General features: G+C 42.5%; 6 protein-coding genes across 12 annotated transcripts in view; 3 read left to right on the top strand and 3 right to left on the bottom strand.

The window, feature by feature from the left end:
• Positions 1-12,571: 12,571 nt before the first annotated feature.
• On the bottom strand, positions 12,572-27,238 carry LOC115110000 (uncharacterized). Its single transcript, XM_029635303.2, has 12 exons — positions 26,938-27,238; positions 19,363-19,474; positions 18,992-19,085; positions 18,748-18,802; positions 17,450-17,590; positions 17,058-17,218; positions 14,966-15,064; positions 14,656-14,801; positions 14,309-14,480; positions 14,061-14,173; positions 13,866-13,950; positions 12,572-13,761 (listed from the first exon to the last, which is right to left on the bottom strand). Exons 1-12 carry the CDS (start codon positions 27,053-27,055, stop codon positions 13,705-13,707), a joined length of 1,353 nt encoding a protein of 450 aa, XP_029491163.1. The 5' UTR covers positions 27,056-27,238; the 3' UTR covers positions 12,572-13,704.
• A 228-nt stretch (positions 27,239-27,466) lies between these two features.
• On the bottom strand, positions 27,467-34,128 carry nudt9 (nudix (nucleoside diphosphate linked moiety X)-type motif 9). 2 transcript variants are annotated; one of them, XM_029635313.2, is made up of 8 exons: positions 33,488-34,128; positions 33,006-33,290; positions 32,791-32,880; positions 32,267-32,353; positions 30,110-30,221; positions 29,163-29,309; positions 28,962-29,046; positions 27,467-28,721 (listed from the first exon to the last, which is right to left on the bottom strand). In XM_029635313.2, the coding sequence occupies exons 1-8, from the start codon at positions 33,577-33,579 to the stop codon at positions 28,576-28,578; spliced, it is 1,044 nt and encodes a 347-aa protein (XP_029491173.1). In that variant the 5' UTR covers positions 33,580-34,128; the 3' UTR covers positions 27,467-28,575. The 2 variants fall into 2 exon arrangements, with proteins under 2 accessions (XP_029491173.1, XP_029491174.1); XM_029635314.2 differs by lacking the exon at positions 33,488-34,128 and adding an exon at positions 33,386-33,481.
• Positions 34,129-49,664: 15,536 nt separating this feature from the next.
• Positions 49,665-65,100, top strand: LOC115110004 (mitogen-activated protein kinase 1-like). The gene is made up of 9 exons (XM_029635311.2): positions 49,665-50,053; positions 51,504-51,686; positions 53,025-53,214; positions 53,739-53,855; positions 53,983-54,097; positions 55,439-55,570; positions 56,386-56,495; positions 60,795-60,923; positions 61,059-65,100. Exons 1-8 carry the CDS (start codon positions 49,851-49,853, stop codon positions 60,912-60,914), a joined length of 1,170 nt encoding a protein of 389 aa, XP_029491171.1. The 5' UTR covers positions 49,665-49,850; the 3' UTR covers positions 60,915-60,923; positions 61,059-65,100.
• Positions 65,101-66,164: 1,064 nt separating this feature from the next.
• Positions 66,165-85,517, top strand: LOC115110013 (lysophospholipase D GDPD3-like). The gene is made up of 10 exons (XM_029635326.2): positions 66,165-67,066; positions 67,383-67,425; positions 77,235-77,370; positions 77,639-77,684; positions 79,264-79,382; positions 81,111-81,200; positions 81,403-81,536; positions 81,863-81,922; positions 82,038-82,089; positions 84,778-85,517. Exons 1-10 carry the CDS (start codon positions 66,928-66,930, stop codon positions 84,904-84,906), a joined length of 948 nt encoding a protein of 315 aa, XP_029491186.1. The 5' UTR covers positions 66,165-66,927; the 3' UTR covers positions 84,907-85,517.
• An 8,395-nt stretch (positions 85,518-93,912) lies between these two features.
• ypel3 (yippee-like 3) lies at positions 93,913-105,006 on the top strand. 4 transcript variants are annotated; one of them, XM_065011107.1, is made up of 7 exons: positions 93,913-94,309; positions 94,931-95,027; positions 100,097-100,213; positions 101,217-101,335; positions 102,007-102,050; positions 102,565-102,673; positions 102,847-105,006. In XM_065011107.1, exons 4-7 carry the CDS (start codon positions 101,219-101,221, stop codon positions 102,934-102,936), a joined length of 360 nt encoding a protein of 119 aa, XP_064867179.1. In that variant the 5' UTR covers positions 93,913-94,309; positions 94,931-95,027; positions 100,097-100,213; positions 101,217-101,218; the 3' UTR covers positions 102,937-105,006. The 4 variants fall into 4 exon arrangements, with proteins under 4 accessions (XP_064867179.1, XP_064867180.1, XP_064867178.1 ...); XM_065011108.1 differs by lacking the exon at positions 100,097-100,213 and having other exon boundaries at positions 94,931-95,002; XM_065011106.1 differs by lacking the exon at positions 100,097-100,213.
• A 10,452-nt stretch (positions 105,007-115,458) lies between these two features.
• Positions 115,459-121,896, bottom strand: part of LOC115110852 (uncharacterized) — a 6,858-nt gene continuing 420 nt past the window's right edge. Inside the window, exons 2-8 of one of the 3 annotated variants that reach the window (XM_065011087.1) lie at positions 120,710-121,833; positions 120,119-120,214; positions 119,455-119,688; positions 119,128-119,287; positions 118,833-118,874; positions 117,617-118,723; positions 115,459-117,580 (exon numbers count right to left, since the gene is read on the bottom strand). In XM_065011087.1, the coding sequence (XP_064867159.1) occupies positions 115,845-117,580; positions 117,617-118,723; positions 118,833-118,874; positions 119,128-119,287; positions 119,455-119,688; positions 120,119-120,214; positions 120,710-121,489 (4,155 nt within the window). In that variant the 5' untranslated portion in view covers positions 121,490-121,833 and the 3' untranslated portion in view covers positions 115,459-115,844. Of the gene's footprint in view, positions 118,724-118,832; positions 118,875-119,127; positions 119,288-119,454; positions 119,689-120,118; positions 120,215-120,709; positions 121,834-121,896 lie in introns of all 3 variants that reach the window. The other 2 variants (XM_065011088.1, XM_065011086.1) reach the window with 2 other exon arrangements.

Below are 121,896 nucleotides of genomic sequence, written 5' to 3'. Positions count from 1 at the left end.
GAAACTCGTTCTCTGAAATGATGAATCACACTTCACCATCTGGCAGTCCAACGGACGAATCTGGGTTTGGCGGATGCCAGGAGAACGCTACCTACCCCAATGCATAGTTCCAATTGTACAGTTTGGTAAATGAGGAATAATGGTCTGAGGCTATTTTTCATGGTTCGGGGCTAGGCCCCTTAATTCTAGTGAAGGGAAATCTTACCGCTACAAGCATACAATGACCTTTTAGACGATTCTGTGATTCCAACTTTGGAACAACAGTTTGGGGAAGGCCCTTTCCTGTTTCAGCATGACAATGCCCCCGTGCACAAAGCGAGGTCCATAAAGAAATGGTTTTTCGAGATCAGTGTGGAAGAACTTGACGGGCCTGCACAGAGCCCTGACCTTAACCCCATCAAACACCTTTGGGATGAATTGGAAAACTGATTTCGAGCCAGGCCTAATCGCCCAACATCAGTGCACGACCTCACGAATGCTCTTGTGGCTGAATGGAAGCCAGTCCCTGCAGCAATGTTCACATTAGTGGAAATCCTTACCAAAAGAGTGGAGGCTGTTATAGCAGCAAAGGTGGGACCAACTCCATATTAATGCCCATGATTTTGGAATGAGGTGTTGTGACGAGCAGCTGTCCACATACTTTTGGTCATGTAGTGTACTATAATAAAAACATCTAGGAATACAAACACAGCACACACAAAAGCACAATCGCAACCCTAAATGTTAACACAATGCCTCACAACAATGCACGCAGAAAGAGGTCTTCTAAGCACTCCAAATGTAGCCTAGATATTGGCGTGATACTCTATATATCGTCAACAGTCAGTCCAAGTCCAAACAAATCTGCTGCTCAAAGAGGCTCTGATAGGTGTTTTTTCTCAAAGTCAAACAAATGAACCAAGTGATAATGCCATATAATGACTTCCCCTCTCGTTATAATCTGACATTGGATGGTGATACCCCTGCTTCAGACGCTCTTTTAACACTCCCTATTAAGAGACCGATTTAGGTTAACAAACAATTTGATATGTGAAACCCGACACAGCCTTCGGCCAATCTCTCGTCAGGGGGGGGGGGTATATAAAGAGATTTGTTTCCAACACTTTGCATAAGGTATTTATATAAGCTATTTATAATCGTGCCATGTGTTTATGTATGTTTGAAGTGTGGCCTGTCGTTTAATTGCTGCGAAGGGAGGGAGGTACGGGGTAGGGGAGGGGGGAGTGAGTGAGTGAGAGAGAGAGAGAAGAGAGAGAGAGAGAGAGAGAGAGAGAGAATATGGAAATTCACATTTGTTGTTATCCCAAATCGACTAATTCCAAATTGAACCAACACTAGCAGGAGATCTAAGAGGATTGAGTAGGTATAAACAACAATAGAGTTTGGCCACCCCCTTGTGGCTAAATGTTTGTTTTGGTAAACCTTGAAAGGTTATTATGCCTACACACCCAACATAATTGTATGCATGTCTCTTCACAGAAAATCTAGAATATAACTGCCACAATTCGCTGCAGTGCAGTATTAGTCGACATTGGGTCCAAAAAGTTTCCATCCTCTCTCAAACAGCCCAGGTAGCATGCAGCAAATTGAGTGGCCAATTTTAGATGACAGTCTAAGTTTTTGTTTGTTTTTTTGACAGTGAATGGAAAGTCCTGTGGATATCGATATGTTCTTTAGCACCACGTCCTTGTTGAAGCACATGTACCCGACATGGTCCAGTGGATAAGAACCAAATACAGTGCCTTACGAAAGTATTCGGCCCCCTTGAACTTTGCGACCTTTTGCCACATTTCAGGCTTCAAACATAAAGATATAAAACTGTATGTTTTTGTGAAGAATCAACAACAAGTGGGACACAATCATGAAGTGGAACGACATTTATTGGATATTTCAAACTTTTTTAACAAATCAAAAACTGAAAAATTGGGCGTGCAAATGTATTCAGCCCCTTTACTTTCAGTGCAGCAAACTCTCTCCAGAAGTTCAGTGAGGATCTCTGAATGATCCAATGTTGACCTAAATGACTAATGATGATAAATACAATCCACCTGTGTGTAATCAAGTCTCCGTATAAATGCACCTGCACTGTGATAGTCTCAGCGGTCCGTTAAAAGCGCAGAGAGCATCATGAAGAACAAGGAACACACCAGGCAGGTCCGAGATACTCTTGTGAAGAAGTTTAAAGCCGGATTTGGATACAAAAAGATTTCCCAAGCTTTAAACATCCCAAGGAGCACTGTGCAAGCGATAATATTGAAATGGAAGGAGTATCAGACCACTGCAAATCTACCAAGACCTGGCCGTCCCTCTAAACTTTCAGCTCATACAAGGAGAAGACTGATCAGAGATGCAGCCAAGAGGCCCATGATCACTCTGGATGATCACTCTGGATGAACTGCAGAGATCTACAGCTGAGGTGGGAGACTCTGTCCATAGGACAACAATCAGTCGTATATTGCACAAATCTGGCCTTTATGGAAGAGTGGCAAGAAGAAAGCAATTTCTTAAAGATATCCATAAAAAGTGTTGCTTAAAGTTTGCCTCAAGCCACCTGGGAGACACACCAAACATGTGGAAGAAGGTGCTCTGGTCAGATGAAACCAAAATTGAACTTTTTGGCAACAATGCAAAACGTTATGTTTGGCGTAAAAGCAACACAGCTCATCACCCTGAACACACCGTATCCCCACTGTCAAACATGGTGGTGGCAGCATCATGGTTTGGGCCTGCTTTTCTTCAGCAGGGACAGGGAAGATGGTTAAAATTGATGGGAAGATGGATGGAGCCAAATACAGGACCATTCTGGAAGAAAACCTGATGGAGTCTGCAAAAGACCTGAGACTGGGACGGAGATTTGTCTTCCAACAAGACAATGATCCAAAACATAAAGCAAAATCTACAATGGAATGGTTCAAAAATAAACATATCCAGGTGTTAGAATGGCCAAGTCAAAGTCCAGACCTGAATCCAATCGAGAATCTGTGGAAAGAACTGAAAACTGCTGTTCACAAATGCTCTCCATCCAACCTCACTGAGCTCGAGCTGTTTTGCAAGGAGGAATGGGAAAAAATTTCAGTCTCTCAATGTGCAAAACTGATTGAGACATACCCCAAGCAACTTACAGCTGTAATCGCAGCAAAAGGTGGCGCTACAAAGTATTAACTTAAGGGGGCTGAATAATTTTGCACGCCCAATTTTTCAGTTTTTGATTTGTTAAAAAAGTTTGAAATATCCAATAAATGTCGTTCCACTTCATGATTGTGTCCCGCTTGTTGTTGATTCTTCACAAAAAAATACAGTTTTATATCTTTATGTTTGAAGCCTGAAATGTGGCAATAGGTCGCAAAGTTCAAGGGGGCCGAATACTTTCGCAAGGCACTGTATGTATCCTTTAAGACTTTAGTAGAAAAGTGGTGAAATCGCATATCAAATTTGTTTTTTGGTAAATGTTTTCATGGCTAGCTCCAATAGTTTACATGTGAACATTATTTTTTTTAAAGTCAGATGGAACAGAGTAAATAGGCATTTTAATGTCATAGATTTAGCCGGTGGTAACTGGAATGAGTTTTTAACCAATCAGCATTCAGGATTTGACCCAGCCATTGTGTAATTCTCATTATAAACTGGGTGGTTCGAGCCCTGAATGCTGATTGGCTGACAGCCGTGGTATATCAGACCATATACGGGTTTGACAAAAACATTTGTTTTACTGCTCTAATTATGTTGGTAACCAGTTTATAATAGCAATAAGGCACCTCTGGGGTATGTGGTACAGTATATGCCCAGTATACCACGGCTAAGGGCTGTATGCAGGCACTCCGTGTTGCCTCCTGCAATAAGGACAGCCCTTAGCCGTGGTGTATTGGCCATATACCACACCTCCTCGGGAAAACAGCATAAACAAATGAAAATGCAGTACTGTTTGACGTGACCGTAAGTTAGCCGTAGCTGGCTAGCTAGCAAGGGATAAGAACGTTGTTAGCCAGTATGGCAATGGAACATTTCGAACGAACGACCAGCTGGCTTGGGTAGCAACCCTAGATTTCTGTCGAGACTATATCATGTGGAAGGATGAAATAGTATGAATAAATTAATCAAAATAACATTTTCTATGAAAATATGCCAGTCATTGTTTGAATATGTTGGTAACCCATTCTTTAAAAGTGGTAATGCCCTCGAAGCCGGTCTTTGGAGCATATATTGGCACGGTTAGCAACACCCGTGCAAATATATCCTCCAAACACTGGCTTCTCGGGCATTATCACTTAAGTCAACCATAGCCTATCAGAAATTCAACGTGTACCTATGCCTACACGCATAGATTTGAATCAATGTTTGTGTTTTTAATACTCTCAAACACAAAATTAGGCCTACCTCATTTCAAAATAGGCCATCATCACTGTCAATCATGAATGATAATTATCCTCGTTTTACAGGTGAAAGGTCCAAGCTGCATCTGAATGCCAACCATAAATAACCGGGCACGGCTCGACAAAGGGACTAAAGGGAGACAAGCCCCCTCAGTTCAAACCCTCGGTTTTAGTTTTACGTCCCTATATACGTCCCAAAAGAAATCTGTATCTCGGCTGTGTTGTGTCAGCACAATGCACAGGGTGTGCTGCGGTGTGTGTAGGGTGGCAATGGAAAGCCACTGGGCGGTTAGGTTTGACTCCAGCTAGCTCCGTGTGCAGAGGCTATCCACCCTTCCACAAGCGTCTCCAGGATGATAGCCCCACAGCCGCCTCCACCTCTGACTGTTCCTGATTATCTTGGAGCAGAGGAGCCAGCCCAAGTTAGCCTAGAATCCTACCCTAGCTGCAGGTTTTTAGGTCCAAAAAACATTCATTTAATAGCAACTGGTTCATAGAAAAAGAGTGGCTGGAATACTCGGTTACTGCATATGCTGCATTTTGTTTCCTATATCGAAAGTTCTGTGTTGGGTCCAATGCTAACGCAGAAAAGGCTTTCACCCAAGCTGGGTATTCTAGCTCGAGGAATGCTATTGAGTGCTGTCGTGGAATATTCTAATCAAGTGAGAGAGGCGTTTTAATTTTTTCAAACAATCATCTTTATTCAATATCGATTAATTATTGCAATAATGAGGCTGGTCAACCCAACACCCTTGAGTGTTGGGCAGAGAGTCTAACCTTTACCGAAATGCAGAGTTCTTTATAAAGCTGACACTAGCAATGCTTAGTCATGGCTGTTCCAGCCCTCCCATGCAGACAAAGGGGCATCATAAGGCACTCTGGGTTCATCCGGTCGTTATCTGCACGGGGTGGTTGTCTTAACCCCACCCTAGCTTAATTCCCCAGATGCCAGGATGATTTAGAGACAATGAGGGATTGTTCTACTCCTAAGCTATCTCTAGTAAAAACACATTCTTGTCTATGTAATGCAGTCTTTAAATCATTTGTCAGCTCAAGCCACCTCTAGTGACCATACGCCCAGATTAGCTGCATGGAACGAGAGTGGAGACCATAAAAACACAGCATTAGCAGGACAGAAATGTCTTACTATTAGTTAAATATGAATTGTTAACCATGAATATTAAATAAATCAGGTAATACGTAATAAGTCTCTCACAGTGAAAAAGACTGTTCTTCAGCACGTTGGATGCTGTCATGAAATGTCTAAAAGATTCAGCGACCGCAACAGCCAATTGTTGGAGGCCCTGTGTGCCCCTTGACCCAGGGAGCCATGACTTTCTAAATGTGAAAAATGTAAACCACTGCTGGAGCTAATAAAAACAGATTTGGTTGAAGCTGAGTTTAGTGTTGTTCGCCAGTTTTTGCAGACTGAAATTGCCCACTCTGGCTCCAATGAGGACAAATGGACCCCACTTGATATCCTTCAACGACTCTCTGGGCCTCTCTCCGCTATGCCGATCATGCTTACTGCATTGAAACATGGATTGACTTTTGGGTGTCCACAGCTACATGCAAAAACTAATTTTCCACTTTGACAAACGTGTTCAGTCAGCAAAGAAGAAGCATGGTACTCCTGAGGAAAGCTGAACTAATTCAAATGGCATTTGAGGGGGATCTTACAAGAATATTTAGCGGAGAATGGAATGATCGATTACTCAGGAAGTTCCACAGAGCATCAAGGAAGCTGCAACTCTTTTGAAAAGGTAAGACTGAAACAATATTTAATTTAACTAGGCAAGTCAGTTGAGAAAAAACTGTTCTTCACAATGACAGCCTACACCAGCCAAACCCTGTGCGCCACCCTGTGGGACTCCCAATTCCAGCCAGTTGTGATACAGCCTGGAATCGAACCAGGGTGTCTGTCGTGACACCTCAAGTGCTGATATGCAGTCCCTTAGACCGCTGTGCCACTAGCTGGTTGTTTTTGAAATCAAAATCACGCTTTAGTGTGTACCGAGCTGTCCATGGCGCTGATAGAGCGCAGCGAGATTTCGTGCCAATGAACCTGTCACTTCTTGGTCAAAACAATTTTAAAAACTTTTATGTATTTTATGGTATATAGCATGATAAAGCACAATTCAATATAAATGACGCCCCTGGGTATAACTACATATCGGTGTGTTTCATCATAGAAATAGATAGGATTTTAGCATGTAAATCTAGGTGGGGCAAACTCACAATTTTTTTTTTAGATGCATATCAGCAAAGCCACTACACAACACTAAACAATACATTAATTGCACTATAACGGTGACAAATGGTGCCCACAAACTGTTAGAGCCTATATGAAGCTGTCCCAACAGCATAGCTTTCCTTTCAGCACCATGGAGTGAATCCTTACCACTGCTACACCTCCACATCAGTGGAGCCTGGTCTGGCAGCGAAACAGTTCATTCAGCCTTATTTACTGCCTTTTAAAAAACATAGCTGATATGGCTGACTTGCTTAAACAAATGTGCTTTCTACTGACATTTGAGATGTACAAACTATGGCGTAAGGGGACGACAAGCAGATAAGAAGCAATCCGTAATTTCCATTAAGACATTAATGAGTGAGCTAGGATGGATGTAGTCAATATAACCATTTTTCAGCACTTTTGAAATGTAGGCTACAGCGACAGAATTCAGAACACCGGGCCGTTCTTATAGTTTTCTCACTGTACACCAAGTCAGGACCGTAGGATAAATGAAGGGGGCATATAAATAGACAATGAAAGTTCTTACAATATTTGATGATTACATTTCTCTAAAACACGCTACAGGCTACATGTGCACCACCAAGTCAGAACAGTAGGCTAAGTTATGAGGGGAAATGGACCAAATTATTAGGGTGAGGCACATGGGCTACTAACAGCTTACTACACAACATACACATAGTATTACTTTCTTAGCTACAGTTGACATATCTCCCTGGCATATTGCATAATTTATGCAGCAGCATACAATACATTTTTGGACTCACCTTGTTGTGCTGTGCTCACTTGAACAGGACGGTGGAACAGCGGTCCTTGTGGGCAAATTTTGTCATCAAACATTGTCACCAAGTCTGGTCATTCTCTGGATTTATGGGGGCCTTCAAGACAACTGTGGAAAATGGAAAAAAAACAAGGTTGAATCATGGTGTCAGTAATATTCCGTTCTGAGCTCTAGAAAGAGGCCGGAGTTCCTGACTTGGAATTCCGAGTTGGATGACCGTTTAAAATGTATTTCCCAGTCAGAGCTCGTTTTTTCTGAGTTCCCAGTTGTCTTGAACTCACTGAAGTCTGAGATTTCCCAACTCCGGGTTTCCAGTTGTTTTGAACATGGCAGAAGACACGGTGCATTGTCAGCATGGCCAATGTATTCAACCTTTTCTGGCCCATGGCGTGTGAATGTTTATGCTTTAAAGCTTGGAAAAGAGACCCTTAAACCCAGACTTGGACCACACACCCTCTCCACTGAATACCAGGCTAGTGATTGCCTTGCAATGCTTGCAGTTAGCCACTGATTCCTTCCAAACCACTCATTGTTGAATTTGCAATTTCCAACTTGTTGTGTAATGTTAATCTTCAATGGTCAATTGAAAAAGATTTGCCAGTAGATTGTCGATGTGATTCATGACGATGACTGCTTGTTTAGCTTGCTAGCTAAGATTTTGAAAGTATGATGTTGACATGATCAGTCCAATCAAAGCTACTGTAGATGTAACGTGATTTGACATTTTATCTGTGGCAAATGACCTTGAGCCTTCTTGTGACAAATGTTATTTGTCACATGTGCCGAATACAACAGGTTTAGACCTTACCGTGAAATGCTTACTTACAAGTCCAGCAATGCAGTTCAAGAAATAGTGTTAAGAAATGATTTGCTAAATAAACTAAAGTAAAAAATGTAATAAAAAGTAACATAATAAAATAACAATAATGAGGCTATATACAGTGGGTACTGGTACTGAATCAATATGCGGGGGTACAGGTTAGTCGAGGTAATTTGTACATGTTGTTAGGTGGTAAAGTGACTGTGCAAAGATAATAAACAGCGAGTAGCAGCAGTGTAAAAACAAAGCGGAGGGGTCAATGTAAATAGCCCGGGTGGCCATTTGATTAATAATGTAACTCTATGGGGGTTGAATTTTTGGTACATACAGCCCAAGAATAGCTTAAAATGTTTGAGGGGGTCTGGAGAACACAATAAAATGACCCAAGTATGGTAAGTACCCATTAAATATATTTTTGTAGAAAAGTGGTGGTAAAGTTTTAAATAAATTACAAAATGTACAGATTCTTGAACATACTTCCATCCTCTTTTTCAGTATTTTACATTTAAACACTTAAAACTGTCAAATGGGTGTTCCCTCAAGTTTACTAATTGCAATGATATAAAATATGATATTCATTATTTTGTCCATTTCAAGAAATCTTTTCCTGTACTGACTTCCCTGTACTGAAAATGGAACCATGGACATGAAGCCATTCCAATAGAACTCTGCCTATTTGAATGGGATGTATGGGACATGATAGTAAGACTACCATTACTTATTATGCAAGCACTGTTTTGGGACATTTTAATCAACAGATATCACACACTATTCTGATATCAATAGGAGCAAAATATCTGTGATTTGGACAGCATTTCGGGCACATTTTTGGTCATATTTTCTAAAACTTCTTTAAAAAACATACGTGATCCATTTGATTATATTGTCCACGCTACCTTGAACATTTGAATTTTAAATCATATCATTAGGCTTAATATGCCACTTACTAATGAAGTTAGTGCCGATTCAAATTTACAGAACAAATTTTAGGGGACATTTCCACCACATTTCTGCATAAAGGCATACTTGGGCTTATTGTGTTCTCCACACCACCTCAAACATTATTGGGCTGTATGTACCAATTATTTATGGAGGTACAGTATGTCCATGTGAATCCCGCCCAATTAAAACCAATGTAGCTGGTTGGTGGTCATTTTAGAGTATAATAGGTTATTAAATCTGAAATGGCAGTTTACACACTTTGTGTAAAGCCTGAAAGTTCTCATCAACAATGGGTTACCTGTCTCTCTGCTGGACTGGAATGCATTCCTATAGGATTTTACCTAAAGTGACATGTACTGGGCAGTTTTCCTGTCACATTTAAAATGGACACAAAACAGAATATCATATAATATATCATTGCAATCAGTAGACTTCAGGGAACACCCATAACATTTTGCACAAAAACTATTGGAACTATCCATAAATACACTAACAAAAAAACAGTATGTTGGCACATGTTTTCAACACTTTTCTACATTAAAAAAGTACAGATACATTTATATGGCATGTTTGGGCCATTTTATTGTGTTTTCCAGACCCACTTAAACTTTTCATTCCATCATTGGGATGTATATGCCAACTATTTATGGAGCTATGGCAATGTGAGTCGTGTCCGATACGGCCCCATGCATCTGGTTGGCGGTTGTACAAAAGCAACATACTACTGAGATGAACTTGATCAACTAAGTTGATGTCACCTGTTGACCCTCTCTCAATGCCACAAAGCCTTCACTAATTATCAGGACTGCCCTGATAGGCTCATTCAAATCTTAAATTTGAATGAGGTAGCCTAGTGGTTAGTTTGAACGAGGTAGCCTAGTGGTTAGTTTGAACGAGGTAGCCTAGTGGTTAGTTTGAATGAGGTAGCCTAGTGGTTAGTTTGAACGAGGTAGCCTAGTGGTTAGTTTGAATGAGGTTGCCTAGTGGTTGTTTTGAATGAAGTAGCCTAGTGGTTATTTTTTTTACCTTTATTTTACTAGGCAAGTCAGTTAAGAACAATTCTTATTTTCAATGACGGCCTAGGAACAGTGGGTTAACTGCCTGTTCAGGGGCAGAACGACAGATTTGTACGTTGTCAGCTCGGGGATTTGAACTTGCAACCTTCCGTATACTAGTCCAATGCTCTAACCACTAGGCTAACCTGCCACCCCAGTTGGACTAGTAACCCGAAAGGTTGCAAGATCAAATCCCTGAGCTGACAAGGTAAAAATCTGTCGTTCTAAACAAGGCAGTAAACCCACTGTTCCTAGGCCGTCATTGAAAATAAGAATTTGTTAAATTTGTTAAATAAAGATAAAAAATAAATAATTTAAATCCTGTCAAGGCATCAGTTTCTTTCCAGTTGTGTACGAACAAGTTAAGAGTACATTTGGGTCCCATTTCCATGTATATTTCAGTTCAGTCATAACATTAAGATGTAATTTCCTCGTTTGAGATATATTGGTTTAATAGATTAATCCTTATCACCATTACATTTTATTATTATGCAACCAGCTTATGTCTTTCCTTTGCTGCAGAGCCACACACAAATCCAACCAAGTCCAACCATAAGTCCTTAATAAATATTTTAACTTTGGCACTGTCTCTGTCTGTGTGCTCTCAGAATGGAGCAGAGTACCCCTGGAATTACTTCTCTTGGGTTTCTTAGCCAATTTGTCAGCGGCCATATTGGAAATGACCACCCAGGGGGGTAAAGGACAACATCTGTGATTGCACTATTGCCAAAACTACTTTATTTAGAGATGCCCTAGCTGTGTGATATTTGGTGGCTCTATTACAAAGTCCAATAAATCTTCACATAGCTGCTGGACTATGGTCAAAATGATCTCTATGTCCCCTATTGGGTCTTAAGAGTAGTTTATGATCAGAATTATATTTTTCCCATAGGGAAGTGCGGGACTATCATGTGATCGTTCCTTAACCCATAAAGTCCTGACTCCCGCCCAATTGACTACTTTCAAAATGGTGGAAGCGCTCAACGGCAATGTCCATGCCAAAATAGGTTTTCTCCATCCAGAGCAGGGCTCTCCTACCTTGTTCCTAGAGCGCTACCATCCTGTAGGTTTTCACTCCAACCCTAATCTAGCGTACCCGATTCTAATAATTAGCTGGTTGATAAACTGAATCAAGTTAGTTACAACTGGGGTTGGATTGAAAACCTACAGGGTTGGAGAGCCCTGATCTAGAGTCCTCTATCAAACTATGATTTGTTCAGTCTTCTGTGTCTTCCAAATAACTATTCTGAGTAATCTCGTAGTGTCATAATGTAGAGAAAAAGAAAAGGTGGCGTGGAGAAATTTCTGCCCTGCTAGAGCTGCCCCAGTCAACTGTAAGTGCTGTTATTGTGAAGTGGAAACTTCCACTTGAAGCGGTAGGCCACACAAGCTCACAGAACAGGACCGCAGTGCTGAAGCACGCGGCGTGTAAAGATCGTCTGTACTCGGTTGCAACACTCACTACCGAGTTCCAAACGGCCTCTAGAAGCAACGTCAGCACAACTGTGAGAACTGGAATGAGATGATCGATGATCAGGGGTCCACATACTTTTGGCCACATAAGTGTATGACTCAATGCGAACTCAACTGAGTGAATGGTTTCTGAAATTGACACGACAGAACTGAGCTTACCTGTGATTAGAATTACATTTACGGTCTTATTAGGCCTGCCATTGGCAGACCTAGAGGCCTTCATCCCTTGAAATTGCCAGGGCTATATCTGGTCCCAGTCCGCCCCTGGTTTCACCTCATGACAAAATGTAGGCTACATGAAATGTCATAAACATTACCAGTTTGTTTAAGCAGAAGTTAAGACAGATGCATCCCCATGTATGTTCATTTCTGATCCCCACAATGTTCTCATCACAGATGCTGAGTGGGAGGTTCCATCCACTTCCACAATCCAGGAGGACCCACCCCCTGCTCAGGAGTGCCCCAAACACCCTCTCATGGTCAGGATGTTCCATTCCCTCACCAAACTCTTCAGAGGAGCTTCAGAAATGCAGTATGCCTGGACTACCCGGTACAGACAGAAGAGAACTAGGCACCCCTCGGAGCCTGGTTCCCCTCCAGGTTTCCTCATTCTAGGGAATTCTTCCTGGCCACTGTCCTTTTGCTTCGCTTGCTCCTTGAGGTGTAGGCCAGTTGATTAAATGCCTAAACTATTTTTAACCACATAAAGTGGTTTGAAAATGTGACGCTGCCTGCTCAAATCCTATTTGGGGGGGAGACACTACACAATAGGTTAACAAATGTGACATCAATTTCCTCACTGCACATATGGAAATAGAGGTTGACATGGCTGATGCCAAACATGGGGTCGATATTCTAAAAACTCATGACACCTGCTGAACTGAAAACGGTTTGTACAAACTGTGCATTTTAATTATATAATTTTGAATGAAACAGTAACAATGTAGGGAAAAAAAAGTTATATATAAAAAAAAAATTAAACAAGAACAGGCTCTCGGTGTCATATCACGGTTGTTAACTGCTTGGTCACACATCAGTACAAAGCAGCCGTTGTGCTTATTCATGAGTCTCCCATCACATAGTCTTACAGTTAGTAACAGTTGACATAATCAAGGTCAGAAAATGTGTGGCAGTGCAGCCTTGAACCGTTACATGTGAACAAAAGGAACAGCAAGTAAACAGCCCTGCAAAAGTCATTTGATGCCGATTTGCTTACTGAGTTCACCTTGTACAAAAACACAGGTCCCATGTAATGTTATTGGTTTATATTGCATCATAGGTGTTTGTCTGAGCAAACAGGCACAGCTGTGGCTACCAAAAAAACAGTGAAACAAATATATATAAATGCTTTGTTCAATTGGTAATGTAGTTAGTGCACAGAATTCTATCATACAAAAATACCGGTCCCATGATGCCAGTTTGCATGAGGATTTGAAAAACAACAATCAGGTAACATGGCAGTGAAACACTGGGAAATGAATGAGTACCACAGTTAGGAGTTGGTTTCTAAGAGCTTACTGTATCAGACATTAAAGGTGATCTGTGGTTTACAATAACATGAATGAACAGATATTGGACTGACAACACTTGGACAAGGATACATTTCCCATGTCACCCTGCGTGCGCCCGAGAGACACGTAAAACTGGTGCGTTCAAGACAAGTCGGAAACTCCAACATTTTCGACTTGGAAATTCGTCGTAGAAAGAGGAGACCCAAGTTTTCTACCTGGTGGTTCATTTCACTCACCTGATGTCCCAGGTCTGAATCAGTCCCTGATTAGAAGGACAGCATTAACACCAGAAGTGTTTTGGCCTTTGATGACCAACATTGAACAGCCCCCGAGTTTCCAACTTGTCATAAATGCACCATAAAGGCATGGCCAGGAAGGTAAAGCATGAACAGTTTAAACCCAACATTACATTTGGTCCTCTACAGTGGGAATGTTAAGTGGTACTTCTGTGGTTTCCTCCATTCTTTCCTTCCATCGATCCATCCCTTGCTTTTTCTATCAGTCCATATCTTGATCACCCACACTCTGGCGAAGGTATTCCTCATAGAGCTTCTTCTACAGGAAGGGAGAGATACGCTGTTAGTAGACAAGCACGCGCACACACACACACACACACACACACACACACACACACACACACACACACTCACACACACTACCTTCTTGGTCTTTACCACCTCCTGCACATAATCCAGCTTTTCCTGTAGCTGCCTCTTCTGTCGGCCAGAGAGAGTGGGCCGAGATCTGCAGAGAGAGAGAGAGAGAGAGAGATGCTTAAGGCATAATTCATTGATAACTGGTGGCACTTGAAGTTGAACAAGATCCCGCCGTTTGAGAGTGTGCTCAGCTCTTACCTGAAGGAGAAGCGGGCAAGGATGAGGAGTAGGAATGAGAGGAAGATGAGTCCGCCACAACTGTAGAGCTGGTACTCCACAGACATAGAGTCAAACATTCTCACTACAGGAGCCTGTTGGGGACAAAGGGCAAAGAGTCAAATAAACACAAAAACTTCCCCCACTCCGTCGCACACACACGACCATGGTCAGATTAACACCCCCCCACACACCCCTTCACTCTGTCTCTCTCTTACAAATACACTGACCAGGTAGAGAGAGAGGGCCTCGATGCCATCATGCCCCAGGGACATCTCTAGCAGCTCTCTGGAGAGGCTGCCCAGCACCAGGGCTGCCATCAGCATGAAGGGGACACTGAAGCCCAGAAGAGCCAACACACAGCCCTTACAGCGCGCCCGCCGGTTATCTACACTGGTCTGCCTGAGAGACAGAAAGAGACCGAGAGAGAGAGAGAGAGAGATTGTTGTGTTGGAAAGGAGAGAAGATCAGTGATGTGTGCTCGTGTCATCGACAATATCCTCAGTCACTGTTTTTTCAGCAAGTTGAGAATGAGTGTAGGTGTAAAAACCACACTAAGTACGCAGGCGTGTGTTACCTGTAGTGGCTGAGTGTATCTGCAATGGCCTTAGTGATGAGCTCACAGTCCTTCTCTAGTGAGTTGAGTGTGTTCTGGACCGTCTGGTTGATGGTCTTCTCGATGGTGCGACATGCCTCCTCAATCTGGTTCACACAGCGACTGGGCTGGGGTTGGGACAAGCAGGTGGAAGGGAAGTTCAAAACATACGTACGTAGTATACATACATTTGATTTGTGTAGCTAGGATTGTCCCAAGATTGCCCAGGTTGGCACATCCAGTGACTTTCAGGTGCCGTGTACAAAAAGGTGGGTGCGGTGCGGTTCGCTACCTTGTTGGGGTTGGGGACATAGATGGTAGGCATGTCAAAGCCACACTTGTTGAGTCCCGGCCGCTTGCACAGCTCCTGGACGATCTGCATCATCACCCTCTGAAACAGCCATTAACATGACAGGGAGATTAGTTGATGTCATAAATTAAATCAGAGATTTCAAGCAGCAACCCCCCCTCTTATACACTACTGTTACGATGTTGTTATCTATGCATAGTCACTTTAATAACTCTACCTACATGTACAAATGACCTCAACTTACCGGTGCCCCCGCACATAGACTCTGTACCATTACTCCCACATAGACTCTGTACCATTACCCCCCTGTGTATAGTCTCCACATAGACTCTGTACCATTACCCCCCTGTGTATAGTCTCCACATAGACTCTGTACCATTACCCCCGTGTATAGTCTCCACATAGACTCTGTACCATTACCCCCCTGTGTATAGTCTCCACATAGACTCTGTACCATTACCCCCCTGTGTATAGTCTTGCTATTGTTATTTTACTGCTGCACTTTAACTACTTGTTACTTTTATTTCTTATTCTTATCCGTATTTTTAATTAACTGCATTGTTGGTTAGGGGCTCGTAAGTAAGTACATGTGACTAATAACATTTGATTGCACAACTCTGCCAGGACCTAAGATCAAGGGAGACAAGTTTTTTAGTACGATATCTCGACACATGGATGAAAATAATCATGGCCTCAACCTTCAAGCTGCATACTGGACCCTATTCCAACTGGACCCTATTCCATCCCCTTTCCAACTAAACTATTGAAAGAGCTATTTCCTGTGCTTGGCCCTAAGACTCATCTCTTCAGTGGGTCATATGATTGAGTGTAGTCTGGCCCAGGAGTGTGAAGGTGAACGGAAAGGTTCTGGAGCAACGAACCGCCCTTGCTGTCTCTGCCTGGCCGGTTCCCCTCTTTCCACTGGGATTCTCTGCCTCTAACCCTATTACAGGGGCTGAGTCACTGGCATACTGGTGCTCTTCCATGCCGTCCCTAGGAGGGGTGCGTCACTTGAGTGGGTTGAGTCACTGACGTGATCTTCCTGTCTGGGTTGGCGCCCCCCCTTGGGTTGTGCTGTGGCGGAGATCTTTGTGGGCTATACCCGGCCTCGTCTCAGGATGGTAAGTTGGTGGTTGAAGATATCCCTCTAGTGGTGTGGGGGATGTGCTTTGGCAAAGTGGGTGGGGTTATATCCTGCCTGTTTGGCCCTGTCCGGGGGTATAGTCGGACGGGACCACAGTGTCTCCTGACCCCTCCTGTCTCAGCCTCCAGTATTTATGCTGCAGTAGTTTGTGTGTCGGGGGGCTAGGGTCAGTCTGTTATATCTGGAGTATTTCTCCAGTCTTATCCAGTGTCCTGTGTGAATTTAAGTATGCTCTCTATAATTCTCTCTCGGAGGAGGAGGACCTGAGCCCTAGGACCATGCCTCAGGACTACCTGGCATGATGACACCTTGCTGTCCCCAGTCCACCTGGTCGTGCTGCTGCTCCAGTTTCAACTGTTCTGCCTGCGGCTATGGAACCCTGACCTGCTCACCGGACGTGCTACCTGTTCAACGCTCTAGAAACAGTAGGAGCGGTAGAGATACTCTGAATGATCGGCTATGAAAAGCCAACTGACATTTACTTGATTGATTGGATTATAAAATAAAGCTGGCCAACTCCGTCCCAGCCAACTGTCAACCTCATTGATATTGTGGATATGTATAAAATGTGTGTAATAGGGAATTTCCAGGTGTAATAGACACAAAAGCGGTCGTTGATAAAGTTATTTTATTTTTTTATCTCTAGTTTTGTATGAAACCTCCAGCAAGGAAGCAGAGAAAACCAGTGTGTCCTCGGAACTGGCACCTTTAGACTGGCGCCAATACTATCAGCAGGTTATGGACAGTTACCCTTCAGTTACCCTTCAGTTACCCTTCAGTTACCCTTCAAGTCTAGTGACCAAAAAACCTTTCCCGAACAGAATCATGTGCATTACAGAAAAGGAAAAGCATAATGCGTTAAGCACTTAACTGAACATGAACTGTATTCATCTTAAAACTTCCCACTAGAGTGTGTGTGTGTGCGTGTACCTGTCTGTCCGACTCTCCCCCGGCCTCGTCGGCCTTGCTGAGGTAGAAGCGCAGACGGTCGCCGTGCTTCTCGTTGAGCTTCTCCACGATGTTGAGGGTGCGTTTGCACAGCGCCTGGCCCATGGGGTCAAAGAACACCAGGATGAGGTCACACAGCTCGCCTGGGATGGGACAGAGACGAGCCTGTTATGTTCTGTTCAATTAGCCAGATCGAGAAATGCAGAAACATGAAAGACTGTAGCCATCTTTACACACAGATGTGTGTGTGTGTGTGTGTGTGTGTCATGATGAAACACAGAGATGAATAAGAAAACATGCTGTAAAGTCAACAGTACCTTCACAGAATTACACACCCTACACCACACACACAGCGCCCTATTGTGGTGACCTACCCAGCCACATGATGGCCTGGTCCACATCGAAGGGGTACTTCATGTCCCCGTCCACCAGGCCAGGAGAGTCCACAAACGTCACCAGGCTGAAGCGCTTTTGCCTCGAAGTGCAGATCTCAGTACCCAGGTACTCAGACACACCTACAGGCAGAGAGAGAGAAAGAGAAATTAAAGTGATGAAAGAGTGAGTGTGTGGGAGGGGGAGAGACCTTTACTTGAATGGTATTTTCAAACATTTCACTCAGTGCTGACTAATGTTTAGAATGGGTTGTCAGAAATACAATGGTGATGACAGCATGACTATCACATCATATACAGTGGCGAGAAACAGTATGTGAACCCTATGGAATTACCTGGACTTATGCATACATTTTCATAAAATAAAATCTGATCTGATCTGATCTTCATCTACGTCACAACAATGGACAAAGACAGTTTGCTTAAACTAATAACACGTTTTCATGTCTTTATTGAACACACCGTGTAAACATTGACAGTGCAGGGTGGAAGAAGTATGTGAACCCTTGGATTTAATAACTGGTTGACCCTCCTTTGGCAGTAATAACCTCAACCAAACGTTTTCTGTAGTTACGGATCAGACCTGATCAACAGTCAGAAGGAATTTTGGACCATTCCTCTTTACAAAACGGTTTCAGTTCAGCAATATTCTTGGGATGTCTGGTGTGAACCGCTCACGCGGTCATGCCACAGCGTCTCAATCGGGTTGAGGTCAGGACTCTGTTTGGGCCACTCCTGCTCTTAAGCGTTTTACGTATTGTAGAGTCGTCAACAGAGATGCTAGCATCTTCCAGAGATTTCTGTAAGTCTTTAGCTGACACTCTAGGATTCTTCTTAACCTCATTGAGCTCTGTACTGTGCTCTTGCAGTCATCTTTGCAGGACGGCCACTCCTAGGGAGAGTAGCAACAGTGCTGAAATATCTCCATTTATAGACAATTTGTCTTACTGTGGACTGATGAACATCAAGGCTTTTAGAGATACTTTTGTAACCCGTTCCAGCTTTATGCAAGTCAACAATTCTTAATCTTCCGTCTTCTGAGATCTCTTTTGTTCGAGGCAAGGTTCACATCAGGCAATGCTGTATTCAATAGTTTAAGCAACTGTTTGTCTGTTGTTGTGACTTAGATGAAGATCAAATCCAATTTTATGACCAATTAATGCAGAAATCCAGATAATTCCAGAGGGCTCACATACTTTTTCTTGCCACTGTATTACAGGGGGTTCCGGAGTCCTACTTTGACGCGGACGAATGAGGTTGAATCAACTCTGAAATCTCACCTTTGAGCTCGTGTAGAGGTTTGAAGTGTGGGTAAAGGTGCAGCGTGGCATTTCCCTAAAATACACCAAGAAACCAAGCCAAAGTTGACATTCTGCGAGAAAAATACATCCACCATACACTGTGTGAGCACTTACTCAGTTAAAAAGTCAAACCCCTCAAAGTACCTCAACGAAAGTGCATGAATTGAGGAACAAACTGAAGTTGAAGAGGAAATTCACTCCGAACTGTACCAGCTGTACTCACAGTCAGAGACTCTCTCTTGCGGCCACTTGTGACAAAGCTGAAGCCTTGCGTCTCAATGGCCACTCCTGTGCGCTGGATGTGTTCCTCCACATACCTGAGACAGAAAGTTTACAGCAGACATTTTAACAAGCACCCTCTCTGGTATTCACGTTATACGAGGTGTATGTCCATACACACACACACACACACACATTAACAAATGGACCACGGGACATAATTACAATGACTTTGAAGCAAAGGGAAGCATAGGGGACAGTAGCATCAGTGTAGGGAAAAGTCCCAGTCTCTGATGGAACACTTCTCAAAGTGCATCCTTCTCTCCACTCTTCCTGTGGCTGTCAATGGTAAACCTCGATCTGAATGAACATTACCAGTTGATGAAGGAGCTCTTGCCGGCAGAGTGGTTGCCCATCAACATGACCGTGATCTTTTTCCTGGGAGCCAGCAGGGTCACACCAACGGACTGGGCCACTGCTACCAGCCCTAGAATGGAGACATGAATGGGATGTGATCAGGACACTTAGCCAACATGGGCTAGCTAGCTGTGATATAAATACTAGCTTTAAAAATCTTGCTCGTTGACGTGACGAGTTTCGTATAATGCCGGTTGATCAACTGTTAGTTTACTAGTATTAGCCACTAAGCTATAGCTAGCCAGCTAATCTAGCTACCACTAACTATTGCTAACAACTCCTACTGGTAGTTACGTTAAAGCGGCAATCCTTAACTGAAATATTAACAGTGTCCTCCCCGCCACGGTTTCAGTCAAATACAACCACTTCAAATCCATAGATTACGCTCTGGATGCAAGGGTTCTGATGGGGTTCGACTGTTGAACTAAGCTCAGGCATTTATACGTTATATTCTTCATGAATCAATGGGTAGCTACATACCATTCATCTATAAGCAACCAAGGTTCCCCCCCACAAAAAAAATGACCAATGACCAATGACCAACGGGTAAAATCATTTGTTAATTCTGTATTTAATCCTCTGAAATCAAAATGTTCCAAATCTAATTTCTCGATCATAATCCGTTCAAAAGTGTAGGGCAAAGTGACTCCTCTTATCAACTGTGCACAAGAATGTCCTCTGTTTTGTCTTAGGAATTCAGTATTGTCTGTGTTGGTCTTGCCAACCCCCATTTTCATACCTCTGAGAAGCAAAAGGTAACACCATCTAGCTCTGATATTCTATATACACAAAAGTATGTGGACACCCTCTTGGCAGTAGAATGACCTTACTGAAGAGCTCAGTGACTTTCAACATGGCATCCTATCCTACAAGTCAATTAATCAAATGTCTGCCTCTGCTAGAACTGCCCCGGTCAATTGTAAGTGCTGTTATTGTGAAGTGGAAACATCTAGGAGCAACAACGGCTCAGCCGCAAAGTGGTAGGCCACAGAAGCGACAGGACGGGCCGCGGAGTGCTGAAGTGCGTAGCGAGTAAAAATCTGTCTGTCCTCGGTTGCAACACTCACTACAGAGTTCTAAACTGCCTCTGGAAGCAACATCAGCCCAATAATTGTTAGTTGGGAGCATCATGAAATGGGTTTCCATGGCCGAGCAGCCGTACACAAGCCTAAGATCCCCATACGCAATGCCAAGAGTCGGCTGGAGTGGTGTAAAGCTCACCGTCATTGGAGCAGTGGAAAAGCGTTCTCTGGAGTGATGAATAACGGTTCACCATCTGGCAGTCCGACAGACAAATCTGGGTTTGGCGGATGCCAGGAGAATGCTACCTGCCTGAATGCATAGTACCAACTGTAAAGTTTGGTGGATTAATGGTCTGGGGCTGATTTTCATGGTTCAGGCCCCTTAGTTCCAGTGAAGGGAAATATTACATCTTGAATAGGAAGGTCAACCGCGAGCCAGGCCTAATCGCCCAACATCAGTGCCCGACCTCACTAATGCTCGTGGCTGAATGGAAGCAAGCCCCCACATGATTGTTCAATCATCTAGTGGAAAGCCTTCCCAGAAGAGCGTAGGCTGTTATAGCGGCAAAAGGTGGGGACAAACTCCATATTAATGCCCATGATTAAAAAGAATGCCTTGTAATTCTTGTTAATTCCTTGTAACTTAAGCTTTAGGCCTTGTACGTGAATCCATTCATTTTACAAAGTAATTAAATACACTTGTATTTAGAATTCTATTCTTCATTGCCCATTACTGTTACTCAAGTCTCCATGCATATTCCTATGTATACTATGGGGCCAGATAAAGATCATTTAATGGGATACTTGCTTAGTCTTATTACGTGTCGCATGTGAGGTATATAAACTCAGCAAAAAATAAAAACGTCCTCTCACTGTCAACTGTGTTTATTTCAAGAAAACTTAACGTGTAAATATTTGTATGAACATAAGATTAAACAACAGACATAAACTGAACAAGTTACACAGACATGTAACTAAACAGAAATTGAATAATGTGTCCCTGAACAAAAGGGGGGGGGAGGGGGCAAGATAAAAAGTAACAGTCAGTATCTGGTCTGGCCACCAGCTGCATTAAGTACTGCAGTGAGTCTCCTCCTCATGGACTGCACCAGATTTGCCCGTTCTTGCTGTGAGAATGTTACCCTCCAAGTTCCCGGACATTTCTGGGGGGAGTGGCCCTAGCCCTCACCCTCCGATCCAACAGGTCCCAGACCTGCTCAATGGGATTGAGATCCGGGCTCTTCGCTGGCCATGGCAGAACACTGACATTCCTGTCTTGCAGGAAATCAGCCATACTGCTCATTCTGTGCGTGGTGACATTGTCATGCTGGAGGGTCATATCAGGATGAGCCTGCAGGAAGGGTACCACATGAGGGAGGAGGTCTACCCTGTAATGCTCAGCGTTGAGATTGCCTGCAATGACAACAAGCTCAGTCCGATGATGCTGTGACACACCGCCCCAGGTCATGACAGACCCTCCACCTCGATCCAGCTCCAGAATACAGGCCTCAGTGTAACGCTCATTCCTTCGACGATAAACGCAAATCCGACAATCACCCCCTGGTGAGACAAAACCGTGACTCGTCAGTGAAGAGCACTTTTTGCCAGTCCTGTCTGGTCCAGCGACGGTGGGTTTGTGCCCGTAGGCGACGTTGTTGCCGGTGATGTCTGGTGAGGACCTGCCTTACAACAGGCCTACAAGCCCTCAGTCCAACCTCTCTCAGCCTATTGCGGACAGTCTGAGCACTGATGGAGGGATTGTGGGTTCCTGGTGTAACTCGAGCAGTTATTGTTGCCATCCTGTACCTGTCCCAAAGGTGTGATGTTCAGATGTACCGATTCTGTGCAGGTGTTGTTACACGTGGTCTGCCACTGTGAGGATGACCAGCTGTCCATCCTGTCTCCCTGTAGTGCTGCCTTAGGCGTCTCACAGTACAGAGATTGCAATTTATTGCCCTGGCCACATCTGCTGTCCTCATGCCTCCTTGCAGCATGCCTAAGGCACATTCACACAGATGAGCAGAGACTCTGGGCATCTTCCTTTTGGTGTTTTTCAGTAGTCAGTAGAAAGGCCTCTTTAGTGTCCTACGTTTTCATAACAGTGACCTTAATTGCCTACCATCTGTAAGCTGTTAGTGTCTTAACGACCGTTCCACAGGTGCATGTTCATTAATTGTTTATGGTTCATTGAACAAGCATGGGAAGCAGTGTTTAAACCCTTTACAATGAAGATCTGTGAAGTGATTTGTTTTTTTACGAATTACCTTTGAAAGACAGGGTCCTGAAAAAGGGATGTTTCATTTTTTGCTGAGTTTATAATATACTACATATTCAAATATGAAATATTACTGCCCACTACAAACATTACTGGAGTTTTTTTTATCTCGGTAGGATGGACAGAATTAGGGTGACAAACAATGGAGGTCAGAGGGGGGGGTGATTTTTTTTTTTTTTTTAAAAGTGGCAAAATAAAATAAATTCTGGAAAATTGCAATGTCAGCTATTCTGTATCCTGTGCCAGAATTAAGGCTGACTACAATCAGTTCTGTCATCATGAGGTGCTTTGAGAGTCTAGTCAAGGATCATATCACCTCTACCTTACCAGTCACCCTAGACCCACTCCAATTTGCTTACCGCCCCAATAGATCCACAGACGATGCATTCGCCATCACACTTCTCTTTTCCCACCTGGACAAGAGGAATACCTGTAAGAATGCTGTTCATTGACAACAGCTCAGCATTCAACACCATAGTGCCCTCCAAGCTCATCATTAAGATTGAAGCCCTGGGTCTGAACCCCAGTTGCACAGGGGCAGCCCCAGGTGGTGAAGGTAGGAAACAACACCTCCACTTCGCTGATCCTCAACACTGGGGCCCCACCATGTTGCGTACTCAGCCCCCTCTTGTACTCCCTGTTCACCCATGACTGCGTCGCCACGCACGCCTCCAACTCAAATCATCAAGTTTGCAGACGACACAACAGTAATAGGTTTGATTACCAACAATGAAGAGACGGCCTACAGGAAAGAGATGAGGGATCTGGGAGTGTTGTGCCAGGAATATAACCTCCCACTCAATGTCAACAAAACAAAGGAGATGATCGTGGACTTCAGGAAACAGCAGAGGGAGCACCCCCCTGTCCACATCGACAGGACCACAGTGGAGAAGGTGGAAAGCTTTAAGTTCCTTGGCATACACATCACTGACAAACTAAAATGGTCCACTCACACAGACAGTGTGGTGAAGGCGCAACAGTGCCTCTTCAACCTCTGGAGGCTGAAGAAATTTGGCTTGGCACCTAAAATGTTTACAATCTTTTACAGATGCACAATTGAGAGCATCCTGTCGGACTGTATCATCGCCTGGTACGGCAACTGCACCGCCCGCAAACACAGGGCTCTCCAGAGGGGGGACGCATAACCGGGGGCAAACTACCTGCCCTCCAGGACACCTACACCACCCGATGTCACAGGCAGGCCAAAAAGATCATCAAGGACAACAACCACCTGAGCCACTGCCTGTTCACCCCACTACCATCCAGAAGGCAAAGTCAGTACAGGTGCATCAAAGCTGGGAACGAGAGACAGAAGCTGTTTTTCAATCTCAAGGCCATCAGACTGTTAAACAGCCATCACTAACACATTAGAGGCTGCTATATATACACACACACACACACACACACACACACACACACACTAATATCTTTATATTTAAGAAAAGTGCGCTTGTATGACTCTCATACAGGGGACGAGTTTGCAAAACGTAGCTCTTCGTTTCCCAATCCATTTCCCAATCCAGAACCTTCACAGTGCGGTAGCTTGGAGTTGTTCTGGAGGTCCAACTATCAGTGGAGAGAGCTAGATAGGGTGTCGGTATCAATTTATTTTCAGTTTCTCTCTGTGATGTTTCATAGAGTTTGGGAATGACTTCGCCGCTGAAATGTGTGCGGGACATTGTAACGTGGTTCAACTTCTCTCATCAGGTGACGAAATCCCAAGTCACTAACCACCGTATAGGGCTGCAAATCTTTGGCTATGAAAACTCCCACTGCTTTCGTTACTTCTTTATGTTTTTCTGAATTTTGTCACAAATTGTTATTGGAAGGCACCAGTGAGACTGTTGTGTTTTCGCTAACGAGTGGACTCTCCTTGCTCCAGCTCCACCTGCAAGGGATACGGCCAGGTGAGGGCGACGTAAACGACACATCACGTTAGAAGTGTTTCCACTCGAGTAGCCGACAGTGGCAAAGCAATGCTTGCAAGAATGTATTTTGTTTGTTTACGGTCTTCTTTACCCTCGTCATCGTATTGAACGCTGAATCCAAAATGTTCCCACACAGCGGATTTGAAAGACGGCGGTGCCTCTTCAAATTTGCTTCTCTTTGTCTCACGAGCGCTCAACATTGTCATGTTGTAGCTGAGAGAATATTTGTTTTTAGTTTCCCATGTCATTGCAAATCGTCCATTGGTTGTTTAAGGGGGGGAAGGGGTTGCGCTTACTGTGGTTGCCACATTGAGACATTGCCATGGAGTTAAGTTGTTCAGCCCTCAGGAGAACCCTAACGGCCTGGTGCCCCAAGCAGTTGCCTGCCGGGCCTGTTCACAAGCTGCACGTCTGGTTCTGTGGATCTGAATGTACAACGTGCGTCTGCAGCGCAATAAGCATGTTTTGGAAATGATAGGAAAATGACAGGAATATCGAAATTCCACGGTTCACGTGCGTATTGAACCGTGGGGGGGGGCGTACCGAACCATTTGACAACATACTGTGTACCGTTGCATCCCTTGTATGCATGGATAATAAAACAGAGTAGCAGCAGAGTAAAAATTTGGGTGGGAAATAGTCAGGGTAGCCATTTGATGAGCTGTTCGGGAATCTGAGGACCCATGCCAAATATTTTCAGTCTCCCGAGGGAAAATAGGCGTTGTTGTGTCCTCGTCACCACTGTCTTGGTGTGTTCGGACCATGATAGTTTGCTGGATGTGGACACCAAGGAACTTGAAGCTCTCAACCTGCTCCACTACAGCCCCGTCGATGAGAATGGGGGCGTGCTCGATCCTCCTTTTCCTGTAGTCCACAATCATCTCCTTTGTCTTGATCAAGATGAAGGAGAGGTTATCCTGGCACCACACGGCCAGGTCTCTGACCTCCTCCCTATAGGCTGTCTCATCGTTGTCGGTGACCACTGTTGTGTCGTCAGCAAACTTAATGATTGTGTTGGAGTCATGCTTGGCAATGCAGTCATGGGTGAACAGGGAGTACGACATCGTTGATGCACTGATGAAATCAGTGAATGATGTGGTGTACTCCTCAATGCCAACTGAAGAATCCCAGAACATATTCCAGTCTGCGCTTGAAATGCAGTCTTGTAGCTAAGCATCTTCGTCTCTCGTCTCAGAGAGAGTCACTGTTACTTCCTGCTTTTGTTTGTAAAGCAGGAGAATAGAGTTATGGTCAGATGGAGGGAGAACTTTGTACGTGTCTGTGTGTGTGGAGTAAAGGTGGTCTAGAGTTTTTTTCCCTCTGGTTGCACATTTAACATGCTGGTAGAAATGAGGTAAAACAGATTTAAGTTTCCCTGCATTAAAGTCCCCGGCCACTATGAGCGCACGTTTTGGTTCATGTCAATGCAGAGCTATACAGAGCCCTCCACATAGTAAACCAATTTGAGAGGTGCACAGCGATGTGGTACGGAGCTCAATTTGGCCTCTGGAGGCTATGCAATTACGTCACACCATCCACACCGCTTTCTTATCAAGCATAAATTGTCTCTTGTCCATAGGATATAGTGTATTTGTCATTTTAGAGAACTATCGCTTTAACAAAATGTGTGATGAACACGAATTAATATATTTGATGTGATTTAATGAATCCATTAAACACATGTACTTTTAACATTCTGTGCCAGATAGAACCTCATGGCTGAACCCAGATTAAAAACAATGAACACAATAACATATTTGGGGGCCAGGGCTAAACCAGGGTTTAGCTTTGGGGAAACCCTGCCTATAGCCACCGGTTATGTTGCTTATGTCTGGAGCCAGCCCTGCTCAGAACTATGCTTTGTGAAGATGGACCCTTATAGTCCCAACGTCTGATTTGTCTTTGTAAAATGCATTTTATAACAAACATTTCAACACTATATAGCTGACAAAGTACAAATCTGTCGTTCTGCCGCTGAGCAAGGCAGTTAGCCCACTGTTCCCCGGGCGCCGATGACGTGGATCTCGATTAATGCAGCCCCCGCACCTTTCTGATTCAGATGGGTTGGGTTAAATGGGTGACACATTTCAGTTGAAGGCATTCAGTTGTACAACTATGAATCCCTCTTCCCTTTCAACGTAATGCTAGCTAGCTACTAGCTAACGCGTTAGTCAGAATCAATGAGTCATACCAAATATAGCTAGCTAAACATACAGGCTGAATGACATTCCGACAGCAAATGTCTGCTGAAATTGGTTGATATCTTCATTAAATCTTCATTTGATGAGACATTAGCTAGCTAACTCACCACTGTCGGCATCGATGTACAATTGATGACAGTCTCGTAAAATGCGCTCATCGCAAGACACACTTCCAGACAAGGAGTCGGCATTTGCCGCGATTCGGCTCTTGATTTTCCCAGACATTGCAAAACGTTAATCCAAACGTATCAATGAAAATAACAAATGTTGCTTTAAACTATAAAAGTATTAACTAGCTACTCTTTAAATTTCAGATTGATCTAAAAAAAATGCCCCTCTTCTTACTCATTCTAAGTTTAAATTACCCCGGTCGGTAGTAAAGGAACGTAGGAGCCACGTAGTCAACTAGAATACGCAAAGCCTTTCGGGTAGTGTAGTTCCTGGTTTTCCCTTTTCTTTTGTATCATGTCGTTTGCACATGCATCTACTGTGCAGTTGTATGTGGTCAGTCATGTTACGTTTTTGTAATACAAAATCAAATGAAAGAATTGCACCACCAACTAACCCTACACACATATACCAAGGTATATTTGTTTACATAACACTTGGCTTCATCACAAACAAAATAGACTGATATAGTTTAAAATGCCTTTATTTTTGATCACGGCATTTTTAATTGAAGCAAAAGCTAAACTCAGACGCGTTTCGGCATCATGGCCTTGGTCAAGGAGTAACAAAGAAACAATGAGAGCATCTTCTTTTGAGCAAACCAGGTTCCCATCAGCCCTGATTTACAGAGTGGTTACACATTAGTCATTGGTGGACACCACATAGTAAACAGCAATAGGTAATACACATTCTAAATAGATATATCAAAACGCATATTAAGATTAGAAGCATTAGAGATCTAAGTGTTTCTTGCCTTGAATATGGAAGGACACAAATGTATTTCTCACCATTTCTGTAGGGTCAATAGTTTGCTAAAACTACTTTGTGGTGTGTTTTTAGCCCTTATTACCCTTTTCTATGTTTTGTGGTTCATAGTTGTTGCCATCTAGTGAGCTTTGTAATATGGCTCTTCTCACTATATATGTTTCTGTCCTTCCATATTTAATTGTTCATTTGTTGTTGTTGTTGCTGTTTTGCACCTCAGTATCTCTACTTGCACATCATCATCTGCACATCTATCACTCCAGTGTTAATGCTAAATTGTCATTATTTCGCCTCTATGTCCTATTTATTGCCTTACCTCCCTAACCTTACTACATTTGCACACACTGTACGTAGACTTTTCTATTGTGTTATTGACTGTACGTTTGTTTATCCCGCGTGTAACTCTGTTGTTGTTTTTGTCGCACTGCTTTGCTTTATCTTGGCCAGGTCGCCGTTGTAAATGACAACTTGTTCTCAACTCTCCCCCTGGTTAAATAATGGTGAAATAAAAAGGCCATAACTACTTAGACCTTTCTACTGCTTCTAACCTCAATATGCATTTTGATAGTATATATATATATATATTTATACTGTATATTACCTATTGCTTTTCACTGTTTACTATATGGTATGTGGTTACTCTGTAACCACTCCCTCTAATCAGGGCTGATGGGAACATGATTTGTTCAAAAGAAGACATGCTCTCATTGTTTCGTTACTCCCTGACCAAGGCCATGATGCCAAAACATAGTGATAATGCTGCAGGGCCTTGCTCCGGCCAATCCTCTTGAACGTGAGGACAGTTTCCTTGGTTACCAGTGAGCATGCCTCTCCTTGGCGACCACCTCCAAGAACTGGGAGTGGCTTGCATAGAGGGATAGGACGGAGTCAAGGTCGATCCAGTGGACTTGCCCGGCATCATCGCCCGCTTGCAATGGGAGCTCGCTCACACTGTTACCTAGGTAACCAGAGCAAAAAATCTACATTTCAGAGAACTGCAATGTGTGTACAAATAAAGAGCAGAATGGGGGAAAATGTACAGGATAAGGAAACATGTTGCATGCTGTCCTGCTGTGAGAATAGCCAAATCTTCATGGTTTTCATTGAAATTAGTCAACATTTTTCCTGCATAGATAAGACTGCCTTAACTTGTTGTTGATCAAGGTCTATAATATCATAAGACTAATCATTGATTTACCTGTATCATCATGGAAGTTGACAGCAACCGTTTCCATCCAAGAGTTGTCATTATTTCTTGGGTCATCTACATAACCCTTATAAACCTGAGAAGTAGATGAAGGACAGAGAGAGAAAGAAAACAAGTGTTTTATGTCAACTACACAAACAAATACAAAATGAAAATAAATACATGAGGATAAATTCTTTCTAGCCTGCTGACCTCCAGACCCGGCGAGTTGAACAGCTGAGTGATGCGCTCGTGGATCCGCTCTCTGTCCTGGGGGGAAGCTGCCAGGGAGTTCAGAGCCTCCTCAGAGAACTCACGCTGCAGGGTGAGGGACACCAGCTCCCCCGGGTCTACCATACCCTACACACTCAAACACACGTCATCGTCCATAAGAATACAGTGAGGTGTAGAGCCATGGTTGACACCCTATGCTCCCAAGAAGGCCAAGATGATACAGATGTTCAGAGCAGGTGAGGAAGAGGAGGGAGGACTAGGTGAGCAAGAGGAGGGAGTAGCAGGTGAGAAAGGAGGAAATAGCTTTTTTTTTGTATTATTATGAATAATTATTTTTTACCTTTATTTCACTAGGCAAGTCGGTTAATAACAAATTCTTATTTACAATGACGGCCTACCAAAAGGCCTCCTGCGGGGAAGGGCTGGGATTAAAATGAAATACTACAGGACAAAACACACATCAGGACAAGAGAGACACCACAACATAAAGATAGACCTAAAACAACATACCATGGCAGCGAACATGACAACACAGCATGGTAGCAACACAACATGACAACAACATGGTAGCAACACAACATGGTAGCAAAACAAAACATGGTACAAACATTATGGCACAGACAACAGCACAAAGGGCAAGAAGGTAGAGACAACAATACATCACGCGAAGCAGCCACAACTGTCAGTAAAAATGTCCGTGATTGAGTCTTTGAATGAAGAGATGTAGATAAAACTGTCCAGTTTCAGTGTTTGTTGCAGCTCGTTCCAGTCGCTAGCTGCAGCGAACTGAAAAGACGAGTGACCCAGGGATGTGTGTGCTTTGGGGACCTATAACAGAATGTGACTGGCAGAACGGGTGTTGTATGTGGAGGATGAGGGTTAGACAGATGAGGGAGGAAGGAAGGAGTTTAAAGAATCCCACTGACCCCTGGGATGGCCCATTCCCCACAGTCTTTCCTCTTGATGGACACAAACTGCAAAACTGGCAGTTTGGACACTGGGTGTGACACTTGCTGTCCAGCTGAGTCTCTCTTCCACCTGTAGGGCGGTGACACATACAGTAGCGACAGGTTAAACTACGGAAACTACAGTACCCAAATCTACCCCTAACTCCATAGGCCAGGGGTATTCAACTCTTACCCTACGAGGTCCGGAGTCTTGTTTTTTTTGTTCTACCTGATCATTAATTACACATCCGGTGTCCCTGGTCTAAATCATTAATTGCACACACATGATTAGAGGGGAACAATGAAAAAATGCAGTGGCACGGGCTTCGAGGTCCAGAGTTGAGGGTCATAGGCGCTTCTGAGAGAGATGTACAGTTGAAGTCGGAAGTTTACATACACTTAGGTTGGAGTCATTAAAACTCATTTTTCAACCACTCCACAAATTTCTTGTTAACAAACTATAGTTTCGGTTAGGACATCTACTTTGTGCATGACACAAGTAACTTTTCCAACAATTGTTTACAGACAGATTATTTAACTTACAATTCACTGTATCACAATTCAAGTGGGTCAGAAGTTTACATACACTATGTTGACTGTGCCTTTAAACAACTTGGAAAATTCCAGAAGATGATGTCATGGCTTTAGAAGCCTCTGATAGGCTAATTGACATCATTTGAGTCAATTGGAGGTGTACCTGTGGATGAATTTCAAGGCCTACCTTCCTACCTACACAGTGCCTCTTTGCTTGACATCATGGGAAAATCAAAAGGAATCAGCCAAGACCTCAGAAAAAAAATTGTAGACCTCCACAAGTCTGGTTCATCCTTGGGAGCAATTTCCAAACGCCTGAAGGTACCACATTCATCTGTACGAACAATAGTACGCAAGTATAAACACCATGGGACCACGCAGCCATCACACCGCTCAGGAAGGAGATGCGTTCTGTCTCCTAGAGATGAACGTATTTTGGTGTGAAAAGTGCAAATCAATCCCAGAACAACAGCAAAGGACCTTGTGAAGATGCTGGAGGAAACAGGTACAAAAGTATCTATATCCACAGTAAAACGAGTCCTATATCGACATAACCTGAAAGTCCGCTCAGCAAGAAAGAGGCCGCTCAGCAAGGAAGAAGCCACTGCTCCAAACCTCTATAAAAAAGGCAGACTATGTTTTGCAACTGCACATGGGGACAAAAGTCGTACACTTTGGAGAAATGTCATCTGGTCTGATGAAACAAAAACAGAACTGTTTGGCCATAATGACCATCGTTATGTTTGGAGGAAAAAGGGAGAGGCTTGCAAGCCGAAGAACACCATCCCAACCGTGAAGCATCATGTTGTGGGGATGCTTTGATGCAGGAGGGACTGGTGCACTTCACAAAATAGATGACATCATGAGGGAGGAACATTATGTGGATATATTGAAGCAACATCTCAAGACATCAGTCAGGAAGTTAAAGCTTGGTCGCAAATGGGTCTTCCAAATGGACAATGACCCCAAGCATACTTCCAAAGTTGTGGCAAAATGGCTTAAGGACAACAAAGTCAAGGTATTGGAGTGGCCATCACAAAGCCCTGACCTCAATCACATAGAACATTTGAGGGCAGCAGTGACAAAGTGTGTGTGAGCAAGGAGGCCTACAAACCTGACTCAGTTACACCAGCTCTGTTGGGAGGAATGGGCCAAAATTCACACAACTTTGTGGAAGGCTACCCAAAACGTTTGACCCAAGTTAAACAATTTAAAGGCAATGCTACCAAATACTAATTGAGTGTATATAAACTTCTGACCCACTGGGAATGTGATGAAAGAAATAAAAGCTGAAATAAATTCTCTACTATTATTCTGACATTTCACATTCTTAAAATAAAGTGGTTATCCTAACTGACCTAAAACAGTGAATTTTTACTAGGGTTAAATTTCAGGAATTGTGAAAAACTGAGTTTAAATGTATTTGGCTAAGGTGTATGTAAACTTCCGATTTCAACTGTATATCTTTCCCTAAGGGGGTAGGGGTGGCCAACATTGGGCACAGGAGTTGGTTTGACTTTAAAGAGAGTTTGTGGGAAGGTTAGGTTATCTGAAAAGTAGATGCATAGCTTAAGAGATGATGGAATAAAGTGGGAAGGTTACCTGGTAACAATGGGATCTGCTGCATGATTGGGTCCCCATCGTCCCAGCAAACCTCTCCCAGTCAAACCAGTGCGGCCGTGAGGATTTCTACAGGAGGACAAGAGTTAGCTTACGTATGATGAATTGCTACACATTCAATTATTTAAAATTGATATGAGGTCATATACATGTAGAACTCTGTAGCAAAACACTACTTAGTAACATGCTGCAGAATGGTAGCTTATCATTGGCTAGTCAATGCTTGAATAGGGTCACACATTTGCCACAGTTGGTTCTGACAGCTCATGTCAAGTAGGCATTATGTTGGAGATTGTAAAGATACACTCAGCAAGATGACATCAGCTTCAACAGAATTCAAATCTGCTAAGAATGATTTTCTTGGAGATTTCCACAATTTGAGACAACAAATGGCATCCTTGGCATATTTGAATGCAGTTGACGTTGTCTGTAAGTAGGAAGTTGTGTATTATGGTGTAATCTTGCTGAGGATCCCCATTGTAGAACTGTGTTGGATGAAGGCTCACAGTGGCATGCCTTGCTCCACTCTGTAGTCTCCCTCGTGACTCCGCCTGTCCACATTGCCATCCAGAGCGTTAAACCGCGGGGAGAAAGACCTGTGAAATAATACAACATTGTAAAAATACTTAATAATCATCAATAAAATGAACTAATCAGTTATAGCCACATGTCAGTAAAACAGATGAGAAATTTAATTTGAAACCCTCTCTCTCTCACTCACCTGATGTCCTGATCGGCCCATACAGGCTTGATGAGCACAGATGGGGCAGTGTAGCCCACTGGTCTGTACTGGGGCCAATCAGTATTCCAGTCAACTTTGTCATCAGGCACTGGGAACCGCTGTGTCTCTGAGCCGGGGTACTTTGGGCATCTGGCCTTGTTGTGAGGGGCCGAGCAGGGCATGGTGAAGACACTGGGCGGTAACACACACAGACTACAGCCACTGGTACTGAGGCTTTTACTAACTTTGCCAATAAACTGGTCAGGAGAGAACGAGGTGAGAGGCCTGGGGAGCGAGAGAGAGATTTAACATCTAAAAGTAACATTTGAAGTAATCTTAGCATTCTATGACGATAGTAACATAAAACAGGGAGTAGCTACCTTGCAGAGAAAAAGGCAGAAGGTGAAAAGAACGGATAACTACCTAATGATACGAATAGAATGATCATAGGTCTCCAAAATTACTCCAGTAAGATTCCATACCTGATTCCTGAGGTGCAGAGGCAAAATGGAAATCCTAAAAGGCTAAGTGCTATTCGAATCGGCCCAACCCAGTTCCGTCCCACTCGTATCATAACCAGTCAGTCAACACAGTACAGGCCTGTATACACATTGATAATGCTGCAGTAACCAGGAAATACAGAAAGTCCGCTGCTATGCTTTTTTTTTAAAGGAGCGCACTGAATCGTATAGGAATGTTTCAGTGTTGTTGCGGACGGCGCAATCATAAATAATTTTGAAGCTGCCTTTGCTCATATGATTCGATGTTTAATTCAGTTTCAACACACTGTACCACAGATACACCACAGCCTTTCGTTTCCAATGTGACAAATGAGTCACAGTGGGCAGAACAAACAAGGGGGCGGGGGGCAGAGCCAAGCACAAGCTAGCGAGTTCCTATTGTCGCGTTCTAGCAGGTATTTGCATATTTCTGCTTAGGGAAGTCCTACTCTGTGAAGTGCGCGTGTAAAATCAAACGAAAATTAGCACAACGTCTGCCAAAATCCATCTCGTTCCATTTACTTCCACTGCCGGACACTTGGCTTCCTATCATCACCATATGTGGTAGTGAGTGGATATCCGGATGCTTCACACCTAAAGGTCTGGTGAAATATCTTGCTCATTGTTCTATATGTGACTGTACTGTCTTTAGTTTCAACCCGTGTTTCTGCTTCCGCATGTCGTCATAACGTGATCGGCCAGTCTGCACTTTGATTACAAATAAAACAATAAGCCAGATGTTTCACCGGATGTATGAATCTGAAGCATCCGGTTAGCATTTCCACTTGGTGGCGTAGACACGAGAGGGATCAGAGAGGAAGAGAGGCCCAACTCGGCGGAAAATCTGTCTCCCTCCAGCAGGTGGCGTTTTTCATTGTTTCGCACACCAAGCAGGTTTGGTATGGAGGTCAATGAGTGTCAAATTTGGTCCCCAAGTAGTGTATGTCTTATTTGCTACATGAGGTTTATCTGATCAAATAGAAGTTTCATAATGCTTAAGTTGTTACAAGTGTACTAATATAAGTAGGACATGTGACATCCCGGCAAATTTGAGGGAAAAGAAAACTTTATATTAGAGTTGTCTCAAGATGGCTATGCATATTCATGGCATGAGGCTAGTAGCATAGAATCTCTCTCCATTGAACACAGGCGGTTCACATCAACAACCCTCATCGAATATTTAAAAAAGGATTGCAATAATGAGACGTATCCACCAATCCATTGAAAGGACAGCTAGACAGCCCACCGCCTTGTTGTTAGGGCGGAGATACATATATCTTGTCAGTTTATCCATAATCTTCGGTGGGATACAGATTTGAGGAAAGAGAAGGAACACGAGACGGATTTGAGGGAAAAAAAAGGAACACGAGACGGACGGAGGAGGTTCGATGACGTGAAAGCGTAAGAATGGCGCTGTTAAGATCAGAGATTCGTCTCCTGAGTTTACACCTTCGTTCAAGGTGTACATACCTACATCTCCTGTTTTCAAACGAAGTAATATGACTTATGGTGTTTGTGACGCTTGCCGTTTGGTGAGACGTAGACCCGGTGGCAATGGCAAGACTGAGAATACCTTGTTTGTCTTGTAGAGCTTTGATACAGAGTTTCTTCCTGATAAGCTCAGGTAATGTTATATTTGCTATTCTGTGAGGGCCTATGTTTCGAACACGCTTCGGGGCTTTAGGTGCTAAGGATTCGGACATGTTGCAGCAGTGTGTAGAAGGGAGATCCCACAATGTGCAGGAGGGCATAGTCAGAGGGAGTGTACAGTTGGGATAGAGAAAGCACAGTGTGTTAACTGTGGGGGGTGGCCATGCAGCTGGGAATCTGACGTGAGAGAGAGACAGGTTGAGATTGCCAGAGTCCGATTGGGGAAGAACGTTTCCTAAGCTCAGGCAGTGAAGAGAGTAGAGGATAGCCCAAGGGTGAGTGGGTCGACTGGGAGGCCCACAGTGAGTAGGCCTGAAGAGAGAGAGAGCCAGAGAGGATGAATTATAGTAAGGTTACATTTCTTGCTTTTATAGCCATTGTGATCAACTGCACTGCACTGATGGAGCGGAAATCACAGAAGATAGATGTGGTAGTTGCAGCAGCAGAGAAATATTATGGTGTGAGACATTTTAGTGCAGAAGATCTACAGGAAGTTTTGAGAGAAGGGGTTCCATCTTCCCAGGCCGACTGCCTGGTGTAGGATCGTTTAGGGCCAAAGTAGTGGGATGGGGTGGTGGGTTTTGGGGGAAAGCGTATAGGTGCAGGGTTAAGATGGTGTGGCAATTAAGTTCCTCCCATTCCCCTTTGCCCTGTATTTATTTAGTATTTTTTGTCACAATGTGGAATGCACATTCTGAACTGAAAAAGGCGGCAATATGCCAAAAAAGCATCTAGTCTTTCCCAGATATTCACAAGAAGAAGAAGGCATTTCCACTCACCACCGAATATGGTGATGAGAGGAAGCCCAGTGGCCGGCAGTGGGAGAAGATGGAGTGAGATGGATTTTGTCCAACATTCTGCTAATTTTCTCATCAATAAAACATTTGATCTCAATACAGTTTTTTGTTCCCAAAACTATAATCTGTTACAGAGTGGACTACGTTTTGTAGATTTTACCCTTTGCAAAAGTTTTTTCTGTAGGAGTTGCAAGAGTGAATTGAGTTATTGCACATGCATACTTCAAAGAGTAGGAGTTCCTTAACGGAAATATGCAAACACCTGCTAGAACGCGCCAATAGGATTTTGCTAGTTCGTGCTTGGCTCTGCTCACCTCTTTGCTTGTTCTGCCCACTATGATTCATTTGCTCCCATTTGAAACAACCCAGTGGAAGCGACGGTTAATATTATACCTCAGTTTTCTATCTTTGGCTAGTTATAAAAATCTTTGTTTTGATCCCAAATCATTGCCTGCTTAGTCCCCTACCCTCCCTCCCGGTCATGACTAGAAGGGATCCAGCTTTTGTCAAATGAACGTCAAGTGTTTTTTGTTGTTGTTGCATTTTAGCTAACCCTAACCCTTTTCCTAACCTTAACATAACTCTCCTAACCTGCTATGTTAATTCTCCTAACCTGCTGCATAAGTTCTCCTAACCTGCTACAAAATGTCAAATCTGATATTAATTTGAGAAAAGCTTCTAGCCATGACCCATCCTCCCAAGCACTTGTGACAGACATTCCTACCTAAGCAATAGGTTGCTTACAAAATTCCCTCTCGTTTTTTTCAGCACTGAGCAAATTTCAGGTCTGCTGCTGAAATTTTGTAAATTACAGTGCCTTGCGAAAGTATTCGGCCCCCTTGAACTTTGCGACCTTTTGCCACATTTCAGGCTTCAAACATAAAGATATAAAACTGTATTTTTTTGTGAAGAATCAACAACAAGTGGGACACAATCATGAAGTGGAACGACATTTATTGGATATTTCAAACTTTTTTAACAAATCAAAAACGGAAAAATTGGGCGTGCAAAATTATTCAGCCCCCTTAACTTAATACTTTGTAGCGCCACCTTTTGCTGCGATTACAGCTGTAAGTCGCTTGGGGTATGTCTCTATCAGTTTTGCACATCGAGAGACTGAAATTTTTTCCCATTCCTCCTTGCAAAACAGCTCGAGCTCAGTGAGGTTGGATGGAGAGCATTTGTGAACAGCAGTTTTCAGTTCTTTCCACAGATTCTCGATTGGATTCAGGTCTGGACTTTGACTTGGCCATTCTAACACCTGGATATGTTTATTTTTGAACCATTCCATTGTAGATTTTGCTTTATGTTTTGGATCATTGTCTTGTTGGAAGACAAATCTCCGTCCCAGTCTCAGGTCTTTTGCAGACTCCATCAGGTTTTCTTCCAGAATGGTCCTGTATTTGGCTCCATCCATCTTCCCATCAATTTTAACCATCTTCCCTGCCCCTGCTGAAGAAAAGCAGGCCCAAACCATGATGCTGCCACCACCATGTTTGACAGTGGGGATGGTGTGTTCAGGGTGATGGGCTGTGTTGCTTTTACGCCAAACATAACATTTTGCATTGTTGCCAAAAAGTTCAATTTTGGTTTCATCTGACCAGAGCACCTTCTTCCACATGTTTGGTGTGTCTCCCAGGTGGCTTGTGGCAAACTTTAAACAACACTTTTTATGGATATCTTTAAGAAATGGCTTTCTTCTTGCCACTCTTCCATAAGGGCCAGATTTGTGCAATATACGACTGATTGTTGTCCTATGGACAGAGTCTCCCACCTCAGCTGTAGATCTCTGCAGTTCATCCAGAGTGATCATGAGCCTCTTGGCTGCATCTCTGATCAGTCTTCTCCTTGTATGAGCTGAAAGTTTAGAGGGACGGCCAGGTCTTGGTAGATTGGCAGTGGTCTGATACTCCTTCCATTTCAATATTATCGCTTGCACAGTGCTCCTTGGGATGTTTAAAGCTTGGGAAATCTTTTTGTATCCAAATCCGGCTTTAAACTTCTTCATAACAGTATCTCGGACCTGCCTGGTGTGTTCCTTGTTCTTCATGATGCTCTCTGCGCTTTTAACGGACCTCTGAGACTATCACAGTGCAGGTGCATTTATACGGAGACTTGATTACACACAGGTGGATTGTATTTATCATCCTTAGTCATTTAGGTCAGCATTGGATCATTCAGAGATCCTCACTGAATTTCTGGAGAGAGTTTGCTGCACTGAAAGTAAAGGGGCTGAATAATTTTGCACGCCCAATTTTTCAGTTTTTGATTTGTTAAAAAAGTTTGAAATATCCAATCAATGTCGTTCCACTTCATGATTGTGTCCCACTTGTTGTTGATTCTTCACAAAAAAATACAGTTTTATATCTTTATGTTTGAAGCATAAAATGTGGCAAAAGGTTGCAAAGTTCAAGGGGGCCGAATACTTTCGCAAGGCACTGTATATTACAACATTTGAGGTAGGCTATATGATCACACCGATAGTAGATCTGTTGTTGTATTACTCGTGATTTTTTTAAATATATTTTTTTATTGAACCTTTATTTAACTAGGCAAGTCAGTTAAGAACAAATTATTATTTACAATGACGGCCTACCAAAGAGCAAAGGGCCTCCTGCGGGTACGGGGCCCTGGGATTAAAAATAAATATAATATAAATATAGGACAAAACACACATCACAAGAAGAAAGACAACACAACTCTACATAAAGAGAAACCTAAGACAACAGCACAGCATGGTAGCAACACAACGTAACAACAACATGGTAGCAACACAACATTGGAGCAGCACAAAAATGGCGCTGACAGAGATGGTTGCCTCGCTTCAGGTACTTAGAAAACTATGCAGTTATTTGTTTTTTTTATGTATTATTTCTTACATTGTTAGCCCAGAAAATCTCAAGTGTTATTTCATGCAGACGGAAAGAACCTTTGGATATAAAAGCGATGTGAACTTACCATAATTACGACCAGGAATACGTCTTTCCCGAAGCGGATCCTTTGTTCGGACCTCCACCCTGGACATGCGATCTTATCCCAGAGGCCGACCCATAACAATGCGGTCGTCGCAGGAGAGGCAGACGGAGTGGCCTACTGGTCAGACTCAGAAGGCGAGCACACCATCCACCGCTTCCGAGCATATTACTAGCCAATGTCCAATCTCTAGATAACAAGGTGGATGAAATTAGGGCACAAGTTGCATTCCAGAGAGACATCAGAGATTGTAACATTCTCTGTTTCACGGAAACATGGCTCACTCTTGATATGTTGTCAGAGTCGGTACAGCCATCCGGTTTCTTCATGCATCTTCAGAAGAAGGGCGGGGGTGTATACCTTATGCTTAACGACTCATGGTATAATCACAACAACATACAGGAACTCCAGTCCTTTTGTTCACCTGACCTAGAATTACTTACAGTCAAATGCCGACCGCATTATCTTCCAAGAGAATTCTCTTCAATTATAGTCACAGCCGTATATATCCCACCCCCCAAGCAGATCCCTCGTCGGCCCTGAAAGAACTTCACTGGACTCTATGTAAACTGGAAAACACACATCCTGAGGCTGCATTTATTGTAGCTGAGGATTTTAACAAAGCTTACCTAAGAACAATAATTCCTAAATTCTATCAGCATATCGAATGCGCGACACGAGCTGTTAGTATTCTGGATCATTGCTACTCTAACTTCCGCGATGCATACAAAGCCCTCCCCCGCCCTGCCTTCGGCAAGTCTGACCAAGACTCCCTTTTGTATAGCCCACAAAGATCTCCGCCACGGCACAACCCAAGGGGGGGGCGCCAACCCAGACAGGAGGACCACATCAGTGAATCAACCCACTCAGGTGACGCACCGCCTCCAGGGATGGTATGAGAGAGCCCCAGTAAGCCAGTGACTCAGAGAATCCCAGTGGAAAGAGGGGAACCGGCCAGGCAGAGACAGCAAGGGAGGTTCGTTGCTCCAGAGCCTTTCCGTTCACCTTCCCACTCCTGGGCCAGACTACACTCAATCATATGACCCACTGAAGAGATGAGTCTTCAGTAAGGACTTAAAGGTTGAGACCGTGTTTGCGTCTCTGACATGGGTAGGCAGACCGTTCCATAAAAATGGAGCTCTATAAGAGAAAGCCCTGCCTCCAGCTGTTTGCTTAGAAATTCTAGGGACAATTAGGAGGCCTGCGTCTTGTGACCATAGCGTACGTGTAGGTATGTACGGCAGGACCAAATCAGAGAGATAGGTAGGAGCAAGCCCATGTAATTTTTTGGTTCTAGTCAGGATTCTAGCACCCGTATTTAGCACTAACTGAAGTTTATTTAGTGCTTTATCCGGGTAGCCGGAAAGTAGAGCATTGCAGTAGTCTAACCTAGAAGTGACAAAAGCATGGATTAATTTTTCTGCATCATTTTTGGACAGAATGTTTCTGATTTTTGCAATGTTACATAGATGGAAAAAAGCTGTCCTTGAAATGGTCTTGATATGTTCTTCAAAAGAGAGATCAGGGTCCTGAGTAACGCCGAGGTCCTTCACAGTTTTATTTGAGACGACTGTACAACCATTAAGATTAATTGTCAGATTCAACAGAATATCTCTTTGTTTCTTGGGACCTAGAACAAGCATCTCTGTTTTGTCCGAGTTTAAAAGTAGAAAGTTTGCAGCCATCCACTTCCTTATGTCTGAAACACATGCTTCTAGCGAGGGCAATTTTGGGGCTTCACCATGTTTCATTGAAATGTACAGCTGTGTGTCATCCGCATAGCAGTGAAAGTTAACATTATGTTTTCGAATGACATTCCCAAGAGGTAAAATATATAGTGAAAACAATAGTGGTCCTAAAATGGAACCTTGAGGAAGACCGAAATTTACAGTTGATTTGTCAGAGGACAAACCATTCACAGAGACAAACTGATATCTTTCCGACAGATAAGATCTAAACCAGGCCAGAACTTGTCTGTGTAGACTAATTTGGGTTTCCAATCTCTCCAAAAGAATGTGGTGATGGATGGTATCAAAAGCAGCACTAAGGTCTAGGAGCACGAGGACAGATGCAGAGCCTCGGTCTGATGCCATTAAAAGGTCATTTACCACCTTCACAAGTGCAGTCTCAGTGCTATGATGGGGTCTAAAACCAGACTGAAGCATTTCGTATACATTGTTTGTCTTCAGGAAGGCTGTGAGTTGCTGCGCAACAGCCTTTTCTAAAAATTTTGAGAGGAATGGAAGATTCGATATAGGCCGATAGTTTTTTAAATATTTTTTGGGTCAAGGTTTGGCTTTTTCAAGAGAGGCTTTATTACTGCCACTTTTAGTGAGTTTGGTACACATCCGGTGGATAGAGAGCCGTTTATTATGTTCAACATAGTAGGGCCAAGCACAGGAAGCAGCTCTTTCAGTAGTTTAGTTGGAATAGGGTCCAGTATGCAGCTTGAAGGTTTAGAGGCCATGATTATTTTCATCATTGTGTCAAGAGATATAGTACTAAAACACTTGAGCGTCTCTCTTGATCCTAGGTCCTGGCAGAGTTGTGCAGACTCAGGACAACTGAGCTTTGAAGGAATATGCAGATTTAAAGAGGAGTCCGTAATTTGCTTTCGAATAATCATGATCTTTTCCTCAAAGAAGTTCATGAATTTATCACTGCTAAAGTGAAAGCCATCCTCTCTTGGGGAATGCTGCTTTTTAGTTAGCTTTGCGACAGCATCAAAAAGGAATTTCGGATTGTTCTTACTTTCCTCAATTAAGTTAGAAAAATAGGATGATCGAGCAGCAGTAAGGGCTCTTCGGTACTGTCTTTCCAAGCTAGTCGGAAGACTTCCAGTTTGGTGTGGCGCCATTTCTGTTCCAATTTTCTGGAAGCTTGCTTCAGAGCTTGGGTATTTTCTGTGTACCAGGGAGCTAGTTTATTATGAGAAATGTTTTTAGTGTTTAGGGGTGCAACTGCATCTAGGGTATTGCGCAAGGTTAAATTGAGTTCCTCAGTTAGGTGGTTAACTGATTTTTGTCCTCTGGCGTCCTTGGGTAGACAGAGGGAATCTGGAAGGACATCAAGGAATCTTTGTGTTGTCTGTGAATTTATAGCACGACTTTTGATGTTCCTTGGTTGGGGTCTGAGCAGTTTATTTGTTGCAATTGCAAACATAATAAAATGGTGGTCCGATAGTCCAGGATTATGAGGAAAAACATTAAGATCCACAACATTTATTCCATGGGACAAAACTAGGTCCAGAGTATGACTGTGACAGTGAGTGGGTCCAGAGACATGTTGGACAAAACCCACTGAGTCGATGATGGCTCCGAAAGCCTTTTGGAGTGGGTCTGTGGACTTTTCAATGTGAATATTAAAGTCACCAAAGATTAGAATATTATCTGCTATGACTACAAAGTCCGATAGGAATTCAGGGAACTCAATGAAGAACGCTGTATATGGCCCAGGAGGCCTGTAAACAGTAGCTATAAAAAGTGATTGAGTAGGCTGCATAGATTTCATGACTAGAAGCTCAAAAGATGAAAACTTCTTTTTTTTTTGTGTAAATTTAAATTTGCTATCGTAAATGTTAGCAACACCTCCGCCTTTGCGGGATGCACGGGGGATATGGTCACTAGTGTAGCCAGGAGGTGAGGCCTCATTTAACACAGTAAATTCATCAGGCTTAAGCCATGTTTCAGTCAGGCCAATCACATCAAGATTATGATCAGTGATTAGTTCATTGACTATAATTGCCTTTGAAGTAAGGGATCTAACATTAAGTATTCCTATTTTGAGATGTGAGGTATCATGATCTCTTTCAATAATGACAGGAATGGAGGGGGTCTTTATCCTAGTGAGATTGCTAAGGCGAACACCGCCATGTTTAGTTTTGCCCAACCTAGGTCGAGGCACAGACACGGTCTCAATGGTTATAGCTGAGCTGACTACACTGACTGTGCTAGTGGCAGACTCCACTATGCTGGCAGGCTGGCTAACAGCCTGCTGCCTGGCTTGCACCCTATTTCATTGTGGCGCTAGAGGAGTTAGAGCCCTGTCTATGTTGGTAGATAAGAGAGAGAGAGCACCCCTCCAGCTAGGATGGAGTCCGTCACTCCTCAGCAGGTCAGGCTTGGTCCTGTTTGTGGGTGAGTCCCAGAAAGAGGGCCAATTATCTACAAATTCTATCTTTTGGGAGGGGCAGAAAACAGTTTTCAACCAGCGATTGAGTTGTGAGACTCTGCTGTAGAGCTCATCACTCCCCCTAACTGGGAGGGGGCCAGAGACAATTACTCGATGCCGACACATCTTTCTAGCTGATTTACACACAGAAGCTATGTTGGACTTTCTGACGGACCGCCCCCACGTGGTGAAGGTAGGAAACAACATCTCCACCCCACTGATCCTCAACACAGGGGCCCCACAAGGGTGCGTTCTCAGCCCTCTCCTGTACTCCCTCTTCACCCATGACTGCGTGGTCATGCATGCTTCCAACTCAATCATAAAGTTTGCAGACGACACTACAGTGATAGTAGTGATAGCCTGATTACCAACAATGACGAGACTTCAGGAAACAGCAGAGGCAGAACCCCCTAATCCACATCGACGGAACAGTGGTGGAGAAGGTGGAACGTTTTAAGTTCCTCTGCATACACATCACAGACATACTGAAATGGTACACCCACACAGCAGCGCCTCTTCAACCTCAGGAGGCTGAAGAAATTTGGCTTGTCATCTAAAACACTCATAAACTTTTACAGATGCACAATCGAGAGCATCCTGTCAAACTGTATCACCGCCTGGTACGGCAATTTCACTGCCCTCAACCGCAGCGCTCTCCAGAGGTTAGTGCGGTCTGCACAACGCATCACCCGGGGGCAAACTACCTGCCCTCCAGGACACCTACAGCACACGATGTAACAGGAAGGTCAAAAAGAGCATCAAGGACAACAACCACCCGAGCTGGTGCCTGTTCACCTCGCTATCATCCAGAAGGTCGAGGTCAGTACAGGTGTATCAAAGCTGGGACCGAGAGACTGAAAAACAGCTTCTATCTCAAGGCCATCAGACTGTTAAACAGCCATCACTAACATAGAGAGGGTACTGCCAACATACAGACTCAAATCTCTGGCCACTTAAATAAATGGACTTGGAGCATGGAGCATTGGTGGCAATCTGATGGCCGAATGGTAAAGAACGTCTAGCCGCTTGAGAGCACACTTACCTGCCAATCTATAAATGATGTCTCCATAATTCTAGCATGGTAGGATGGTCATCTGAATCAGAGTTATTTTGGCAGCTGGGGTGAAAGAGGAGTGATTACGATAGAGGAAACCGAGTCTAGATTTAACTTTAGCCTGCAGCTTGGATATGTGCTGAGAGAATGACAGTGTACTGTCTAGCCATACTCCCAAGTACTTGTATGAGGTGACTACCTCAAGGTCTAAACCCTCAGAAGTAGTATTAACACCTGTGGCAAATCACATGACGTTTGTTTTGGAGGTGTTCAGAACACGGTTAAGGGTATAGAAAGCTTGTTGGACACTAAGAGAGCTTTGTTGTAGAGCATTTAACAGAAAATCCGGGGAGGGTTCAGCTGAGTAAAAGACTGTATCATCTGCATATAAATGGGTGAGAGAGCTTCCTACTGCTTGAGCTATGTTGTCGATGTAAATTGAGAAGAGCGTGGGGCCTAGGATCGAGCCTTGGGGTACTCCTTTGGTGACAGGCAGTGGCTGAGACAGCAGATTTTCTGACTTTATAACACTGCACTCTTTGAGAGAGGTAGTTAGCAAACCAGGCCAAAGACCCATCAGACACCAATAATCCTAGCCGGCCCACAAGAATGGAATGGTCTACTGTATCAAAAGCTTTGACCAAGTCAATAAAAATAGCAGCACAAAATTCCTTAGAATCAAGGGAAATGGTGACATCATTGAGGACCGTTAAGGTTGCAGTGACACATCCATAACCTGAGCGGAAACCAGATTGCATAGCCGAGATAATACTATAGACATCAAGAAAGCCAGTCAGTTGATTATTGACAAGTTTTTCCAACACTTTTGATAAACAGGGCAAAATAGAAATAGGCCTATAACAGTTAGGATCAGCTTGATCTCCCCCGAATAAACGATGAACTGTAGCTGCCTTCCAAGCAAAGAAAAGAGAGACAGGTTAAAAAGGTTTGAGATGGGTTTGGCGATGATAGGGGCAGCAACCTTAAAGAAGAAAGGGTCTCAACTATCTGACCCAGATGTTTTTTGGGGGTCAAGTTTAAAGAGTTCCTTTAGCATCTCGGACTCAGTGACCGCCCGCGGGGAGAAACTTTGTAGCGGTGCAGGGGAAAAAGAGGGAGGAGCATCGGGGATAGTCGCATTAGAAGGGGTGGGAGATGAGGAAATGTTGGATGGGCAAGGAGGCATGGCTGAGTCAAATAGGAATCGTGATTTAATGAAGTGGTGATTAAATAGTTCAGCCATGTGCTTCTTGTCAGTAACAACCACATCCTCAACATTAAGGGACATGGGCAGCTGTGAGGAGGGTTTATTCTACAGGTCTTTTCCGGAACTTCTTGGGGTTAGACCCACAGAGAGAGAACTGCTCCTTAAAGTTACTAACTTTGGCCTTCCAGATAGCCTGAGTGCACTTATTTCTCATTTGCCTGAACGATAGCCAGTTTAGGTCACCTAGTAGGACAAATTCAGACTTAGTGTAAGGGGCCAGGGGAGAGCTTAGGCCAGGTAGGATACAAGCCGGTGCTGATGGAGGACAACAGTCAGCAAAGAGCTATTTGAAAGTTTAATGCTTAAAACCAGGAAATGAAATGGTTTGGGGACAGACTTGGTGGAGACAACCGAGCACTGAAAGTGATCCTTGGTAAAGATTGACACTCCCTCACCTTTGGAAGATCTGTCTTGCCGAAAAAAGGTGAAGCACAGCTGAGTGAGCATACATTTAAATAATTTGCTTTTTATTTTATTGGGCTGATGATGATGCCTGCATCTTATGTTCAGTCTCAATGGAGGGAGAGAGCAGCAGACTGTGCTCTCACTACCAAAAAGGGACACCATCTTCCAGATGGCAAAACTCGAGTTGCACCCCAGTATTTCTGTCTCATGTTGTTACTCCTATGAACAGAGAAAGTGAAATATTCCTCGATATTAAAAAAGGATCCAAGTCGCTCATAATAACAACAACAACGCACGCCTATAGATACCCTTCCCTACTAATGTATTACTTCTGCAGGACTTGTTATAGCGCTGAGTGAAAATGGGAAGAACTCGCATTATATGGCTGATACATGTGTTGAATACTAAATGTTGCGTAAACATGAACTCACATGAACTCACTCATAAAACCAGCATATCTTTGCTGTATTCGTTGACAGCCTCTCCCTAGTCATGGTTTTGAACGTTTTGAAATGTCAATTATATATATATCAATTTTTATGTAGCTTTCTTTTATGCCTGCTACATCACTGCAAACACGGTCATCTGAGCCCGCTGATTAGCCCGCGGACCCACAGTGCGCTTAATTTGCTTTCTGGGCCCGCCGGGAATGCAGAGTTTGTACCTCAGTCTAGACTCTATGAAATGGTTTCAAAATGGTAACAGTTCGCATAGCCGGCGCGCAGGGCAGCTGAATCGGGTGCATCTACCACCAACAGCCCAAGACAACAACAACAAAAGGAACACACGGCTTTTTCCCCCTCCTTAATATCGAAATGGTCTCATCGCTGCAACGAGGTGAGGAGAGGTGAAGGTGGAGTCATTATAGTTAATTTGTTTACAGAAATGTTTGGCGATCGACTAGGAATGCCTTGGAGATTGACCAGTCGGTCGCCGGTTAAGGACCACTGCTCTAGACAGTTGAGTGAAATTAAATCTCTTGCTTCTCTCCGTGGGCTAATATTTCTGCGTGGCAGTCCCGTGCGAGCTGCGCCGCATTCTCTGAACAGCAGTTTAGATTTAGAGGGAACGTCGGTTGGTTATCCTACCCACCAGTGGCAAATGTAGGAATGGGCGACACGGGCAGCCGCCCAGGGCAGCATCTTGCTGGGGGCGGCGGCACAAAAAAAAGCATTTTATTTAACTAGGAAAGCCAGTTAAGAACAAATTCTTATTTACAATGACAGCCAAGGAACAGTTGGTCAACTGCCTTGTTCAGGGGCAGAATGACAGAGTTTTACCTTGACAGCTCAGGAATTTGATCTAGCAACCTTTTGGTTACTGGCCCAATGCTCTAACCACTAGGCTACATGCTGCCCCAAAATGGTGGTGACAAATGCCGCCCCAAAATGGTGCTCGATCGGTTTTCTATCGCTCATTTGCTTGTCACGACAATGATATCATGTCACTGTGTAGGACTGTGGGTCAATTAACCTTGTCCGAGTGGGCGTCCTGATTCTAGTTTGTGAGCTAGGCAAGCTACTGCCTGGGAAGGTCTCCCACTCAGAGGTTCGAGATAGGGAGAGGGGTGGGGGTTGGTTGATCTCCGGTCTCCCCACTGGAAGCCCGAGGTAGGGGGAGCGCAGGAATCTATCAAATAGCGCACCTCTAACTTTCTACAGTACTAAGGCAATTGGTAAAATCAATCACACTGTGAAATGCTACCAAATAAACCACAATTAATTCATAATACTGTGAATATATAGTTTCAAAGACATATTGTTGCATTTCTGTTCTGGTTTGTGCAAGATCGTTAAGAATAATATAAAACCAGTCTGCACTGGTAAGAAGAAGAGGAAAGAAGAAGAGGAGAAACACGCAAAAGATAAAAGATATGCAGCTATGTCATCTCTTTATGAGTATAATATTATGCATGTAATGAAATAGGCTAGTATAACACTTATGTCTGTTAGCCTATGTTGCTATGTTGCTTGCTATGCTATTACACATAGGGCGGCAATATAGTTTTCTGTCCAACGAGTTTACATAACATTGGAGATAATTACACACAGTTGCAACATGATAATGTGTGTAGCCTGCAGCAAAAACAATTACAACCTAACTAGCACATTATTGATTTGGTTCATTTTCATTGAGGTGACATCATAAAGGTTTTCTGTGATTGTATTGACTAGGTCCTGAGCTCATTAAGAGGAATTTCCAATGCTGTAGGCTAACTTAAAATACGTCTATATTATGCTGATATTTTGTATATTTTGTGATATATTGAGTCTTTCGGGGTGTCTTATGTCTAGAATTAGCCATGGAGGTTAAATGGTTCATTTGGATCCTATTCTGTAAGTTTGATAAATTGTGCATAATGACATGTATATTTAATTGTGCAACAAACGTATTTAGGTAGTCAGACTCATACTGTATTTCAATGGAAATTCAGGGGCACTTCTGAAATATTTTGGAGCACCCTCTGGCACTGGCCAGGATGAGGAGCCATTACCTCAGCCACACAGGCCTCTTCAGAAATGATCTCAGAGCCTCAGGATGAGGAGCCATCCACTTCCTCAGCCACACAGGCCTCTTCAGAAATGATCTCAGAGCCTCAGGATGAGGAGCCATCCACTTCCTCAGTAACACAGGCCTCTTCAGAAATGATCTCAGAGCCTCAGGATGAGGAGCCATCCACTTCCTCAGCCACACAGGCCTCTTCAGAAATGATCTTAGAGCCTCAGGATGAGGAGCCATCCACTTCCTCAGTCACACAGGCCTCTTCAGAAATGATCTTAGAGCCTCAGGATGAGGAGCCATCCACTTCCTCAGTCACACAGGTGTCTTCACAAATGTTGCCTGAGCATGAGGATGAAGACCCATTTGCTTCCACTTCTCCCCAGCAGGATTCTTCAGGTGTGTTTGTGCTCACGTGCACGTGCGTGTGTGTGCATCCCTGCATAACATAAACAAAATAAACAATTTCACTTTTGCAACGTTTTAAGTTTCCATATTGTAGGTAACAAGGAGGATTTTATTATTACTGGGTATGTATAATGTACTTTTTACTCCAGACATTTAACCTGACACCCAAAAGTACTCCTTACATTTCGAATGCTTAGCAGGACAAGAAAATGGTCCAATTCACACTCTTATCAAGACAACACATGTTCATCCCTTCTGCCTCTGATCTGACGGACTCACTAAACACAAATGCATCTGTTGTAAATGATGTCTGAGTGTTGGAGTGTGCCCCTGGCTATGCATACATTTTAAAAACAAGAAAAAGGTGCCATCTGCTTTGCTTAAAAGAAGGAATTAAAAATGATTAATACTTCTACTTTTGATACTTAAGTATATTTTAGAAATCACATTTACTTTTGATGCTTAAGTATATTTAGAACTGTATACTTTTAGACAAGTAGTATTTTATTGGGTGATTTTTACTTTTACAAATTTCTATTAAGGTATCTATACTTTTCCTCAAGTATGACAATTGGGTACTTTTTCCACCACTGCTGGGTTGAACCAGGGTCTGTAGTGACATCTCTAGCACTGAAATGTAGTGCCTTAGACTGCTGTGCCACACTAGATGAATGCAATAATTGGAAGTCGCTCTAGATAAGAGTGTCTGCTAAATTACTCAAATGTAAATGTAAATTGTGTGGTAAAAATAAATTAAACATGTCCTGGGTGTGGGGAAAATAAAGTTTGTTATCACAATCAACATCACGTTGAATCACTTTTATTTGGGTTCAGTTTTAATTTTTCTATTCAGCCTGCCATCCAGATGGTGGCAGTATCGCGTCACAGTTGGGATGTCAAACGCTGCTGAAAGTCCAAAGCAAAGAAGACTACGAAGAAGAACTAGAAACGAATCCATTTACACACTGGAGGGGGGCCCTGAACGACTCGTCTTCATCCGTCAACGAAACGAACCAAGGAAATATTTTTTAACCTTTCTATCAACCTGAAGTCAATTTTTTTGAGTTGCGCTAGGCCCCCTCCCAAATATTGACTGAAAATAGTAGATTTATAGATTGAATCATGGCGGATTCGAGCAACAGTGCTGCGGCGGCTGGAGCCACAGGCTCGAATACTGGTGCCGCCGGGGCTGTTGCGCCCGAGGGAGCGACTGGAGCTGCGGGGATAAAGCCCGTGTTGGAGGTGGTAAAGGGGCAGAACTTTGACGTTGGCCCCCGCTATGTCAACCTCTCGTACATCGGGGAAGGGGCCTATGGAATGGTTTGGTAAGAGAAAATACACGATGTTCGCCGTAAAAACGTTGACTTCAGTATAAAAAACAAGCCAACTAAGCTTCGTCTGAAGGCGTTGGCGAGCTCACTGCCTCCTCATATCGCCTATTAATTGACATAATAACAACCATCTGGCTGTAAACGCACAATTCTGCGCATACCCTTGTGTATTCAATTGCACTTAACGTTACCACTGGTAGTGATACACTATTTCTACGTAGTTAACTGGCTATTTAGCAACAGATTGCCAGCGTTTGGCTCACTTAGCTAGCTACATTAGTTAGGTTAGTAGGTAATTCGCTACTAGCTAGCTACGCATTGTGGTTTTAGTATGTCTTGATGCCCACCTAGTGTATCCCAGTAATGTTCACAATAGCATAAAATGAAAAATCTAGTTTATACGTCATTTTGTAGCAAACAACGCTAGCTATCTAGTTAGTTGGAAACTGACTAGCTATATTATAACCGCAACTCAGGCTAACTTGCTAGCTAACAACGTTATCTTACAATTAGCCACCTAACTAGCTAAGTCGCTAATAGGCGTGGTTATTATGAGGCTGCCAAATCTTTTTCAATACAGGAAGTGGGAGGAAGTGACTGCGCAGGTCTTTGTAATCTTGATACAGTATAAACAGTTCATCGTTCACACCGCGTGAGTCGTTTTTTGATGGGCCAACTGTTACTAGCTAGTTAGTTACCGGTAGCTAACTAAATAGTTCGTTGGTTAGTTAATCAGTGACAATACCACTTGTTTTCTTGTAGAAAATGTCTCGCGAGGTTTTCTGTGCAATGTTGCACCGTGCACAAGGTGCGGGTGAGAATTGTTTACGCAAGATCAAAGATTGCGTTTAGCGCGATTGCAAATGTTGTCATTGATCCTTTTATGGTAAAGGAAATCACACTTCACAGCTCCCAGCTATATGCAGTATCAACAGTTTATCTACCACCTACCAGAGGTAGATAAACTGATACTGCATGTCATGTCAGAGAAGCAAGTTTTGCCTTGCGTGTCATGGCAAACACTTCTTGCCTTATCCAAGTTATCTAAACAATGGCAAGGTAAAGTGTTACACCATTATTTCATACTTGACATTTGTCACCAAATGTGCAACTACCTAGGGCACACCATAGCATACACACCACACTCTGAATGTAATCAAAATGGTCTATAGACGGAATATTTATTTTAACTTGTACATTTCCTTGACAGTTATATTTTCTAAGTTGTTAAATATAGCCACACTTCAATAATTCAATATGAGCCCCTCTTCTGCAATGGTTCCTCTTAGTTAGTTGTCTCATTGTGCTCATGCTCAGGTTTCACTATTATCAAGAACTGCCATGTCATGCAATGTGCTGGGCTTATTGTGCTGGTTGTAACTGGAGCCCTCTCTTGCCCATCACTCTCTACCCCCCCATCCTATCTCTCCTCCACCCCACCCAGCTCGGCCCATGACGGCATGACGGATTCTCGCGTGGCCATTAAGAAGATCAGTCCGTTTGAGCACCAGACTTACTGTCAGCGTACCCTGAGGGAGATCAAGATCCTGCTGCGGTTCCGCCATGAGAACATCATCGGCATCAACGACATCCTGAGGGCCCGCCGCATCGAGTGCATGAGGGACGTGTATTCTTTCACCCGGGAAGGGAAAGGGGGGATACCTAGTCAGTTGTACATCTGAATGCATTCAACTGAAATGTGTCTTCTGCATTTAACCCAAACCATCTGAATCAGAGACAGAGGCAAATGGTGAAACTGGCTGGCTCACTGTGCGTGATCTCTGCACATTATTAGTGGTGTGGTCGGCTAAATAAATACAACAGAATAGACCTAATTAAAATAATAGTGATCTAGGAACCCAAATATGCTGGGTAGAGCATGCCCAGATCTCAACAGTACCCTGATCGAAATTGGACAGGGAGAGAAGGCCAACGCTCATTTATTGAATTTTTTTACATCCTTTCCACTCACTGCAAAATTATGCAAGCATGGCTCCACTCAGCTCATGCTCTGGTGTGGTATTACAAATATATTCTGCTTGTCTCCAGTCATGTAAAATGACTTGCATGAAATGGGTTTATCAAAGGCTATTTTTTTCTCAGACCCGCAAATACCATGATAGATTTATGCAATGCATTTATTATAAAGTGGGTATTTTCACCCCTGCCCTTGTCCTGCGGTGGTCTGCAAACCCACAACCTTCTGGTCAGCAGCCCTGCGCACTATCAAATTTGCTATGTTTCTATGTAATGCTTACAAAACAAAAAACTCTTTCAAAAAGGCATATCTAAGGTCTGGTCGGTCTTAGGAGTGAGGGTAAACGTTATGCATATCCTCTGCTATCCACTTTGTTTAATTATTATTTTGTGTATAGGGGAGGGCCACTTTTTGTAAGTGTTCAGGGAGGGTCGGGTGCAAATATATTTTACTGAAGGGAGGGCCATCCATTTTAATTTCAGAGGTCTGATTTTCTCCAAGTATCCCTTATTATAAATAACGTACAGTCCCTAAATGTTTTGCATGAGTGCAGTATTTCCTTGTTCCTAGGTTGATGAAAACAAAGGTTGAAACAACGTTATAATTCCATGCTATGGAAAAGAAACAAATTCGTTGGACCTGCGCCTAAGTAAATGTTAGCAATACCGGGGTGGGATACGCGTTATTACAATGGGTGTGAAGGCCTTTATGCTTTCTAAAACTAAAAAGAAATTCACACTTAATACATGGAATTGGTTACGGTCATGTTCAAATGGATATGTGGTAGTTGGCCCGTAGTGCGTTAACTGTCATGTCTCCTCGTCCTTTTTTGTCCCTTTGAATGGCACCCCCTGCTGGTTCCCAGCCGTATGGTGCTGAACCTCATGGAGACAGACCTTTACAACCTTAGATCTAACAGAATTACATGGGTTAGGATTAAGATTTGGTCCCTCTGTTTGTTAGGCTCCTTAGCCTCTTGTTTCCCAGCTACATAGTGCAGGACCTGATGGAAACAGACTTGTACAAGCTCCTGAAGACCCAGATGTTGAGCAACGACCATACCTGCTACTTCCTGTACCAGATCCTGAGAGGCCTGAAGTACATACACTCTGCCAATGTGCTGCACCGTGACCTCAAGCCCTCTAACCTGCTCATCAACACCACCTGTGACCTCAAGGTAATAATAACCAGAATACTACTACTAACGCTATATCTATAATACTGCTAACCCCAACACAATAACTCCAGTACTACTACTACTTACTCCAACTGCGACCTCAAGGCACAGTTAGATACCCCCTATCCATCAATCTAAGATCGGGGCCAATATTTATAAAGGGTTTCAGAGTACAAGTGCTGTTCTATGGTCAGTTTTGCCTTGTCAATTAATGGACAGGAGGCACCTGATCCTAGATCAGCACTTTTTCTCTGAGACACTTATGAATACGCCCATGGTAACACTAACTATCACCCAATCATAACCATTAGGGAGTGGGGAAATCTAACCGTTAACCAATGGGTAGGATCCATTGTGTGAAGATAATGATCTACTCAATAACCAGAAGAGGGCTTAGTGGGGATTTGCTGGCGTGGACAGGGCTGTATTTATTCAGCTGATTCTATTGCAGAATGTTTCTTAAGTGGAAGTTTTTTGTATGTTTCTGCATGCTTCTCTGTATTTTAACGACCCTCCTCTGTCAGATCTGTGACTTTGGGCTGGCACGGATAGCTGACCCAGAGCATGACCACACAGGCTTCCTGACAGAGTACGTGGCTACGCGCTGGTACAGGGCCCCCGAGATCATGCTCAACTCCAAGGTGTGTGTGGACTGTGCATTGATTCCATGTCTGTGGACCATGTTTTCTCTGTCAGGCCTACTCCTAGTTCTTTGATAGTACAAACGCATGAATTCACATTCACACTATCTCTGTGTGTGTTGTTCAGGGCTACTCCAAGTCCATTGATATCTGGTCAGTGGGCTGCATCCTGGCTGAGATGCTGTCCAACAGGCCCATCTTCCCTGGGAAGCATTACCTGGACCAGCTCAACCACATACTGGGTGAGAGAGACATGTTGTGACCCAAATGGCAGCCTAATCCCTAGCTAGTGCACTTCTTTTGACCAGAGCCTTATGGGCCCTAGTCAAAAGTAGTGCACTATAAAGGGAGTAGGGTGTGACCCTCGCTCAAACTTTTTGCATGAGTTGCTGAATGCTCTTTTCTGAAATACCTTTTGGAAATATCCTTGACTTTGGCTTCTGTCTGTGAGAAGCGTGGACTTACCTGAACTGGCTATAAACAATGAACAAAAATATAAACTCCACATGCAACAATTTCAAAGATTCTGAGTTAACTTTCATATATTGAAAGCAGTCATTTGAAATACGTTCATTAGGCCCTAACTATGGATTTCACATGACTGGGAATACAGATATGCATCTGTTGATACCTTACAAAAAAGTTAGGGGCATGGATCAGAAAACCAGTCAGTATCTGGTGTGATCACTGTTTGACTCATGCAGTGTGACATCTCCTTTGCATAAAGTTGATGAGGCTGTTGATTGTGGCCTGTGGAATATTGTCCCACTGCTCTTCAATGGCTGTGCGAAGTTGCTGGATATTGGCAGGACCTGGAACACGCTGTGAGTATCCCTAACATGCTCAGTGGGTGACATGTCTGGTGAGTGTGCAGGCTGTGGAAGAACTGGGATATTTTCAGCTTGTGTTCGTTGTGTGTAGCTTATGCCTGCCCATACCATAACCCCACCGCCACCATGGAGCACTCTGTTGACATCCGCAAACCGCTGGCCCACACGACGCCGTAGACTCTGTCTGCCGTCAGCCCGGTACAGTTGAAACCGGGATTCATCGGTGAAGAGCACACTTCTCCACTGTGCCAGTGGCCATCAAAGGTGAGCATTTGCCCACTGAACTCTGTTACGACGCTGAACTGCAGTCAGGTCAAGACCCTAGTGAGGACGCTTGATGACCTTCCCTGAGAAGGTTTCTGACAGTTTGTGCAGAAATTCTTTGGTTGTGCAAACCCATAGTTTCATCGGGTGGTTGGTTTCAGACGATCCTGCAGGTGAGGAATTTGAATATCCAGGGCTGGCAAGGTTCCACATGGTCTGTGGTTGTGAGGCCGGTTGGACGTACTGTCAAATTCTCTAAAACGACACGGTAGAGAAATGAACATTAAATTCTCCAGCAACAGCTCTGGTGGACATTCCTGCAGTCAGCATGCCAATTGCACGTTCCCTCAACATGAGACAATCTGTGGCATTGTGTTGTGTGACCAAACGTCAAATTTTTAGTTTCCAGTTTCAAAGCATTTCAACTGTTTGCTACATTGTGTCCTACTGAACAGGACCCAGGTGTAAAGTGTGTGATTGGTTGTGCAGGCATCCTTGGCTCTCCCACTCCGGATGACCTGAACTGCATCATCAACATGAAGGCCAGGAACTACCTGCAGTCTCTGCCTGAGAAACCCAAGATCCCTTGGAACAAGCTGTTCCCCAAGGCGGACAGCAAGGGTAGAACACACACACATTATTACATTACATTATAGTCATTTATCTTACCCAGAGTGACTTCGTGCATTCATCTTAGGGTCACTAGGTAAGACTGTCATAGTAATTAAACTGTTCCTCAATAATGCAACAATCAGCAAAGTCAGTGCAATGTTTCGTGCAAGAAAGGCAAGTAAAACAGCATTGTTAATTTTTTTTCACACATGCATGTACACACATTCATATGTTTACACACACAAATTGCAGACATTCAGATTTCAAATACATTTGCAAGCATTACCATGCATACACACCTTTCCCTTTTCCCAACTTCACTAGCGGTCCCTGTTCTCCAACTCGGGTGTGAGCTTTGGTTCACCAAGTAGACTTCAACCTAGTTAAAATGGTCACATTAGGTGTCTCCTTCCCTTTCATGTGGGATTGTGGTATTTATGGGTAATCCATTGAACTATCCGTTTAAAGGTCATGAACAGTAAAAATCATGCTTTACATGAGTTGCTTTGTGTATCACAAAATGAGCTTGAGATTATTTTACTGCGACACTGCATCCAAGTTGATTGACGTAAGTGTTTCAAAGAGCTGTCAGTCAAGGTGAATTCATGAATGTAAGCTCCCCACTCACTCAGCCTGTCTTTTCAAACTTCCTGGTAGTTAGCCATGAGAGGGGGAAGTTACATTTTTCTCAAATGTTGAGTATTTCTATCCAAAACCAATATAGGTGTTATTTTAGTAACTCAAAAGGCTTTTACTTGGGAATCAGAATGACTGTTCGAGACATTTTAACAACACCCCGTCTCTCCCTCCTCTCCTCCCTCCAGCTCTGGACCTGCTGGGCCGCATGTTGACCTTTAACCCTATCAAGCGCATCACGGTAGAGGAGGCCCTGGCTCATCCCTATCTGGAGCAATACTACGACCCCACTGACGAGGTATGACTGCAGCAGCCCGCCCTCACATACTCAGGTGCCCTGTCCTGAAACCATCTAAGTCCCTTTTCACATGAAATTCTTTACCCTGGTTCGGTTTCCTGAAGCATTTGAGAATACAACAAAATATGTTTTTTTGCTTTCACAACACCTAAAAAAAATAGACCACATTTTACATGACTGGGCACAGTGCGCAGTTTGACTAGGCTACTGATAGGCGTGTGACAGTTCACAAAACCCACACTAGCACAGTACTTCTCATATCCCACTCTGGGCTAATGTGATGGACTTTCACTGCTAGGGAGCTCTCTAGCCCTGGCAGTCTGTCCATATAGTATGTATAGGGAAGTGCAACACAAGGTGCATTGGATAATTCATTGACAACTTCGACTTCAGCTTGCTTATATAGAGTGGGTTATATAGAGTGGGTTATATAGAGTGGGTATTACTTGTTTATTGAAATGGGTGCAAGAGGGTGAAGTTTCTTGTGGTGCTGAAAACACCCTGTTCTTCTCAACCACTGAGAATGGACTCATATCCGTGGCTGTTAACATACCTGTCGCTCTTGTCAGGTCTTTGGCCCGGTCAGAATCAGCTGCTAAGGGCTGTTTGAATGCAGAGGGGAGACCAAGGTGTTTATTTAATTCATTTTCTTCTTTTTTTCTGTTTCCGTCTTGCTCCAGTGGTAGGAATACTGGGGTGATATCGGCCTGTCAAAATCAAATCCAATTTTATTGTTGTCATACACATTTAGCAGATGTTATTGCAGGTGTAGTGAAATGCTTGTGTTTTTAGCTCCAACAGTGCAGTAATATCTAACAATTCACAACGATACACACGTCTAAAAGTAAAATTATGGAATTTAGAAATATTAGGACGAGCAATGTCTGAGTCCAGATTGTGTATGTATGTGATGGTATGTATAGACTTTATGGGCAGTGTGGGTAGAATATTTAGTATATTTGTAGAATACATATATATATGTGTATGACAGCAATAGTTAAGTAGGATGGCATTACCTAGAATACAGTATATACATATGAAATTAGTAAAACAGTATCCAAACATTATTAAAGTGACCAGTGATTCCATGTCTGTACATAGGGCAGCAGCCTCCAAGGTGCAGGGTTGAGTAACCGTGGTAACCGGCTAGTTACAGTGGCTTAGTACCAGGCGTGGATCCAGTCCGACAGGATGCTCTCAATGCTGCATCTGTAAAAGTTTTGTTAAGGTCTTTAGGGGCCAAGCCAAATTTCTTCAGCCTCCTGATGTTGAGGAGGCGCTGTTGCGCCTTCTTCACCACACTGTTTGAGGTGTTGGCAGCTGCATAGGCTATTGTATTTGAGCAGTGGCAACATACTCAGTCCATTGCCGTTATAATCTACTGGGAAGCCAACATTTTCCCCAACTGGAGATTTTAAACGATGTAGAATCCTCCTGGTTTATCGACTCCACCACTCGCCATTGTACAAAATTAGGTCCCAGCTGCGCATCACAAAAAGGACCGTTTGAAATGCACCAGTTGAGATTTTATTTTTGATTACAATGTTCACATAGGATCTAGTTGTTTCAACGGAATAGCTTGAAATGTTTTGTTTTTTTCAGCTCAGATTTACTGGAGGCATACAATGTAACGTAGGCATAGCCTATAGGCCTAGTGTTTATTTTCTTTAATTTATTTGTGTTCACAGTGCGGACCGAACCGAGGTCCCTGTACTGAACGGTTCGGTACGAATATGTGTACCGTTACATTCCCTAGGGTTGTTAGTTTGACACAGAAGAAGAGGACGCATCAGTTGTCACACAATTTAGATTTTCAGAAGGTAGAAAGTAATATGAGCACCAAACAAATGTGAATCGGCAAGTCTTAACGTTTGAAACGATTTTCTGACCGGTGCATGCTGCATTTTTGGATCCGTTTGGGGTCCGTGGACCGATGCAGTTGTATCTTAAACATTTGAATCGGGGACTGATGCGTATCGGTGAATCGTTGCATCCCTGCGGATCAGGGTGCCAAACGCTCCAGGATCATATGTGAAAGTGCCCTAAGGTGTTAGGAGTTGTTGTATACTGTTATTACACTTAACAAAATATACTGAACAAAAAATATAAATACAACATGCAACAATTTCAATGACTTCAACGAGTTACAATTCGTATAAAGGAAATCAGCCAAATGATTCATGTATTAGGCCCTAATCTATGGATTTCACATGACTGGGCAGGACATTGGCTGGGACTGGTTCCCCAGTGGGCGGGCCTATCAATTTTTTTTTCTTTTTTCGCAATAGTGCGTTATTACAGACAGAAATACTCATCAGTTTCATCAGCTGTCCGGGTGGCTGCTCTGACGATCCTGCAGGTGACGAAGCCGGATGTAGAGGTCCTGGGCTGGTGTGGTCTGCAGCTGAGGCCGGTTGGACGTACTGCCAAATTCTCTAAAACGACAGGGGTGTCTTATGGTAGAGAAATGAACATTAAATTCTCTGTCAACAGCTCTGGCGGACATTCCTGCAGTCAGCATGCCAATTGCACGCTCCCTCAACTTGAGACATCTGTGGCATTGTGTGACACAACTGCATATTTTAGTGGCCTTTTATTGTCCCCAGCACAAGGTGCACCTGTGTAATGATCATGCTTCCTGATATGCCACTCCGGTGCCACACCGGGTGGATGGATTATCTTGGCAAACGAGAAATGTTAACTAACGGGAATGCAAACAAATTTGTGAACAAAATATTAGAGAAATAGGTTTTTTGTACGTATGGAACATTTCTGTGATCTTTTATTTCAGCTCATGAAACATGGGACCAACACTTTACATGTTGCGTTGATAGTTTTGTTCAGTGTATGAACGCAACATGCAACAATTTCAAAGATTTGACTGAGTTACAGTTCATTTAAGGAAATCAGTCGATTGAAATAAGATAATTAGGCCCTAATCTATGGATTTCGCATGACTGGGAATACAGATATGCATCTGACACACTAAAGAAAAAGAAAGTTAGGGGCATGGATCAGAAAACCAGTCAGTATCTGGTGTGATCACTGTTTGACTCATGCAGTGTGACATCTCCTTTGCATAAAGTTGGTGAGGCTGTTGATTGTGGCCTGTGGAATATTGTCCCACTGCTTGACTCATGCAGTGTGACATCTCCTTTGCATAAAGTTGGTGAGGCTGTTGATTGTGGCCTGTGGAATATTGTCCCACTGCTCTTCAATGGCTGTGCGAAGTTGCTGGACTTTGGCAGGACCTGGAACACGCTGTGAGCATCCCAAACATGCTCAGTGGGTGACATGTCTGGTGAGTGTGCAGGCTGTGGAAGAACTGGGACATTTTCAGCTTCCAGGAATTGTGTACCGATAATTGCGACTTGGGGCTGTGCATTATCATGCTGAAACATGAGGTGATGGCGGCGGATGAATGGCACGACAATGGGCCTCAGGATCTTGACACAGTATCTCTTTGCATTCCAATTTTCCATCGATAAAATGCATTTGTGTTCGTAGCTTTTGCTTGCCCATACCAAAACCCCACTGCCAACATGGGGCTCTCAGTTCACAACATTAAAATCAGCAAACCGCTTGCCCATACAACACCATACTGTCTGCCATCTGCCCGGTACAGTTGAAACCGGGATTCATCAGTGAAGAGCACACTTCTCCACTGTGCCAGTGGCCATCGAAGGTGAGCAGTTGCCCACTGAACTCTGTTACTACGCCGAACTGCAGTCAGGTCAAGACGCGGTTGAGGACAATGAGCACACAGAGGAGCTTCCTTGAGACTGTTTCTGACGATTTGTGCAGAAATTCTTCCCTTGTGCAAACCCATAGTTTCATCAGCTGCCCGGTTGGCTGGTTTCAGATGATTCCGCTGTTGAAGGTACTGGGCTGGCATGGTTACACGTGGTCTGCAGTTGAGGACGGTTGGACATTCTGCCAAATTCTCTAAAATGACGGAGGTGGCTTGTGGTAGAGAAATTAACATTAAATTCTCTGGCAACAGCTCTGATGGACATTCCTGCTGTCAGCACGCCAATTGCACGCTCCCTCAACTTGAGACATCTGTGGCATTGTGTTGTGACAACTGCACATTTTATAGGGGCCTTTTATTGTCCCCATCACAAAGGAGAAATGCTCACTAATAGGGATGTCAACATTTGAAAGAAATAAGCTTTTTGTGAGTATGAAAAATTCTGGGATCTTTCATTTCAGGTTATGAAACACGGGACCAACTTTAGATGTTGCGTTTTTTATATTTTTGTTCAGTGTAGTATTTTCATTGTGTTTGTGTGTGTGTAGCCTGTAGCAGAGGAGCCGTTCACCTTCACCATGGAGCTGGATGACCTGCCTAAGGAGAAGCTGAAGGAGCTCATCTTTGAGGAGACGTTCCGCTTCCAGGCCACCTACCAGGGCTCCTGAGACATAGAGGTACACACGCATACATACACTCACATCACTCCATAACGATTACTAGAGCTTTGAAAAAGATAGGTGGGCGTTCTGCAACGCTTTTAATGTGATTTTTGTCCTGTCATTTTCATCTCCTGTTCATATCTGTTTCAGCTTTGAAGACGAGTGACAAAGCCACACGGAGACTCCAAACGACAAGATACAAAAAAAACAAAAAACATATATATATACAGCATACAACAAAAAAAAGGACCAGAAACATGTACATTTTAAAGTTTTTTTTATTTTATTTCTTTCGCGGGGAAGCTGTTTTTTGGGGGGGGGGGCTGTTGTCTACTTAAAGGAAAGATTCACCCATTCTGAATGTTATTGTTTTTGTGCATCTCAGCAATGTTCTATTGATTCCTGAGTTGTTTTTTTTCATGTGTATCTGAGCTATTGCCATTCAAACAGGCAGACATTTGGATGGTGTGTCGCTCTCACTACACTGGAAGTTAATAGGAATTCGACTTTTAGATCGCAAAAACGTCTTATCATACATGTCATATTTCTCTCGAATGAGCCATTGATCATATTTTTTGCGATATTCCTACCTTGAGAAATGTGTAATTAAACAGAGGGTCCACCACATTTCTCCTATTTGTCTGCCTCTTTAGTCCATGGTGCATTTCATGGTGCTATTGCTTATGTCATACTAGGTTAAACATGGTGAGAGTGCAATTTTACAACTAACTATTTCACATGCTGATATTGACTCTGCCATTATTGTATAGCTAGCTTGCCTGCCGGTCCGTAGAGAGAGCATTGCATTGTGGGTTTTGTTGTCGATTTGAGCTGCAACAGATTTCCCACAAGATTTTCACATGTTGCTACCAACCTTATTATAACAACAGAATTTAAAATGTGTTCACAAAAAAATATTGTTCTCACATTTAGTGTTATTTAACACTGTAAATTGTAGGAATTAATGGTTTTGGGTGGATATTTCCTTTAAGTACTTCTGCGCTCATTTTAACCACCATCAAGGAGACTCTTCCCTCTTTCTCTTTTACTGCTTTCTGCGCGGAGTGTGTACTGTTTAAAAAGCAAGAACTTAATCTGACCAACTCAATTTTACCACTCGTCCCTGTGAGCCCTTTCTCTTTTTTCCCCTCTCAGTAAATCGGGTGTTCTTTCCATCTCTTTCTCACTAGTCACAGTATGTGTTACTGTATTAACCTACACCTTAACTGTCTGTCTTGCTCCATGGAATTATTGTTTGAGAAAAGAAAAGATAGACAGGTGACAGTTAGATGTGTACATATAAATGGTTTTGTTTGAGTGATCTCGTGGAGGTTTGGTTTGTACGCCGTTATTTGAATGTTTTATGAACAGTCAGGAGTCGTATTTGTATGTTTTGAAGTTTATATTTGAGAGAATTGATTTGTTTTTTGGAACATTGATTTCTAGACATTCTTTACTTGATAAACAAACATTCTATGTTTTAACGGCATGTTGGTGGTTTTATATTTTCTTTTTTTTAGAAATATGTATGTTGTTAATCTAAATGAACAAGCATTCATTCTTGAAATGTACCAAAGTGGCGAAGGTAGAGTGGTATGGAGGCATGGAGAGATGAGGAATGGCTTGAATCGTCTTTGTACTGTAACCCACAGCTGGTTTATCTCCACCCTCACTTATTCAAAGAGGACGTCAGAGTTTTCAGATAGAAATACATGGCCTAGAACAGGCATGATTACCCCACATCTTAGAAATTCTGACGTGATTCCCTATTCTCTGTGCTAGTCTCTGACTCACTAACACCGATCAGCGACATGCCACAGACCCTCACCGGTCCTTTAAATGGGAGGTTAAGGAAAAACTGAATCTTTTTTTGAAGAGGGGTGCCTATAGTATGTTTCTCTTCTCCCAAAACAAATCTGCCACCATATTAGAAAATTCAAATTTCTCCTGTCTGCCAATTTGCCATTCCCTTCTCCTCCCTTCATGTGTCTGGTATTGTTTCAGGGAGGACAGTGATTTGTAAATACTCTATTTAGTTGTGGAGGGTGGCAGGCAGAATCAGCAGATATACGACTGATATTTACTTTACGCTTGTTAAACTGATAATGGTTGCCACGGTTACGGTGTCTAGGTAATTAGTGGCTGATTTTTGCTCTTTGTTTCCTTCTAATCTGCCGTGTTTCATGGTGGGCTTCGCTCAGAGCTTAACGCATTGCTGTCACATTTTCCACTCACATCTAACAGTGGACCGCTTCATTTCACCGTAGCACATCCTTAGCCCCTCAGAAGCTATAAGCCTCTATTCATGGTAGAAGTGGCCCTACTTAAAGATCTGGGATCATTTTAGCCTCTCCTAATCCTTCTGTTTGGCCATTAGAGGAGGCGGAGAGTAAGTATGAGTCCAGGGCTGTGTTCAGGAAGTCTTTACGTCCTGGGACGTTCAATTGAACTGACACAATGCTGTTGGGGAACGCGATCAGCATGGCTACTGCCCTTTAAAAACGCTGTCAGTTATGAGCAAACGTGCCTGTCTGTTCAAGAATATTTTTGGGAAACGTGTCAGTCAGTACAAACCGTTGCGCAACGTAGCAAATGTTAAAGCGAACTGAACGCACCTCTGATCGATCCGTGGATATGGGCAGTATCATCCATTCCACACACCCCCAATTACCAGCCATGCTTTACTCAAAGGGCTTTCTCCCTCAGGTCCCACCCGCCACCCTTTTATCTCGCTTCTGATTGGCCGAGACCTACCAAACCACATCCCAGGTTGGCTGCCATTTGCTTACTCATTTCTTTTACTCTTATTTCCTGCTGTAAATTGTTTTTGTTTCCTCCTCCCCCCTCCCTCAATGATTACTGTTCCATCCCCAATCATGGCTAGAAATGAAAGCAGATCTGATTTTTAAAGTGGAGGAGCATTGCTTGAGTGACATCTGTCAGTTAGCCTAGTGGTTAGAGCGTTGGACTAGTAACCGGAAGGTTGCGAGTTCAAACCCCCGAGCTGACAAGGTACAAATCTGTCGTTCTGCCCCTGAACAGGCAGTTAACCCACTGTTCCCAGGCCGTCATTGAAAAAAAGAATGTGTTCTTAACTGACTTGCCTGGTTAAATAAAGGTAAAATTACAAATTAAATGTTGGGGGAAGAGGGGTTACTTGAGTCAATCATGTTTCTCAATCAGCGCACCTGCACTTTGCCACACTAACCCTTCTGTTTTTTTTGTTTGTTCTTTTCAGCTGTTTTAGTCTTAAGTCAAGACATCAGCCTACTCTTTTGTTCTCTTTCCTCCCTCTTTAATCTGCTTGCTTTTCTGGGCAGATTTTTCATGGAAGCTCACTGGAGCCCGTCACACTTTTTATTGAGTGTGTGCGTGTCAAGTGTCTTAACACACATTTGCAGTGGACCACCCTGGTCCGCGCTGTTTCATTGTGTGTGTCTGTATAGTCTGTGGTTGACAGCAGACACTACTCCAATCGGCAGTATGTATGTGTTCTTCTGCGTCTGTGTTTTATCTTTTTGAAACGCACTCCAGAGGCTTTCCCGTTATTTCTATCTGCATGTTTGGATACTTGTGACTGTCTGTGGTTCTGACCAAAAGCTGCTTTACTATTTCCCCCCATACACACACACACACACACACACCAGCGACAGACCCAACTGACCGCCAGTCTCAACGGAGAACAATGCGAATGAACCAACGGGACCATGTTTTGCAATACGCAATCACTCACTTTTTCACAGACACACGCATACACATATCCTTGCACACAAAACACACCACATATGCACACACGCACACAATACATGAAGAAAAAAATGCATAGTCAGGCCAGTTTCTAAATAATGTCCTTTTTAAATGGCTGTTCTTATTATTGCTATCGTTGTTAGTGGTGGTCTTTTTTTCACATAAGGGAGTTGTATCTTCTTTTTTTGTATAAATGTTTTTATTTCCCTTTTTGTTTCTCTTATGGGTGTGCTATAACTGGCAGTGTTTTCACTCTTTATGGAACCTATTTTTTTCCCCATTATTCTTTTTGAATGAAGATGATATGCCATATGAGTAGGTTGTCAGAGAGATGAGCTATTGAGGGTTATCGTCTATGTATATTCTATGGGTATTATGAATTAAACAATTAACAAAGAAACAAAATGATATACATATAATAAATAAAATTCCTGATACTGGTAAACTGTGTTTGTTGATTTTCTTGATGTCTTGTGGTCTGTCCTTCTTCGTGGTACTGAATGGCAGTGTGGACAGCGTTATAGAAACATCTTAGGATGATAGTGAATTTTCCAGTAATATTAGCTGTTTAATGTGTCACAACATGCTTATAAGCGTCATCTCCCCCCAGTTCTCCTGTTCCAAGCCAAGTTGTATGTCCTGTTGGACAACAATTCCTACTCGTTTTCCTCCTTGGCATGTCTCTGCACGGGTTCAATGTTCTCCCACAGGGCTCAGCCTCTTTACTTCAAGGGTTTGGGAATAGGTAAAGCAAGACTAGACTTGAGTTTAATAGCTAATGCAGGATTGAGTGACCGACCTGCATTTTGATCTACTGGTTGGTTGCAAAGGGCACCAGACTGACATATCTTTTTTTTATAGCACCTGCTTCAACTGGACCTTGGATTGTGTGTGTGGCCATGTCAGTTGAGGAAGGAATGCTATACCGGGGAGTGAAAAGATTCTTTCTCTGGCATACAGGCTTGCTGTTGCTTCTCTCTGATGTATCTAGTTCAGTCACTTGTTTGCTACCTTTCAGCATTTTCTATTGACGTAAACAACGCTGTGGTATACAGTATTCTGCTGAAGTTGCATGCCTGCTTGTGAAAGTGCATTTACATAGCTTTTGACACCACTTCTTTGTTAAGTACACCGTCTGTGTGTGTGTGCGCCTGTGTCTGATAATGAGTTTACATACACATCCTTTGTTAAATAAAAGGTGCCTGACAGCATCGAAACCTGCCATGTAGCAACGCTTGCTCTCACACCCTTTACCAGCCTATACTGTTAGCTCTCTCATCGGTTGCTTGAGGTAGCACCCATTGTGTTATCATTACATTCATATTCCCACCCATAAATGCATGTTATTTGAGGTTTGCTTTTAGTGCATTTTATAGCCACACTTCATACAGGATAGTTCCATCATTTACATGATCACACACATGGTGAAAGAGGGAGTTTGTGTAACAAAAGGCAGTAAAGCCTGAGAGAAGAACAATATAGGCCACAGGGAAGGGAAAGCGAGAGAGAGAGGTGAGGTGAGATAGAGGCCAGCTCCTACTGACACTAGTATTTCATTAACTGATTTGACAGTTTTGTGTGGGCCCCAGTTACACGGTGAGAGGGAGAAGGAGCGGTAAAAGAGGGAGAGTGCGAAGGAGGTTAGGTTGACTACAAACAGAACCCATGGAGGGAAGGAGAGTAGTGTCAGGTGAGGTTGAGTAATAGTTTTTCTAGGCATTCGAGTGAATCCAATGGGAGTGGGACCTTGAGACTTCCTTCAACTGCCTCCGTTGGCTGTACCAGTTTTTCAAGTCCTGTTTTTTCCACGTCACAACATTCTGTTCTAGGCTGACAGGTGACCAATGGACTGACGGAGAGAGAAACCGATCAGAATAAGAGGCACAATAAAAGCGGAGGACAGAAAGAGCGAAGAGATTTGTGTGAAAGAGACAGTCGAGTGAAGTTTAGAATATGAGCGGGTCATTTGAGTGTCTTTGGATGCACTCGAAGAGGTTTTGGAGTGGTTCCTTCATCGGTTGTTAGTTACCAGTGTTATGTGGCAGCTCGGTGGGGGATAGCTGAAAACTATTCAAAGTATTTTATTACAACTTGCAGAACAAGGGGACTCAACTCTGGCAGGTTTTTTTCCCATCAGCACTCCTGACACTTGTAGGTGTCCTATTAATTTATTGTTAGAGTGTCTAGGAGGATCCAAGGACCTCTGCCTTTTGATACTGTGCCTAATTGCCTTCGGACACTTTTGAGGACTGTTTTTGGAGGAGAATTGATTATGGCCAGTTCCCTATACTTTATCCTTCCGGCCCTAGGGGGCTACACCCTGACGTCGCTCTACCTGTTGAAGAACCCTCAGATCCTCCACAAGAAGAAACGGGCTGCCTTCCACTGCACCCACATCTCACACAGAGGAGGTAAGGAAGGAACAGTGGAAGGATGTAGTAGTCACCTTGCTTCTTCACCTTACCTCTGTAACCGTTGATGTGAATGGGATGGACTAGTGAAAGTTGAATGTTTGGAACATGTGGTGTAGCTGCAAGCAGGAGGGCTGAGTGACTTTATTGATATGACCCAGAGTCACACTGTATCTTGATGAATACGTTTTTCTGATTTGAGCTATCCACATTTCCAGTCTGTGGGGATCATAGAAAAGCAGGCTTATAGAGTGAGAGTCTTGGAGCTGGATAGGACACTGATATTCTCTGCTTTTCTTCTGATCTGTGTTGACAGGAAGTGGCGAGAGGATAGAGAGCACCATGGAGGCCTTCACACAGTAAGTGACCAAACCTGACTTCAGATCAGTTACAGTGCTTATCATAAGTATTCACCCCCCCCCCCCATTTGATTTCTTCACATTGATTGTTTTACAAAGTGGTATTAAAATGGATTTAATGTTGTTTTTCAACGATATACACAAAATGCATTTATTTGTATTTTTTATTAAACGAGACAATGCATGTTAAACACCTTTGACAGCAATGTGATTCTTTTGGGGTAAGTCTCTAAGAGCTCTGCACACCTGGATTGTGAAATATTTGCCCATTATTCTTCTAAAAAATACTTCAAGCTCTGTCAATTTGGTTGTTGATCATTGCTAGACAGACAGCCATTTTCATGTCTCGCCATAGATTTTCAAGCAGATTTAAGTCAAAACCGTAAGTAGACCACTCAGGAACATTCACTCATTGGAAGCTGCTGAGGGGAGGATGGCTCATAATAATGGCTTGAATGGAGTGGTATCAAACACATGGAAACCACGTTTTTAATGTGTTTGATACCATTCCATTCGACATTGTTCTATGGATTGCTTGGCCTGGCTGTAGCAATGAGCAAGATGGCTAACACGATGAATGCTAACACACTGGGTCGGAACCATGCCCAAATTAATACAAATAAATTCACGTTTGTTGTCTTGTATGTCTCAGCTCTGTACATTCTCTGGCTGCCATCGCTCAAATCAGTTTGTGTGTGGGCCTAGGGGACGGTTTCACTAACTGTGTCTTGCCCCCAGTTGGCACTGTTCTGCTAGTCCAAACCGCGGCTTCTCTTGTCAATCGTGTAGCGTTCTTGAGGGGCCTTGGTGTTTCCGATAGTGACTTCCTCTCCCGGTTGCCTGTACCTCGTCTGAGTTGCGGGACGCGGAGATGGTCTTTGGTTGGAGCAAATGTCTTGTCTGCCTGGGTGTGGTGTATGTGGTAGCTGCCTGCACCCAACCCGGCTCCTATGAGCTCTTGTCGCCGGTTGCTGAAGGCTACTCAAAGAGAGGGCGGCCAGGTTCGGTGGGTACCCCCCGGCCGCCTGTGTCTGCCTTGGTCAAACACTGCTTGCCCCTCTTCCTAGAATCTTTTTTGATGAAGGGTCTGGTCCCACCCTGGTGATCCGGTCCTAAGTAGACTTTCGAGACCGGGCTAGCTAAACATGCGCTGCATAGCGTGCTAGCCACATTGGCTAACTCGCCGCCGCGAGCTAGCTAGCTATTACTAGTTATTCCTGACGTCCCATGGTGAAGTTGCTTGGGTTGTTCTCTTGTTTGGTATATGTAGAGTTAAGTCACTTGGCTATTCTAAACGGATCATGCTGCAGTCAAAGAGGCTAGCTAGCTTAGACTAAAAAAACTTCTTGCCTTATGTCAGCTAGGATGCATAACTTCTGGCGTGTGAAATGTAGTAGATTTCCCCAAGCACCTCCGGTGAGGAAACAGCCCCTGAGCACTTGGCTCAGGTAACACCCAGAACGATGGTCCTTGGCACGGGTGTGAGCGACCAGTGCGCCCCTCCACAAAAACATTACATTGACAACAGTGCCCCAACGTTTGGTTTACAGTCCAGACGAGGTACTACCTCAGCCCTTGCAGGAGCCCCCTTTGCCATTTAAGTGGTTGTTGGTAGCAGAGTCAGGGGAATTAGCAGGGTTGGACACAACCATGCTATTATCCCACACAAAGTCTCGTTGGCTGTCAAAAGTGGTGGAAATGGAAAAATAGATGGCATTCAGATTGCATTTCACGGGAGGCTCGCTGTCTGCACCGACCAATGGCGTGCATACGTAGTGTCACCCTGGATCATGCCAATATGGATGTCGGGGTACAAGCTACAATTTGTTGTGTCTTCCCCACACTTCTGCAGCATCTTCACTTCGACTGTTCCCGAGTCCTCAGCGCCGGTTTTGAGCGAGGAAATATCTTCCTGTCTCCAGAAGCAGGTCATCTGAGTGGTTCCTATCTTGAAGATATAGTATTACCTTGTTCCGAAAAGGGACGGGACTGTACATCCCATTCGAGACCTACGTGCCCTCAGCAAGCACCTCAGTCTATACAGTATATTCTGAATGTTCACGAGCCACCGGCTATTACAGCAGATTGGATGGTAATTACACACATTCATGCTACTGTCCCATATTCAGTCTCTAGGATTCATAAGAAACCAGAAAAGAGCCATCTGACTCCATCTCAGCGCATTCTGTTTCTGGGTCACGAGCTAGACTCACTTCCGGATCACACTTTTATATCCCCATGGTGGGTGTCTGGGTTCCAGCTCTGCTTAGCCAAATTGTGGCTTCTGTAATGGAAGTCGTTCCCCTTCGGCTACTGTTGATGCGGCCCTTCCAGTGCTAAAGTGCTAGCCACTCACCTTGATGCATCTCACAGCCTAAGCAGTTGCTTCGGGTGTCCCTGTTAGGCCAATGGGTTCAGGCCCGGTGGTGGGACCCTCTGCTATTGTCAGGGGGCTCCCATGGGCTGAGTTGTATCCCACAAGGTGTTCAAGACAGACGCATCCCCCGAAGGGTGGGGTGCGCTATACGAAGGCAACTCGATTCGAAGGGTATGGACAGTGGTGCAGAGTGCACATATTTCCCTACTATCCTCATTTTAGGTGCAGATATTTTATTCAGGTGGGACCCTATTTCTCAGCAGTGGAGGCTACACATCTGGGTAGTCTCCCAGATAAGGGCAAATGTTTGGCAGGGCCGACGTAGATCTTTATGCATCTCAAAAAAAATGTGCATTGTCGACTGTTTTTCTCAACGAGGGACCCGAGCTCTCCATTGGAAACAGACACACTGGCGCACCAGTGGCCTTGGACCCTCCTTTACACATTTCCCCCAGTGGAGCTGATTCAGCCCACATTGGCGATTTTGCGCCTGGGGAGGCTTGTCGTTGATTCTTGTGGCTCCCCGTTGACCCAAGCAACATTGGTTTGTGGAGATGAGTCGCCTGTTGGATGTGGTCCTGTGGCAACTCCCGCTGCGCAGGGGAGTTATTTAAAGAACGTTTGGGATATTTGTGCTGCGGTGAGTTGGGCATCACCACACACTTTTATGAGGTTTTATCTCTTGGATGTCACTGCTCCCAGTTTTGCCCACAGCGTGCTTACAGCTCGGAGAGGAGAGGGTCATTAGGCAGCACGCAGTGTGTGCAATACCCAGATCACTCGGCGGTCTGCCATGGGACATTTCATTTGGTATCCATTGGGCCCGGATTCTAGTTCCCCATACTTGTGTAGTACGGAGAGTACTGACTGAAAGGGAATTTAACGTTATAACTGATATCTACTGTCCTCTGAAAGAGGGAAGCGAGGTACAACACCTGTTTGGCCCTGTGCTATTGGTTCTGGACTCAGTGAAGAGCAAAACTGAATTGAAACCAAAAATTTGAAAAAATCTCCTTTGGAATTTGGTTGTACTTTTAGATTATTGAAAGGGGCAAGTAAAACGCAAACGTCTTTCAACTCAAAGGTTGCGTGCTCGAATCTCATCACGGACAACTTGATCATTTTAGCTAATTAGCAACTTTGTAACTACTTAATTTTTGTTTCAGCTACTTTGCAACAACTTAGCATGTTAGCTAACCCTTCCCATAACCCTAACCTTAACCCTTTTAGCTCGCTCTTCTCCTAACCATAATCCTTTAATTGAACTCCTAACCCTAATCTTAACCCCTAGGTAAAGTTCGCATTAGCCACCAAGCTAATGCTAGCCACAACAAATTGAAATTCAAAACATATCATACGTTTAGAAAATTTGTAACATATTATACCAATTGCAATTCTTAACATATTGTACGCCTTGCAATTTGTAACATATAACAATTGTAATTCATAACATATCATACGAAATGGATGATGGACAACCACAAATGAATACATACCATATGAAATGTAACGTGTCATACGTACAGAATAATATGAAATGCTCTGAGACCAGGGTGCAAATACACCATTTGAAGCAACCACATGTTTAGCCATGGAGCGCGATATGATTGGCCATTGAAGGGCCAAGCCTCGACACACAAACAACTTGTTTATTCATCAAAACCCAGCCCTTTCGTGCCAACGGCAGCAACTGCACCGATAATTATGGTTGTGAAAATATCAAAAATATTTCTGACACAGCCCCGAACCTACAACGCTACGGCCAACTCTTAGATGGACCATTGCGTTAGATTTGTTAAAATAGAGCCCCGTGTATCAATACACCCAGTCACTACAAAGATGCAGGTGCCCTTCCTAACCCAGTTGCCAGAGAGGAAGGAAACCGCTCAGGGATTTCACCATGAGTGACTTTAAAATAGTTAGAGTTTAATGGCTGTAATAGGAGAAAACTGAGGATGGATCAACAACATTGTAGTTACTCCACAATACTAACCTAATTGACAGAGTGAAAAGAAGGAAGCCTTTACATAATAAAACATATTCCAAAACATGCATTCTGTTTGCAACAAAGGCAATAAAGTAATACTGCAAAAAATGTGGCAAAGCAATTAACTTTTTGTCCTGAATACTAACTGTTATGTTTGTGGCAAATCCAATACAACACATTATTGAGAACCACTCTCCATATTTTCAAGCATAGCGGTGGCTGCATTATGTCATGGATATGCTTGTAATCGTTAAGGACAGGGGAGATTTTCAGGGTAAAAATATATACAGAACGGAACTAAGCAAAGGCAAAACCTGTTTCAGTCTACTTTCCACCAGACACTGGGAGATGAATTCACCTTTCAGCAGGACAATAACCTAAAACACAATGCCAAATCTACACTTGAGTTGCTTACCAAGAGACAGTGAATGTTCCTGAGTGGCTGAGTTACAGTTTTGACTTAACTCTACTTGAAAATCTAAAACAAATTTGACCATTTGAAGAATTTTGAAAAGAAAAATGGGCAAATGTTGCACAATCCAGATGTGGAAAGCTCTTAGAGACTTACCCAGAAAGACTCACAGCTGTAATCAATGCCAAAGGTTATTCTACAGTGTATTATACAACAGGTGGGTCTAATATCTTATGTTTCACTGAGTCATGGCTGAACGACGACACCGATAATATAGAGATGGCTGGGTTTTCCGTGCATCGGCAGGACAAAACTTTGAGAGGTGTGTCTATTTGTCAATAATAGCTGGTGCGCCATGTCTAATATTGAAGACGTCTCGAGGTATTGCTTGCCTGAGGTAGAGTACCTCATGATAAGCTGTAGACCACACTTTCTACAAAGAGAGTTTGCATCTCTATTATTCATAGCTGTCTATTTACCACCACAAACTTATGCTGGCACTAAGGCCGCTCTCAATGAGCTGTATAAGGCCATAAGCAAACAAGAAAATGCTCATCTATAAACTGCGCTAATTTCTACCAGCATGTCACATGTGCAACCAGAGGGAAAAGAAATCTAGAGCACCACTCTGATCGTTCGTACATATCCCCACCAGAAGCCATGGATTACAGGCAACATCCGCACTGAGCTAAAGGCTAGAGCTCCCGCTTTCAAGGAGCAGGACACTAATCTGGACTCTTATAAGAAATCCCACTATGCACTCAGACGAACCATCAAACAGCCAAAGCATCAATACAGGACTGAGATTGAGTCCTACTACACCGGCTCTGAAGCTCCTTGGATTTGGCAGGTCTTAAAAACTAGCACCGACTACAAATATAAACCCAGCCGCTAGCTGCCCATTGACGCGAGCCTACCAGACAAGCTAAATGCCTTTTATGCTCGCTTCGAGGCAAGCAACCCCGGAGCATGCATGAGAGCACTAGCTGTTCCGGACAACTATGTGATCACGCTCTCCGTAGTCGATGTGAGCAAGACCTTTTAAACAGGTCAACATTCACAAAGCTGCAGGGCCTGACGGATTACCTGGACATGTACTCAGAGCATGCGCGGAACAACTGGAAAGTGTCTTCACTGACATTTTCAAACTCACCCTGATCAAGTCTGTAATACCTACATGTTTCAAACAGACCACCATAGTCCCTGTGCCCAAGAAAGCGAAGATAACCTGCCTAAAATACTACTGCCCCGTAGCACTCACGTTGATGGCCATTAAGTGCTTTAAAAGGCTGATCATGGCTCACCTCTAGACCCACTTCAATTCGCATACCACCCCCAACAGATCCACGGATGACGCAATCTCAATTGCACTCCACACTGCTCTTTACCACCTGGACAAAAGGAACACCTATGTGAGAATGCTGTTCATCGACTACAGCTCAGCGTTCAACACCATAGTGCCCACAAAGCTGGGACTAAACACCTGCCTCTGCAACTGGATCCTGGACTAAGGGTAAGAAACAACACATCTGTCATGATGACTGTACTCCATGTTCACCCACGACTGTGTGGCCAAGAACAACTCCAACACCACTGTTAAGTTGCTGACGACACAACAGTGGTAGGCCAGATCACCAACAACGATGAGACAGCCTATAGGGAGGAGGTCAGATACCTGGCAGTGTGGAGCCAGGACAACAACCTCTCCCTCAATGTGTGCTGATCGTGGACTACAGGGAAAGGAGGGCCGAACAGGCCTCCATTAACATCAACGGGCTGTAGTGGAGCGGGTCGAGAGTTTAAAGTTCCTTGGTGTCCACATCACCAACACACTATCATCGTCCAAACACACCAAGACAATCGTGAAAAGGGCACGACAACACCTTTTCCCCCTCAGGACACTGAAAAGACGCTACAGAGGGTAGTGCGTACGGCCCAGTACATCCCTGGGGCCAAACTTCCTGCCATCCAGGACCTATTTACTAGTGGTGTCAAAGAAAGGCCCAAAAAATTGTCAGACTCCAGTCACCCAACTTTTGTTTCTACACTGATGCTACTCGCTGTTTATTATCTATGCATAGTCACTTTACCCCTACCTACAGTGGGGCAAAAAAGTATTTAGTCAGCCACCAATTGTGCAAGTTCTCCCACTTAAAAAGATGAGAGGCCTGTAATTTTCATCATAGGTACACTTCAACTATGACAGACAAAATGAGGGGAAAAAATCCCGAAAATCACATTGTAGGATTTTTTTATGAATTTATTTGCAAATTATGGTGGAAAATAAGTATTTGCTCAATAACAAAAGTTTATCTCAATACTTTGTTATATACCCTTTGTTGGCAATGACAGAGGTCAAACATTTTCTGTAAGTCTTCACAAGGTTTTTACACACGGTTGCTGGTATTTTGCCCATTCCACCATGCAGATCTCCTCTAGAGCAGTGATGTTTTGTGGCTGTTGCTGGGCAACATGGACTTTCAACTCCCTCCAAAGATTTTCTATGGGGTTGAGATCTGGAGACTGGCTAGGCCACTCCAGGACCTTGAAATGTTTCTTATGAAGCCACTCCTTCGTTGCCCGGGCGGTGTGTTTGGGATCATTGTCATGCTGAAAGACCCAGCCACGTTTCATCTTCAATGCCCTTGCTGATAGGAGGTTTTCACTCAAAATCTCACGATACATGGCCCCATTCATTCTTTCCTTTACACGGATCAGTCGTCATGGTCCCTTTGCAGAAAAACAGCCCCAAAGCATGATGTTTCCACCCCCATGCTTCACAGTAGGTATGGTGTTCTTTGGATGCAACTCAGCATTCTTTGTTCTCCAAACACGACGAGTTGAGTTTTTACCAAAAAGTTATATTTTGGTTTCATCTGACCATATGACATTCTCCCAATCTTCTTCTGGATCATCCAAATGCTCTCTAGCAAACTTCAGACGGGCCTGGACATGAACTGGCTTAAGCAGGGGGAAACGTCTCGCACTGCAGGATTTGAGTCCCTGGCGGCATAGTGTGTTACTGATGGTAGGCTTTGTTACTTTGGTTCCAGCTCTCTGCAGGTCATTCACTAGGTCCCCCCGTGTGGTTCTGGGATTTTTGCTCACCGTTCTTGTGATCATTTTGACCCCACGGGGTGAGATCTTGCGTGGAGCCCCAGATCGAGGGAGATTATCAGTGGTCTTGTATGTCTTCCATTTCCTAATAATTGCTCCCACAGTTGATTTCTTCAAACCAAGCTGCTTACCTATTGCAGATTCAGTCTTCCCAGCCTGGTGCAGGTCTACAATTTTGTTTCTGGTGTCCTTTGACAGCTCTTTGGTCTTGGCCATAGTGGAGTTTGGAGTGTGACTATTTGAGGTTGTGGACAGGTGTCTTTTATACTGATAACAAGTTCAAACAGGTGCCATTAATACAGGTAACGAATGGAGGACAGAGGAGCCTCTTAAAGAAGAAGTTACAGGTCTGTGAGAGCCAGAAATCTTGCTTGTTTGTAGGTGACCAAATACTTATTTTCCACCATAATTTGCAAATAAATTCATTAAAAATCCTACAATGTGATTTTCTGGATTTTTTTTCTCATTTTGTCTGTCATAGTTGAAGTGTACCTATGATGAAAATTACAGGCCTCTCATCTTTTTAAGTGGGAGAACTTGCACAATTGGTGGCTGACTAAATACTTTTTTGCCCCACTGTACACGTACAAATGACCTTGACTAACCTGTACCCCCACGCATTGACTCGGTACCACTACACCCCCTACATATAGCCTCATTTTTGTTATTTATTGTGTTTTTAATTTTTTTATTTAGCTTATTTAAGTCAATATTTTCTTAACTCTATTTCTTGAACTGCATTGTTGGTTAAGGGCTTTATAAGTAAGCATTTCACGGCAAGGTCTACACATGTTGTATTTGGCGCATGTGACAAATAACATTTGATTTGATTTGAATCCTGAATGCTGATTGGTTAAACCCTCATTCGAAGCCAGTGTCTATTCCATAAGTTACCACCTGTTAAATCTATGATGTTAAAATGCCTATTTACTCTGTTCCATCTGGCTGCGTAATCCACTGTCTCAACTGGGCCATGCAATTTATAAACTTGATCTCTACTATAAAAAGCATCTAGACATTATCTCACATTTCTTTTAGATTAACATTTTGTTTTCAACAAATACAAATAAATGACACTAGAAAGCAACTTAAACAAATGCAAATGAAGCTAATTTGCTATTATTCTGGCTGCACTGTTTGACATGACTGTAAATTAGCCGTAGTTGGCTAGCTAGAATGCAAGGGATAAGAATGTTGCCAGCCACTATGGTAATGGACCATTTAGAACGAATTAGAACAATTTGGAACAAATAGACTGAACAACTGGGTTGAGTCTCTGGCAACCAAACCGATAGAAGAAATGACCAGCCGGCTTGGGTAGCAACCCTAGATTTGTGTCGGGACTATATCTTATGGACGGATGAAATAGTATGAATAAGTTCATCAAAATATATTTTTTAATGAAAATATGTCAATCATTATTTGAATATGTTGGTAACCCGTTGTATGAAAGTGATAATACCGGTGTTTGGAGGATACATTGGCACAGTTTGCCGGTCCTCAACAAACACCCATGCCAATATATTCTCCAAACACCGGCATTATCACCTAATTGACTCAGGGGTGTGAATACAGTACTTACGTAAATGTTTTGGCGGTGTTTCAAATCTGTGAGCAGCTGCTCGTGTGGACATTGTCACAAAGCCACACCCGTCCCACTCATGTTAGAAGTTCAGAACTAGAAAGTGTAGGCTGTATAGAAATAATGAAACTCATATTGAAAATCATTCAACAAAATATTTCAACCTAATCGATATGTAGATTGTCTCACACATTCTAGTATTGGAACTGTACTAATGTGCCAGTGTCCACAATATAATGATGCCGGGAGCCAGCTCTAACACAGTTCCACCTAAGACACCATCAAATCAACAGCTATGCGGCTGTCAGCATTTAATCCCCCTCCCCACCCTCAGTGCAGTGGAACAGGGTACAGGAATGCTGGAACTGGACTGTCACCTGACCCGGGATGGTCATGTGGTCGTGTCACATGATGAAAACCTCCTGAGGCAGACCGGCCATGATGTCACCATCTCCTCCCTAAACCTAGAGGTCAGAGGTCAAATGTATATTAAAACCATATAAATACAATGTTAAACTCCCCTTGATTGTTGCGTGAACGCTCTTTGTGTTACCTTAGCTACTCTGACCTGAATGTGTATATATTATAATATGTGTACATGTAGGCCCCCCTTTATAATCTGTTCCATACAATTTAAGTGTTTATGGGCTTTTATAAGCGGTTCCATACAACTTAAGTCAGTAATGAGACAGTTAATTAATTTTGTATTATACAATACTAATTGTGTTTTCTTTTCAGGAGTTACCCCTGCAAAAGGACAGACTGGAGGTCACGTTTTATGCAGGTATGCAGGTATCCACTGTAACACATACACACACACACTACATGGCCATAATTATGTGGACACCTGGTCATCAAACATCTCATTCCAAAATCATAGGCATTAATATGGGGTTAGTCCCCCCTTTGCTGCTATAACAGCCTCCACTCCTCTGGGAAGGCTTTCCACTAGATGTTGGAACATTGTAGCTGGGACTTGCTTCCAAACAGCCACAAAAGCGTTAGTGAGATTGGGCACTGAAGTTGGGCGATTCCAATAAATCCCAAAGGTGTTCAATAGGGTTGAGGTCAGGGCTTAATGCAGGCCAGTCAAGTTCTTCCACACCGATCTCAAAAAAACATTTCTCTATGGACCTCGCTTTGTGCACGGGGGCATTGTTATGCTGAAACATGAAAGTGCCTTCCCCAAACTGTTGCCACAATGTTGGAAGCACAGAATCATCTAGAATGTCATTGTTTGCGGAAGCGTTAAAATTTCCCTTCACTGGAACTAAAGGGCTTAGGTTGAACCATGAAACAGCCACAGGCCATTATTCCTCCTCCATCAAACTTTACAGTTGGCACTATGCATTGGGGCAGGTAGCGTTCTCCTGGCATCCGCCAAACCCAGATTTGTCTGTCTGAATGCCATATGGTGAATTGTGATTCGACGAACAGTTATTGTACCAATGTTGCTTCCAGAAGCAGTTTGAAACTTGGTAGTGAGTGTTGCAACCGAGGACAAATGATTATTACGCGCTACGTGCTTCAGCCCTCGGCGATCCCGTTCTGTGAGCTTGTGTGGCCTACCACTTGGTGGCTGTGCCATTGTTGCTCTTAGACGTTTCCACTTCCCAATATAGACACTTACAGTTGACCAAAGCAGCTCTAAAAGGGCAGAAATGTGACGAAATTACTTGTTGGAAAGGTGGCATCCTATGGCGGTGCCACATTGAAAGTCACTTCAGTACGTGCCATTTTACTGCCACTGTTTGTCAAAGGAGATTGCATGGCTGTGTGCTTGATTTTATACACCTGTCAGCAACGGGTGTGGCAGAAATAGCCCAATCCACTTATTTGAAGGGTGTCCACATACTTTTGGTGATGCAGTTTATGTCTCGATCAGACCAACCTCGTCATTGCATCAATGCCACGTAATAATTTCAATAGTCTTTTTTTCCCATTATGTAATCCAATGTTTTTTTGTGGCTATGTGTGCAACTGAAAGTTCAACATTCATCTTTTGCTACTATTTCTTTCAAGCCTAAGCATACAATTTTATGCATACCTTGCACAATACAGAACACACTGCAACTGCCTCTGCAAGACAATTCCATTGGAAATGAATGTACTTCTGGTGCACCAAAATGCAATAACGCTGTCGATCTAATCGAGGTAATACACACACACACAGATACACACATTCATCCACCCTACTTCTCTGACAGAAGTGGGTCGATGGCATAGACAAAAGCTCCTTGTGAGGTTTTCGCACCAATGTGTGCGTATATGCGTCCATGTGTGTGTGTGGATTATGATGACACTCACCAGCTCACCCTTCTCCCTCCCATCCTCTCCCTTTCTTCCTTCCGTTCCCACACCAGGCCACTACAGCACCGGTACAGACAGGAAGTTCACCCTGTTGGAGGAAGTGTTCAGGAAGTTTCCTAAGATGCCAGTCAACATCGAGATCAAAGAGGACAACAGCTTGCTGATGGAGAAAGTACAGGACTAAGCTGAATTTAATCAAATCCAACTTTTTAAGTCAAATTTCAACTTTACACTGTTTTAAAGTGACCCTGCTTTATTTACAGAATATACTTTATAAATATGTCTGCGAGCAACAATAAACGGGATTCACAGGATGACAGAAAGGAGACAAGATAGTTGGATAACAAAGCAAACACTATATCATGTATGAACTATATTTATGTGCAAGCTCCTGAGTGGCGCAGCGGACTAAGGCACTGCATCTCAGTACAAGAGGTGTCACTGCAGTCCCTGGTTCGAAACCAGGCTGCATCACATCCGACCACGACTGGGAGTCCCATAGGGTAGCGCACAATTGGCCCAGCGTCCGTCCGGGTTTGGCCGGGGAAGGCCATCATTGTAAATAAGAATTTTGTTCTTAACTGACTTGCCTAGTTAAATAATTGCTCAAAGTAAAATGTGCAATCAGTGAAAGCATTACCATGGTTCGTGAGAATAATATTTTTAAAGTATTTTTATCATTAGCATATGTGCTAACATGCATTTATAGGTACAGTGCAGCCATATTTGAGTACAGCAACTAAAACTATTAAAGACAGATGTAATGAGTCTAAATACAAAATCTGGACTGAATCTGACTTAAGGTTCATTCTTTTAACGCTTATTTTACCAGGTAAGTTGACTGAGAACATTCTCATCAACAACCTGGGGAATAGTTACAGGGGAGAGTGGATGAATTAGCCAATTGTGAGCTGGGGGGGATGATTAGGTGGCCAGATTTTGAATTTAGCCAGGACACTGGGGTTAACACCCCTAAGTGCCATGGGATCTTTAGTGACCACCGAGTCAGGACACCCGTTTAATGTCCCATCCGAAAGACAGCACCCTACACGGGAATGTCCCCAATCACTGCCCTAGATCAGAGGAAAGGGTGCCTCCTACTGGCCCTCCAACACCACTTCCAGCAGCATCTGGTCTCCCATCCAGGGACCAACCAGGAACAAGCATCAGAATAGTTCTCTGTTATACGAATAGCAAGCCAGCAGGGGGATGCAGGGTGGGATGCTACTGGTTTTCATGAGGAGAAGATGATTGCAGATGATTTTGAGCAAAGAATGTGTTGTTAATAGTTACCTTGTTTTTTGAGTAATCAATGCCAATTTCATTGTGGTTCATCTTAGAGACGTCCATGATAGCAGTTTCAAGTTGATAGGCCATTGTGAAGTGGGTTTACAAAGGATTTAAATGGACACGTAAAATCTGATTTTTGATTGGTCATTAACCAATCCTCTAGCTCGGCGTTATTTGGACTTGTTGTTCATGACAATGCATTTTTTTTTTTAAGGTTTTCCAAAATTCCCAAGATGGATGAACAAAAATATCCTGACAGGCCTTGTGGGTCCTTGTGGCAAATTTGTTCAGCATGAGGAAAGACACCTAGGTCAAACAGGGCAGTGGATATGAGGGTTTAAGTGAGACCGCTTATAACAGTGCCACCTATAGGCCAATCAGTTTCCATGTGCCAAATTAGAAGAAAACTCAAGCATAGATTGGTAACTTATTTGACCATGTCAGGGAAACAATTATGTACGAATAACAAAAGGTTTCACAGATTCGCTGAATGGCTAAGTCACAGGAAACGAATAACTCGAATAACTCTCCTCACCGGTCTCCGAACATCTCTCTTCCGTCTCTCTCTTCCATCTCTCTCTCTCTCCATACCTTCTTCTGTCTCTCTCAGGTGTCCAACATGGTGAAACAGTATGATAGAGAGGACCTTACAGTGTGGGCGACTGTAGACTCTACCATTATGACAAAGTGCCGCAGAACTGTAAGTGTCATCTAGGGGGAGATGCGATAAACTGAACCAGGGGACTCTAACTCCTGTCCTAAGGGAGAGAGATTTTTTTCTTGCACTCGCTCAACCCACCCTCTCTCTCTTCCCTGTCCATCCTGCTCTCTTCTATCCCCATTCCTCCATCTCTCACTCACCTCTCTCCTCCTCTCGCTCTGCTCTCCCTCTCTCCCTGTAGAACTCCACCATGCCCTATAGTTTCAGCATGAGACGAGGGCTACAGCTGCTCCTCCTTTACTACAGCGGCCTGCTGCCCTTTGTACCGCTGGGAGAGAGCTTCTTGCAGTTCTACCTCCCCCGCATTATCAACAGGTTTGTGTGTGTGTGTGTGTGTGTGTGTGTGTGTGTGTGCGCGCGTGCGCGCCATGTGTGTTTTTTTGCGTATTGGTTCCAAAGTTCATGTGCTGATACAGTACCTATCTGCCTTCACCATCATCTAACTTCAGCATCATCTGACTTCAGCATCATCTGTTATGTCTGTGCATGGATGTGTGTGGTCATATGTTTATCTTTGAGTATAGGTACACACGGATGTGTGGTGACAGAGAGCTTTCTATTGTTCTTTCTGTCTGGCAACCCTGTGTGTGTGCGCGTGTCATAAATTGTAACTGTATCTAATCTCCTTCTGTTTGGTGCAGGACATATATTCCTGAGGAGCGTCTTCTGAAGAACAGAATGGTCATCTATCTGATAGAGAAGTGGGTACATTTACTACAGTAACAACGCAGTTCCGTTTCCCTACTAAAAGCAACAGACCATATATAAACTTTGATAAAAGATTAAACCACCTGAAAATGTTTCATGTTGTTCCAGATTAACGATGAAGAAGAGTCTATTCAAACATCTTGCCAACAGAGGAATTCAGGTACAGAGCAAGCATCATAATCATCATTACTGTTAGCATCTTTATCATCATATTTGTTACTTCCATCACTTCCTAGCCCCTTCTGCTAACTTCTACCTCTTCAGTATGTCATGGCCTTCAGTAGTCTCAGCAGAGCTCCTGTTACAGCCCACTTTCCCTTATCCAGCCCTTTAAGAACTGTAGACACTGTGAGTGTGTAGGGAAAGGGGCAAACATAGGAGGGGGTTCAATCCAGCCCGATTTTAGTGGAATTTCTCTGTTATATTGATATATGATGGGCTTTTGGATGATCCGTGGGCAATGGCCGGCCCCCCCTACCAAGATGGGCCGGCCCGGTTTTCTGATAGACTGAGGCAAACTCACATTCAAAGTCAAACGCGACATCAGCAAAGAGACCTGCTCCGACTCTGTCATCAGTTAGACAGCCAAGATCATGGGATGTAAAAAAATTGAAATTTGTCACCTCACTCAACACTTTATATTTTTGGGGTGGCTGACACGGAACCCAAACCGGCTGCGCACGTGCGCCATCGTGCGCTATCGTGCATAAATGTATTTTTCCCCCTTACACCAAACGCAATCAAGACACGCAGGTTAAAATATCAAAACAAACTCTGAACCAATGACATTAATTTGGGGACAGGTCGAAAAGCATTAAACATGTTTGGCAATTTTTAGCTAGTTAGCTTGCTAGATTTGACACACTGAACTCTGTCGGAGAAGTAGTTGGTGAACCAGGCGAGGCAATCATTTGAGAAACCAAGGCTGTTGAGTCTGCCGATGAGGATGTGGTGATTGGCAGAGTCGAAAACCTTGGCCAGGTCAATGAATACGGCTGCGCAGTATTGTTTCTTATTGATGGCGGTTAAGATATCGTTTAGAACCTTGAGTGTGGCTGAGGTGCATCCATGACCAGCTCTGAAACCAGATTGCATAGCGGAGAAGGTACGGTGGGATTCGAAATGGTCGGTGATCTGTTTGTTAACTTGGCTTTCGAAGACCTTAGAAAGGCAGGGTAGGATAGATATAGGTCTGTAGCAGTTTGGGTCAAGAGTGTCCCCCCCTTTGAAGACGGGGATGACCGCAGCTGCTTTCCAATCTTTGGAAATCTCAGATGACATGAAAGAGAGGTTGAACAGGCTAGTAATAGGCGTTGCAACAATTTCGGCAGATCATTTTAGAAAGGAAGGGTCCAGATTGTCTAGCCCGGCTGATTTGTGGGGGTCCAGATTTCGCTTTGATGTGAATACATCAGTAGTCTGTTTATTCTTCTTCTTAAGAAAGCACTACGACTGACTTTTATAAGATACTCGGGATTGAGTCCGACCAAATCATGGGCTGGTGCCACCAACTGTAAAAGTAAGTGGCACCAGTGAAAAATGATAGTCTGGAGGCCTGTAATAGAAATTAATAGGGTTGGTGTCGATTCAGGGGAACACGTATGATAGGTACTCATTTGAAATATAGCTTAAGGCCTAGATTCAATCAGATCAAGCGTTAACTGGCGATAGCTGCATTGCGGATGTTTTGGCGGTGTCGGAGGTGTATCTATGTTGGAGCTGTCAAATAGGTGAGCAGCTGCTCTTGATTATTGTCACAAAGCCACACCCCTCCCACTCGCTTTAGGAGTGCAGAACAAGAAGTGTTGGCTATATAGATATAATGACGCTCATAGGTCCGCTTTAGGTATAATGCTAGGAGCTGCTTGTGGATTTGACAGTTCTAACACAGTTTCACCTCCGACACCGCCAAAACAACTGCTATGCGGGTGTTGGCTAAAGCAGAAGAAGCACAGAGTGACAGCAGAGAATATGATGAGACAGATCGACAGAAGGGGCCTGAATACTTTCTAAATGCACTGTATGGGTGGCACAAAATGGGATATGGGTGAGGGGAATGGGGGCGGGTATATGCAAATGTCAACACTGTAGTTCCTCATCACCTCTTTGAAATCACATAGATCACATCATTACGCTCTTTTTGTTTACAAAGCCCTGCTCCAGAAACTTCCGACTTACCTAACATCACTGTTAAGATTTAAAATGACAAGTTATCAAACCCAGGAGACTCCTTTGGTATCCAGAGAGTTAGGTAAATCAGCCTTTAATTACCTTGCACCTTACTTGTGGAATGATCTACAATACATTGAAAATGTTGAGGAATTGGTGCCGCTATGGCATTTCAAGCGGTTGTTTGTTAGGGAACATTTTTACTGAAGAATGTGTCTGTTTTTTTGTTTAGCTTTTTGTGTATTGTTGTGTATAATAACCTGTATATGAACGTGTAGTTTAATGTGTTTAGTTGTGTATTGTGGTGCTTATACAGGGCTCATCTGGAAAAGGGACTTTGGTCTCAGCATTGACTCCTTTTCAAAATAATAAGGTTAAATACAAACATTGTATTTACTATAGTTTTAAAAAAGTGTTGTGTTTTTGCGGACATTACTGTGGTATTTACTACAGTGCTTATTTTTACGGATAATACTGTAGTATTCGCTATAGTATTCTATACTATACTACAACATTATAAAGTAAAGGTACTACACATGATCGAGGGATACTACAGTGCGTAGTACAGTATTCTACAGTAAACAAAAGTTTACTATACAATTCTATAGTAAGTACTGTAGTATTTTATAGTAATCTGTAGTATGTGGGATAACTGACATCTGGCCCTCTCTGTCCTCAGGTGCACCTGTTCGTCTGCAATGAGGATCCGGACATCGAGGCGGCGTTCGAAGCAGGAGCCACAGGCGTCATGACAGACTACCCCACCCTCCTGACTGACTACCTACACAGGCACAGGAGTCAAGACTGACAGCCCAAACCTCCAATCACACTACTGATTCACAAACATGGTTCTTAACTGATAGCTCGAGCTACCTATCAAGAGACCACCACTCGTGCGTTGTTTATCACTGAAAAAAATCACACATAAATCGCAATTTTCCTTCACAACTCCGGTCTCCACCAATGAGCAAAAGGACAGCTCTCGAAGGAAGTTGCCTGAAAAGCACAGATCCAAGACCAGCGTACCTTTCACAATCCCAACCTTAACCAATAGAGGGAAAAACACTAAACCAATCTCTGATCAATGTCTTTAGGCAACTTCATTCCATCTACACAAAAAGATGTCACTTACACTTACTGCCTTTTGGTTAATGGATTGTGGTCATATATTGACACTGTTCACCTTTCTCTGCAACCTCTCTGCAACCTTCCCAAACCCTAATGGATCTATCAGTGGCTGTTTGGATGTTGTTGGGGGAAAAGGGATTTCTTTAAGTCTATATCCTTGACGGTTTCCCATGGTATTATGACGTTTACATAATGGAACTGATTTTTGGGGTCTTTATGACAGGCTATACAAATGATATGTTTATCAATACAAAGATGATTTAAATAAATACTTGTATAGTTTTAAGTGTTCTCAAGACCAGCCTCCATTTGTTTATACCACTGGAAAATAACGGCTTCCTAAACACATACACACACACAGTATTTATGTATTTACTTGTTTCACTTCCTCATTCTCTCGGCCCAGGAAATGATCAAAGTCCGCTCACATTTCTTAACAATAATCTACCAGCCAGTCAAGTCTCAGTGGGAAACAAAGGCTGCACTTTCCTGACCTGGTTCTCTGTGTGTTGCATGCAGTATAACAAATAGGTTAATGGAATAAGTGGATTAATGGAATAAGTGGATCAATTCAAACACAACTCTTTAGAGACATGGTAAAAGATTATGAAGACCTTGTCCTTTAGAATTCGGGGGGAAATAGGGCTTCTGTGACGCACACAGCGGCCACAATGAATAAGAGTTGGAAACACAGGGCACTGGACTGGTTCATCTAAATCTAGATAAGAATATTAGACTTGAGCGTTAAGTACAAGTCAGACCTTTAGCTAATGTAATTTTCTAATAATGTAATAAAGTTTAAGATGTACAGTACCGGTCCAAAGTTTTAGAACACCTAATCATTCAAGGGTTTTTCTTTATTTTTACCATTTTCTACATTGTAGAATAGTAGTGAAGACATCAAAACTATGAGATAACACATGGAATCATGTAGTAACCAAAAAAGTGTTAAACAAATCAATTTTTTTTTTATATATATGAGATTCTTCAAAAAGCCACCCTTTGCCTTGATGACAGCTTTGCACACTCTTGGCATTCTCTCAACCAGCTTCATGAGGTAGTCACCTGGAATGCATTTCAATTAACAGGTGTGCCTTCTTAAAAGTTCATTTGTGGAATTTCTTTCCTTCCTTATGCGTTTGAGCCAATCAGTTGTGTTGTGATAAGGTAAGGGGGTATACAAAAGATAGTCCTATTTAGTCAAATACTAAGTCCATATTATGGCAAGAACAGCTCAAATAAGCAAAGAGAAATGACAATCCATAATCTTTTTTTTATTTTTAGGGGGTAGATCAGCTTTAATATTGCAGATAGATTGTAGCTTCCATCAATGTAATTGTCTGCATCACTTCCAATCCCCCACATATTGTTTTTACAAATATATATATATACATATAAATACACACACACACACATATATATATATATATGTATATGTGTGTGTATTTATATGTATATATATATTTATATGTGTATATATATACACACACACATCTTTAAAAAAATATATATATTGTGTGTGTGTATATATATATATGTGTATATTATATATATATATATATATGTGTGTATTTATATGTATGTATATATATATGTATGTGTATATATATATATATATATATGTGTGTGTGTATATATATGTGTGTATATATATATATATATATATATATATATATATACACACACATATCTTTAAAAATAAATATATATTATGTTTATTCCCCTCCACCCCTACCACCCCTTCCCCAATTGGAGCAAACAAGTGAACAACAACGGCCTGTATTTCCTGCTTATACATACTATATACATTTTAAGGACACTATTTTACAATAGTTTTATTTTGTTTGTTTTTAACTCGTCATTCCTCTACCCTTAACCTCTCATATATTTGAAGTTTGAATGTTTGAAGGTCAGTCAATATGGAACATTTCAAGAACTTTGAATGTTTCTTCAAGTGCAGTCTCAAAAACCATCAAGCGCTATTATGGAACTGGCTCTCATGAGAACCGCCACAGGAATGGAAGACCCAGAGTTACTTCTGCTGCAGAGGATAAGTTCATTAGAGTTACCAGCCTCAGAAATTGCAGCTCAAATAAATGCCTCACAGAGTTCAAGTAACAGACACATCTCAACATCAACTGTTCAGAGGAGACTGAGTGAATCAGGCATTCACGGTCGACTTGATACTTGAATATATTTCAAACCAAATACTTTTAGACTCTTACTCAAGTAGTATTTTACTTTAAGGTATCTTATTTTATTATTTTAATTAGATTATTTTAAGGTATCTTTACTTTTACTCAAGTATGACTATTGGGTACTTTTTCTACCACTGACTCTCATTGAGCAGTGGCGACATATTGTTAACGTTTTATCCACAGCTCTCTGTCCATCACCATTGTAATCTCCAGTGAAGCCAAAATGCTCCCAAACTGGAGATTTAAATGATGATGGAGGATCCTCCGATTCTTGTTTATCGACTCCACCACTCGCCATCATACAGAACTAGTTCCAGATTGTGCCTCACAAAATGATAGTTTGAAATGCGCCAGTTAAGATTAGAATTTCGATTACAACGTGTGCATACGCTATAGTTGTTTTAACGGAATAGCCTATAATATTTTTTCACCTCAGATGTACTCAAGAGGCAATGGTATATGCATCGTAGGCATAGCCTATAGGCCTAGTGATTTTATATTTAAAAACATTTTTGTTATGTATTCATTCAGGTTCACAGTGCGGACCAAACCGAGGTCGCCGTACCATTCATGTACCGTTACACCCCCCCCCTAATACTTTGTGATATTGAATAGTGTTTCAAGTATAAACATTTGAGGGAGATTTATATTCTGCTTGGGATAATTCCATCTGTGCCACTGATTTAGTCTGGCTTAAATTCCAGTTTGTCTACAAATTAGTCATTGATATGTTGGATTCACGTCTCCATCTCAACAAAAAATAAAGTTAAAGAAAAGGACTAAATCAAATAAAACTTTATTTAAAGTGCATTTGTTGACAAGTTAACAAATTATATGTTGGATTCACGTCTCCATTGTAGAATAATAGTGAAGACATCAAAACTATAAAATAACACATTGTGTAGTAACCAAAAAAGTGTTAAACAAATCAAAAATGATTTTATATTTGTGATTCTTCAAAGTAGCCACCATTTGCTCGGAAAGTTTCTTCAAGTGCAATCACAAAAACCATCAAGCGCTATGATGAAACTGGCTCTCATGAGGTCCGCCATAGGAAAGGAAGACCCAGAATTATCTCTGCTGCAGAGGATAGGTAACAGACACATTTCAACATCTGTTCAGAGGAGACTGTGCGAATCAGGCCTTCGTGGTCGAATTGCTGCAAAGAAACCACTACTGAAGGACACCAATAATAAGAAGAGACTTGCTTGGGCCAAGAAACACAAGCAATGGACATTAGATTGGAAATTTGTCCTTTGGTCTGGAGTCCAAATTGGAGATTTTTGGTTCCAACAGCCGTGTCTTTGTGAGACGCAGAGTAGGTGAACGGATGATCTCTGCATGTGTATTTCCCACTGTAAAGCATGGAGGAGGAGGTTTTATGGTGTGGGGGTGTTTTGCTGGTGACACTGTCTGTGATTTATTTAGAATTCAAGGCATACCTAACCAGCATGGCTACCACAGCATTCTGCAGCTATACACCATCCCATCTGGTTTGGTCTTAGTGGGACTATCGTTTGTTTTTCAACAGGACAATGACCCAACACACCTCCAGGCTGTGTAAGGGCTATTTTACCAAGAAGGAGAGTGATGGAGTGCTGCATCAGAAGACCTGGCCTCCACAATCTCCTGACCTCAACCCAATTGAGATGGTTTGTGATGAGTCGGAAGGAAAAACAGCCTACAAGTGCTCAGCATATGTGTGAACTTCTTCAAGACTGTTGGAAAAGCATTCCAGGTGAAGCCAAGAATGTGCAAAGCTGTCAAGGCAAAGGGTGGCTATTTGAAGAATCTCAAATTTAAAATATATTTGGATTTATTTAACACTTTTTTTGATTACTACATGATTCCATATGTGTTATTTCATAGTATTGTCTTCACTATTATTCAACAATGTAGAAAATAGTACAAATAAAGAAAAACCCTTGAATGAGTAGGTGTTCTAAAACTTTTGACCGGTAGTGTACATGATGGGATAAATATGTATTTTTATTATGGAGAGTAAATAATGGCAGTGGCAACATGAGTTATATAAATAAATATTGATACCAACAAGGTTTCATTTAGTTGTTCATGTATAATGATTTTATTCTGTTTTTAGAACAATAATTTCCCCCTGAGTTGCATTTGCTCTACTGTTTTCATTTATGTTGGTGGCTTTATGATGGTATGACCATCTAACAGTGGCTTTATTAGTAGGCCCACAGTTAATAGTCCTACAATTATTAGTTATTATGTTATTATGTAATATAGCAAGTAAACTTTAGCTAGTATACTGTCTTGAGCTACAGTATCATAGAATTAGGAATTAGAATAATTTAATAGGATCTCTATGATCTTTCTCTTGCGTGACCAAGAACAACATGAAACGGATTCAGATGACTTCTACATTGGGTGTTATTACAGATGACCAAAAATTAATCACTAAATACTGCAGCAATTTTTACAGAAAATTGTATAGCTCTACGTACTGTCAGGAGTCCACAGATATGTTTTTTAACTCACTGAATAATGTTCACTCTATCAGTGATATAGAATCTAAACAGTGTGATGAACCCATCAAATTTGAAGAGATTATAGAGTCTATCAAACATCTAAAGAACAATAAATCACCAGGTGTTGATGGAATTACATCAGAATTTTACAAATTATTTTCTGAACAAGTAGCTCCCTTCCTATTTGAAGTCTTTTTAGAGAATATTAAAAACAATGTTCTCCCTCCTACAATGAGTCAGGGGTTAATAACACTGATACCTAAGCCTAAAAAAGAAGTGCTGCTCATTTGTCTTCTTAATAATGACTATAAGATATTAGCCTCACTACTTGCAAAAAGAATTAAAGAAGTTTTGGATGCAATCATTGATGAAACACAGTCTGGCTTCATGAGGAACAGACATATTTCTAACAATGTCAGACTAGTATTAGACGTACTTGACTACTCAGACCTAATAACTGAGGATAGCTTCATATTATTTTTAGATTTTTATAAAGCATTTGACACAGTAGAGCATCAGTTTCTCTTCCACTCCCTTGAGAGACTTGGCTTTGGGGATTTTTTCTGTAAGGCTATTAAGACTCTCTATGCAAATGGTAACAGCTCTATCAAATTGAAATATGGCACCTCACCTAGATTTGAGTTAAAGAGAGGAATTAGGCAAGGTTGTCCTATCTCTCCGTACCTGTTTTTATTAATCACCCAACTTCTTGCAAATTCTTTAAATAATAGTCCTGTACAAGGTATTTCCATAGCTGGTAAAGAAATTATTATAAGCCAGCTGGCTGACGATACTACACTTTTTCTGAAAGAAGCTAACCAAATTCCCATATCGATCAATGTGATACAATCCTTTTCCAAAGCGTCTGGTCTATATCTTAACATTAAGAAATGTGAACTCATGGCTGTCAAAGATTGTGTGACACCTTCATATTATGGTATTCCAGTAAAAGAAGAACTTACATATTTAGGCATAACCATTACAAAGGATCAGAAGTCTAGAGGCTTACTAAATTTTAACCCTCTTATTAAAAAAATCCAGAAGAAACTAAATCAATGGCTACAGAGGGACTTATCTTTAAAAGGTAGAGTCCTAATAACCAAGGCTGAAGGTATCTCTAGACTAACATATGGTGCTCTATCTTTATATCTTGACTGTAAAATAAGCAAGGAGATAGACCAGATGCTTTTCAACTTTCTTTGGAGAAACCGTACCCATTACATTAGGAAAACTGTTGTAATGAACACTTATGAGAATGGTGGACTGAATTTTCTGGATTTTACTACTTTAAATAATACTTTCAAGATCAATTGGATAAAGCAATTCCTAAGAAGACCCACTTCTATCTGGAATTTTATTCCTCATCATGTCTTCTCTACTTTTGGTGGCCTTAACTTCATGTTGTTTTGCAATTATAATATTGACAAAGTTCCAGTGAAACTTTCTGCTTTTCATCGGCAGGTTTTCTTGTCATGGTCCTTAATTTATAAACACAATTTTTCTCCACACAGATATTATATATGGAATAATCGGGATATATTGTATAAAAATACCTCTCTGTTTTTAGAATATTGGTTCAGAAATAATATCCTATTGGTGAGCCAACTGGTAAATGCAGAGGGTTTTTTACTCAGTTATAAAGAATTCTTATCACTTTACAAGGTCCCTGTAACACCTAAAGATTTTGCAATTGTTTTAGATGCCATTCCCTCAGGTGTTGCTATGTTATTCAGGAACATGTCAAGACCTGACCCTCAGAACCTACCTTCTATTGACCCTGTTGACTCATCAGTAGGAAAGATTTGTTTCTCTTTTGGTCCATTCAACAACAGAGCAATACGATCTTTGTTTCAGCAGGATGTTGTATCTATACCATATGTCATGCCTTAATTGGAATGGATTTATTGATAATATCTGTTGGAAAAAAGTTTGGATGTTGCCACAAACATACCTACTTGTTAACAAAATTAAGGAAGTTTCCTTTAAAATTATTCATAAATATTATCCTGCCAACCACTATATGAAGAAATTTAAGGAAAACATCAACTCAAATTGTTCCTTTTGTAACGACCACCCAGAAACAGTTGTGCATCTTTTTTGGCATTGTATGCATGTAAGAAAACTGTGGCAAGACATCAGTAGGTTTATAATTGAACACATTTATGAAGATTTTACACTATTGTGGAGAGATGTACTGTTTGGATTCTTTACATACAATAGAAATAAGCGGAATCATTTTTATGTAATTAATTTCATTATTCTTTTGGCCAAATTTCATATACACAAATGTAAATTTACAAACAGAAAACCACATTTTCGTACCCCACTTGCAGACTGTTGACCAATCACATTCACATTGTCATGCGGTTGCTAAACTAATCGTCACGCAATCCCTTATAAAAAAAAGGGTAATGACGCCACGTTCATGTGCTAGTTAGACCTAAGAAACTCGGACAACTACAACTGCTTGTTGTAATTATACACGTGCCACATTCAACGATTCAGCAAATGGAACATTTCAGGGTTTCCTAGTTCCAAATAGCTTATGAACGCAGCATATACAGTACCACCATATGAGGTATAATACCCATAAAACCTTGCAGAGAAAAACGGGAATGGTTCCAATCGGTTTCCACCATACATTTTTCACATAGGAAATTTAAAAAATACTCAAATAAGGGCTGTGTATCGTGTAGGCTTACCCTGCCGTGACGTTTTCATAACCGTGTCAATCTCTCTAGGACAAGATTATTTTGTATCAATACATTGCACATAGCCTGTCTTCTCTTGAGAGTCAGGTCTGCCTTCGACGGCCTTTCTCAATAGCAAGGCTATGCTCTCTGAGTCTGTACATAGTTAAAGATTTTCTTATTCTGGGTTTACAGGAGGCGTTTAATATGTTTACAGTAAACCCGCCATGTCAGGCTCAGCTAGCAACATGGATGGAAATACAAGCGCAATAGAAAATAGCTCACTCACCTAACGTAGTTATCGGATGTTCAATGGAAGACCTAATTTTGGGTCAGTCACAGTGGTCAGTTATTCTGCCACTGTGTTCACTCTCATTAGGGCCAAATAGCACTCTAGTTTGTGCCGTTTTTTGGTAAATTCTTTCCCATGTGTCGAGAAATTTACTTTTTATGTTCTCATTATTTGGTTGGGTTTAATTACGTTGCTATCCTGAGGCTCTGTGGGGTCTGTTTGTGTTTGTAAACAGAGCCCCAGGACCAGCTTGCTTAGGGGGCTTTTCTCCATGTTTCAAAAAAAATATTTTGAAAGGTCATCCAACTCGGAATTCCAATTCGAAAATTCGGGCATCTTTCTAGAGCCCCGACTTTCCGACATTCAGATCACTGACGTCATGATTTGAACAGTTCTTTTTTTCGTGTTCCCAGTTGTCTTGAAAGAACCATAACTGTGGCAGAGTTCTAATAAACTGGCCCAGGTTAAACCGGTCCACTGTGGCTCGTCACGTGACTGGGTGAAGTCGGTGAGGGAGGAGCGCCTTGTTCAAATCAAACAAATATGCGCCGCTTGGTTATTTTGTCAACAAGGCAACATTATCCAGGCTTCAGAAACATGCCCGGGAATCGAATGCAGTAAACGTCCAATGTAGCGTGCAGAACACGCTACATTGGCGCCCGGGCGATATTAGTCGAATCTCATCGTAGATACGAGTCTATTTGGACTCCCGAGTGGCTCAGCGGTCTAAGGCACTGCATCTCAGACGCTCGAGGCGTCACTACAGACCCTGGTTCAATCCCGGGCTGCCATGATCGGGTGTCCAGTACAATTGACCCCGCGTTAGCTGGAGGGTTTGGCCGGTAGAGGCCGTCATTGTAAATCAGAATTTGTTCATAACTGACTTGCTTAGTTAAATAAAGGCTAAAATAATTTACAATTCAACCTAATTGGCTGACCTACATTCCCCCAGTCAATCTGACGATTCTCATTGGTCGTCGGGGATTTGTTTTGTAGCTGGTGACGTGTTGGTACCGCCTCCTTAACCAGCGTTGTAAACAAACCCTGGATAATATTGGAAGTTTTAACCTCGCACCACGAAAATATCCTATCCTTTAAAAAATTACTCTGAGTAGCTACAGTTCTTTTAAAATTTTAACTACAAAATACACGAAACGGTTTCATCTCAGAGAAAAACTTGTTCCTGTTGTCAAGTGTGAGAGACCGAGAGAACAGCTGCAAGACGATTTTTGTTTGTTTGGTTTGGATCCGTCCGATGGTTTCTTGCTGAAGAAGTGACAAAACAAGCTATCCCCTAGACGATTGAGCAATTTACCGATGCATCTCAGTTGACCTATCCAACGGTAGTTTTCTGGTCACATATTCGTTAAAATTAGGTCTTCCATTGAACATCCGATAACTACGTTAGGTGAGTGAGCAATTTTCTATTGCGCTTGTATTTCCTTCCATGTTGCTAGCTGAACCTGACATGGCGGGTTTACAGTAAACATATTAAACGCCTCCTGTAAAACCCAGAATATGGTTCAGTTGATAGCTAATCTCTCACTATAGCTTGATGGAGGGGAAGACTGTCGGTGAATAATTCACTGTGTGAATCGTTTTGGGGAATTCTTGGCTAGCTGGTTGCTTTGTCAGAATGTGGAGCGAGTCAGCAAGGTTAACGTTAGCAGGCCAGCAAGGATCATAGTGATATTTTGCGTGTTGTTGTGTATGCCGTGACATTTATACTGCCCGTTATTTTGAAATTGCTCTAGCTACAATGATGAATTTTCACATGTCATTTAACCGTTTTAAAATGACCCAAGACTTGAGTTTTTTTTTAAAGTAACATTTTCCCCATCCATCTATAGAGCGCTACTGACTCAGACCATACATAGTCGGTTTTAGCTGGTACAGTAAAGTAGGTCAATGCATGTTGTGTTCTGTCTGGTGCAATGGTCAGCGTTATCCTTGCGACGTCCTTACCCAAAACGTAACCCCTAACCCTTACTTAAAACTTTTTTTAAAAATGTGAACTTCAATGGTGTAGGGACGTTCCAAGGATCGTGGATAGCACGGAGGATCGCTTGATAGCACGGACCCTGCTGTATTGTACCAAGAAGTGAGCTGCGAACTAGACAACCGAGGTAAAGTTGGTTTTAAATTCACACGTTCGGACATTCGCCTAAAGTCATTTAAAACTGTATGAATCAATAACTAATTCACTGTTTGTCACAAAAACATCAAACTTAGGTATGACTTATTCTATAAATGTCTAGCGTACTTTTACAACCTTTGTTTTGAGAAAAAAATCCAGTTTTGATTTGATAGAGGGCATGTAGTCCATCTAGGAGGGCATGTGTTTTAAGTTCTAAAGAGTCTGTTATACCCTATTAGAAGGGGCTTGGCAGAAAATTCTGCATCTTCAGTCAAATTAAATTAGATTACAGGAAAGTACTGGATGAAGGGGTCAGGTCTGACTAACAAAGATGACCGGTGGATGGCTCAAGAGGACCAAGACAACCAAGAGGATCAACATTGACATTCCACAGTGAAGAGTGAACCGTAACATACACTCCCGTTCAAAAGTTTGGGGTCACTTAGAAATGTCCTTGTTATTTTATAGGACAGAAAATGTGCATCACATTTATCAGAAATACAGTGTAGACATTGTTAATGTTATAAATGACTATTGTAGCTGGAAATGGCTGATTTGAATGGAATATCTACATAGGTGTACATAGGCCCATTATCAGCAACCATCACTCCTGTGTTCCAATGGCACGTTGTGTTAGCTAATCCAGGTTTATCATTTTAAAAGACTAATTGATCATTAGAAAACCATTTTGCAATTATGTTTGCACAGCTGACACCTGTTATTCTGATTTAAAGAAGCAATACAACTGGCCTTTAGACTAGTTGGTGCATCAGCATTTGTGGGTTCGATTATAGGCTCAAAATGGCCAGAAATAGACCTTTCTTCTGAAACTCGTCAGTCTATTCTTGTTCTGAGAAATGAAGGCTATTCCATGTGAGAAATTGCCAAGAAACTGAAGATCTCGTACAACGCTGTGTACTACTCCCTTCACAAAACAGTGCAAACTGGTCTAACCAGAATAGAAAGAGGAGTGGGAGGCCCTGGTGCACAACTGAGCAAGAGGACAAGTACATTAGAGTGTCTAGTTTGAGAAACAGATGCCTCACAAGTCCTCAACTGGCAGCTTCATTAAATAGTACCCACAAAACACCAGTCTCAATGTCAACAGTGAAAAGGCGACTCTGGGATGCTGGCCAAGGCAGAGTTGCAAAGAAAAAGCCATATCTCAGACTGGCCAATAAAAATAAAAGATTAAGATGGGCAAAAGAACACAGACACTGGACAGAGGAAGATTGGGGGGGGGGAGTATTATTGACAGACGAATTGAAGTTTGGGGTGTTCTGATCACAAAGAAGAACATTTGTGAGACGCAGAAAAAATGAATGGAGGAGTGCTTGATGCTATCTGTCAAGCATGGTGGAGGCAATGTGATGGTCTGGGGGTGCTTTGGTGGTAGTAAAGTTGGAGATTTGTACAGGGTAAATGGGATCTTCAAGGAGGAAGGCTATCACTCCAATTTGTAACGCCATGCCATACCCTGTGGACGGCACTTAATTGGAGCCAATTTCCTCCTACAACAGGACAACGACCCAAAGCACAGCTCCAAACTATGTAAGAACTATTTAGGGAAGAAGCAGTCAGCTGGTATTCTGTCTAAAATTGAGTGGCCAGCCCAGTCACCGGATCTCAACCCTATTGAGCTGTTGTGGGAGCAGCTTGACCGTATGGTACGTAAGAAGTGCTCATCAAGCCAATCCAACTTGTGGGAGGTGCTTCAGGAAGCTTGGGGTGAGATTTCTTCAGATTACCTCAACATATTGGCAACTAGAATGCCAAAGGTCTGCCAGGCTGCAAATGGAGTATTTTTTGACAAAAGCAAAGTTTGAAGGACACAATAATTATTTCGATTAAAAATAATTATTTATAACCGTTTCAACGTCTTGACTATATTTCCTATTCATTTTGCAACTAGTTTCATGTATGTTTTCATGGAAAACAATGACATTTCTAAGTGACCCCAAACTTTTGAACGGTAGTGTAGATATATACTGTGTATATATACAGTTCTGGAAAAAGTGAAGAGACCACTGCAAAATTATCAGTTTCTCTGATTTTATTATTTAGAGGAATGTGTTTGGGTAAAATTAACATTTTTGTTTTATTCTATAAACTACTGACAACGTTTCTCCCATATTCCAAATAAAATATTCTAATTTAGAGTGTTTATTTGCTGAAAATGGTCAAAATAACAAAAAACATGCAGTGTTGTCAGACCTCAAATAATACTAAGAAAATAACTGAATATTAATTTTTGAACAACACAATAGAATTTAAAAAAAAAATTGAACAGAAATCAATATTTGGTGGAATGACCCTGACTTTCAATCACAGACTTTCATGCGTCTTGGCCTGCTCTCCACCGGTCTTTCACAATGATTTTGGGTGACTTTGTGCCACTCCCCAGATTTTCACTGATCCTCCATCTAATTTGACAGTGGGTGCGAGACACTGTGGCTTGTAGGCCTCTCCAGGTCTCACACCCACTGTGACATTTGGTACATGTTTGGTTTTTGGGCTACATGTATACATTATGATTTGCCTCTGAACTGTAAATGAACCCCTCTGCAATCTTTTTTTTCCAGTCTTTTTTTATTTATTTTACCTTTATTTAACCAGGCAAGTCAGTTAAGAACACATTCTTATTTTCAATGACGGCCTGGGAACAGTGGGTTAACTGCCTGTTCAGGGGCAGAACGACAGATTTGTACCTTGTCAGCTCGGGGGTTTGAACTCGCAACCTTCCGGTTACTAGTCCAACGCTCTAACTACTAGGCTACGCTGCCTAGCGAAGCAAGACTGTTCAATGTGTGCTTTGCATCATCCAGAGAAAAATGATGATCTGACCAACTGGATTTGTCTTGGTGTAATACAACAGTAGGCTATGAAAACTCATGTAGTTGCATCTTTCAAGACATTTAGAAGTATGAAACTTTGTCTTAAAACTTTTTTATCGGGGGTTATCCTTGTATTATTGCTCTAATGTTCTATTATCATGACTCTTATGTTATTATTCTACGATGAGAGATACTAGATACATACTATGATAGCAATTCACTGTAATAGGTACACACGTTGTATCTGGCACAAGTGACGATTAAACTGATTTCAAATATTGCATTTATTGTAATGTTTGATATTATAACATTGATGTGTGATGCCTTTTTTTATCAACACATACTTTTTTTCAAATATATGCCTTTATTACTAAATGATTTACAGTTGAAGTCGGAAGTTTACAAACGCTTAGGTTTGAGTCATTAAAACGTGTTTTTAACCACTCCACAAATTTCTTGTCAACAAACTATAGATTTGGAAAGTTGGTATTCACATCTACTTTGTGCATGACAGTAATTTTTCCAACAATTGTTTACAGACAGATTATTTCACTTATAATTCACTGTATCACAATTCCAGTGGGTCAGAACTTTACATACACTAAGTTGCCCGTGCCTTTTAAACAGCTTGGAAAATTCCAGAAAATTATGCCATGGCTTTAGAAGCTTCTGATAGGCTAATTGACATCATTTGAGTCAATTGGAGGTCTACCTGTGGATGTATTTCAAGGCCTACCTTCAAACTCAGTGCCTCTTTGCTTGACATCATGTGAAAATCAAAAGAAATCAGCCAAGACCTCAGAAAAAAAATTGTAAGTCTGGTTCTTCATTGGGAGCAATTTCCAAACACCTGAAGGTACCACAAAACTGTACAAACAATAGTGCGCAAGTATGAACACCATGGGACCACGCAGCCGTCATACCGCTCAGGAAGGAGATGCTTTCTGTCTCCTAGAGATGAACGTACTTTGGAGCCGAAAAGTGCAAATCAATCCCAGAACAACAGCAAAGGACCTTGTGTAGATGCTGGAGGAAACGGGTACAAAAGTATCTATATCCACAGTAAAACAAGTCCTATATCGACATAACCTGAAAGGCTGCTCAGAAAGGAAGAAGTCACTGCTCCAAAACAACCATACAAATGCCAGACTACAGTTTGCAACTGCACATGGGGACAAAGATGGTACTTTTTGGAGAAATGTCCTCTGGCCTGATGAAACCAAAATAGAACTGTTTGGCCATAATGACCATTGTTATGTTTGGAGGAAAAAGAGAGAGGTTTGCAATCCGGATAACACCATCCCAACCGTGAAGCACAGGGATGGCTGCATCATGTTGTGGGGATGCTTTGCTGCAAGAGGGACTGGTGCACTTCACAAAATATATGGCATCATGAGGTAGAAAATGATGTGGCTATATTGAAGCAATATCTCCAGACATCAGTCAGGAAGTTAAGGCTTGGTCGCAAATGGGTCTTCCAAATGGACAATGACCCCAAGCATACTTCCAAAGTTGTGGCAAAATGGCTTAAGGACAACGAAGTCAAGGTATTGGAGTGGCCATCACAAAGCCCTGACCTCAATCCCATAGGAAATTAGTGGGCAGAAGTGAAAAGGCATGTGCGAGCAAGGAGGCCTACAAACCTGACTCAGTTACACCAGCTCTGTCAGGAGGAATGGGCCAAAATTCACCCAATTTATTGTGGGAAGCTTGTGGAAGGCTACCCAAAACATTTGACGCAAGTTAAACCATTTAAAGGCAATGCTACCAAATACTAATTGAGTGTATGTAAACTTCTCACCCACTGGGAATGTGATGAAAGAAATAAAAGCTGAAATAAATAATTCTCTACTATTTTTCTGACATTTCACATTCTTAAAATAAAGTGGTGATCCTAACTGACCTAAGACAGGGAATTTTTACTATGATTAAATGTCAGGAATTGTGAAAAACTGAGTTTAAATGTATTTGACTAAGGTGTATGTATGTAAACTTCCGACTTCAATTGTATATTGCCTGAATACTCAACGATGATTAACACCTCAGTTATGTGTGCTTCTGTCAGTTTGTGGTCAAATGCATGTCATTTTAGCAATTGAACAAAAATCCAATTACATGTTAAAATGTTCCTATTTGCAAAAGCATGTAGCGGAATTTGGGTATTCCAGAACTGTAATTTACATGTAAATAAACATAACCCTGTTTTATGTTTTGAATATTGCAGCTTTGTGTGCCAGAGATGGTACCATTCAGCTTGTCTGGGGATGACAAAGAAGGACTTCAACAAAGCCAAAATAGAAAATGATTGGAAAAGGGGCCTCTTTGCTGTTAAATTAGAGAAGTATAAAAAAAGGAATGTTGTGCCTTGTAACTACTTTAACATGTGGGTCTGTTGCACTAAAATGAAAACATTGATTTGGTATACAACTTAAGATTGTACAACTTTATGGTGACATTGTCTAATTTCACATAGAACAAATTGCGGTTGACATTAACATTTCTTTAAAGTTATTGCACATTTTCACTTTTTTCTGCAACAATCACTGAATTAGTTATAGATTTCTTCATCTTTAAATGCAATATTTGAGATTTTATGTATTTCTATCAAATAAAAACTGCAATTTCTACTCCAAGCAAAGGTTGTAAAAGTATACTAGAAATGTATAGAATAAATCATAGCTAGTTTGATGATTCTGTCATAATCCGTGAAAACGCTTTTGATTTATACCGCTTTAAATTGCTTTTGGATAATGTCTGATAAATGTGTGAATATAAAACGAACTTTACATTGGTAATTAGACATGCATATGGCTAATATGTGCCCAGTCCTGTTTCCCACTCCTAATAAGACAGTTAGTTCATTATTGTGTGATTCATATTCCTTTTGACATTTTTTTGTGACACTCTTGTACCATCACAAGGTGTGACCTGTCATGTGTAAATGGAGAGGAAATTAACATTTGAGTGCATACGTTTCTGCAATGCTGGCATTACTTTTTTTGCAATGTTGGACAGGACAGACAGCCAAAAGTTATTGAACTTGTTTCTTACACTTTCATTTTATTTTTCCAGTTTTCATTTGAAAGCCATGGGAATCATATGTTAGTCTTTGTTTGTGTTGTTTACCCAACTTTTCCTAACCGTATTTGGTAAATACGCTTACAAAAAATGCATTTTCTCATGGTTACTGCACGACACAAATAGTGAAGTTTAGGGTTTACTACAATCACATTTAGGGATAGACTAGCATTATGAGCCCTTGTAGTGCCCAATATCCCCTCTGTCTCCTCTCCTGTTTTCCTGTTAAGCGCTAAGTCACTCTGTTTCCCTCTCTATCTCCTCAGACATGGTGAAGCTGACAAAGGCTAAGACGTTCCAAGCATACCTAGACTCGTGCCACCGCAGGTACAGCTGTGTTCACTGCCGAGCACACCTGGCCAACCATGATGACCTCATCTCCAAGGTGAGACTACAGGGACCATTTATGGCTAGTGGGTTAAATTCAATATAGTTGAATATAGTTGGTTGCAGGGGTTGGAACCGGTTCAGGGAACAAAACCCCAAAACCGGAAAATAATGGTATTTTTCAAGGAACAGAAACTGAACCGGGAGCGAAAGTGATCCATACAGTTCCAGAACAGAACCGTTATTTTAAAAGCATGGAAACCGGTTAACATTATTTTAAAAAAAAAATTCTAGTCCCACAAAAAAACGTAACAAAGCAAGAGAGGGTCACTCAAACTTATTCCAGCGTCTGGCTGCAAGCTGAGAATCTTTGCCCCTCCCCCAGGAAAGGATGGATTTACTTTTTCAATGTCAATTAAGGATACTATATGCCTAGTTATCACATTTCACTTTGGATTTAATTTGATTCTGGTGCCGCCCTGCACACACGTTAGCTTGCTAGCTCAATGGGCATTCAAAGTTCCTTCATATAAACTGCTCCTCCTAGGTATAATTAATTATGTGGACCTAATTCAGAAAATGCATGTCATAACAAGATGCCTTGTGCTTCAAGTCTGCTCCTCAACCCTCTCTTTCCTTAAAACCACTGATTTTGCATTTTCTCTCTCGCTCTTCTCTCCCTGTCTTTTTGGCACATTTGAGTTCATTCTCTTTTTTTCTGTCATCCAGTCTTTTCAGGGTAGCCAGGGTCGTGCCTACCTCTTCAACTCTGTGTGAGTATCTTTACTTGTCATCCAGTGTATGACCATATAGCCTACACAGTGTACCCATAATTAATGAACAAAATAGTATCCCTTTTAGGTCCCTAAAACACAGTCCTAACTTAGTTACCGCTCAAGCCACAGTACACTGTCATTATCATGCATCTGCCAGGTTCTCCTTATGCCACTTCAGTATGTTTACGCTAGTCCTGTAAGACATACAATGCACCCTGAAGCCAGTTCACTATCCTAACAGTGGAGGTCAAGTTCTGTTTTTGCTGTAGTTTGCATTTAGTAGTTAGCATGTCGTTTCTCAGCTGGTGCATAGCAAACTCCCCCTGATGTGGGGCTAAATATTAGGTTCTGGATAGAATTATCACTTTTCTTGTTAAAAAAATAAATATAAAAGCTTACCTGGTGGGTCACCAGAAAATCTGATAAGCTTAGGTCAGGTCACAAAACGGACATTTGTGGCGGGGAACCATGGCGGTAATTGACCTGCGGTTCTTGTTCCTGGTGTTTTCAGGGTGAATGTGGGCTGTGGTCCTGCCGAGGAGAGGCTGCTACTCACCGGGCTCCACGCTGTGGCAGACATCTACTGTGAGAACTGCCACACCACACTGGGCTGGAAATACGTAAGGACCAGCACACACACATACTATGCTACTACTGCTCTATGTCTACACACTGTGAAGAATGAAGAACTCAAATAATATCCGCAATCCCCATCCTCAGAAAATGTGGATGTCTTTTAAGCTTGTCTACCATGCACTCCCGCCTCTTACCCCCCCTATCCCTCTTCCTACAGGAGCAGGCCTTTGAGTTGAGTCAGAAGTACAAGGAGGGGAAGTTCATCATTGAGCTGTCCCACATGATAAAGGACAACGGCTGGGACTGAGGTGAAGGGCGATGTTTTCATTGATGTTTCGTCCCTCGTCCGTTGTTCTTCCTGGCCTGAATGTGTGTCCCCTCACCCTGCGTAAGGGCCATCGGCTCTGTCACTCCGTCACTTCATACAGCTTTGCCAAGAATAGCATGTGATGTTTGTTTTTATACATATATCTATATACACACGGAGTATTCCAAACATTAGGAACACCTTCTTAATATTGAGTTGCACCCCTCCTTTTTACCCTCAGAACAGCCTCAATTCATTGGGGCATGGACTCTACAAGGTGTTTTTTTATTTTTTATTTTTTTACCTTTATTTAACTAGGCAAGTCAGTTAAGAACAAATTCTTATTTTCAATGACGGCCTAGGAACAGTGGGTTAACTGCCTGTTCAAGGGCAGAACGACAGCTTTGTACCTTGTCAGCTCGGAGGTTTGAACTTGCAACCTTCCGGTTACTAGTCCAAATGCTCTTACCACTAGGCTACCCTGCCGAAAGCATTTCACAGGGATGCTGGCTCATGTTGACTCCAATGCTTCCCACAGTTGTCAAGTTGGCTAGATGTCCTTTGGGTGGTCGACCATTCTTGATACACACAGGAAACTGTTGGGTGTGAAAAATCCAGCAGCTTTGCAGTTCTTGACACAAACCGGTGCGCCTGGCATCTACTACCATACCCCATTCAAAGGCACTTAAATATTTGTCTTGCCCATTTACCCTCTGAATGGCACGCATACACAATCCATGGCTCAATTATCTCAAATCCTTCTTCAACCTGTCTCCTCGCCTTCATCTACACAGATTGAAGTGGATTGAACAAGTGACCATAAATTCACCTGGTCAGTCTATGTCATGGAAAGAGCAGGTGTTCTTAATGTTTTTGTATACTCTGTGTGTGTGTGATACATGTATATATAACTATACACACACACTCAAAGGTTTTAAGAGTTTTGTATCAAATCTACCCCACTATTACGGGAGCACCTTTGTCAATATCGCTATATCCCAATGTTTAGTTCTATCGTGGTAGAGAATGAGCGAGTACAGGCTGTGTGAGTGCCAGTGAGTGTGTGAGCGCGAGCAAGAGTTTGTATACACTCGGGCATGTGTGAGTTGTGTGTTTACGAGTGTGTGTGTGTGTTGCAGTGCGACCACCTCCTTAGCAACCTCACTAAATCCTTCTCATGTAATCCGTGCATCGGTGTGGGATCGTAGTCAACAAAAAAACAAAATTCTCTCTCATTAAGTGCAATTCACAGGGTTGAGACAATTAGACCGTTATGCAAAAACCTAGCGTCCTCAAAGGCTGTTCCCTTTTTGTTTTTAGGTGAATGTGTGCAAAAAGCAAGTTACCTTGCTTTGTGTGTGTTTTAAGACTTCATACTTAATGTTTGATGGTACAAGCAGAGTTGAAAAAAAGTAATTACGTTTGGTGCCGTTGTCATGTTACTGTTTTATCTCAAATGGAGTATCAAGTGCAATACAGTAGGGTGTGAGTGCGTGTGGTTAATGTGTCAGCAATATAACATTGGTCATGTTTTTTAAAATCCTTTAAAATGACAATCGATGTGTATTCAGTTGTTAATGACGTTAAAGGCTGCAGCATTACACTGTTTGTAAGTGTTTCTGTGCGATTGGCCCGTGTGAGTTTGAATACTGTGTGTGTAAATGTTTGGCGTATGGGTATTTTCTCTGTATTCTGCCTGTGGGTATGCATTTTATGGTTTGTGTGTGAGTGTGTATGCAGTGGGAGTGTACAGTGTAAGATTGTATGATCTGATACAGTACTTGCTAGACAGTTAGCAAATGCTTTAGTTTGGGGGTAAAATCTATTGTTTCTGATGTGTAATTGGATATCCATTTTTACCTTATTTCCTTTTGAGATCAATCTTGTAAATACAGCTTAACATTGAGCAGCATGTACATAAGCATTTATTTGATAATATAAGAGAGCAATGTGTAATATCAAAAAGGATGAATATATCTATAATTATGTAGCAGATTGTGACTATGTAAGCTTTTCCATTAAAGTATTTTATTTTAACCTGAATTCTCACATTAAAGTATGTGGTAAATATATCTGCCTGTTGTTTCTGTTACAGTAGCTAGGTCTCCATCCAATTGGCCACCGATTTTCATGCGAATATTCCAAAATCTGCGCATTTTTCCACAAGTGGTGTTTCCACCAAATGGCCCGGTTGCGGTGAAAAGCAGTGCGTGATGATGTAGTGCACATAAAAATGTACTTTTTCGCGTAAATTGTCATTAACCGAATAAAATCGAAAGTTCAATGTGTTTTCAACTCGCACTTTCAACTCTACCAATAATTTTGTCACAACTGTTTAATTAAATAGCAAATGTGCCCACTCCGGTCTTGGCACGTACGCTCTAGACAACAGCTTGCAGATATAGAGATAGCGGTCTGAAACCACGCCTTTTCGGATTTTTGAGGATAGTTAGGCAGGCTCCGCCAGTCTTTCAGTATGGTGCGGGTGAAGCACGCCTCTGTTTCAAACAGCGCGTCTGAGCAGTTCTTCAACTGTCGGGAGAAATGGCAACTTCCTGGTCCTGGAGCAGCTCAAACTGTGCATGTCTCAATGATGCCATCTTCATATTAACCGACTTCATTTGGCTTCAAGAGCTATTGAGTCTTCAAATAGGAATGAATGGTGTCACGTGATCGCTTGCTTTGTCCTTTCATATGCAGTACCAGTCAAAGGTTTGGACACACCTACTCATTCCAGGGTGTTTCTTTATTTTACTATTTTCTACACTGTAGAATAGTAGTGAAGACATCAAAACTATGAAATAGCACATATGGAATCATGTAACCAAAAAAGTGTTAAACAAATCAAAATATATTTTATTTTTGAGATTCTTCAAAGTAGTCACCGTTTGCCTTGATGACAGCTTTGCACACTTGGTATTCTCTCAACCAGCTTCATGAGGTAGTCACCTGGAATGCATTTCAATTAACAGGTGTGCCCTCTTAAAAGTTAATTTGTGGAATTTCTTTCCTTAATGCATTTGAGCCAATCCGTTGTATTGTGACAAGGCAGGGGTTGTATACAAAAGATAGCCCTATTTGGTAAAAGACCAAGCCCATATTATGTTCAGAACAGCTCACATAAGCAAAGAGAAACGATAGTCCATCATTACTTTAAGACATGAAGGTCAGTCAATTCAGAAAATTTCAAGAACTTTGAAAGTTTCTAAAATGCAGTTGCAAAAACCATCAAGCACTATGATGAGGAAACTATGTCTCATACTCTGCTGCAGAGAATAAGTTAATTGGAGTTACCAGCTTCAGAAATTGCAGCCCAAATAAATGCTTCACAGAGTTCAAGTAACAGACACATATCAATGTCAACTATTCAGAGGAGACTGCATGAAAAAGCCCTTCATGGTCTAATTGCTGCAAAGAAACTACTACTAAAGGACACCAATAAGAAGAAGACGTGCTTGGGCCAAGAAACACGAGCAATGGACATTAGACCGGTGGAAATCTGTCCTTTGGAATGCAGAATATGTGAACGGATGATCTCAGCATGTGTTGTTCCTACCGTGAAGCATGGAGGAGGAGGTGTGATTGTGTGGGGATGCTTTGCAGGTGACACTGTCAGTGATTTATTTAGAATTCAAAGCACACTTAACCAGCATGGCTACCACAGCATTCTGCAGGTATACGCTATCCCACCTGGTTTGCAGTTAGTGGGACTATAATTTGTTTTTCAACAGGACAATGACCCAATGCACCTCCAGGCTGTGTAAGGGATATTTGACCAATAAGGAGAGTGATGGAGTGCTGCTGACCTGGTCAGATGACCTGGCCTCCCCAATCACCCAACCTCAAACCAATTGAGATGGTTTGGGATGAGTTGGACCGCAGAGTGAAGGAAAAGCAGCCAACAAGTGTTCAGTATATGTGGGAACTCCTTCAAGACTGTTGGAAAAGCATTCCAGGTGAAGCTGGTTGAGAGAATACCAAGCATGTGCAAAGCTGTCATCAAGGCAAAGGGTGGCTCCTTTGAAGATTCTAAAGTAATAAATACATTTGATTTGTTTAACACTATTTTGGTTACTACATGATTCCATATGTGTTATTTCATAGTTTTGATGTCTGTTTTCGCTTTGTCATTATTGATTAGATTCTTTTTTTAAATCAATTTTAGAATAAGTCTGTAACGTAACAAAATGTGAAAAAAGTGAAGGGGTCTGAATATTTTCGAATGCACTGTATGCATTCGAAAACTGGAACACTTCAATCCAGAGCATCCTAAACCTGCTCAATGGGAGACATGTCTGGTGAGTATGTAGGCCATATTTTCAACTTCCAGGAATTGTGTACAGATTCTTGCGACATGGGGCCGTGGGATCTCATCACAGTATCTCTGTGCATTCAAATTGCCATCGATAAAATGCAATTATTTGTTCGTAGCTAATGCCTGCTCATACCATAACCCCACCGCCACCATGTGGCACTCTGTTCACAATGTTGACATCAGCAAACCGCTCGCCCATACAACACCATACACATGGTCTGTGGTTGTGAAGCCGGTTGGACATGCTGTCAAATTCTCTAAAATGACTTATGATAGAGGCTTATGCTAAAGAAATTAATAGTAAATCCTCTGGCAGCAGTTCTGGTAGACATTCCTGCAGTCAGCATGCCAATTGCACACTCCCTCAAAACTTCAGTCATCTGTGGCATTGTGTTGTGTGACAAAACTGCACATGTTAGTGGCCTTTAATTTTCCCAAGCACAATGTGCACCTGTGTAATGTTCATGCTATGCCATTATATTGTCTGTGATAGCATAGACAGGTTGGACGCGTGTACAACCATGGGGCAAAACAGATGAGGTTGGCGTAGATTGTTGACAACACGTAAGCTGTATTTCGTCTCCAATGTTTCTTAAAAACATAAATACATTTGCACAATGACCACTTGCTGTCTCTCAAATACATTGGTTACAGTTGCTGGTTAGCTAGGTAGCGAATTTGAGCCATATTAGCATTGACATGAAATCAGTCAAAACACTTCAAAACAAGACATGGTATTAATAACAAGATGAAACCAGCTGAAATTAGCCACTTACGATTCCCCACATGGCAGTTTGTTGGCATTCTTGCGAACAATTTGGCCATCCAGAATCACAACACATTCATGTTTCTTATAAAAAGAAGAATAATGGTGTCCCACGAACTGAAAATATGGTTTTGGCTCAGTGTACACAAATGAGTGTCATGCCTCCTGTGAATATTATATCAACATTTGGCCTTTTTGTGTCATTAGGAAACATCTTGTGGATTTCATAAATGTATCATATGTTGGGCTGATATAGATGTTATGAGAGAAAAATTACAAGATTATGTTTAATACTGTTTATTAATAGAATAGATATGATGAGTATTCTATTTTTTTCATTATCAGTTAAGCTCTCGGCAACACACTCAAGAGTGTGGGGTCGACAGTTTCATTGTTGCAATAATTAATCAATATTACATTTACATTACATTTAAGTCATTTAGCAGACGCTCTTATCCAGAGCGACTTACAAATTGGTGCGTTCACCTTAAGACATCCAGTGGAACAGCCACTTTACAATAGTGCATCTAAATCTTTTAAGGGGGGGGGGGGTGAAAAGGATTACTTTATCCTATCCTAGGTATTCCTGAAAGAGGTGGGGTTTCAGGTGTCTCCGGAAGGTGGTGATTGACTCCGCTGTCCTGGCGTCGTGAGGGAGTTTGTTCCACCATTGGGGGGCCAGAGCAGCGAACAGTTTTGACTGGGCTGCGCGGGAACTGTACTTCCTCAGTGGTAGGGAGGCGAGCAGGCCAGAGGTGGATGAACGCAGTGCCCTTGTTTGGGTGTAGGGCCTGATCAGAGCCTGGAGGTACTGAGGTGCCGTTCCCCTCACAGCTCCGTAGACAAGCACCATGGTCTTGTAGCGGATGCGAGCTTCAACTGGAAGCTAGTGGAGAGAGCGGAGGAGCGGGGTGACGTGAGAGAACTTGGGAAGGTTGAACACCAGACGGGCTGCGGCGTTCTGGATGAGTTGTAGGGGTTTAATGGCACAGGCAGGGAGCCCAGCCAACAGTGAGTTGCAGTAATCCAGACGGGAGATGACAAGTGCCTGGATTAGGACCTGCGCTGCTTCCTGTGTGAGGCAGGGTCGTACTCTGCGGATGTTGTAGAGCATGAACCTACAAGAACGGGCCACCGCCTTGATGTTAGTTGAGAACGACAGGGTGTTGTCCAGGATCACGCCAAGGTTCTTAGCGCTCTGGGAGGAGGACACAATGGAGTTGTCAACCGTGATGGCGAGATCATGGAACGGGCAGTCCTTCCCCGGGAGGAAGAGCAGCTCCGTCTTGCCGAGGTTCAGCTTGAGGTGGTGATCCGTCATCCACACTGATATTAAATAAAGATGATTGTTTGAAGAAATGACGAAGAGGTTACTTAAGACGGAAATGCTGTGTCCCACTTTTTCTGAATTCACCCTATGTAGCCTACACAACATATCAAACAAGCAAGACACAGACAGGCAGTCAATAGTGATTTAATGTTATTTTCCCATAGTCATTGCAACATTGGCTAAACAGGAGCCAGGCTGCTGGCTATATGGCAGCCTAACTATAAAGATGACATCAATGCAATGTGTAGACTGCGTCTTGCTTGTGCTATGGCAATATCCATTACAACAGACAGAGAAGGTTGTAGCCTTCATATATATTTTTGGAACGTTCATTCAAATTGCAGCTGTTCAGATATATGAGGCAGAGAGATAGGCTACATCATCATATTGATCAAATTGGTTGAGGGTTCAGAAGAGAGAGAAATGTGAAACCCATGAAAAATGCCGCTGCTTTGGCAAAAGCTAATGGGGACCCTCGGGCAGGGGTGAAAACTTTGTATTCATAGCCTCAGTCATTTTTTTTATACAGTATGACTTGACTCTAATAAAAGCTGTGGGTGGAATTTTGGTGAACTACATTTTAGACACCGTTCTGGACTGGTAAAAGCACAAATACATACTCCAACAATACAGCAATTCTAGTTCAAGTTCAAATCGTTATTGTCCATTCTATTTATTAATGGAAATGTGTCTTTGGCTTACATGCCTGTGGCTCATACACATAACAAACACACAGACAGAAAACATAGAAACAGTAGTTTCACCATGCTTTCTGCAAAACTAGAAAAATATTACTATGATTATTGTGTTAGGGTTAGGGTTTGTGACAAGCCTTAGTCTCGCAGATCCAGGGCCAGTCATGGTTGACAAAGGACATGTAATTCCAGCTCTCCAGGGGGTCTAAAGGATTGACCAAGATCTCCACAGTCCTCCGCTACCTCTTCGCAGTGTTGGAAAAAGTACCTAATTGTTATACTTGAGTATAAGTAAAGATACCTAATAGAAAATGACTCCAAAAAAATTCCCAGTAAAGTACTACTTCAGTAAAAGTCTAAAGGTATTTGGTTTTAAATGTACTTAAGTATCAACAGTTCAAGTAATTGCTCAAATATACTTGTGTCAAAAGTAAAAGCATAAATAATTTCTAATTTATTTTATTAAGCAAACCAGACAGCACCATTTATTTTTTTGTTTACAGATAGCAAGGGGCACTCTCCAACACAGAGACATAATTTACAAATGAAGCATTTGTGCTTAGTGAGTCCGCCAGATCAGAGGCTGACCAGGGATGTTCTCCTAATACTTTAAGTGCGTGAATTGGACCATTTTCCTGTACTGCTAAACATTCAAAATATAATGAATACTTTTGGATGTCAGGGAAAATGTATGAAGTAAACAGTACATTATTTTCTATAGGAATGAGTAACAGTAAAAGTTGTCAAAAATATAAATAGTAAAGTAAATTACAGATACCCCCCCAAAAATTAGTACTTTAAAGTATTTTTACATAAGTACTTTACACCAGCGCCTCTTCGCAATTATCAGGAGCCCTCTCCCTCCAGTGGCTACAAACACAACAATGTCTGATGTTATATAGGCCAATCCCAAATTCATCCCTAGATCCTAAAGGATTGGATAGGCAATATGGTAGTAGCTCCTCCTTGTCCTTTGATAGGCTAGGTGGACAGAAACAAATATCTTACTCTATGGTCAGTGGGGTTCCATCCTCCACCTAGGTCCATTTGGTCCTCATCAGCCAAACCAATCTATGCCTTCTTATTAAAAGCCCTGAGAAATAACTAATGCAGCACAACACACATATAACGAAACAATGGTAAGCATGTATGACTACACATACATAACTAAGTCTTACATTTAAAAAAAAGAAGTCTGGGTCAATATTTATTAAAAATACAGAGTAGAAGTGCGGATCTAGGACGAGGTCCACTCTGACTATAATTATCAGATTCAATATGATCTAAAAGCCCAAACTGATCCTAGATCAGCACTCCTTTTCTAAAGAGATTGAAACGGTGCAATGTGAAAGTCTACACACTGTCACGACTTCCGCCGAAGTCGGCCCCTCTCCTTGTTCGGGCGGCGGTCGACGTCACCGGCTTTCTAGCCATCGCCGCTCCATTTTTCTATTATCCATTTGTTTTGTCTTGTTCCAATCACACTGCATGTATTTATCCCTCTGTTCCCCCTCATGTCTTTGTGTGTAATTATTTGTGTGTTACGTGTTGTACGCACTAGGCTAAGCGTTTATTATTTTCCGTGTGTTTTCATGAAGCTTATATGTATTGTTATACATTTATGTTGTGTGACTATTATGCGCGCTATACACTTTGCCTTGATGGCTGGAGGAGGTTTTTGACGCAGCTGCATCCGTCTGTATATCTCTCCTGCCGTAATAAAGTGTGCGCCTGTTCACAATTCTCTGCATCTGACTTCACCTGAAGTACGTACACGCCTGACATACACCCCTTGTACAATTCACATTTTGCTGCCTTAAAATCTTAAAAGGGATTCGATTTGATTTTCCCACTACTGATCTCCAAAACCTCCTCCACATTTTCAAAGTGAAAGAAAAAGTTCAAATTAAAGATGTCTTGATTGCGTATGTGTAACGGCTCTCCTCTTCGTCTGATTATGAGGAATATGAATCATCGGAACAACATGCAGCGTGGTAAGTGTCCATAGTAAATTTAATTAAATAAACTGAATGACAAAAAACCAACAACGAGCGTGAACGACACGAAACAGTCCTGTAAGGTGAAAAACAGAACGCAAACTATCCACAAACACAGGTGGGAACAGGCTACCTAAGTATGGTTCTCAATCAGAGACAACGATAAACAGCTGCCTCTGATTGGGAACCATGCCAGGCCAAACACATAGAAATATGACACACAGAACAAAACATAGAATGAAAAACATAGAATGCCCACCCCAACTCACACCCTGACCAAACCAAAATAGAGACATAAAAAAGGAACTAAGGTCAGGATGTGACCGTATGTCTTCACACCCCTGAGTCAATACTTGGTGGAAGCACCTTTACATCTGTAAATAATTTTGAATAAGATTCTACAAACTCTGCACAACTCTTAGTTCAACATACACTGAGTGTACAAAACATTAGGAATACCTACACCATTCATATAAATTCATTTTTTTATCAGGTTTATTATTTTGCAGCCATTCTTATATTGACAATTTGTTAATAAAACTTGATGTCATTTTTTTTGTGTTCTACTTGTAGCCCTGGTTGTCCTGAAAAGAAAATGGTAAAACACTTCATTGTGAGGCTAAATGTAATGGCTGGACATGCTGATAAATGAAAAGTCATTTTTTTCTGGGGTCTCGGAACTGATGGGGTTAACGGTATTACCTGCTGACAATTTGGCCTTTATCCCAAATCTGTGACCTCATCATGCCCATTAAAATAAAAAAGAAATGTATGATCACTTACGATTTTAGCAGAACTGAAAGTGAAAATGGATAGAGCATTGTACTTACAAGAATTGATGCTGTTTTGAAGGAAAAGGGTGGTCAAACCAAATATGGATTTGATTTAGATTTTTCTTCTGTTCACTCACTTTGCATTTAGTTAATTGATCAATGTAATCTATTATTAACATGTCTATTTTTGAAAGCATTCTTACTTTACAGCATTTTTTTTTTTTACACCTGCCTAAAACTTTTGCACAGTACTGTATATATCATTTTAAGGCAGCAAAATTTGACAGCTGTGCAAGGGGTGTGTAGACTTTCACCAGGCACTGTAAATATGGGCCCCGCTCTCATTTAATTCCCATCTATGTGCACTCTGACAGGTCGGCCCTGTCAGAGTGCACATTAGAACAGGCGTCATTCATAGAGCAATTTACACACAACAAATACTAACCTGAACTGAGAGTGTTTTGACCTGTAACAGAGTGAATGAGAAAGACTCCTAATAAAGGTTTTTGTGATATTTCCTGAGAATGTTTTCAGAAAATGTTTTACTTTGTCTCTGCTGAGGTTATGAGTAGTAAACACAGTAGACATGTAGGGAAGCATTGAGAGTGACTTGTATAACACACAGCATTCCGAAGCAGACAGCGTGCACCCTGTAGAATCTCCTCTCTGCACTGGCAGTTCCTGAAATCAACCCCTTTTACAGGTTTCCAGGTCAGATCACACCTTGTTGGGTAGGAACAAGTACACACGTACAGTGCATTCAGAAAGTATTCAGACTCCTTTACTTTTTCCACATTTTGTTATGTTACAGCATTATTCTGCAAATTATTAAATTGTTTCCCCCCCTCATCAATCTACACACAATACCCTATAATGACAAGGCAAAAACTGTTTTATACATTTTTGCAGATGTATTAGAAATAAAAAACAGAAATATCACATTAGGTATTCAGACCCTTTACTCAGTACTTTGTTTAAGCACCTTTGGCAGCGATTACAGCCTCAAGTCTCTTTGGATATGACGCTTCAAGCTTGGCACCCCTGTATTTGGGGAGTTTCTCCCATTCTTATCTGCAGATCCTCTCAAGCTCTGTCAGGTTGGATGGGGAGCGTCGGGTTCAAATCCAGGCTGTCGCTGGGCCACTCAAGGACATTCAGAGACTTGTCCCGAAGCCACCCCTGCGTTGTCTTGGCTGTTTGCTTAGGGTTGTTGTCCTGTTGGAAGGTGAACCTTCGCCCCAGTTTGAGGTCCTCAGTGCTCTGGAGCAGGTTTCCATCAAGGATCTCTGCACTTTGCTCTATTCATCTTTCCTTCAATCCTGACTATTCTCCCAGTCCCTGCCACTGAAAAACATTCCTACAGCATGATACTGCCACCACCATGCTTCACCATAGGGATGGTGCCAGGTTTCCTCCAGACGTGACACTTGGCATTCAGGCCAAAGAGTTCAATCTTGGTTTCATCAGACCAGCGAATCTTGTGTCTCATGGTCTGAGAATGGCTTCCGTCTGGCCACTCTACCATAAGGCCTGATAGGTGGAGTGCTGCAGAGATTGTTGTCCTTCTGAAAGATTCCACAGATGAACTCTGGAGCTCTCTCAGAGTGACCATTGGGTCCTTGGTCACCTCCCTGACCAAGGCCCTTCTCCCCCGATTGCTCAGTTTGGCCGGGCGGCCAGCTCTAGGAAGAGTCTTGGTGGTTCCAAACTTCTTCCATTTAAGAATGATGGAGGCCACTGGGTTTTTGGGGACCTTCAATGCTGCAGAATTTCTTTAACACCTTTTCCCCCTCAGGAGACTGAAAATATTTGTCATGATTCCCCAAAAAGTTATACAGCTGCACCATCGAGAGCATCCTGATCGGTTCCATCACCACCTGGTATGGCAACTGCTCGGCATCTGACCGTAAGGCGCTAGAGTGTAGTGCGTACAGCCCAGTACATCACTGTGGCCAAGCTTCCTGCCATCCAGGACCTATATACACCAGGCGGTGTCAGAGGAAAGCCCCCAAAAATTGTCAGACTCCAGTCCCCCAAGTCATAGACTGTTTTCTCTGCCACCGCTTGTCGTGCGGTAGCAGAGTGCCAAGTCTATGACCAAAAGACTCCTTAACAGCTTCTACCCCCAAGCCATAAGACTGCTGAACAATTCATCAAATGGCCACCCAGACTGTTTACATTGACACCCCCCCACTCCATCTGTTATTATACTGCTGCTATTTATTATCTATGCATAGTCACTTTACCCCTACCGACATGTACAAATGACCTTGACTAACCTGTGCCCCCGCACATTGACTAAGTACTGATAGCCTTGTTATAGTGTTACTTTTTAGATTTTTTTTTACTTTAGTTTACTTGGTAAATATTTTCTTAACTCTTTCTTGAACTGCATTGTTGGTTAATGGCTTGTAAATAAGCATTTCACGGTAAGGTTTATACACATTTTATTCGGCGCATGTGACAAAAAGTTTCATTTGATTGGTATGCCGTCAGTATGAAAACAGCAACACACATGCACACACACACACACACCAAACACATACATACAAATGGCTGTGAGATCCATGTGTTAAGTGCTATGTACATATTGTACTTAATGGTAAATACAGAAACAATATGTAAGAAACTACAATTGCACCAACATAATATCAAGCTGTCACATTTGTATTTATTTTATTTAGCCAGATTGTCTCATTGAAGTCAGAATACATATTTTTTAAAACAGACCACGAGAATTTAGGGACTGCATAAGAGTGAGACTGTTGTTTGAATGCCATCTTCTGGCAGAAAATTGTTAAGTTATTATGGGTATATTACAGTTTTTAAATCAGTGGAAGAAATCCATTTAATTCAGTACAGAGAACATCAAATCCATCACAGTATTGGTACTGCATAACAAATCAAAGTACACACGTGTATATTAACATGGGCAAACTCATTGTATTATTATTTATTTACAATTTCTAGTGTAATCCCATGATGTGTAACCCTGATAACAGCATTTCTTCATTGATAGGAGAATGCTTTGTTTAGTTTTCTAAAATAGAAATCTCCACGACACCAGGCTGGTCTGCAGGCTTGCCATAGGAGGATCCTGTTTTAGATTCCGGCTTGCCAAAGAGGGGTGAACCTGTGCTAGATTCCGGCTTGCCAAAGAGGGGTGAACCTGTGCTAGATTCCGGCTTGCCAAAGAGGGGTGAACCTGTGCTAGATTCCGGCTTGCCAAAGAGGGGTGAACCTGTGCTAGATTCCGGCTTGCCAAAGAGGGGTGAACCTGTGCTAGATTCCGGCTTGCCAAAGAGGGGTGAACCTGTGCTAGATTCAGGCTTGCCAAAGAGGGGTGAACCTGTGCTAGATTCCGGCTTGCCAAAGAGGGGTGAACCTGTGCTAGATTCAGGCTTGCCAAAGAGGGGTGAACCTGTGCTAGATTCAGGCTTGCCAAAGAGGGGTGAACCTGTGCTAGATTCAGGCTTGCCAAAGAGGGGTGAACCTGTGCTAGATTCAGGCTTGCCAAAGAGGGGTGAACCTGTGCTAGATTCAGGCTTGCCAAAGAGGGGTGAACCTGTGCTAGATTCAGGCTTGCCAAAGAGGGGTGAACCTGTGCTAGATTCAGGCTTGCTAAAGAGGGGTGAACCTGTGTTAGATGCAGGCTTGCCAAAGAGGGGTGAACCTGTGTTAGATGCAGGCTTGCCAAAGAGGGGTGAACCTGTGTTAGATGCAGGCTTGCCAAAGAGGGTTGAACATGTGCTAGATGCAGGCTTGCCAAATGAGAATCCTGTGTTAGCTTCAGGCTTGCCAAAGAGGGATAAACCTGTGTTAGCTTCAGGCTTGCCAAGGAGGGATGAACCTGTGTTAAATGCAGGCTTGCCAAATGAGAATCCTGTGTTAGCTTCAGGCTTGCCAAAGAGGGATAAACCTGTGTTAGCTTCAGGCTTGCCAAAGAAGGGTGAACCTGTGTTAGATGCAGGCTTGCCAAAGAGGGGTGAACCTGTGTTAGATGCAGGCTTGCCAAAGAGGGATAAACCTGTGTTAGCTTCAGGCTTGCCAAAGAGGGGTGAACCTGTGTTAGTTTCAGGCTTGCCAAATGAGAATCCTGTGTTAGCTTCAGGCTTGCCAAAGAGGGGTGAACCTGTGTTAGCTTCAGGCTTGCCAAAGAGGGATAAACCTGTGTTAGCTTCAGGCTTGCCAAAGAGGGGTGAACCTGTGTTAGTTTCAGGCTTGCCAAAGAGGGGTGAACCTGTGTTAGCTTCAGGCTTGCCAAATGAGAATCCTGTGTTAGCTTCAGGCTTGCCAAAGAGGGATAAACCTGTGTTAGCTTCAGGCTTGCCAAAGAGGGGTGAACCTGTGTTAGTTTCAGGCTTGCCAAATGAGAATCCTGTGTTAGCTTCAGGCTTGCCAAAGAGGGGTGAACCTGTGTTAGCTTCAGGCTTGCCAAAGAGGGATAAACCTGTGTTAGCTTCAGGCTTGCCAAAGAGGGGTGAACCTGTGTTAGTTTCAGGCTTGCCAAAGAGGGGTGAACCTGTGTTAGCTTCAGGCTTGCCAAATGAGAATCCTGTGTTAGCTTCAGGCTTGCCAAAGAGGGATACACCTGTGTTAGTTTCAGGCTTGCCAAAGAGGGGTGAACCTGTGTTAGCTTCAGGCTTGCCAAAGAGGGGTGAACCTGTGTTAGTTTCAGGCTTGCCAAAGAGGGGTGAACCTGTGTTAGCTTCAGGCTTGCCAAATGAGAATCCTGTGTTAGCTTCAGGCTTGCCAAAGAGGGATAAACCTGTGTTAGTTTCAGGCTTGCCAAAGAGGGGTGAACCTGTGTTAGCTTCAGGCTTGCCAAAGAGGGGTGAACCTGTGTTAGTTTCAGGCTTGCCAAATGAGAATCCTGTGTTAGCTTCAGGCTTGCCAAAGAGGGGTGAACCTGTGTTAGCTTCAGGCTTGCCAAAGAGGGATAAACCTGTGTTAGCTTCAGGCTTGCCAAAGAGGGGTGAACCTGTGTTAGTTTCAGGCTTGCCAAAGAGGGGTGAACCTGTGTTAGCTTCAGGCTTGCCAAATGAGAATCCTGTGTTAGCTTCAGGCTTGCCAAAGAGGGATACACCTGTGTTAGTTTCAGGCTTGCCAAAGAGGGGTGAACCTGTGTTAGCTTCAGGCTTGCCAAAGAGGGGTGAACCTGTGTTAGTTTCAGGCTTGCCAAAGAGGGGTGAACCTGTGTTAGCTTCAGGCTTGCCAAATGAGAATCCTGTGTTAGCTTCAGGCTTGCCAAAGAGGGATAAACCTGTGTTAGTTTCAGGCTTGCCAAAGAGGGGTGAACCTGTGTTAAATGCAGGCTTGCCAAGGAGGGATGAGCCTGCGTTACATTTAGGCTCGCCAAAGGAGAAACCTGTGCTAGGCTTTTCCCTACTATTGTTGTCAGATACAAGTTTGGTGAAAGGACCGCTATCAGTGTTTAATGCTGCCTTACAAAAATCATCTACGTCAACTGCAGGCTTACCAAGAACACCAACAGGACAATTGAAAATGCTGCTACTTGTTGTAGGAGCAGGTGTGCTGTTAAGGACTGCTATACCAGCTCCAGATGCAGGTTTGGTGAACTCTTCAGTGTTGGATGAGGATTTAATAAGCAGGGGATTGATGTTCATATTAGATGCCAATTTGGTCAAGAGAAGGTTGTCAGTGGTGGACAAGGGTTTGGTGAGGATGGTCTCTACTCTAGCAGCAGGCTTAGTGTCATTTGATGGCCCTTTTTCGGTGAATAGGATCGCTGAGCCAGTTGGAGGTTTGCTCATAGAAGAGCACTTCAAGATAGAGGACTTTGTACAGAGGGAAAGGGGAGAGTCGCAGGTTACTGCCGGTTCCCCCATTACCATTACCTTGAAGGCTGGGGGGCTCCCATTGGCTTGACCAATTGTCTTTGGCGCTGAAACTGAAATAATTGCACAAACATTTTAGCGCACATAGGCTACAGTATTTTGTGTTTTTTGTGGGGGGGTTTCTGGAAAAATTCTGCATGCTGAGATGATAAACACACTTACATTGGCTGGGCTTTGGTGACTGAAGCATATGGATGGCTTTTACTGTGGAAATGGACACAGATACACACATTATTATTATTTCTTACTAGCTTTTAAAACACAGACTCCAAAATTCAAGGGTTTTCAAAAGGTATACAGTACCTCATTCACATCTCACATGCTGTCTTAACCCACTGGGAACACACTGGTTGAATCAATGTTGTTTCCACGTCATTTTAATGAAATTGCATTGAACCAGCGTGGAATAGACATTTAATTGACGTCTGTGCCCAGTGGGGAACCACTGAAATTCTACCTGTGTTCAATATCCTCTTCATTCCTCCATCACAGAAGCATTCCAACTGCTCCTTGAAATGAGTATAAGCTCTCTTTACTGTCCCAAAATCACACAGCGGGTCAATGTTGATGCTCGGCAGGTCTTCAGATACAGGAGAGCTCCTGGGGTCTTGGTAATGCTGGAAAGATTGAAGAAAATGGCTTCACATATAGCTGAACTCCAGGGCAGCAAATTATGTCTGTTCATTTAAAGATATCATTCTGCAAAACCGATTATCCTCAAGATAATCCCGTTTCTACTTCTACTACTCTGTGTAAGGAGTATTAAACAAAGAAGTGCTTATACCTGAAGGAAGTATGCGTCATCTTGGGTCAGTGTGAGTTTCTTCAGCTCAGAGTCTCTCTTCTTCAGCGCAATAATCTCCTGCTCCAGACGCTGCAGTTGGGCCTCCGCCCAGTTCACCTCCACCTTTTCCTGAGCCCTGATCAGCTCCTTCACTTGGTTGCCCCTCCGCTCCAGATATACTTTCAGCTCTGAGAGCGTCCTGGTGCTGTCCAGAACAGCTTCCCTTGCAGAGCGCTGATCGAAAGGAATATAGTGATTTAGACCCTGCCTCAATGTTCTGGTACTTAATTACCCCCGACAAAGATCGATGTACAGTAAATATGTATTGCACTTGCACTGTAAATCTGCAGCCTATGGTACTTTCATATAAAATGTATTGTGTACTATTTTGTGTTACATATTTTGTCTTTTTAAGCAAATTACCAAATTAATATATCCTTGGTGGGATAATAAAGGTCATCTAATCAAATCAATCTAATCTAATTAAAATATGCACTAGTACTTTAGAACGCTAATAAGATGGAGATAACAGATGCAATGCAGTACAACATGTGTACAGATAAAGTTGTGGCAGATTAAGTTCACGTCAAAGACCACCACCACTCCCTCGCTCTTACCTTGATCATATACAGTAGCCCATCTCTTGCAAAACATCCTAGCTCACCTTAAATGAAATCAAAGCTCCCTTCAGGTGCTCCACCTCCTCTTCCTTTTCCTTGACTTTCTGTCTACATGATCCTCCTGTGGCCTCGGTCTCTTTCTGTGAGCAGAGAGAAGCCCCAGACAACTCAACATGAGCTTTCCACTTTCTTAACAAACAAATGCACTAATAGCACCAAAGGAAACATGATAAGTAGAGCTGAACAGATAGTGACACTGGTGAGACTATAGGTGATAACCAGCATAGATCAGGATGTGATTTACAAGATTAGGCTAATTGGCAGAACTAAATCACTGTGCCAGAGCGCTTCAGATTACCTTTCACATAAAGTTAAATTATGTTCCCCCAATGAGTTTTAGCCAGGCCTGCGTATCAACCTAGTGGTGTCCAACGCCCTGGTCTGCTCTATAAAACCTATGTAAATTACAATCGCCAGAACGGCCAAACAAAACAACATTTTACGGCCGTTTGGGCCTCTAACATTAGATCAAGTTCGATCTCCACGAATCATTCTTTTAAAGTTCGCTACAAATTCAGATATTTTATTAAGTAGTGATCCATCCTGGCTTTAATGTCTATGGTTTTAGCACCTACCTGCTTCTCCATTCTTTCAGCTGATGCAGCGACGATGACATGGCCTTTGTGATCGTACAGTGCACAACTCACACACACACACAGTTTGTCGGTTCTGCAGTAAACCTCCAGCAGTTTGTGATGAGTTGAGCAAACCCGTTCCTGTAATCGTCGGGTGGCATCCAGCAGCTTGTGCCTTCCAAAGGAAGGGTTTTCATAGTGGGGCTTTAGGTGAGTCTCACAGTAAGAAGCCAGGCACACCAGGCAGGACTTGACAGCTTGGTTCGCTCCTCTAGTGCAGAAGTCACATGCAACCACATCTTCCGTAAGAGGAGCAGCTTGGAGTTCTGTCTTCTTCAGTTTCGCCACCATTTCAGCCAGAATAGTATTTTGGTTCAGAGTGGGCCAAGGTTGTGTAAGACTTTCTTTGCACTGGGGGCAGATCTGACCTCCCATCTGGTCCTCCTGCTCCCATAAGCCCTGGATACAGCCCATACAGTGACTGTGTCCACAAGGCATAGTCACCGGATCTTTCAGCAGGTCTAGACAGATGGGACATTTGAAGAGGTCCTGTTCCAATGAGACAGAGGCTGTCATTTTACTCGCCATTGTGTCTGATCTACAGCTAACCAAGTTGTGTGCGGTAACTAGTCTAGAGCGTAAAATACAGAACTGAGGTGGGTGTACTTCACTGACTGAAGAGAACGGGAACATATAGTGTAAGTAGAAGAAAAAAAGAAAAAAAAGAGTTTCATTTCTCTTGAAATCCTGACTCACTGTGTGTATGGTCACATTGTTCATTTGTTTTGTCTCTGACGCTCGAGGTTGCCAGGCTGCTCACCATAACGCGCACTTGCCACCAACGTTGCGCGCGCCAGTGCTTCATCGGACTCACCTGGACTCCATCACGTCATTGATTGCCTGCCATATATCTGTCACTTCCTCAGTTTCATTCCCGTGTCTGCATCGATGTTGTTTTGTTTCTCTAGTCCAGGCGCTTCTCTGGCTTTTGTTTCTATTTATTATGCCCTTGAGTTGCGTTCCCATGCAAAACTAGACAGATAGCTAACAACTAAGTCTTCAATAAAACTCCCAAGGCGTGACTTTTCTTGAATGAATATATTGAAAACGTTTATGTTGTGAAACTGCAAAATACAGAAAAGAATATACTTTAGTGTTCAATTCACACCGACATACTGTAGCTGTAC

Source organism: Oncorhynchus nerka, linkage group LG26 (assembly GCF_034236695.1).
Source record: "Oncorhynchus nerka isolate Pitt River linkage group LG26, Oner_Uvic_2.0, whole genome shotgun sequence".
Lineage (NCBI taxonomy): Eukaryota > Metazoa > Chordata > Actinopteri > Salmoniformes > Salmonidae > Oncorhynchus > Oncorhynchus nerka.
Note: the sequence above shows the minus strand (reverse complement) of the source record. Positions and strands in the feature narration are given on the sequence as shown.

Coding starts and splice junctions, on each gene's coding strand:
- LOC115110000 (XM_029635303.2), bottom strand. CDS start 27,055: ATGTCTGGGAAAATCAAGAGCCGAATCGCGGCAAATGCCGACTCCTTG. Junction 19,475..26,937: donor GTACATCGATGCCGACAGTG/GTGAGTTAGCTA, acceptor TCTCCATTCTAG/GGCTGGTAGCAGTGGCCCAG. Junction 14,802..14,965: donor ATGTCCCCAACCCCAACAAG/GTAGCGAACCGC, acceptor TCCCAACCCCAG/CCCAGTCGCTGTGTGAACCA.
- nudt9 (XM_029635313.2), bottom strand. CDS start 33,579: ATGATACGAGTGGGACGGAACTGGGTTGGGCCGATTCGAATAGCACTT. Junction 32,354..32,790: donor GTGGAGCAAGGCATGCCACT/GTGAGCCTTCAT, acceptor GTCCTCCTGTAG/AAATCCTCACGGCCGCACTG. Junction 29,310..30,109: donor GGGAATGGGCCATCCCAGGG/GTCAGTGGGATT, acceptor TTGAGTGTGTAG/GGTATGGTAGACCCGGGGGA.
- LOC115110004 (XM_029635311.2), top strand. CDS start 49,851: ATGGCGGATTCGAGCAACAGTGCTGCGGCGGCTGGAGCCACAGGCTCG. Junction 51,687..53,024: donor ATCGAGTGCATGAGGGACGT/GTATTCTTTCAC, acceptor CTTGTTTCCCAG/CTACATAGTGCAGGACCTGA. Junction 53,856..53,982: donor AGATCATGCTCAACTCCAAG/GTGTGTGTGGAC, acceptor TGTGTTGTTCAG/GGCTACTCCAAGTCCATTGA.
- LOC115110013 (XM_029635326.2), top strand. CDS start 66,928: ATGGCCAGTTCCCTATACTTTATCCTTCCGGCCCTAGGGGGCTACACC. Junction 67,426..77,234: donor ACCATGGAGGCCTTCACACA/GTAAGTGACCAA, acceptor CCCCACCCTCAG/TGCAGTGGAACAGGGTACAG. Junction 82,090..84,777: donor TTGCCAACAGAGGAATTCAG/GTACAGAGCAAG, acceptor CTCTGTCCTCAG/GTGCACCTGTTCGTCTGCAA.
- ypel3 (XM_065011109.1), top strand. CDS start 101,219: ATGGTGAAGCTGACAAAGGCTAAGACGTTCCAAGCATACCTAGACTCG. Junction 101,336..102,006: donor ATGATGACCTCATCTCCAAG/GTGAGACTACAG, acceptor TCTGTCATCCAG/TCTTTTCAGGGTAGCCAGGG. Junction 102,051..102,564: donor GCCTACCTCTTCAACTCTGT/GTGAGTATCTTT, acceptor TGGTGTTTTCAG/GGTGAATGTGGGCTGTGGTC.